Source organism: Neolamprologus brichardi, chromosome 18 (assembly GCF_056152115.1).
Source record: "Neolamprologus brichardi isolate AB-2024 chromosome 18, ASM5615211v1, whole genome shotgun sequence".
Classification (NCBI taxonomy): domain Eukaryota; kingdom Metazoa; phylum Chordata; class Actinopteri; order Cichliformes; family Cichlidae; genus Neolamprologus; species Neolamprologus brichardi.
This window is the reverse complement of record NC_142121.1, coordinates 12,805,258-12,949,436: the sequence shown is the minus strand read 5'-3', so window position 1 is coordinate 12,949,436 and position 144,179 is coordinate 12,805,258. Positions and strand designations below refer to the sequence as shown.

At 39.1% G+C, this 144,179-nt stretch overlaps 7 protein-coding genes, 3 non-coding genes and 1 pseudogene across 10 annotated transcripts; all 11 read right to left on the bottom strand.

The window, feature by feature from the left end:
* Window positions 1-9,739: 9,739 nt before the first annotated feature.
* On the bottom strand, window positions 9,740-14,671 carry rabggtb (Rab geranylgeranyltransferase subunit beta). Its single transcript, XM_006792333.3, is given in 11 exon segments — window positions 9,740-10,925; window positions 11,090-11,239; window positions 11,763-11,888; window positions 12,300-12,410; window positions 12,714-12,766; window positions 12,872-12,977; window positions 13,284-13,481; window positions 13,800-13,907; window positions 14,241-14,263; window positions 14,266-14,320; window positions 14,654-14,671. Coding segments are annotated over 11 exon segments (1,089 nt in total). The 3' UTR covers window positions 9,740-10,784.
* A 486-nt stretch (window positions 14,672-15,157) lies between these two features.
* On the bottom strand, window positions 15,158-24,838 carry acadm (acyl-CoA dehydrogenase medium chain). The gene is made up of 12 exons (XM_087832223.1): window positions 24,749-24,838; window positions 23,918-24,029; window positions 23,542-23,639; window positions 22,722-22,791; window positions 22,347-22,447; window positions 21,438-21,518; window positions 18,502-18,632; window positions 18,216-18,324; window positions 17,823-17,963; window positions 16,508-16,603; window positions 16,145-16,393; window positions 15,158-16,063 (listed from the first exon to the last, which is right to left on the bottom strand). The coding sequence occupies exons 1-12, from the start codon at window positions 24,761-24,763 to the stop codon at window positions 15,992-15,994; spliced, it is 1,275 nt and encodes a 424-aa protein (XP_087688349.1). The 5' UTR covers window positions 24,764-24,838; the 3' UTR covers window positions 15,158-15,991.
* A 10,965-nt stretch (window positions 24,839-35,803) lies between these two features.
* rps8a (ribosomal protein S8a) lies at window positions 35,804-39,293 on the bottom strand. The gene is made up of 6 exons (XM_006792334.3): window positions 39,236-39,293; window positions 37,671-37,777; window positions 37,316-37,415; window positions 36,933-37,108; window positions 36,360-36,489; window positions 35,804-35,963 (listed from the first exon to the last, which is right to left on the bottom strand). Exons 1-6 carry the CDS (start codon window positions 39,237-39,239, stop codon window positions 35,854-35,856), a joined length of 627 nt encoding a protein of 208 aa, XP_006792397.1. The 5' UTR covers window positions 39,240-39,293; the 3' UTR covers window positions 35,804-35,853.
* LOC118454282 (small nucleolar RNA SNORD38) lies at window positions 36,597-36,664 on the bottom strand. Its single transcript, XR_004843680.1, has one exon. It is a non-coding gene; the product is annotated as a small nucleolar RNA SNORD38 (small nucleolar RNA).
* On the bottom strand, window positions 37,206-37,275 carry LOC118454281 (small nucleolar RNA SNORD38). The gene has a single exon (XR_004843679.1). It is a non-coding gene; the product is annotated as a small nucleolar RNA SNORD38 (small nucleolar RNA).
* On the bottom strand, window positions 37,511-37,619 carry LOC118454283 (small nucleolar RNA SNORD46). Its single transcript, XR_004843681.1, has one exon. It is a non-coding gene; the product is annotated as a small nucleolar RNA SNORD46 (small nucleolar RNA).
* Window positions 39,294-42,113: 2,820 nt separating the features above from the next.
* Window positions 42,114-50,229, bottom strand: hectd3 (HECT domain containing 3). Its single transcript, XM_087832063.1, has 20 exons — window positions 50,133-50,229; window positions 49,323-49,768; window positions 47,964-48,217; window positions 47,731-47,866; window positions 46,966-47,087; window positions 46,468-46,581; window positions 46,262-46,344; window positions 45,982-46,147; window positions 45,720-45,801; window positions 45,254-45,436; window positions 45,120-45,172; window positions 44,855-45,023; window positions 44,662-44,775; window positions 44,398-44,487; window positions 43,910-44,116; window positions 43,673-43,802; window positions 43,120-43,194; window positions 42,664-42,745; window positions 42,497-42,568; window positions 42,114-42,334 (listed from the first exon to the last, which is right to left on the bottom strand). The coding sequence occupies exons 2-20, from the start codon at window positions 49,671-49,673 to the stop codon at window positions 42,250-42,252; spliced, it is 2,568 nt and encodes an 855-aa protein (XP_087688189.1). The 5' UTR covers window positions 49,674-49,768; window positions 50,133-50,229; the 3' UTR covers window positions 42,114-42,249.
* A 1,014-nt stretch (window positions 50,230-51,243) lies between these two features.
* On the bottom strand, window positions 51,244-55,256 carry best4 (bestrophin 4). The gene is made up of 9 exons (XM_035908403.2): window positions 55,105-55,256; window positions 54,920-55,020; window positions 54,599-54,832; window positions 53,728-53,882; window positions 53,529-53,606; window positions 52,933-53,085; window positions 52,311-52,391; window positions 52,074-52,228; window positions 51,244-51,511 (listed from the first exon to the last, which is right to left on the bottom strand). Exons 1-9 carry the CDS (start codon window positions 55,254-55,256, stop codon window positions 51,244-51,246), a joined length of 1,377 nt encoding a protein of 458 aa, XP_035764296.1.
* A 2,817-nt stretch (window positions 55,257-58,073) lies between these two features.
* On the bottom strand, window positions 58,074-71,273 carry si:ch211-106k21.5 (uncharacterized). Its single transcript, XM_006792335.3, has 3 exons — window positions 70,965-71,273; window positions 64,939-65,093; window positions 58,074-64,851 (listed from the first exon to the last, which is right to left on the bottom strand). The coding sequence occupies exon 3, from the start codon at window positions 64,847-64,849 to the stop codon at window positions 63,608-63,610; it is 1,242 nt and encodes a 413-aa protein (XP_006792398.2). The 5' UTR covers window positions 64,850-64,851; window positions 64,939-65,093; window positions 70,965-71,273; the 3' UTR covers window positions 58,074-63,607.
* A 1,510-nt stretch (window positions 71,274-72,783) lies between these two features.
* On the bottom strand, window positions 72,784-75,443 carry LOC148097698 (uncharacterized; annotated as a pseudogene).
* A 4,015-nt stretch (window positions 75,444-79,458) lies between these two features.
* Window positions 79,459-112,501, bottom strand: glis1a (GLIS family zinc finger 1a). The gene is made up of 8 exons (XM_035908360.2): window positions 111,608-112,501; window positions 102,992-103,153; window positions 94,105-94,218; window positions 90,977-91,103; window positions 87,427-87,580; window positions 81,243-81,376; window positions 81,058-81,156; window positions 79,459-80,541 (listed from the first exon to the last, which is right to left on the bottom strand). Exons 1-8 carry the CDS (start codon window positions 112,499-112,501, stop codon window positions 80,399-80,401), a joined length of 1,827 nt encoding a protein of 608 aa, XP_035764253.1. The 3' UTR covers window positions 79,459-80,398.
* Window positions 112,502-144,179: the final 31,678 nt, after the last annotated feature.

Sequence of the window (144,179 nt, the reverse complement as noted above, 5' to 3'; positions counted from 1 at the left end):
GTCTCATTAAGCCATGACTGGGATTTTACTTTGGTGTGGTGTGACCTTTATGAGCCAACAATGTTCAGGATAGTGAAGCAAGTGTTGTTAAAATAATTTAAGATATGGTATGCACAGAGATGAACTGGGAGAGAGTAATGGATCATAAAATGATTAAAACAAATTGGTCGGTGGTAACAGATGTAATAGAACATGAGCATCAAATAGAAGCACATCTTTGGACCGTTATTTCTGGAAGGCTGACTTTCCTGATGGGGAAAGAAACTGCAATTTCAATTTCACTGGTATGCCCATATAATCCAAAACATAAAAATAAATCAAACAGATAAAACTACATTGCTCAATTTTTTTTTTATCATATTTTTTTAAATGGGCTTATTTCTTTTCTAATATTGACCTCACCTTCTGTTCACTGCACTTGCCTTGAGCACACAAATCCCACTCGCCAGCTTTTCAAATCATTTTGTTTATGAACAGCATCCAACCAGAAGAAAGCTGGCTTAAAGGTAGAGTCGTATCAAGACCTACTGTAAGATAAATACGTTTTTTTAAAACAGTGGATCATTCAAAGCCACTGTAGCAGAATCCAAATAAAAACAAGGACCCTGAAAATGATTGTAATCAGTTGGACCATAAAATGTAAAGGTGATTAGGAGATCCTGACAAAATGATAGCACTATCAGCAAAATTTAACAGCTGCTGTGGAATCTCACACTTTGCTTCAGCAGGTGGACTTTTCCAGGTCGTCACATTTGAAATCTTCATATTTAGCTTTTTCTTGGCTGCTTTCTGAGCTCCTTCTATCTAAAAATCAGCTGTATTACAAATTTGGTCACACATTACCACACGTATCACCAAGAAATCTCTGTTAGGTTTTTTTTTCTCTATTATTGAATACACTGACAACTTTTTATAATTAAAAATGGGCTGAATTCAAAATTTGGTGAAATATAATGAAAATTTTAGCTTTAATTCAACATTTAATTCAACATATTTTCACAAAGATTATTTAGAATATTTTCTCTGGATTGATCTCAAACAACAAACCCTTCTTCAGAAAACTCCCACAGTTGTCTTATAATGAACATTTTAATATTACATAGTGATCTGGTAGTTGTGGCTTTCCAGACCAGACCTGTGTAAACCACAATTTTCACACATCTGTTTCAGAGGCTCTACTCACACTTCGTATCGCCTGCAGCCACAGAAACAGCGGATAATCTGTCCTGTGTTCCTCCGCTTTCAAGACGGCTCACAAGAATGAATCATTTTGACTCACTATGACAAATTTCTCTCAAGCATAAATTGAAATGTAATTACCACAAGTTCTTTTGGACACTGTGTCATTTTGTTAATGTATGAATGATTCATCTCAGAACACAAGGTTCATTTGTATTAATAAATGAATTGCAGACTAGGAGTCCGTGCCCAGGTAAAAATTTCGTTTCCATTTTCATTTTCCCTTCAGCAGCTTTAAGGACATTTTTATTCTTTCTGAACTCTGATCCATGTCATCATCACAGTCCAAAATTTGTGCTTTACTGCCTCCTAGTGAATACAACAGTAGGTGATAATGGGTTAGAAAGATTTGCCAGATTATCAGTTATCACTGTAGGGCAATAAATATGACATCTGCTGCTTTTCACACACATCATACCAAAGACAAATCTAGCACCCGGTGGTCCATTTACCAGCTGTTATGGAGCTTTTCATCATCTCATTTTTTCTTGTTATTGTGGAAACGTAGCTGCAACCTGTCATTTCAAAAGTTATGGAAGAAGCTGTTCAGGGAAAGATGAACGAGAGGTGTGAAGATCTGCATCATAAAAGCAGATGTCAAAAAGTGCATAACTCATTTAGGTTTTTATTCCAGATTTATTGTAAATTAAAAATAGGGAAGATTTGGATTCTAATTTATAAGAAATATTTAATGCTCTGTTCTGGCTATTACTTGATTTCATCAGGCTTAACACTATGACCACCTGCCTAAGATTGCATTTGTTCCCCTTTTGCTGCAAAAAGAACCCTGACCTGTCGAAGCATGGATTTCATGGACCCCTGAGGACGTGCAACCAAGATGTTAGCAACAGATCCTCAGCCACATCCATCAGGGAATATCATTTCAATGTAAGCATGAACATGGTCTGTAACAATGCTTAGGAAGGTGGTACAAAGTAACATTCACATGGATGGCAGGACCCAAAGTTTCAAAGCAAAAAATTGCCCAAAGCATCACACTGCCACCACCGACTTCCCCAGGTAAGGTACGCATAAGTATCCGACCATCCACATGATGTAAAACAGGCGTAGGCAAGTCCAGGCCTCGAGTGCCGGTGTCCTGCAGATTTTAGATGTGTCCTTAATCCAACACAGCTGATTTGATGGCTAAATGACCTCCTCAACATGTCTTGAAGTTCTCCTGGTAATGAACTAATCATCTAATTCAGGTGTGTTGACCCAGGGTGATATCTAAAACCTGCAGGACACTGGCACTCGAGGCCTGGACTTGCCCACCCCGATGTAAAATAAAACATGATTCATCAGACCAGACCGACTTTTTCCATGGCTTCATGCTCACATGTCCATTATTGGTGCTTTCAGCAGTGGACATTGGTCAGCATCCACACTCTGACTGGTCTGCAAAGCCACATTAGCTCATCTGTCAGACCAGACCACACAACTTTTCCTCACCACGTGCATCACTGAGCCTTAGCCATTGATGTTTTGCAGATGCTCTGACCCAGTCATCTAGCCATCAGAACTGGAACCTTATCAAATTTCCTCAAATCATCACCCTTCCCCAGTTCCTGCTCCCAACATAAACTTTGAAGATAAAATGTTCAGTTGCTCCCTAATAAATCCCACCCACAGGTGCAATGATGAAGAGATAATGAGTGTTATTCACTTCACCCCTCAGTGGTCATAATGTTATGCCTGATTAGTGCATACCTCAAAGGTATGTTTTATAAGTTCAGGGTAGTGCTAAATATACTGATAACAAGTGAATTACAATTCAAAATCAGATGTATCTCACAAGTTCTGAATTCCTAACAAAGAAGACTATTAGGTTCTTGCAACCTACGATTAAGTAGCTTGTAGAACCACCTTTAGCAGCAAGTAATCCTTTTCTGTGTGACTTTCTCAGTCTCTCAGTGGGAATTTTGGCCCATTCTTATTTACAGCGTTGCTTCAGTTTATCAAGAGGCAGGCATTCAATTTTGCACAGCTCTCTTAAGTTTCTGCCACAGCATTTTAATCTGGTTGAGGTCTGGGCTTTGACTGGACTGTTGCAGCACAATGATTCTTTACATTTTCAGTCTGTTGTAGATTTGCTGCTGTGCTTCGGTTCACTTTCTAATTGCATGACACAATTTCAGTCAAGTTTTGATGACTGAGAATGCATCAAGACATGTAACTCTAGGGTTTCGTGCTTCATCTTGTCTGAGCACAGTCTGACTTTGCGGTGAGTTTGCTGGTACAACCACTCCTGGGAAGACTGGCATTGAGCAAGACTTCATATTTACCATCAGCAGTGAGATTTCTAGCATTTCAATAATCATGCCTTCTACACTTCTCTATCTACTGATGTCTCGTTTCACTACTGTGGGTTTTTTCCTTAGTAACTTCAAGTTGTTAGTTGCTTAGAAAATCAATCCTCATGAGACAAAATGAAATATTCTCTTGAAAGTTGAAAGTTCAGCCCAGCGTACATCTCAGAGGTGCCCTGCTGTCATTAAACTGCAGATGCTCCAGAACAGCTTCCAAACAGACCTCGAGTTCAGATTGTTTTGCCTGCTGCTGTTTCTGAGGTCAGGTGTAAACTTTTGTTCACGTTACTCAGTAACACTATCTGTAGGGATCTTCTGTTTTCTTAAGAGTCTGGCTGTTCAGGCTGAGTTCAAACTCTCTTAAAAATATAATGTTTGATGTATGAATAAAATATAAGAAAAAAAAAAAGAAAGAAATCTTATCCAGTCTAAGTGGCTGACAGTTCACCATAGAAGAAGATGAGTCATTAAAAAATCATGAAGGATGGTGTTGATGCCTGATCGGAACTTCAGGTCGCAGCAAAAAACAAAAGATTTAGATTCTGTGTAGGTTAGTTTTTAATATTTACTTTCATTTGTATTTTTTAAAATATATATTGTTTGCTGTTTGTGAGTTTGACCCAGGAGATTTGGAGTTTGCGTCCTATGTGGTATCATTAGTTTTTCTGTATTATTTTTATATTGTTTTTAGTTGTTCTTCTGACAGTGTTTAGTTTTGTTTGGTTTTTAGGTGCAATTATTTTTCCATACTATTTTTAGACATTGTCTTTAGGGCCATCATAGCTGTTACTCCTTTTGCTTTGAAACTGTGCAGTTTTTAATCATCTATACATCCACACATTTTCTTAATTGCTTTTCCATTTCAGGGTGATGAGAGAGCTGGAGCCTATCTCACACTCGTGTTCGTACCGATTTAGAATTGCCAGTTAAGTTTAGTGTGGGAGGAAGGTAGAGTGCCCAGACAGAACACCCACACAAGCACCAGGAGAGCACAAAAACTCCACACAGAAAGGCTCCAGCCAGCCAGCAGGTTTGAACCAAGAACCCTCTTGATGTGAGGCAACAGAGCTGACCACTGTACTGCTTTGGTACCCCATGAGGAATTTAATTGTTAAATAAAAACTGGACTTGTCTAAAGAGCAATCCTGACCGCCTACTACCATCCATAAAGCTGAGTATTAGACTTCTTGTTTTCACCAAGAGTTATGGGCCAGTTTTTCTTGGCTGAGCACAGAGACTTCTTGATCCCAGTCTTCACTGGATGCCTCAAAATTCACATTGTGAGCAAAAACTTTGTTGAATTTTGTTGTTTGTTAGCGTTGGACCTTTTCCTGCTAAATTATCCATCTCATGGTTTATCATACAGACGTGACAGCGGTTTAAATCTCCTTATTAATAAGTAATCCAGGAAAAAGTCAGTTACGCTTGTGAGTTATTTTGTCTTCTTTAGACAGAAGCTTCAAGCAAAATCAGCAAACCTCAGAGATTTTTGAGGCAGTTTTGTTTTTCTTCACCTTCAGACTGAAAATAAGCTCACTGCATAGAGCTGCCTGAGAGATTTTAGACACCTGATATCCTTTCACTTCAGCCAAAGCACTGAAAAATCTATATTTTTGAATGACAACACGGCGAAGCTTTAAGCAAAGCCACAATACCAGCTGCAGCTGCTCTGTCAGTTGACGGGTAACAAACTCACCAGCAACATGAGGTAAATTATAAATTTGTTGGAAACAAACAAGACTGTCCAATTCATGCCAAAGCTGCAAAACCGACCTCTCGCGGAGCTGCTGAGAGGCAATAACAGAAGCAGTATAAAACCAAACTGGGTGAAAAGTTAAAAACAAAACTGCTCCAAACTCATGAGTAATCTCTGCGCACATAATATTGCTGTGGCTTAATTAAACATTTATTAAGTGATTGTCTGCTGTGCCTGTGGTTTAGCAGCGTTTGGCTGCAGCTGCCTGTCCTGGACTAATCCTCTGTATTTTGTGCTGAGAGATAACGAGAGGGTGACAGGACTGAGAAGAGGAGAGGGAGGAAAAATGGGTTGCGGCTTTCCTTGCAAACAAATACGACAGAGAGGTGAAAGCTGTGATCCATCCATCTGTCTCTCTGCTCCTTTTCTCTCTTTGGTTTCCTCACTCTTCGCCTCTGTCTCTCATTCACACTTTTTTCTTTTTTGCTTCTCTCCCACCTTCTGTCTTCCCTGTCTCTTTCTCACTAATGAGAGCCAGTGGGGTTTCTCAGCAGCCTAACAACCAGCATGTTTGTCTCTGCCCAGACACCAGGGGCCCACAGATTACTGCTCCCCCATGGACTAAATGAATACACAAATAAATACAAGGCTCCCAGTACATTTTCTGCAGCACCACATTGCACTAAGAATATAACACGATGAAAAATGCATGCGACAGGAATGGTGGCAGAGGTGAAGGCAGGGCCAGGGGCACCTTGGGTCTGATTGGCCGCTGCATACCTCACACCAGAGTCAGAGAAGGATGGCTTGTTAGTATTATGGATGGAATATTGAACAGGTTAGCTGAAGATGTGGGGGACCTCGTGATTCCAGGTTTTATTAAACGAGGTGGCACAAGGGCGGCCAAGGAAACTGCTGGGAGGCCAGGGCCAAAATCATAAAAAAATATTTTAAGATATCATCTACAAAAAAGACACAAAACAAACTGATGCACAATGATCACAGGTATACCCAAGAAGGCCAAAACACACTAAAAAAAAAAACCCAAAACAGGCTCAAAAGTTCATAAAAAATTGAAAAATATTAAAAATAGACCCAATAAGACCACAAGCAGATTCACAAGGACCACTGACAGCCAAAAAACAGTGAGAAAATTGTCCCTCTGGACTCACAGAGCTTAAAAATGACCATGCAATCATGTTAAATATCTTAACATCTTCACAGTGTTCTAATGGCGCTTCTCAACAGGAATTAACAGCTCTATGAAATAAGGCTTAGACACAGACACAAAATGCCCACTGAAAGACACAAAGCAACAACAGATGAAAACAGATGAAAAAATAAATGTAAAATGACTACAAACAGCTGTAAAATAACCCTGTCACTAACAAGAATCAAAACTTTAAACGCGTCTTATCTAAAGTTACTTCCCAGGGTGATGAAGTTCATCAGAATATTAATGTAAAATGTGCTTCACCATCTTCACGGTCCTGATGCTCTAATTACTGCCGGGAGATAATAATGTTCTCCATAGTTACTGCAATCATTTTATCATTAGACTGACATTTTATTAAAGCCTTTGTTAGAAAATTGTTTCAGTTAAAGTGTCATTTTCTTATCGCCGTTACATTGCAGGGGGGAATCTTATCTTCATTACATGGAGGAAAACAGGTAGGAGAGAATTACAGAGACGGACTGCATCCATCTCTTTACCCCGGTCCATTACTGCAGTCTGCCACCGCTGTGAAACACAATCTCTCACACAGCATCGGCAGAGTCTGTGGGCTGCCAGCTTCATTACTGCAGCATCAATCTTAATGCTGGAAGTAAAAAGAGTTTTATCCTAATCAATGCAATCCATGAAAGTCTTTAACTACAAGCTGTTTAAATGCTTAACATTAGATATTAAAGCTAAAATATCTCATGACAGACTGTGGATTTAGTTTATGGATTGCAAAAGGAAAGAATAAAACTCCAGCATGACACCGTCTATAACCTGACTTCAAAAACATGTAAATTTCAATAGCATAACCAAAAACTAAATGTAGAGTATACTGCATGTTATGGCTTGTGTACTGAACTGCATTAATTTAATGCCTAATACAATTTCTATCCAGTCTGTTGGTTTTATATAATTATGACGGACTTAAGAGAGACTTAAAGCAACATATATATATATTAAAAAAGGTAAGGCTGCCATCTAGTGGCAAAGCTAATTTAGTTCTGCAGAACGAGCTCATACATATGAAAACGACGTCTATACAATATTTAAGATTCTGGTACAAAGTACAAACATGTTAAAAAATATTTTTCAAATAGTGACTGTTTATGCAGTTCAGAGGAGTTATGACAGGGAATCAACAGACTCTTTATGAATGCTTTCCAGATCAGTTTTAATCCATTAATAATTAAAACCTCTGGGCTTCGAGACTCTCTAATCAGCCAATCACATGGCAGCAACTCAGTGCGTTTGGTCAAGATGACCTGCTGAAGTTCAAGCTGACCATCAAAGTGCAAACGAAAGGGGATTTGAGTGATTTTAAATGTGTCACAGTTTTTGCCAAACAGGAAGGTCTGAGTGTTTCAGAAACCGTTGGACTATTCTGATTTTCCCACACAACCACATCACATTCTATCACATGTCAGAGGTCAGACTGCTTTGACTGATAGGAAAGTAACTCAAATAACCACTCGTTACACGGTATGTAGAAGACAATCTCTGAATACAGCACCGTGAACCTTGAAGCAGCTGAGCCACGGCAGCAGAAGAGTTTTGAAAGGTTTTCCTTTGGTCATGTTGCACTTTTTAGAGTGAAATAACTACAAAAACGATTCACACAGCTTAAGTTACCGTGCTCACAAGATGAAATGTTTGCATATCACACATGCAAAGATGCTAAAGTAACAGCAGACACAGGTTACAGCTTCAAAAGCAAACCAACATAAAAAAAAAAACAACAACAATATTTAAAACTAAAATATTAATTGTTGTTTAACTGTCTTTCATTTAAAAATGTCCCACATTTCAGTGCTCCAGCTCACCCAGTGTGAAAAATACATGTTCTTCTTTTCATTTTTTAAGTAGTTTTCAATTTTTAAGTAACATCACAGTGTGAGCGGCTTACTTGGTGTTATGGGTAAACATTAAACCAAAACCTTTAATCAAGAAATCAGCACATTATTCCACAATGAAAAATAATCATCACTCGGTATCACCATAATTAGCCCCAATGCGAGCCAAATGAAACAGCCTGTCCATTAGTGATAATCTAGCTGTAATATAGGAGAAAAACAAAGGTGGTATTTTCTCTGCATTATTTGCCTCTTTTGATTTTTCTTAAATTATATTCATATTTTTACAGCAGTAGGTCTGAATCCTCCTTACTGCTGATCATTACACCTTTTCTTCCACCATGGAGTTATCAGCTTCATCTAAAACCTGTTAGTATTTTATTGGTAGTCGATTCAAGTTTACCTGAGCATGAGAGGCAGCAGATGGCCTTCCTCTTTTGTTAGCTGAATAAGTAAAATAAACCAAACTGTTACCTTGGTCTGCAAAATGGATTTGTTTACTCTGTGGCTGTTCAAGTTCTGTGTAACTTAGTTTGAAGTAAATTGCCACCGTGGCACCTTTCTCACTTTGTCTTCTACAGCAGGGTAACAATAGATTCTTCTAAATTGAAGCCCAAATACGTAAATAGACTCGATGTGCATGTTAGAGAAGAATTGCTATGGGATTTGAAAATTCAAAGCCCAAGTTTAGTTTAAGTCTTTGTGGGGCATTATTCAAATTTATTCACCAAAACACTATGGAGACTCTAAACTTGTATCACTTATAATTAATCTAAAAGTAGACTTACACGTTTACTATTCGGATTTGGGAAAAAGTCTCAATATAGTTGCCTTCTTTTCATTTTCATTAGAGTCAAGTTTCAACTTGTATTTTAAATAAGCTCCAGCTGCTCACTTAATCACACGGGGTCCAACAGCGACAGAGGCGGCGCCGCGTGTTTGATTCGGCTGATTTTTACATCAGAAGCTCTTCCTGACCCCAAGGGATTTGTGTTTTTTTCTCCTGGAATCAAATTCATATTAATGACACAAAACGTATATTTTAAACAATCAAACAGAAACAAAGCAAAACAACATCATCATCATCATCATATGGTCCTTTTAATGCTTGATCTGAATATGCTTTAATGGGTTCGAGCGGCCTTTTCATCCCGACAATAAAATCTAGAATGTACAATTACGGGAAGATAAAACTCCGATGACTGGCATTATTTATCTGCATTATCTTTGTTTGCTGATGAAGTCAATTTGTTTTTTATTTTAATATTTTTAGTGAGCAGAATTCATTGAAAACTGAACTTTAAAACGTATAATAACACAGGGGTCTCTCTATGTGACTATTCATTTTGTATAGCAATGACATTTACTAAGTATTAAAAGCCCTTAAAAGGGGAAAACTAATAAGAACGAATGCTTTACCAACTCACTGATAATGTCTCTCTTTATTGACACTTAACAGTTAACAAAGAACAGATAGAAATTTAATTCTGTAAGACGAGAAGAGTGCACAAAGTGAACGTGAAGCTGTCTGAAAAGCCATTTCATTTGACGGTACTGGAAATATTTCATGTTACACGCACTGTGGAGGCAAATCTAACACAGCTGCACTGAGCAACATACATTTAAATAAATAGTGTAACTAGGATCCTGGATAAGACATTAAACATACCAATGATAGTGTTTAAGCTCTGGGTGGTTCCAGTAACAAAGAGAACATTTTCTCTTTCCATAAAGCCCGCCAAAATAAGAGTCTGTGTAGGGTTTATTTTAATGCATGGAAAAAGCTGTCCTATGATGCATCTCCACTTCTAAAGCCTACTGAGCAGTGTTGCTCTTCACATGCTCTTATCAAATACATAATAAGCTAAAGGCAGGAAATTGAAAAAGCTCTAGCTTTATGTGTGATAACATACTAAAACAGCAAATCTAACTTTTACCTTTTCTCCCTCAGCCGAATTCATCTGACTCATCGCTTCCATTCTTTACACTCAAGGTCAAAGCTGATAAGCTATGAATATTCCCAGTCATTCCAGTAACAAACATGATAATAAAGCACGATAGGACAGAATAGAAGGAACTTCTGGCCAAAGAAACTCATAACACTAATAGCTTCTTGGCTAGAGGACAAGCTGGAAGATGAAACATTTTAACTGTGAGCAAACTTTCACATTTTCCCCCTCAAACTGACATAGTGAGTAAGTTGAGAAGTTGTTGTTGCATGTTGTTGAATGTTTTTGCATGATTTCCAGCCTTCTGCAAAGACGATGACACTTCAAAGCATCTTTTTAAGCCCCTCCTTTCATTGCAGTGACACGAGAACTACGACTCGATGAGTAGCAGGAGGATTAAAACAGAGAGGTTCAGAGGAAGTCATGTCCAAACTGTGAGACTCTGTGCACCCGAAATCCAGCCGTGCCATGAGCCTCTGTTTGTGCGGGTGGAAAGTGTCTGTGTGATGCATCAGAAGGTTAGCTGAGGAGGTCAGGCTGCAGGCCGATACGCTGAAGGACGTCCTCGGGCATGCACAGCACCGGATTCACCGCTTTGATCTGTTCGTCTCCAAGCAGGGAGAGACCTGCAACCCCGAACAGGGTGTGGAAAGGATCCACCTGCAAAGGAGGATTAACAAGAATCAATAAGACTGATTATAGAGAAAATACTACAAAAGTGGGCCACAGAAGTGGACCAAAATGCTTTGCACTCAGTGTCTTTGAAACCACCTGCTTTACCTCACATGCAAAGACTTTTCAAATATTCTTAAAATTCTTCTCACCATATCTCCTGGTCTATCGGCAAAACCTCCCGTCTCCTCGTCTTGACAGGCCAAAATAAACTTTCGTAGCTTGTCTTTGTCAATCCAGCGGATCCTGCCGATGATTTTCAGCGAGGCCAAAACCCACCACGAGTAGCACACATCTGGAAGCTGAATGATACCGAAAGTAAAGCAGAGGTGTCGCTCATATTTTCTGCCACATGCTGGTTCAGAATATGGAGGCAGCAGTCTTAGCAGAGCCACTGAGAGCTCCCTCTACCCACTCCACCTCCTTTAGCTCCACTTTTCTTGGTAGGATATGTCTGAAACACCTCAACTAGGAGGCGTCAAGTCAGTCAGCCCAGTCAGTCTTAGTCAGATGCCTGACAACCTCAACTGCCTCCTTTCAATGTGGAGGAGGAGTGGCTCTACTTTGAGGCCCAAAGAGGAGGGAGAACCCAGCCACCCTTTGGAGGAAGCTGATCTCCTCCTTTCAGACACATTAATATTTTATTTAAGCTTAAAAACTGTATTTATTAACAGGTAATCTAATTCAATAAATCATCAGCCTGTTCCATCTACATTATTGCTTCTACAGCTCAAACTCTTCAACTGCAAAGGAGTCTGAACTTCAAACTATAAAACCAGATACTTTCATTAAGTAACTTAATACTTCACAGTGTTTGGCACAAACCTTCTCAGGTCGACCATTCAGGCCTCCAGACGGCAGCTGTCTCTCACAAAGCCACCACCCCAGCAGGTCAGCGTTCAACTGGTGTAACTGGCCAGTGAGCGACAGGAAGCCTGTGCAGCAGTAAATCTGACAGACAGGAAGGAAAACACCGGAAATTGATTTTAATACCAACTGATCCTAAAGTGCCAAATTCACCACCAGGTTGAACACGTCATCCTTACACTGCAACTGTCTTGGCCTCATTTATAAGTCAGCTTCATTCAACAAGACTGGTGTGCAGGAGCAAATCAGGCAGGAAGTGTTAACTTAACATATCATTCCTTTATTTTATTTTAGGTTGAAACTTTCAATCAATCAATTTAAAAAATGAAATTATAATAATTTATATATAATAATAATAATATAATAATTATTGAATCTATTGACAAATAATTGCAATTTTGCTCAATTCTATTTTCTATCAAATAGAAACAAAACACTTCTGAGAGTCTCCAAACCTTTCTGTGGGAGTAAATATCAGTATATCAGTGAACTCACCTGACCAGCATGAGACTCAGAACCAGGTCTGCATCCAAAGCCTCCATCAAAGTTCATACATGACAAAACAAACTCTACGGCTTTGTCAACATTGATCGTGTCCATCTTGCCCTGGGAAACAAAAAACATCTTAAAATGAAGTATAATAAGCTTAAATTAACACAGTTTATTGAAACATGCTTGTTAAGACTTAAGAATGAAAGAGCTGTTGAGTCAACTGATGAACTTTGTGATATTGTGTAACTTTATTATTTATTTAGCCTCATTTTATCGACACAAATAAAGTCCGATGCTTCCACATAACACTGCTGAGTAATGGACTTTCTAAAACAGGTTCTATAAACTATAAAAAGTTTTAAGTTAACTAATAAATCATGTAAATAATAATTTACATGGAAAGACTAACATACATACCAGTAATGCGAGTGTAGCAACAGCGCAGAAGGAAAACCGTGTGTCTATTTCTCCTGCAAAGACAAATAAAATTTAGAAAAATTGTTCTTAGCTTTATTTATTTCTTCCCTAACTTAGAAGCACGTGTATTGTGGGATGTGAGAGTAAAACTCACTCACCCCACTTGTCCCCCGCAAAAGAGCCATCTTCCTGCTGCAGCCCTTTGACATACTCCACAATTTTGTCCACATCAATCGCATCTACGCTGTCATACAAGCACAAGATCTGAGGAAGAGAGTTCACAAAATACTAATAAACAAGAGAACATAAAATACACCATGTGCAGACCATTCAAGTTCCTTTACAGACCAGACACTATGGGACACAATTTGAGATGTTTACTTGAGCTAAATATAAGCAGCACTATGAAAAAAAATAAATAAACATCTAGAGGAATAAACACTAGAACTGCTAAAAAAAAATTTGCTAAAGAGGGCCCAATTCAGAAATATTAAAGCACATATAAATATTTAAAAGTTCAGTGTATCATCTAGAATTAAAGCTGTAGAGAATACGAGAGTAATCTGCTACCTGGACGGCACTGAGGGTGTAGAGCAGGTGGGGGTCGTGTCCGATGCTGGCGCTCATGCCTCCACACTCGTGCTGACAAGCTTTGATGAAGTCTACGATCTCCTGCTGGTTCATTCTGGGTAGCTGGCCCATCAGGTCCATCACAGTCAGCCCCCAATAGATGCCGCTCATCCTCAAGTACTCAGACAGCGTGTACTCCTGACAAAACACCAAAGGTCAGCAGCGTTAGTTCAAAAACATTTGATGCTTTTTAGTGATTGCCCCTCTGAACTCCAAAGTCTACCACAGAAGCTCAACTGGATTGTTATCTGGAGGTTTTGAAGACCACCCATTCAGCGACCCCTTAGAATTTGAGTCCCACACTTTCTCATCCCATTCAGTAACTCCTCATCTCCTTTGGGTAGGATCATTGCCATCACTGGAGTGGCGGGATGACAACGACCACCCTTTACTTGCAAGTGGCCAAGCCCAGAATAGAAACACAGATATCAAGGCTCTGATGAGGCCTGTACTCACATAGTCGTCCTTTTTGGAGCCGTAGGCAGCGATGTAGTCTGCATGTTTCTCCAGCAGCAGCGTGCTGGGAGCGTCGGGCTTTATGATCACATCTTTCACCTGGGTCCCCTGAAATTCAACACACATCAACAACACGTCAGACAGCCTTAAAACTCAATAACTTGAAAAAATCTAACTTGACTTCTTCCTCTTCATAATCTAGCGCTGAGTTAACCCCTGTTTAGCAGATAAATGGCTGACTGTTAACATGATTCACGGCTTGTTGACAGGCTGCTACATGCTAACATCTTAGCCACTCTGCTAGCTGCTTTCGCTGATTAGCTCGCTTGTGTGGGACTAAGTTTGGATAGACTAGAGGAAAGAGCACATTTACATAATCTTTTATTGTAATGTTATCCTAAACTACACTCGTTATCACACTAGAAACAGGTCGCTGGTTACCATTCTGACATGATCCGGCGTTTTCCTTCTTCCTCTTCTACAACAATTCGGGCTGTTGGTTTGGAGCGCGTTATTGCCACCTATTGGTTTGGAAGGAGAACTGCAGCCTAAATCCTCATATTTGAAGTGATATTTGTTACTCGAATATATTTAAGCACAAATGTTCAGGTATCTTACTCAAGTCATTTATTTTTGCAGTGTTGGGGGAAAATGTCCCACTGCAATTATTTTTCCATATCCATCATGTGCAACTTCAAGCAAGGCACCACTGAAAACACTATGACCAGCTACACCACTATGTGGTTTGGAAACTCCACCACCTAAATCACATAGTAAATGCAGCAGAAAAGATCACTGGTTGCTTCTTTGCCCTCCCTCCTTGACAACTGTAACACCTGCCTAGCAGTCAGTACTGTGGTGACCTCCCCCATCAGACTGATACACAGTTTCATCCATCAGGCTGTCAAAAATATTGAACTCTTTCCTTCCTCTACTCACTCCCCACTCTGTCCCCCTAGAAGACTGGATTCTAACCAACCCACACATGAGCAATGTGTCTTACACCTAGCCTTTACATAAAGGACATTAGTGCTGCTGTTGTGTCTTGAAGACTATATTGCTGTTATCTACACATATTACTTCAATTACAGAACTGAAAATGAAGCAGACTTTTTAAAGTTAAAGTTGTTTTAAAAGTCCTTGAATATAATGAATATTTGACAGATTCCTAACAAGAGACGCTTGCAATAAAAAGAAAAAAAAAAAAAAAAAAAAAAAAAAAAAAAACCATGGTTGTCAATGCTCTGTCATTAGGTAATGAGCTTTCTCTCAGCACGTGGAGGACTCAGAAGAAATTAAATTTAGAAAAGACTCAAACTGCTTGTTGATTTAGTAAATGGGAGAAAGAAAAATAAATGTTTAGACTGAATGAAATAATTTATTCAGTGACAATTTATGGACGCAATTCTCTATGATGTGACAACGGTCTATCGTCAGCTCAGCCACACGTGCCTTGTCTGCACAGGTAAGCTGTAAAGCTGCCGCTTTACACTGGATATTCATTTGAAATGTAGAAGAGACAGCAACTAAATGTAAAATCAAACTGTTTTCAGACAGCATGCAATTCTACACTCATCAGTATGTTTACACATTCTGGTAAGAAATTCATTTCTACATTTAAAACCTTTTGTTTTTAAAAAAAACCAAACAAAGATCAGTATGAGAGAAAAGGCTTAGAGTAAGGCATGAAGAAATTAATGACCATTTATCAAACTTCTGATGCAAAGAAGAGTGAATGTGATCAAACACCAATCACACTGTTAAAGTACTGCAGCAACAGAGTAAGGCGAAAGGTTAGTCCAATCCTAGTCCCTTTTTTCTAACTTTAGTCCCAACAGTTCAGGTTCATCAGCAGAAGCTTCACAGCACAACAGGCAATTGGCAGATCACACTGTATTAATGCTACACAGCCCCCACCACCATCATTAACAGAAACTGTTCTGTGATCAGGACATAGCTGTGTCATATTCTGTGACTTGATTAATTGGTGTAACTTATGGCATCGTGAATTCTGAGGCGAAAGGAGGCTGATGGGTCGTGTTGATCTGGATCACTCTTGAAAACCGCAGTAGGAAGTGACATTAATGCAAAATTTTGATCGTTATCCTGAGTTCAAGTGGCCAAATAGAAAGAAACAAATACATTATGTATACCAAACATGAAAAGTAAGTTTAAATGATGATGAGCAGACTTCATTTCTTGGCTCTTCCCAGGTGTTCTCGGGCAATAATGAGCCTTTGGATCTGAGCTGTGCCCTCGTAGATCTACAAAAGAAATCAGATTAATTAAAGAAGATGAAGCTGAGATGGTGTAGTAGTGCATAGTTGCACATTATTGTCACCCACCTGGTAGATCTTTGCATCCCTCATGAGCTTCTCTACAGGGTACTCGCTATTGAAGCCGTTGCCTCCAAATACCTGAACAGCATCAGTGGCCACCTGATTGGCGATGTCCCCTGCGAAGGCCTTGGCGATGGAAGCGTAGTAGGTGTTTCTGCGGCCCTGGTCCACCTCCCAGGCAGCACGCTGGTACGCCATCCTAGCCAGCTCTACCTTCATCGCCATCTCAGCCAGGAGGAAGGACACAGCTTGGTGCTGCGAAACAAGAAACAGAAGCACGTTGATCTTTTCTTCATCCGAGTTTAAAACAAAAGCAGTCCAACTAAGGATACCCAGATTTTAAAGGACAAACAAAATGCTTGAACACACCTCAGCAATAACTTTGCCGAAGGTCTTCCTCTCCAGAGCGTAACTGGTGGCTTCGTCGAGCGCCCTCTGTGCCAGGCCGGTAGCTCCTGCTGCCACCTGCATTGGAGCAAATACATGAACAACCGTGCTCAGACAAATCTTCAGCTACAAGTTTAAACTTTTGTCCTTAAATCTGGTGATGTTGCATCCACTGTAGTCCTTGTTTAGTTTCCTGCTGATGTTTTACTACATTTCAAAGTTCCTGTTGTGACAGCGGCAGCTCATAAACTGTTTATGAAACAAACCCAGGTTTTCTTTAGCATTTTGTCTATATAGGATAGAGACAGTGGACTGACAGGAAAGCGGGGAGAGAGGGGAAAACAGGCTGCAAAGGGCAGGAGGTCAGACTCGAACCTGGTCCGCTGCTTTTCTGGCCATGCGGCATGCAGTCACATGGTCAACCACTGAGCCAAACTGGCACCCAATTATCGCCATTTAAATCATGGTTCATATTTGTTAGCACACGTTTGAATTAGTCTCGTGTGATGAGCCTTTACCATGCGAGTGAGTGAAAAACTAAATTTAAGCGCCCACACTAGTGCATCTTAGTACTGCTGAGTCACACTCAAACTACAAGCTCAGAGACAACTTTGATCAATATTAGACAGTGAAAATAATAAATAAAGATATTCTCCTTAGCTGTCAGTGTTAATTCTACAGTAGCACAAATTTTACACACACCTCTATCTATCTATCTCTTATCAGTTTAATATAAATAAATTATATATATCTCTTAAACTGTAGCAAGTTAAATTAGATTCAAAGGAGAGGGGGGGGGGGGGGGGGGGGGAATCCACTGCTTAACACCTTTAACCTCCTAAGACCCGAACTCTTCCACAGCATGCATTTTTAATTTTTCTTTGATATTTGGGCATATTGGGGCCCAGTGAATGTAAAAACAAAGAATTACCAGATTTTTTTTTTTTCCCCAATTTTTGTTTCTAAGAAAAATAAGAGCCACAAATGAAGATATTTGTTTAAAATTTCAATAGAACAGTAGCAGTATAATGTCCCTCTAAGTGGATATCAGGCCCTTGTAGAGCAAAATTGAGTATTTGGGTCTAAATAACCAAAAATGTGATGTCCACATATGTGGACACCAGGTCCTAAGAGGTTAAAGACCAATAACTTCAGATTTTTGCACTCCAATTTCTAATCCTTTTATTTGCAGATATAATTTGATGCCAAAAGATGAATCACGTCTTTACTTCTTGTAAAGATGAAGCTATGCACAGTCGTTACAGATGTTACGTTTTGTCACAGCTGGAAAACTTACTGGTGGCCTGGTCATGTCAAAGGCACCCATGGCAATTTTGAATCCAGATCCCTCTCCGATCAGGACATTCTCCTTCGGTATTCTTACATCCTCAAAGGTAATGCCCCTCGTGTCAGAACACCTCTGGCCCATGTTCATTTCCTACAGGCACAAAAACAAAATAAAATGGGATACATTTACAAACTGAACATTTTTCCTCCTTTTATTACTACTTTTTTTTTTTTTTTTTTTTTTAAACAAACAACGCTATCATTTGCACTACTCAGTAAAGTAATTATCTGACATTACGCGTCTAATGTTTATAGAACAGAGCATCAAACTTCTGCAACATTTAAAATATGATTTGCTCACTGAAGAATGTGATTAATGTTTTAAAAGACTTTTTCAGCTCACCTTCCTTCCTATTTGAACTCCCGGAGTGTCTGCATCCACAATGAAGCCAGTAAAAGCCTTGCTGGCTGAACACTTGGGATCTGAGTTAGTGCGAGCAAGCAGGAAGTACCTAAAAGTATTAGAGACTAAATTAGCAGACAGAAGTTGCTGGAGTAGTCAGAGAGAAAAGAGAGAACAGTAGTGCAAATTTCAGCACTCAGAGTGGCCTTGAGGATGAATGCCCTCTAAAACTGATCACTACAACTTTAACGAATGCAATACATCAGCAGCAACTGCGAGCACACACCAGTTAGCTTTCCCTCCGTTGGTGATCCACATCTTCTGCCCGTTAACAACATACTCATCGCCCATTTTCACAGCTCGTGTCTTGATGCCAGCCACGTCAGATCCTGCCCCGGGCTCAGTAACACAGTACGCCTGCAGAAACCCACACAGGAGTTAAACTGAAAACAGCAGCATGTTTGCTGCTGTCAGCACACAGTAGTAAAACAGAGTTTATGGTCCTTTTTACAAGATAAATAAGGCATGACGGTATAACAAGAAGCACTCTGGACTGCCTTGTTGTTCAAAGTCTCTTACACAAACAAACTTTCCTTAATTTGTTACCATTTGTTCTATAAAGGGTGTGTCGGATTATAATATTATTTTATGCCATGTTAGACCCCTAATTAAAGATTGTGAATTATTATGTAGTTTTAGTTTGCATTATTCTCCTGAATTAGAAGAAGGTGATAACTATTACATTTGGTAAACTGATCTGCATTACATTAGACTGCTGATTTATTGTGAATGAATGATATTGTTTTATGATGCATTATACTGCTGAGTTATAAGAAATACTGTTCACAGAAAGTCATCGCCTTATTTGTCTGGTTAGAAGAGAACAGAGCATACTGCCCCATCTCAGCAGGAGCAGATAAACAGGGAGCCAAGGTCATAGCTTAGGCGCTGTGTGAGAAAGAATGTGAATGTTTAGGCTTTTATGATTAGGTGGGGGCCACTAGAGGCTATAAGAGTTTGATCAAGGCTCCACCATTTTGAGATCTGATGCTGTCTGCTGTATGGTGTCCATCTCCCACGCGTGTGTTCATTAAATCATCGTTTGACTTGACCCGGCCGGACCAGTGTGGTTATTTTGGTTTTCCTCTTGTATCCATCCCCAATATTTGAATCCGTAACAGGTGTTAATAAACAAACTTGAAAGTTAAATGCTCTGTCATTGTGTTTGTTGGGTTGATTATTGACATCACCTGCGCCTACCACATGTTAAGGTGGTGCTTTAAAAAGAGTCACAGCCACAGGTCGTAGAAACTGAAGCCACAGGCTGAAATGTGTTAGTTTCTGCTACCATATATTAAAGACATTTGTGATGTGACTGCCTGCCAGTGTCCTTCAAAGTTTTAGGTGGGTCATAGCGACTTAAAGATTACAAAAGTTCCTATAAAGAAGAACTTTCTGTGATAAAGCTCAAGAAGCGTCCACAGGAGGTGCTGGATTATACGCATGGAACATCAAACTGGCGATCCCAGTGGATGGAAAGGATGCACAGAGAGCACGAAAGGGTTGGCAACCAGTCAGACAGGCTCTCCACTGAAGAAGTGATCCACTTTTTAGCATCACCGAGCAGAACTGTTTGCACCAAAAAAGTCATCTACAAAAAGGTCCACAACAGAGTGGCAGGAGGTACAGATGGACACGCAAAGAGGACTTCAGGACATCCAGCATAAATCAACTTATCCAAACAGACAGTTAAGTAATCAGGAATTATCTTCTTTTTAAACCATCTTAAAAAAAAAAAAGTGTCAATATATTTACAAGCAACACTGTGGGTTTTTCTCTGTATCTATGAAGCGCCTTGAGGCGACTTTTGTTGTGATTTGGCGCTATATAAATAAAATTGAATTGAATTAACTGCAATAACACCAAATTATTTCAATGAATGTAAAGACTCTGGACACCACTCCCTCTGTACAAACCATTTACCAAAATGAGGAACAAACAATTAGTGGATTACAATTAAGAAATTAAAATCTAGGAAATTCTTTATTTGCACCAGAATCTAATGCCTCTGTACCAACTTTGTTGTTTAGTTGAAGAAGAAGTTAGGTTCTTTTTGTTTTTCCCAGAGCAACAAAATGTTCTTTTTAAAATTCTCGCTGCGTGAAAGGCTCTAAAAGATCTATCAATGATGATTTGTCATTTGCTAATGTTGATAAAGGTCATCCAGTAGTGCTGCTAGATGAGCTTGTGAGTCCACGGAATATGACAGATTTCCACTGAGGTCTACGGAATTCCATCCACAGAATTCCTCATTAAATTAGCAGAAACATTTTAGTAAGAACTCTCCCTTACAGAAACAGGAAGTCTCACTGGGTAGCCCTTTCAGTCCCAATTATGGAAATTCATTCATGGAGAAGTTTGAGCCTGATCATCTGCTGCTTATCCAGGGCCAGGTCTCAGAGGCAGCAGCCCAAGCAGAAGAGCCCAGACCTCCCTCTCCCCAGCCACCTCCTCCAGCTCATTACACACCGAGGTGTGCCCAGGCTAGCCAAGAGACATAATCTCTGCCTCCTCCTGGTAGGACATGCCCAGGACACCTTACCCAGGAGGCACCAAGAAGGAATCTCAATCAGATCCTCAAACCATATCCAGCTTGCTCATTGTGCCATATAGCAACAGCACCTCTGCTCTGACTCCCTCCCAAATGACTGAACTTCTCACCCCATCACCAAGGGAGGGGCCAGCCAGTCCTCAGGGAAAACCACCACTTGCATCCACATCTTATTCTTTTGGTCACTACCCAGAGCTCATAGCCATAAGTGAGGTTAGAGATTTAGAGGGATAAATCAACAGCCTCCAGCTGACACTGCAGAGGCTCGCACCCAAGTGTGAAACAGCAAGAATGAGAATTAGCACCTCCAAATATGACGCCTGAAGAAAACACGTGAACTGAATGTTTATAAGTACTTTAATTCTAGATGACAGTTTGGCATATTGACACTTAACTAAAATCAAGAGTAGTAACCATGACAGTTAAAGATCTAATAGTTCCCCATCAAATATTACAGAGGAAAGAAATATTCCTTAAAATATATGAGGGGACTCTTATCTGTACGCATGTTCTGCAGTAGATGATGGAACTACTGCAGAACAAGCCACATCACTAGATGCTGCATTCTTCCAAATATCAAATCATGTCATCGTTTCCAATTAAATACTTACACACATGAGAGGCTCCTCAGTCAGCCGTCCCAGGTATTTCTTCTTCTGTGCATCACTGCCAGCAATAATGACAGGCATTTGCTGTGTGGGGAAAACAGATACAGTTCATTCTAACAGAGCTGCTCTTCTCCTCTGTGCTCAATATGCATGAAATAAACTTTGGGAGCATATCATTAGCCTTATTTTCTTAACATGAAATACTTTTGTACGTGTGAATCTAAACAGCTGGCTGATGAACAGTCAAAAGCCGGCTCCAGAGAGCCTGTGATGGCTGATTACATAAACCCCAAGTTTCCCCCCTGGGTTCAAAATAACCTTTTAATCATCCCTGATATGAGTTCTGTCCTGCTGCCAAACTCATGTTGTTTATTGGCTTTCGTTTTCAATTGTCTTCTTGATAAATGGCCTGTATTTGTATAGCGCTTTACTTAGTCCCCAAGGACCCCAAAGCGCTTTACACTACATTCAGTCATCCACCCATTCACACACACTGGTGATGGCAAGCTACATTGTAGGCACAGCTGCCCTGGGGCGCACTGACAGAGGCACCTGCTCCGATTCCTGTCCATATGTACTGAAAAATTATGCCTCTTTGGCTACGACTTCTCCTTTTCCCTTACTTTAGGAGACATTTTCTCCTCCGAATGTGGAATGAGAGTCAGACAGATTCTGATAATATATGGCCCCTTGAAGCAAATTTGTATTTGTAATAATTTGCTAAATAAACAATATGCTTTGCAGCAGTCCATTTTTGGTGGATCAGTTGGAACAACAGGTTCTAAAACACATTTAAACAAGTTACAAAGCCAGTTTAAAGGCTCTAAATCTGGTTCTAGGTTTGTGTCTTGGTGGGCCTGAAAAAAAAAAATATATATATATAAATAAATAAAGAGGCTGTGAATAACTTACTCCGAGAGAGTTTGCCTCAATGGCAGTTTGCATCCCTGTGCATCCATAAGCCAGTTCCTCAGTGATGAGGCAGGTGTCAAAGCTTGACAAACCCATTCCACCTGAAAACAAAGAGGAACAAATAAGGTTTTCAAATGCAGTGTTCAGTGTGTCGAGTTTCTTGAAATTAACACATGTCCACTGCCATTTTCCCCCAGGAACAGCAAACATGGTCACACTAGGCAACAACATTACAGCTATCTGTAATATCTCTTTATGTAAAGGCAACATGTATGGTATGATGGAGACTGCACTAATATTTTACCTGTGAATGAATCTCATCCATGCAAAGCAAAGTTTAGAATGAGCCACTAAATTTCAAACAAGGCAACATACCATATTCCTGTGGAATGTGACCGTTAACCATACCAAGCTCCCACGCCTTCTTGATGATGGGGAAAGGATACTGTAAAGGGAGACAACATGTCAGCGTTACCATTTTTAATTTCGCTGTACCTGTAACAATGACAATAAAGACATTCTGTTTCTGATTCTACTAAGCCTTTAACAATCATGCCAAAGGAAAAAAATAGAAAGGTTAAAGCACCACTGCACTATAGTCAGGGGTGCACATAAGTGTTCCGCAGGTGCGCATTCGCTGTCAAAATAAAAGACGCGCACCAGATAAGAAGTTGTAACGCGCGTTTGTGTCCATATAAAAGGCACCGTTTTTGTCCGCTAGAGTGGGATTTTCACGGCATATTCTGCACCAAAATCTCTGTGCGTTCATCATTTGTTTGAAGCCAGCTCACCTCCTGCAACCACTTTTCCGAGAATATGCGATTCTTTTGTGGTTCGGACTCCTTCTGACATTTCTTTGTAGGTGGAGGAACACCAAAGTAACTGCTTATAGGAGCTTGCTTCTTCGGCATCTTTACGACTTCTAAACAAATGTCTGTCCCCCTCCAGAAAATCTTATGTACGCAAACGCGCGTTGCAACTTCTTATCTGGTGTGCGTCTTTTATTTTGACAGCGAATGCGCACCTGCGGACCACTTATGTGCACCCCTGACTATAGACCTACTAAGTGATAACCATAATTGAAAATCTCTAGAGACATCAACAGTACAAGCACATCTACATATATAAAGAAAAAATAAATAAAAAATAAAAAATTAGACCATCGCTACAGCAGCCCAAGCCTCGCTTTACTCACTTCACCACTCTTGTCATAAGCAGGAGCAACAGGTATGATCTCTTCTCGTGCAAACTTCCTCGCCAACTGCTGGAACTCCTTCTGCTGATCGGTCAAGTCTGTGGGCCAAAGAAGCAACAAAGCATTTTAGCTTTATTTTAATAGATCCCTATAAACTACATCACTGGAGCAGTTATTCGCTAAACAAGAATTTCATGCATCAGTTACATGAGACCCTACTTCAAAAACAAAATGATTACATTTTACTTTAGGGGATTTCAAAAGCCTCTTGGTCTGCATCAAAGAGGCTCTGTTTTTAGGGAATAAAAAAAAAAAAAACAAAAACAAAACCCACATTCACTATATATTATATTACCAAGGCCTGTAGCCTACTTACCAAATGAGAAGCCAAGGGATGTTGCAGGGCTGCTGGAAGATGCTGTGGCACTGGCTGTAGCTGTAGAAGAGCTCTGCAGACGGATCCCACGCCGCACACCAGCTCTGAGGACCTGTATGTAAAAAATATAGGTATGCATCAGACAGTTTGTGACACCTCACACCTGTTAAATTAAAAACTTAAGAATCATTAATCACCACCCATGAAAATGACACAAAAAGCCTAGTGTGAGTGCACTTTCTTAGCACTGTGAGTTTCCTGTTCGTGAATTCTTTACTCAAATTCATAAGCCTGTGAGCCGTGGTAATGTTTGGCTGCAACCCAGGAATATGAGCATTAATGGTAGAGTTATTTGTCTTTTACTGCCGTGTTTGACAGTTGTGTCTTCATATATTCCTGTTCACTTTTGTAACGGTGCTTTTTGATCGCTTGTTTGTTTGCTGAGATGTAACATTGAGATTTATAAGGGGTTAGAGTCTGTCCCTTAAATTTCTTTGAAAACTCCAATGTTGCCTAGTCCAATTTAAAAAGGTAAACCTTTTGGTGTAACTAATGCACGAATGCATATTTTGACAATATAAAATTACGTGTAGATTTAGGAGAAACCTTTTTACATGTAGACTAAATGAACATTCCTCTGATAACGTCTCATAACGCTATAGCCGCTACAGTACTGAGCTAGCTAACGCTACCGTGTGACGTAGTCGCTAAACATGCAGAAAATCGGATGAAGATCGATAAACTGTCAATCGGGAGATGCTCACAGAAACTCTTTAAGGAGTTAACCCACAACAGAGACAGGCAGATCATTGTTAAAATAGAGAAATTTACCTTGTTCAGCAGCATTGTTATTGCACCAGAGGACTCTCTGCACTAACCATGTACTACCTTTGCCCTACTTCTACATAAGCGTCCTCTCACCCAATCAAAGCAGTGACATTAGTCACGTGTCATTGGTTGGCCGTGACTGTGACATTTACCCCAGTTAGTTACTTAAAAGCTTCACCTTACAGCAGATATCACTTTAAAATGCGTTAAAGCACAGAAAGATTACTTTAGCCAAATAAAACAAAACTAAACCTAGATGTTTTTTCCCCAAAAAAATAATCATTAACTAAAATAAAACACGACCAAGATTAGGCTTTAGTGCACATTTATGGAGAATTTTTACAGGTGGAAAGTAACGAAGTACAAATACTTAGTTACTGTACTTAAGTAGAATTTTCAGGCATCTGTACCTAACTTGAGTAGTTTTGTTTTCTGACAACTTTTTACATTTACTCCCTACATTTTTAAACAAATATCTGTACTATCTACTCCTTACATTTCAAAACAGACTTTACTTTTGACTTAACGCATTTGAGGGAACTTATTATTATTATTTCAAACATCAAACCAATTTCACCATAAACAGTGACGCATGAAAGGCAATCCTGTTCTCTGTGGTATTTAATAAACTGAAAATTTAAAGTTCACTTGTAAGTCCTGTGTTTTTTAATCAGATGTTAGAATCAGATTTTTTTTTTCATATTGTGAAACCTGCTGCAAAACAAACCATAGCAGATTAACTGTGTTTTTAAAAGGTTGCATTAAAATGCGCTGCTTTTTAGCACAGGGTAAACAGGTTAGCTGGTTGTACTGTGATGGATTTAAAGTTACAGTGTGTGACTGGTGAACAGTGGTTGTGGTGCTCATGGTCAGAGTCAGGTCACATCAAGAGTAGCTGAGTTGAATTTGAATTTAAGCTGATGATGCTTAGATTCATTGACTGAATTCCACCTTCATACAAACTGTACTGTCCTGTCAGTGCGCCCCAGGGCAGCTGTGGCTACAACGTAGCTTGCCGTTGCCAGTGTGTGAATGTGTGTGTGAATGGGTGAATGACTGAATGTAGTGTAAAGCGCTTTGGGGTCCTTAGGGACTGAGTAAAGCGCTACACAAATGCAGGCCATTTACCATTTACCATAATATAAAGGCAGCATAAACAGTGTGCTGTCAGTGCAGAGGATGGAAATCAGCCAGGCCAACATTAAACATCTGCTGACATCTTGTTGAATTTAGGTGTGTAAGAAAATCTACTGGAGCTCTCATAAGAAATTACTGCGAGTTGTGATTCTATTCTCCATGCTCAGCCACTACAACTAATTTTAGGTTTCCCCCTCCTGCTGAATCCCACTTTAACCTCTTTCCTACTCATTTTGTTGTTTAGAGGCAAAGTCAGTGTGATCAACTGTATTATTATTGAGTATTATTATTATTGAGACAACACAATCAAAGGTTCTGAATATTTTGAAATGATTTAATAATTTAGGTGGGCTTATTGATCCAAATATCAATAGTATCAGTACCACCACTGCTATATGTACTGGATCAATGCTAGCACAATAGTATCAATACTTCATGCTCATTAAAAAATGTTCAAAATTTGCAAACTGATAATGACTCATGTAATGAATCATGACACACTGCTCTCCCCTACATAAGCTGCCTTTATAGATTTAAAGTATGGGTGTCGAAATCAGCAATACTGGCCCTGTATTTACTTGGTATGGGATCAATACCATAATTTACAGTATCGCGCACCACTGCTTAAAAAATGTAATGATGCGCCCTAATAATTACATATTACTAAAATTATATAAGATATTGACAGGTAAGTGGATGGATGGCAAGGCATATGATGTTAAAGAAATTCAAACACAGGCAAACACAATGAAAACAACCACAGTTAACAGAATAATTGGAAGAGAAAGGTTTGGAGAAGCGGGAACAGTGTTATGCGCCTTGAGGTGACTTTTGTTGTGATTTGGTGCTATATAAATAAAGTTGAATTGAATTGAATTATGGCATGGGCATGTATGGCTGCCAACAGGTCACTAATGTTTCTTAATCATGTGACTGCTAATAGAAGTGGCAGGATGTTTATTTGATTTTATTCCGCAACCTAGACATCCACATTACTCATACTCTCATAACACATACATATAGGGGCTTGGGGGTGGGCACGTTATACAGCATCCAGAGGATGGTCTGTGTATTCAAACCCACCTCTGGCGCTGGTGCCCTACCCTCAATTTAAAATGCAAATAGACACTGAGGGTTTTCGGGAGGAGCCATGCTGCTCTCTGGCAGGAAGCACCATGCCCTCCTGTGTTTTAAATGCACTTTAGAACAGCATGCAGCAACACTACATATGAGCGGACGGAGGGAGGTTTGGGGTCTGGGATGCGGGCCGTCCCTGCTACTGCAGATAAGGAGGCGGTATGCTTTCCTCCACCCCAGAGAGAAGGGTTACATCTCCTGGGTCCGAGTACGGTTTGCCCCTCTGGGGGTGGGGGTACCCGGACCTGGGATATAGAGTTTGTGGAGTGTGAATGTGTGTACAGTGTCTATTTGTGTCTGTCTCCACGTTGGGTGAGTGCCGAGTATTTGTTTGTGTATATGGGGGTGGGAATGCACGTTTGTGTCTCCGTGCGCCTGTTCGTCTGTGTCTATATGGCAGGTTGGGTCTTAGACTCCACCTCTCTGGGAACATCTCAGGCTCTCCGAGGTATGGAGGCGTGTCTCCCCTCACCATACTCCCTGCCAGTGGCTGATGCCCTCAGACGTTCATGTGGTGGTGGTGGTGGTGGTTCACAGACACAAACTACACCTTTGTTGGCTGCTACCTCAAAGCAGTTGTTATCTACTGTTAGCTAGTTTATTGTGATGGTGTTGTATTTATTATGTTGCTCTTTTTTGTTTGTTTTCTCTTCTGTTTTTTCTTATCTCCATACAGGTGATCCAGGTGTTTTGTTTCTGTATTTTTTTTTCTTCCCCCTTTCTCACCATGTCTTCTCTCCTCTCTATTTTTCTTTCTCTCCCTCTTTTTCTTTCATTCTTTCTCCCTGTCCTATCCCCCAGTCATGACTTTAATGGTCAAGTCAACCCAACAAAGCATGCTTTTCAGGCCTGGCTGAGCAGGACAGGACAGGTGATGTCCATGAGTTTTTTAGCTATTGACTACAAAAACTGTCTATGATACAGTTACTAAATGATTTTGAAGTACTGCATCTTTTTTTTGGACAGGAAACACTCAAACACTCTATTAAAAGTTGAGTAGTTTTGAATATTTGCAAAACATATTTTAGACTATCGAACACATTTTAATATTAGACAAGAATAACACAAGTAAATAAAAAAAATTGCAGATTTTAAATGATGATTTCATAACCATGTCTTCTTGGGAAGCTGAGTTAAACTAGCTACTGCCAGACTCAAGAAGTTATTTAAATAAAACCTGTCTGACAAAGTGACAAAGACTAAAACAAACACATAGTGTGTCCCATGATCTAAAGAAACAGGTGAGAAACAGTCATTGACATCTATCAGCCTGGAAAGAGTTAAAAAGCAATTTCTCAGGCTTTGGGACTCCAGTGATCCATTGTGAGAGTCATTATCTGCAAATAGAGAAATCCTGGAACAGCAGTGAACCTTCTCAGGAGTCAACGCTTCGACTTCAACTCACCCAAGAAGTCACAAAAGAACCCAGAAAACCATCTAAAGAACTCAGAGTCTCAGTGAAGGTCGGAGTTCAGCAATAAGAATGAGATTGGGCAAAAATGGCATCTATGGGAGAATTCCAAAGGCTCATCTCACATTTTCTAAAAAAAAATATATCTAATGATCCCCAAGAGAGAAAATGTTCTGTGGGCCGAGAATTCAATTCTCTGAAAGGTTTGATTTCTGTAACCTCTGGCATAAAACTAACACACCATGGAGGGTTACGTGGTCATGTCAAAATCCTGACTTAACCCTGCTTGAGATAATGAAAACCGTCTGCGCTTGCATTAGCACAATTTTGCGAAGAAAAGTGGAAAAAAGCTCCCCCACAGTGATATGAAAGACTGACAGTTACTACCAGAGATGGGCAGTAATGCGTTAATGTAATCCAATTACTTTTTTCAACTAAAGAGTAATGTACGGGATTACTATAGCAAAAAAGTAATTAGATTACTGATTAGATTATTAGATCAACAATGGATAATAAGGAGTGCAGGAGAGAGTACGACCATGCAGCATTTAAAGCGTTGACATACTGACATTACTTTGAGTTTTATTCCGTAAAAAGTGACAAAAACATTAGTGTCCGCTGTACACTCTGCGTGGGAAGAAAACTTGTTTCTACAGCGAATAATTAAACTTCAAATCTGAGCAAGCACCTAGCAAGTCGCCACTTGAATGTGAAATTCACAGAGAAACCCCCGGATCCCCCCACTGACATGACTGCTGTGGCACCAGGCAAACCTCCACCCGCCCCACTCCTGCTAAACAGGTGACAATAGATTTAAGAGCGTAAGGACTTAGTGCCACTGAATCTTTGATTTTAATTATTTTTTGCCGTGTTTTACTTGCATCTATTTGAAAGAGCGAGTGTCAACACAAGACATTATTTTATTTTATTATTATATTTTATTTTAATTTAATTTTTATTGACATTTAGGAATCACTGTACAGTATCATGTGCATCAGCTTCAATAATTTGTTAGAGATATCCATCTAAATGTCTTCTTCTTTTTTTAACAATGAAAACATCCATGCAAAAGAAGAAAAAAGAAGAAGAAACTAAGAAGAAGAAAAACAAAACATTGTTACGTCCATCCAGTGGCGGTCCTAGCCCATTTGGCGCCCGGGGCGAACACTCCCTCTGGCGCCCACCCCCCCCCCCCCCCCCTCCACACACACACATAAAACATATTTAGGATTATACATTAACATAAAACTGTTGTCGGAACAGAAGAAGAAGAGAAACAAACAGACACACACATATGAAGAGAGAGAGAGTATGCATTGATGCATTGTATGCAAACAGCTACCAAACAGCCATCATAATTCCTCATACAATGAGAACAGGACAAATCAACAATTGACAGTGACTAATTAATATTAAAATCTGTAACATAATGTATTGTTTGGAGTTTAGTCTGTTACTGTTGCTATTTTTACCATTTCTTCTTGGAGCAACTGTAATTCACATAATTTCCTTAGGGATTAAAAAAGTGTTTTGATTCTGATTCTGATTGTTTCAGGATGACCTGCCATTATCCAATCACACATCTGCTTACCTGCATCTTTTGCTCGTTTCTCTTCCTCTTTTCTCTTTTTTCTAAACTGAGGACCTGATGGCTTTGAATTTTTCTTGTCCATCTTGGTTTTAATTTTGCACTCCAGTATGAACACAAATCCCCCAACTCGAGGATCACCACAACATAACCTAACACACCTACACCTTAGTTCACAGATTCACTTTGTCTAGGGTTTATTTCTGAGATTTCACACAACCCAGGATTCAAATCATGAATACATAATGGGCTTGGATTTACAAAATTATGAACGAAATGTCCTCTATTTGGAAGCAGCCAGCCCACCTCCCCTTTCGAAGGGCTGTGTGTGAGACATTAAATCAGGGGCGATTTTAGCCCAGTTTTGGAGGTGCTTCAGCCAGGGGCGATTTTAGCCCAGTTTTGGAGGTGCTTCAGCACCCCCAAAATGAATCAAAGCACCCCCAAAGATGTCTTACTTTTTTTTGAAAATATTTGCTGTTTGTGGGACACACTACTAAAAGTATAAAAAGCATACAGTACTTAATTGAGATGGAACATTTTAACAACAAAAGTCCCCCCTCCCAAAATGGTTTGTTCCAGCTCGGCTCTCTCCTACTCGCTCTAGCGCTGTTGCTGCCAGAGCGATGGTGGCTGAGACCACCTTTTTTTAGTATTTTATTTGTTCCTGAGTAAATCGGTTAGGCTGAGATTAAAGTTATAGTTTTTACACAGCTGAATAAACGTCAAGCAGACAACTGATTATCAGAAGTGTGAGATGCTCGAGAATATACTCCGGTGTCCTGTTATATTTTAGATAACAATGAGTTTATTAAACTTCACCAAAACAATCTGCAAATTTCATTCAAATTTAATAAACTATCATCTTGTCTTTATTTTTAGTTAGCACATACCTTAAACACTTAAAGCTGTAAGCTAATGATAGTTATATGAGAGCAGATGCTGCTGGTGCAATAAGCTGTACGCTGTGCATCCAATGGATGATGATCTGATTAGTGGACTAATTGCAAAAATAATCGGTGGCTAGTCGACTATCAAAATAATTGTTTGTGGCAGCCCTAGTTGAAAACGTGTTTTCCGACGATGTTTGCTCTGTAGTAAAATTAGCGATATTTGATTCCCCTGTTGATCTCATTGAAATGTATACAGCCTATTTAAAATCTAAAACTTAACATTGTCCGTAGCCTGCTGTTGTTACCACTGTCCTGTTTGAAATGTAATGAGAGAAACTGGTTATTTTGCCATATGTGCATGTGCCGATATTGAACCCAAGGTACTAACTAGCTAACTGACTGGATGCCCATTAACCTCATAACTCCTGTTGTGTGTGTGTGTGTGTGTGTGTGTGTGTGTGTGTGTGCGTGTGTGTGTGTGTGTGTGTGTGTGTGTGTGTGTGTGTGTGTGTGTGTGTGTGTGTGTGTACAGATTGTCAGTCCAAAGAGGGAGAGAGGAAAGAGGGGAACATGAGGACAAAGTACAAGATCAGGAAGTACCAGGTAAGAAAACAGACAGGGAGTACTAACAGGCAAAACAGGAACTGTTAAACTGGCAAAGAAAAAGAAAGACAAACAACTAATACAAACAACTCATACAATCTGGAAGTTGTGTTCTCCCTATATTAAAGCTGCTACACAGAATCTGCAAAACAAACTGGGTTGTCAGCCCTGGCACTGCATTACCATATTGAGCTTCAGTCAGAGGAAGTCACGGTTGCCAAAGACCTTATAAAGCTCAAGAGTGAGGCTGGTGCCATTCCAGATATGTTAACATTGTACAATCTTCTGTATAATCAGATCTTCCCCAAACTGAAAACTGTTATTCAGGTTGCCCTAACAAACCCAGTTAGCAGCTGTAGCTGTGAAAGGTCTTTTAGTGTCTTGAGTCAGCTCCATACCTGGCTGAGAAGGACCACGGGTCAAAGCAGACTCCAGCACCTGGCTGTGATGTCAGTTGAGAAAGAGATGCGTGAGAGACTTGACCACCAAAATGTGACAGACAGATTTACCAACCTCAAGGTGAGGCGACATAGGTTAAAAGAAAAGAAAAAATCTGCAGAGCCATAGTAGTATCTGCAGTAAAGATCTTTTCATACATTGGATACATTGTACCAAAGGCCAAGTGTCTCCATTTTCTAATAATATTTTGTATATTTCAAGGACTCTTCTATTTTTGGATTGTATTTTTTATGTATCTGTATTGTATTATACAGATACATTCACTTTAGAAGTGAATCTCTGTCCAAAAAATGCACACAGTTTACTTTTTACTCACTATGAGCATCATTCATCATTTTTCCCCAGTAATTAAGGTTAGGATATGTATTTTTTTTTTTTATTCCAATCCATTCTTCTTTGACAGCATTTTAATAACCTTGATCAGATTTGATGGTTTTGTTACAGACTTTTCAAAAAAGTGTTTTGCTATTCTTTCAAAAATGTGGGATTAAATTGTGTTAAAATGTACAAAACAGTGATGTCATGTTTTGTGACGAGGACCCAGGCACAGAGAGACTTGATGAATTTAAGAAACTTATGATTTAATAAAGAAATTTGCAGACTTGCACAGAGAGGGTAAAATTATGATGACTGATAATGGAGATGAAGACAACAGACGATGAGAACAGGGAGGAACAGGGGTTTAAATGCACCAAGGAGGCAGTCAGAGAGAACTCGGGACAACTGGAGGCATTTGGGGATGCAGGGACTGACAGAGACGGGGAAGAAGTCTCATTGTGATGAGAAAAGTTTACCTTGCCTGGATGGGCAGCTCTCTGGGTGCTCGGCACCCCCAAAGCTCTGATCCTAGAATCGCCCCTGCATTAAATCATCAAACTGTAAATTATAAATTTTAAATTGTTATTGATCCCTTTACCCCGAGTCCTAAAGTGTATATTTATTTTCTTACTCTTCTTATATTTATTGTTTGTTTACTTTCACTGCTGTAACTGGAGCCTCGTCGTCTCGTCTCTCTATATACTGGACTGTATGTAGCGGAGATTACAATAAAGTTTACTTTGACTTCAGCAGCGAGCAGGCGCACCGAGGGCTCTCGCGCTCACTTTTCTTGTATAGAATTTCGAATTTCAAATGATAAGTCTGTATCGTGATGTCTGGTGTTTTCGTGTTTGTTGTTTTGTTTTTATTTTGTTTTATTTTGCGAGTTGGTTATTAGATGCTGCTCAAACCAGCCAGAGAATCCCCCGCCGCCCCGCCCTCTCCTCCCTGTGCCGCAAGCAGCAGGCGCACCTCGCAAACGAAGGGCGCCCTTACTCCCAGCAAATGGGCGATAGAAAACCGATCGGTGCCTCTGCCATTCCCAGTATGCGCTGGCTGATGTCGGGGCAGCATGAGTACGAGCAATTTATTTATTTTTTGCCGATGTCCGTGATGCCGCCCCCCACCACGATGCCGCCCCGGGCAACCGCCCGTGTCGCCCGTATCTAAAACCGCTACTGCGTCCATCCACATGTTCATTGTTGGGCTCTGACATGAAAGTCTTTTTTTGTGAGAGCTTTTTTGCCTACCACCAACAAAATACTAAACAAATATTACAAATAAAGTTTTCCTTTCTGGAGGCAAATAACTTCCAAATATCTCTTGTACTGCTACACGTATTCCCCTCCAATAAGTTTTAATAACATGACAGTCCCAGTAATTATACGATAATGATTTGCATTTGTGTTTCCACAATTCTTCCAGCAAATGGGAGGGTTACTTTGATTTTTGGTGAGATGTAATAAAATATGTTATCAGGCTTTTCCAACCAAATTCCCTCCAGCTCTGTGAGCTGCTACATTTCCATTGGTATGTCCTTATTGTTTTCCACTCTTCCTTCATAATATCTATTCCTCCCTCCATTTCCCATTATGTTTTAATATGTAGGGTCGAGTGTGATTTCATGTTTATTAACCCTTTATACAAGGCAACGATAAAGCCTCTATCTTTATTTGAGCTGTATGCCCAGTCTAACAGCTGTTTGCTTAATTCAGCCTTAGATTTGATCTTTTTGCCTCATCTGTAGGTACTTTTTATATTTTTATATTTTTCTTTAATCTTTTCAAAACTAAGTAGTCTACCTTTCTCCATTACCATACATAAAGCTGTTAATCCTTTATTTGTCCAATCTTTGAATCTAGCATCCAATTTATTTGGAACAAAATGTGTATCGTATGCACACCACTTACGAATTGCTACATCTTCTTCTAGTTTATACTATTTTATTACTATTTCCCAAATTTTAAAAGTCAGCTTGATCCATGGATTTTCAATAGTTTTTATGAAATCTTGCAGGCTACTCGCTAATTGTATTCAAGCAATTGTGTTTTACTCACATTAACTTTGTATCCTGATAACAGAAAATAGGTTTAACCTCCTAAGACCCAAACTCTTCCACGACATGCATTTTTAATTTCTCTTTGATATTTGGGCATATTGGGGCCCGATGAATGTAAAAACAAAGAATTACCAGATTTCTTTTTTTTTTTTTTTTACCTTATTTTTGTTTTTATGAAAAATCAGAGCCACATATGAGGATATTCGTTTAAAATTTTGATAGAACAGTAGCAGTATAATGTCCTCGTAAGTGTATATCAGGCCCTTGTAGAGCAAAATTGAGTATTTTGGTCTAAATAACCCAAAATGTGATGTCCACATATGTGGACGCCAGGTCCTAGGAGGTTAAATGTTAAACAAGTCTCTTCAAGTCAAAGACAGTTGCATATAACTTAATTTTTGCTTAATGCAATGTGCATAAAATTGAAAGATTAAAACTAATAAAACAACTTTTAGAAAGAGGCTTTTCATTTGATTCAATTTTATATGATGGATTATGCAGAAAAAACTGAATTGGGCTGAAAGTTCTTTTGCTTTATTCTGTATTCAGGTTTTGCATCATGTTTTCGAAAAGTAACTACTTAATGATAAGTAATCATTAAGTAATGGATTACTTTTTTCAAGAAGAAATTAGTAATTACTTTTTTTCAAGTAACTTGACCAACACTGGTTACCACAAATGCTTGATTACAGATTAGTTTTTGCTGCAAAGGGTTTCGTGACTCATTAGGTTTAAGGGGAATTGTTTTTTCACAAAGGTCCAGACAGAGGTTAGGATGGTGTTTTTACCCTTAATGAATGGAATTTTCTCAGGTTCTCTTTTGGCTAATACTTTTTGACCTAAAACACATGAAAAATAGCTCTTCATCACACTGGTTTAAAGACTTAGACGATTAAGCACGTGAGTTTCAATTAATCCAATCCTTATGTTCTTATAAGGAACTGATTTTCTCATTTTCTATACACACACTCATAACATTTTACCACTCAAATATGTTATCCAATATTTGCAGGCCACAGGGAGAAATAAAACACCCTCAAGATTTTTTCTGCTTATTTGCATCAAATCCACTGCTAAGTGTTAAAAGTCATACCTCGACTCCAACACAAGCAGATTTTTTATTTATTTATTTTTTAAATGTAAGGAACAGACATTAACAAGTATTTGTCTTATATTTACACCAACATCTAAGCAGCAGAGGCTTTTCCTCATTAAAATAGGTGTGGAAATGTCATTCTAAATAGTTGCTTTTACTCAGATCTGAATACTCCAATTCAGTAATTCACTCCTTGACACACGCAGACCTGAAGGCAGTCAGAAATCTACATTTTTTATATTTGTCACTAATTATAAGGTGTGATCTGTTTACCCCCAGTTAGCCTTGCAAAAGAAAATCCAGTTCTGATTGAATGCACAAATAACAGTCACATCCAGTGAAAGAGCAGACACAGTGGACAGTTGTGGGACGTTTGGATTTTATTGACGTATCAAACAGCTGTACATCTATTTGCCTTTCTTGGCCTTGATCTTCCTCAGGTAGAACTCCAGCTCCTTGCCCTCCAGGATGTAGCCGTCTGCTCTGCCGCACTGGCCGGGTCTGGAGGCGATGCAAGCTGCATGAAGGAAGATGGAAGCAGTCAGTCATGTTATCAAGGTCAGTACATCAAGTTTCAGATGTGTGGATTTGATGTTGCAGAAATATATTTAAGGCAATGAGGGCATGTTAACTTCAGTCTTTGCATTTCTCCTGTCATTTGACCTTTCAATAAAAATACAAATATTTTATTCCTAGCAAATTTTTAAACAGTCGCTCAAAATTATTTATAATTCTTGTGGAAAGTGAAAACCTTTTTGTTAAATAACACTGCCCTGGTATTTGTGTTTAACACATATGCACAAGATAAACTGCCACACATGATTACACTTTTATACTCTAATGATGAAAACTTTCAAACAGCACTCACCACTTATCCAAATAAAAATAATTCTGCCACAAATGTTGGACTTACCGAGCAGTTTTCCCTGCTGGAACTGCTCTTCCAGGAGTGAGCTGATCTTGGCGTTCTTCTTGCGCTCATCGTACTTCTTCTGGGTCTTCTTTGACCTCTTCCTGTTCAGGATCTCTTCCTCCTCAGGGCTCTGCATCAGGATGGGAAAGCAAAGCTCTTTAGATGTTGCAAAAAATTACTGCACAAAAACCACATGCTTTGAATGTTCTTTTAATGAGCAACTTCAGTTGACAGGTCTTTCTCAGAGTCTTTATTGTCACCACTTCCATTCAGTAGCAGAACTGGACAAGTTATCGTCATGGAAAGACACATATTGAATCTGTTATCTTTGTTAATAAAGATAAAAGGCTTTTACTTTGGTTGTTTATGGACAAATAAAGACGTCTTCCACTGAAGGGAGACGAAAAGTGTTTAAAACAAACTTAAAGAGTCTTTGGTATGACAAAGCTGCTGCATATGAAAGCGATGTGCCTCCATTAGCATTTAAAAAGCGTTCACAGTAACACAAGAGAATGCGAAACCTAGTTATAACGTGCTTTAACTACAAGCATCAACACTGAGCTTATGACATACCAGCTTGGCGCCCTTCTTGCGTCCCAGTGGAGTGGCGTAGTGAGCCTCATACCACTGCCTGAAGGGAAGACTGTCAACAAGGACGATGCAGTTCTTCACCAGGGTCTTGGTTCTGACCAGCTCGTTGTTGGAGGCATTGTAGACCACATCAATGATCCTGGTCTTCCGTGTGCAGCCTGAATACACAAAACCCAGGCACGATCATTAAACTTCCCATTGAATCTGACTACATCGTTTCATAAATCAGTTAACTATGAATAGAGAGAAGGGGTCTTTCTCAGGTGTCTTTGCTGTCACCACTTGCATTCAGTAGCAGAACTGGACAAAGTTATCATCATGGAAAGGTGTGTGGAATATCAAAAGGTATTCCAGGAGAAACTTACACTCAGAGCCCCATGAGAAGTTTCCATTGTCCAACCTCAGAGCTCGGTACTTCTTGTTCCCACCACGGACCCTCACCGTGTGGATGCGGCGAGCTCCAATCTTTAAAAAAAACAACAAGAACACATTGTATTATAGTTTATAAAAGGATTTGTGTGAAACCTCCTTTCCTGAGCAGCAGCATGCATATGCTTTGAAGCGTGTCAGTGTAACTATGACAAGTCCTAACATTGGTAAGCCCAAAGCTTTGAACCAAAACAGCTCAAAAAAAGACCTACCTAAGGTCAAGTTTTCATCACCCACGCTAACAAATTATTCAGTCTAATCAGGTAAGAGGTGCCCCCCCAAAAAAGTCACCTTTGTGTTTGCAGCAGGTCGCCCGAGCTCATACTTCCTCTTCTTGTGGTAGGGTTTGCGTTTACCGCCGGTCTTGCGGCGTTTATGCCAGTTGTCCCTTGAGATACCTGCAAAAGTAAAATACGGAAAACTAGGAGTCAGTTTACTGGGTCACCAACAAGATGCTAGCAAGAAGATTATTTTTTTGTGCTTGAGCAATCAGTTCTCCAAGGTAAGGGTTGTCCGCAATTTGATTTGGATTCCGCATAAAAGAGTTTTCATCATGTCGCTCAAGCAATCAAATGGTTCTTTTAAATGGCTAGATGTAGTTGCTTTTGCAAAAAGTTAAATATCAACAAAGCCAACTCATGTTGCATATTAACCCAGATTTAAACGATTTTAACAGTAAACAAAAAACTGAGATGAGCCAACTTCCAGACTCAAAACCACGCAGCAGTATTTCAGGACTTGCCAATAATAACACAGCTAACAGCATCTTGACAAAGTAACCAACACCAGTTTGGTTACATGCAATACTCAGATACATGCATACACATATTCAGAAGCTCTTACAGACCCACTACATCACATTGGTACCTTAAAATCTCAGTGTTCTAGGCTACAAATACACCCTAGCCTGTGCTATCATAGTATTCCTAAAGTCAGGACAGAAACATATTTCCACAACTATTATATATATTCGTTTAGGTTTTCCGTAGTAATCCAAGGGCCCTACATCACCAACGTGGACCTAAAGCCACCAAAACATGTGGCTAGTGACATCTCCTGTGTTCCACCCTGCATGCAGGCCTGCTAACTGTCCCACTCAATGAGCATTAGTCTTTATTCTCAAAGTGGCTGCTGCTCCACTACTCCATGGTATGGTTTGAATGTGGACCAGATAATTCAGTCCATCTTCCAAAGCACAACAAGGAACACCTTAGGTGAAGCCCAAGGTGTCCCACTGGAGGACATGAATGCATCATAGAGCATGCAGGAACGGAGACACGAGACAGGCCGGGTCTACCTGCGACATAGCTTTCAAAATAAGATGCCTCTAAATAGGACAAAATAAAGCTGAATTAAGCTCGACAACAATAACCACACAAAACACGTTTCTAAAAAAGCATAAGCAGTTACATTATTACGTTAAGCGTCTCAGCCAAGCAGCGTGACAAGATCACGATAGGCATGCTAACTAAGCTAACTTCGACCAGCCTAAACAGTTGAATTTGCGAGCACAAGATGTCCAACACTTCTCGTATAAAGCCAAATTAACGCGAAAACACAGCTGCTTCACAATAAAACATCCCAAACCAGCCACAAGAGAAGTCTTTGGGGACGCTTCAGCCTCAGCAGCTAACTACATAGCCATTGAGAGCAGCCATCTTGGATACTCGCTTCAGATAGCCACTAGAAAATATTTCTTTAAAACAAATTCAACATACTATAGACAGCAAAGAGTAAGCTATTTCTATTTAGATGACAACATTTATCGCTATAGCAAACCATTACTGGAATATTCCTTCGTTAAAACATCTGATGGGTAAGGATTCGGTCTCCGGCGCGAGCATGAAAACACGTACCCATTCTCAGGCGCCGGCTAGAAAGAGGAACCGCAAGGGCTCATGGGAACGTTTGAACACCCTAGATCTCGCGGGAACTAACTCTTCGGCGAACGAGATTTCCTTCATCGTCTCAGAAAAGTTTCGAGATATCACTACCAGAGACAGAACAACATTACAGAAAGTACAAAATTGCTTTCATATTCTCTAAGGTCTTCATTTTCTTCTTCTTCATCAGGCTGTTTCCTTTATGGGTGGCCACAGCAGATCATCTGCCTCCATCTCACTCCATCCCTTGCATCCTCTTCAGTCACACCAGCTTTCTGCATGCTCTTCTTCTCCTCTAAGGTCTTCCTCTGTCCAGTATATCCAATTCCCTCCTCTGCACATGTCTAAACCATGGCAGCCTTGAAACTCTAACTTTGCCTCCAAATTATAATCTTGCCTATTCTGGTCACTCTCAATTAAGGTCTGAGCATCTCCAGTTCTTCAACCTCCTGTCTTCCTGCAGTGCCACCATCTTCAAATCATACACCATAGCAGGCCCTACTATCATCTTGTAAACCTTCCCTTTCACTCTTGCTGTTATCATTTTTTCCAGATATCACCCAAGGTATCACATACAGGTGCATCTCAAAATCGGAAATATTCTGAAAAAGTTTATTTTTTCATAATTTTATTCAAAAATGTGAACTTTTTTATATCCCATGATCACACATCTCAAGCCTTTTTTGTTTTATTTTAGATGACTGTGGCTTATAAATCCTGAAAATCAGAAATTCATTATCTAAAATGATTAGAACATATAGTTTATCTCTTGGTCATAGACTTGGTCTGTAGCATAGACTAAGAAACTGATAAGCTGCAAGTTATTATTAATGCTAGTTAAGTCACATTTTTTCCAGTTGTGGTCTGAAATTTACACACTCGTCATGGGCACAAATGTCATGGTAATTCTGGGATTTTCATGATTTATTTGCTTATGCAACATACATTTTTCGTAACAAGAATTGGATGTACAAATTTGAACTTTCTTTTCCTCTAATCCACACAGGGTCCAAAATATACATGCACCTCCTCATATATTTGGCTAAAATCTGCTTTAGCAAGATACCACATACTTGTGATTCTGCCTTAATTCTGGCAGGATATTTGGCCACTCTTCTTGGCAGAATTGGTAGAATTTATTTAAACTGATTTCCCTGGCATGGACCCAGCTTTTAAGCACAATCCACACATTTTTAATAAGGTTAAGGCTGAGGCTTCGGAAGCGCCAGTCCACACGCATTATGTTAGCCTGCTTCATCCATTTCAAAACCAGTTCTGAAAGGGTGTTTGGGCTCATTGTCCTCTTGAAACACCCAACTGCCTTCAAGTTTAGTTGTTGATCCAAAGTAAAGTATAAGAATTTGAAGGTACTCCCTCCTCATTATTCTATCCACTTTGTGGAATATACCAGTTCCACTGGCAGCAAAACAGCCCCAGAGCATGATGCTGCCACCATCTGGTATAATGTTTTTAGGTCATCTTTACTCCTCCAAACAAACCTCTTGTCACTGCAGCCAAATAACTCAGTTGGTCTTGTCTGACTATAAAACTTTTGTATTTAGCTTGTCCATCTGGGCAGTGGCAAATTTCAGTCACACTTGAAGGTATCAACTTTGAAGCAAGGCGGTCTTTCTTGGTCAGCAACCTCTCAGTCCATGGTGATATAAAACTCCCTTCACTGTTCCTGCAGTCTCCAGCTCATGTTAGGCTAAAGGATTTCGCTGTTCCTGAACATCCTAACCAATTTGATCTTATCTGAGAGTGACGGTTGAGTTTTTTAACAGACCTTGCCAAAGGGATGGCAGGTCCAAACAAAGTATTATTTTTATTTACTTGTCCTTTTATAAATTCCATCTGTGCCTTGTAGCAACTGTCAGACAAATATAACCACAATAATAGAGTTGTTACCATTGCAGACATTAAAGACACTAACAACAAGAAAGTGGTGTAGGAACACAACCACACATCAAATATAAGTAAGGGACATCCATATCACACCACATCATATAATCACCTATATTTGTTGAACAGAGAAAGGTTGAAAAGACCTCTGGGCTCAAGATCTTTTACAGACTGGGCCATTACTGCCATATGAAGTGGCTGGTGAGTGGATAATGACATGTATTTAATTACTGCTGTGGCAAAAGGACCTGATGACTGCAGGGAATGGTGCAAATTTTCTGTTTATGTATTTGCATGCACGTATCTTTCAGCGTGCCTTTGTCTGCTTCTCACTGTATATCACCATGTTGTTGTTTGTGCCTTTGTACTCCAACTCTCCTCCCTGAGTCCTGTCACGCTGCTTAAATAGAGGAGCCACGATTAAACGATGGCTACCTGCTGTTGACCATCCTTCCCCGGCACTGCCCTCTCCCTCCTCAGTGGCTGAGTCACAAACCACACCCCGCAACAACTTCTATTTTGTTTTACAATTTTTAGAGTTAGCAGTGAAAACAGATGTCATTTCAAAATGTATAATAAAAGAATAGACATAATGTTAAAGAACATGTAACACAGGTACTTTAAATAGGTTGTTTTCAGATACAAATACAATAAAATAAAGATTGAGAATGAGTAAATATATATAATGCGTAAATCTGATGTAAAATTTTATTAACAGTAATTAAATGGACCGTGTGTTATACAGATGACTTCATCTGTTTGATCATTTTTAACAGTTTGGGTTTAGAAACACTATGTTTACTCATTTTTATTACCAGCAACATTTAAACATGACATGTCATGATAACTTCTTCCTGTTTTGTCTGGGTTAAATGAGTCTTGAAGAAAATTTGATCTTTTACTGAGTTGAACACATAAAAAGTTAATAAAAACCATCCTGAGTCACGTCCATGTTTCCATATAGTTATTTATTATATACAGCTATTGGTTATTTGGCAGTTGTGAGGGTATGGTGAAAAGTTGGCAAGATATCTTGATTCGACTGAGTTGTAGCGTGTGCAGCGGTCAGTGAAACAGTAGAGAGATCACTCTTCCCAGGGACTCATGTCGGTATCAATGGCCACACAGTTGTACGCGGCATAGCGCAGCTTCTCCTCACAAACTTTCGCACTGCAGGACAAAACAAGGAATAGAGGAAATGATACAAGACAATAATATAACAGTGCTGTCAACTTCAAAAACTGCTTAATAATCTTTAAGAGATTTAACTTCTGTTAAATCATCAATGCATCATTAATAACAGTGCACATAAAGCACATGGGGTTGTTATACCTCGGATAGTTGGGTAGATAAAGGGTACTAGAACATGTGGAGGACTGTGGAAGTGCATCAGTCGTTTCAGAGCTGAATAAAAAAAAAAACCCAACAAAAAACAAATTACAATCAAATCTAAATCAAATTGTAGTCAAATAATAATAACTATATACACTTGAACTCACCCTTGTTTGTCAGGAAAGACATAGATAGGTGCAGGAAGACGACTTCGACCGGTTACAAACCTCAGAAACCTGCTGCGATCCTCTGAAGACAGAAATCAAGAATATCAGTCACTGGGTCAAAATCTGCACTTGAATAATGCAGACACAAATACAGTATGGCATCTTTATATAAACCTAGACCATAAATTCACCATGAAAGAATGAACCGAGCTCATGGACGAAGCACGATAAGGTTTATTTTTCAATCTTATACAACCCGTCTTCTTCTTAACACCAGAGGTTCTGCCCTCTGCTGGTCATTACAAAAAATAGCAATTTAAGGGATTTCTCCATTGGCTTCATTTTTCGGATCCAAAAGCTTTATCTGTCTTTTATATGTGGCCATTGGTGCAGAGTTTATGTTGTGAGAGCCATTTACTACTTTTTAAAATGGGGGGAAATAAACAGTGAACTCACCATTGGTGAAGTTTGTCAGCGCCTCCCATAAGTACTGCACTCTAACATCACTTTGTTCCAGGTCCTCATAACGTGCTGGTGGGGAGAACAAAAGATTACAATGGTTTTGGTTGCTTGCAGCATTTTGTGACTTAATACAACTTGCATCTTATTACTTCACCTTAACTTGTACCTTAACAGAAACAACATCTCAGACCTCATTTGTGGTCGAGGATTTGAAAGGAACGTGGATAAAACGAAGATGGGAAAAGTCCCACAAGAGGTCAACCTCTTTTGTATTTTTAAAGCTACGCCAAGTCCACTTGTGAAAAAAGGTACCACATGCATACACGGGTGTACTGAAAATGAAATACAATTCATTTGAAAACATAACAGATACTACTGCTAAAATTAGATTTAGTTTAAACTAAGCTAGAATTTTATTTGAATGTATCCACTTCCAGTTGTGTCTTGGATAAATTACTTGCAAATGGTCCCATTTCACTTCCTTAATTACGAGAGAAAAATGTCTGCTTATTGTCAAAGTCAGTTCAAATCCAGGCCGGACACTCACTGAGTCGCTTTAGAGCTTCCACAGTGATCTCTGGGTCTCCACATATTTTCTTTTCCACTTCCTGCCAGGTGAGCAGGTCCAGCACTGCCTGAGGAACCACCTTCAGCAGTCCCGTCTGTATGGCAGCAATCTGTAACACACGTGTATAAACCACTAAAACATCACTGGAGTATTTTACAAAGAGTAGACTTAAAGAGTAAAAGAAATATGGGTAATTCCAATATATGTGAAGCCCACCTGCTGTTTGCTCTCCTCCATCCGAGCTTTCTGCACCAGGCGGATAAACTCACTGCGGTCCTCATAACGAACTGACACATTACTGCCACCGGGGATCAGTTCCACCATTGAGCCATCCGTCCGCAGAGTGGTGTAGACCAGCTCCTCCCCAAATCGGAACTCAAATGTCTCCTGGTCCATGTTCTCCATGGCCTCCAGAAGGTTTACCTGAACACATGTTCACAGTGAGGCAACCAGGAAAACAACCCATCCAATCTGTTAATTCCTTCTAGATTTAAATTTTAATGCAAAAAAAACAAAAAACAAAACGCTACATGTAATAAATGTAATCGATCAACAAACTGTAGGAGCAAATTAATAATTATTATAAAATAGTGACAATAAATTCTTGTACTTTTATGAAACACAGTGTGCAGAGACTTCTCTTCTTCAAGCTTTGACATTTAAATGACACTACCATGTAAATGTAATGATCTGAATATCCTCACCAGTACAGAGTCTACTGCAGCAAAGTCTTTACTCCAGCTGACAGCTTCCCCAATCAGCTGTTTCCACACAAGCCCCGGAAGAGCCAAAACCTGCAGGAGTGAACACACAGCAAGTCTGAAAAGTCAAATATCTACAACTAATAAATATTTACAATGGTAATTATCTATGTTACAATAATTTAATAAAACCATTACATTTTTGTTAAAACCCAATAAATACTCTTACACTATTCTAAAATTGCAAACAACCAACAAAAGACTCACCAAGAAATCTTTCCCTCTGAGAGCAGCACCCATCAGCTGACCGATCCACTCGTATTTGTGGAACTCTTTACAGGAAGGGGTGGGAACGTAATAATCTCTAGCCTCAAAGTCGCCCTGACAGATGAGCAAAAGGCACTTTTAGAACAACAGTGATATCCATTCTGATGATAGGCGGTTATGGGATAGTGACTACCTGGTTGGATGTCCGGGTGAAGAACGGGAGGGGCATGGGACACTCGGACGAGCTGGGGCAAAGCTCCTCCGACATGTCTGCGAGGCTGTCTCGAAATCCACCTCCTTGGTCGATAATTCCCTCTGCAATGAACTTGCATTCCCACCACTGGTCATAACGAGCGGGCCACCTGAAGGATCAAAAAGGCACACTGGAGATTCAGATTTTAATCCTCGAGTTATAAAAGTCATAAATATTGGACACAAGAGGCTGATAAAATGCACACCTGTAATCTAAAGTTTTCTCAAACTTGTCTGACGGCTTGAGACCCTCATACACCTGCAAGAGGAAAAATAAAGCATCTGAATTATTGCACATCTTCTCTACACATTGAATTTTAGGCTTCCTTCCGGTCCCTACCTGGTTGAAGACGGCGTTCTTGCAGGTTGGGTCCAGAGATGAGTTGTCCCTGTGCTCCATGGCCAGACGTCGGTTAATGTAGAGTCGAGGCATGAAGTTTGGCTTACTGGTCTCCGAGTCTTTCAGGCACTGAGTGATGAGGGCTGAGCGGCGCTTGGACAGCAGCAAGAACTGCTTTATGCTCTAAAGGGCAACAAAAGACACGTGTTATAAAGAAACACACAAAAAACAAACATACAAGGTGACACTTAATCATGAAAGCTTGTATTAATCTCTTTAATATATTAGTGGCTGCTCATAAAAAATAAACAGGGTATTTGGGAATGTATCATGAACTTGTTTTTGTGAACACTGGAATCCAAAATCAAAAAAGGCATTGTAGTCAAGCACAAAGACAAGCCCTAGTTAATGCTTTCTGTTGTGCACAGAACATAAATTACATGTTAAAAGCTTTAGGACGACTCACTTTGATCTGGTTGAAGGTACCCAGGCTGTAATCCCAGGCTGGCACTAGGTGCGGGAGCGCGCTGTCCAAAAGATTGATAAACCTGGAGACAGAAAGAGATACAAACTGGAAACACGTTCTGTTTACAGATAACATGGACAATCAGAACACTTTATCTTGAGGGTAAAGACCTGAGAAGTTGAAGAAGAATATTTTTTCCAAGCCTGAAGACAAATATTTAGTTCTGTAAAAAGTACATGGGGCACAATGTTCGCTGACCTACCTCTGGATAACTAACGCTCTGCGGTACAGGATATCTGGTGGGGTGCCCTGCAGACGTGGGTAGCGGACGAGGTTAGAGGACTGGAAAACATCAGCGTTCAGACCCAGATCCCTCTCACAGGACGACTTGATCTTCAAGCCTCGGATCCGCACATCTATCCCATCCTCTGTAAAAGCCAAAATGAGGAAAAAAGCGTTGCTTTATGTTCAGTGCAAAAGCTCCTGCAAAAGCATTCAAACAGAAAAAAGCTAGTTTGACACAAAAACATAAAAATTCTGACCTCTACATTCCTCGATCCGAATTTCAATAACTGGTAAATGGGAAGTCATATCCTCAAGCACACACACTTCTCCTATCAGATTGCTAGAAACATAAAAGTAAAAGTACATAAATGTACAGTATAAACTGTAATCAGTATGCATTCATTTTTTTACTTTTTTTAAAAAATTGCAAACTGTAGCAATAATCTCGTTTGACAAAACTTACTCATCTATGGTGACGTCACTTAGCTTCTTTAGGTTGTCTCCTTCTCCTCCAAACACTGTGACTCTTTTGGGCATGTAGTTATCATCCGTTGAGTCCACAGTCAGTATCAGCTTACTAGTAAACAAAACAGGACATTAAATAAAATATTGAGACTTCAGCAGCTTATCAGTGAAACAAAAACAGAAATTAAGTGCTTCACATTTTAAATGTCTAATATAGCAACTTTACGTGATAATTATACCATCATAGCGATAGTGCAAAATTTGGGTAAAATACCCAGACCAGTTGTTGTCAAACTTCTTACTTTAGAACCCAAAACATTATATTCATACCATTATATATACACTAATATTAATAAATACATCACACCATTTACAAGACAAAAAAATGCATTACAGTTTATCTTAATGATCTTGTTGTCATAGTCACTGCACTGTCCAAGCCTTTGACTTTATTTTTACTATTCTTTACTATTACTCAATTTTTGTGTTTCCTTACTTGACCACAGTGCCTTTCTTCATATGCAGGCGGATCCAGTGTTGGCCCTGCATGCCGTCGCTCTCCCAGTAAGTTTCAACATCGCCATCTGTCAGGCAGCTCGCCCCCCCGCTGGGATCTTCCTGTAAGCAAATATCAAGGTTTGATGAATGGACTGAATTCATAAACAAACCCATTTTAAATTCATAAATACATACGTATTTGTCATACCCACAAATAATTACATACATGTTATACTAGACTGTCTATCATGATGGTCACTGGGTCAAATTAAAGTCATAAAAACTTCTCAGATCAATCTAGTTTCCTTTCACTGCATTTTTGATGTCATCAGGAAAGAGGTCCAATGTAACTCCACCGAGAACGCCAATCCATGTTTTGCCAACATTAAAAAGCCCCTTTCATTTAGCCCCTTGGGAAGATTAATTGCTCATTAATTGCTGTATACATTGGCGCATATCAATTTGTCAAGATGCAAACTAATCAGATGTCAATAAATTGTTTAATTTAGCCAAACAAAAGCTGATATCAGACAGTATAAACCTAGCATGACAGACATAAACCATTTAATTCAATTGGGCTAATAAACGTAACTAGCAATTCTGTCACATCTTTACGGACTAGTTACTAGTATTCTATTTACCTTAACATGACATCACAAACTACAATCCTCATTTTCTTTTTTTATACTTTACACTGTTTGAAATGAGATTTAAAGTCAGTCGATGCGAGTTTCATTTGTGACAAGGGCTTAATTTTGCTCACCGAGCATGAAGACACATCGATGCTGGTCACACACTGCTTCACACTCCCCAAGTTCTCGTCCTCTTTTCCTATGTGATCGTAGAAGTAATGCACGAGGTCCTCATCACATTCATATGTCCAAGTAGGAGGAACGTACCTGAAACAGTTCAACTGAGCATTAATTGCATTCATTTTAAAATCTGCTGCACCAGAAAACTCAACTTTCCATTTTAACTTTGCACAAACGGACTCACCTCAGCTTCTGGATGGCAGCCTCATCACACTCTGCGATTTTGGGTTTCTCGCCAATGTAAAGTGCATTCTCCACATCCACCACTTGTTCCCATCTGTTGCAGGGCTTGTGGTCGTAGCCAAAGAGCTGTTGCTGCCTAGTGACAGTCTCTGGTGACTCCACGGGTACCAGCCTGTCGCCTCCCTCGGTGTGTTTACACACGAGGATCCAGCCTTCTTCCAAATCTTGGCCCGGACGGTGCTCCTCCAGCTGCTCCTGGGGACAGCCACGGATCAACTGGTCAACATTTGCTTTCTTACCAAATTTACAATAATTGAGAACACACGAATCAACCTATAATACCTTTTTCGAGTTCCATATTTTACATTTTGTGTCACAGCTCATAAAAAATTCTTATTTATCTTGTATACGAAGTTTATCCACTTTCTGAAAAATCCATATTTCACTCCACCCTTGTTACCTTTAAGCCAACTGTTTTCCTGAATGGCTTGCCCTTTTGCAACCAGAGGGTTTAAACAGCAGGTATGAGAAGCTGCATGTCTGAGATGACATTAGGGATATCAGCTCTCTATGACCTCATACAGAGCCAAGATCTGAAAAACTGTCTGAAATAGTTTTATTTGATGCCAAACACAGGAATATAATTCCTGTATTTGGCTTACATGAATTATTTGTATGTAACAAAACCCATTATTTCTAACTTTAACCACAATAGACATGTGCACCATAATTGTGCAATATACACTGCAATAATTATAATCAAGATTAATCTCTTTTTGCTGTAATAAAATCTAACTCAGTTGCTCAAGTATTTTTCATGATTCATCATTTTACAGAGCTCTTATTGATAGTGACAAGATCACCTGTTTTTATGGGATTATCAGTTAAACCTAATGCATATCTTTGGATGAAAATCACTGCAAACATGAGAAGATCCTAATACGATATCACAAACTGAAATCTTCAGTCTTGCCTTTCACTCAGAAAAAAACATTTGATATAAGAACTGGAATCATTTAATGTGAGTTCCATTTGTAAAGAGGGTCAAATTTCACTACTATGTACCTAATGTGTTACTTTGCAGCTCAATACTTTTATTCTTTGACCCTTTTAGAGCTGTGAGTTCAAAATAATTTCTATGTTATACTGAGCCTTAGCAAAGCCACTCAGTTCATCCACTGTCTGAAACTCTCCGAGTGCTTTTAGGCTCACTGGATTATTGGACCTCATTATTTAATGTGAGCATCCACCACTGTAACAGTATGTAAAGTGTATGTAAACAAAGGATTATTGGTGTTACAGGCAGCACAAAGACTTTTCCTGATGTCACTACATCCAAGGGGAAGTAACAGCGTCTTACCTTATTCATTTTGACCCAAAGGCCCTGGCTATTACAGTACTCCTCCCCTGTTGTCCGGATGCATGTCCCTTTCTTTGGTTCAATGTTGTACTTGCATGCTTTCTTACTGTGGGCAGTCTGATGGGGGCTTTCGAAGACAGAGACTATGGTTTTTCCCACGGTGGAGCCTCCCGCAGAGGCACCGGAGGAGGAAGCGGATGAGCTGGAAGATGAATCCTTGCAGATTTTGTAGCACACTTCTTTGGGGACATAACACAGACACTCGAGCACAGGTTCGCTCCTCCTGAAAGTTTCGATGCACCTGTTCAGGAAGCGGATCCTGCCGAGCAGCAGGTGAGGGTTGTCGCCCATCGTGAAGGTGGCAGTCAGTAGCTCAGCAGTAGCAGGAGCTCATCGGCTGACATTACACCGCTTTTGTTTTCCTGCGTGGCTGCGCAGGGATGCTCCTGTCAAACCAAACAAAACCCAACTTTCTTTAGAAACTTTGGCTTCGTTTGAAATATCGATTAATTAAACTGGCTCCTAGCTCTCATAATAAAATCTGAACACTGTTTGAAATGCTAGGAATTCGCTAATCAGCAGGCAAAGTTCCCTGACACAAATATCACCTCCTCCCATTAGGTAAAAGTGAGAGCGCTAACATTAGCATGCTACCAGGGTGTTCAGTAAACGAGTCCATCGCTCACCGCAGCTGTCATCAACAACCCTGGCGGCCAGCTAGGCTCATATTTAACAAACCTTCACGGGACATGAACATTTCACGGAGTAAAAAGTGTGGTCAATTCTTAAAAACAGTAGATACCAACGTACCTGCTGACAAGTGTCCCGCACCCTGTTACAGATTCTATGGTTTTCTGACAACACGGAAGAGCAAAGACTCTTCTGATCCTTCCGGCATTCCGTCGCTGTTTCCTTTACAAAATAAAAGCTCTTCAGTCGAGTATTTAATTTTGTTAACCTTTGAAGGCGGAACTCCGAAAATAATTGCCAGAAAGTTCAAATTTTTCGAACCCTGACTGTTTATCCAACCTTCCAACACAAGTTTTGTTTTTTTTTTAAAAAAAAGAAATTAAAAATAAATCTGCATGAATGAGTTTTAATTGGTATTTGCTACAGCCGGGATTTTTGCGAAATTTATTGATTAATATGTTTTAGGGAGGGAAAAGTCACACTGATAATGTAGAGATCATAAAAAAAACTCGTGTCGGATACGATTAAAAACATTAGTGTGATATAAGTGTAAATAATAAACTGCAACTTTAATATATTGTTAGTGTTGTTGTTGTTGTTAAGGGAAATCACGTGGGTTTATGTAAATACAGTTATAGCAAGGGAGGATTACTTACTGAACAAATGCTTCAGACCTCCAAGGCTTTCACAATCAAAGGTTTACTATGGACTATTTCAGTATATTCAACAATCATAAACATTCATAATTTTCATTATACCGATAAAGTTTTCATTTATGAAAGACTTACAGTCATCAGGGTTTTACAGCGTTTTCAGTCACAGTGTTTTCTGCTTAGAAACACTTTAGCTCCCTCCAAAGAGTTTTTAGCCACTTAAAGTAAATTGCACTATAATGATAATAATAACATATTTTTCAACTGGAATTTTATTTACTCAAGAATATCAGACATGTTCTTCTCATAATACATAGATTTCTGACAGATAGGATAAAATGGGTCTCTGACACAGTACTAAGCAAACAGGAGATCTAATAGTTAATAATTAATTTTGCGAATTTTCCAAAAATGTCAACAAATAAAACCCGAAAAGGAGGAAATCTTATTGTAGTTCACAGTTTAACACAAGCGAAACCTTTCAATGTCACATTTCCACCTCTCCAAAAAATTTTCTCAAACATTTTTTTTGTCATGTTTACAATAAAAGTTTTCAAAAACATGACAGCAAGTATCAATTAGTTGTGTTCAATTACAACTTTAATTAGTCCCTTTTCTTGTTCTTTGTGCGTGATCACATCTATTTCCCTTTCATCATCCCCGTCTGCCTCGTTTGGGTTTGACGAGACTTCCTTCAGAGAAGAGAGGCTCCCACCGCGCAGGATGCCTTTACCCCACTGCAGAAGGCTGTTGAGCCCATCACTCACAGAGCCCTGAAGGTGCAAATGCTGTTTGTTCATAGGAGTGCCTCCAGGCTGGTGAATCTCTAGATCTTCAGCACTCATCCTGAAAACATGGAAGATACTTTAAACCCAAAGATGGCAGTGGTTGTGATTTATTTAGGAATGTAAAATCAAGCTATTACAACAAACTGTGTCAATTGGAAGTGTCAATTAAATTTTAAGTATAAAAATATACAAAATTGTAACTGAAAATTATGATATATTCCCATTATCATTATGTAATATTATCATTATCATTATATTATATTATATGATCATTATCATATAGATTAAAGTTTTTATAAAAAATGAAAAAATGAAAAAGATTTTTGACAAGCTATAAAAAAAAGAAAAATCAAGATAATCATAGAAGGATTGATATATAATTCTAGTTCTACTTTTAAATAGAGTCCACAAATCTTTACATTTTGAATAAAATACACACACACACATATATAACATAACATAACAAGATGAAAGAGGTGGCTTGGGTGAGGGAAGTCTGGGCTTCTCTGCTCAGGCCGCTGCCCCCACTACCTGAACCCCATAAGGTTCGGGTAGGGTGGATGGATGGATGGATGGATGGATATACTTCTATATCTTAAATTCCATCCCTCTCACTTTACCTCATGTCATAAGTGGAGCCTTTGAATGCTGGTTTGAGGCTCTCCGCTGCTGTCGACAGAGTGTAAGGGATGGAGAAGTGTCTCTGCATCCAGTGTTTGTCCTTCACCATTGGAGCCAGATTCTGGTACATGTCGTCCACAGCCAGCATTGACACCTGTGGGAGAAAGAAAGAGAGTTAACATCTCATTCTAGGTTTCTGGTAGTCATAATTAGGGGGAATGTCTGAAGGGGAAAACCTGAAAGTTTCTGTCAATCAACTGGTTCGTTTCAAAGTCATCATCATCTTCGCCAAATGGATTGATGATCAGCTCTCCCACCTACAAAACAGAAACAGAAACTGGACATGCAAACAGTGGAAAAAAACTGCATGCGTCAGTGCTTCAGCATGCTTTTCTTTGTACAGCTGTGATATTCAGTAAACGTCTCAGTCTACTGTTCCCAACTGATGGGTCAGGGGCCTCCAATTGGTCACGAGATAAGTTAGAGGGTTTATGAGTTGAACAAAGAAAGTTCACATACATAAGCTTGGCGTAATTTTATTAGTTATTCAAGTAAAACCAAAAGACAATCTTGATAGGAAATCTCTTTTTAGAACAGCAGGAACAAAAAGCTCAGCATCACATCGTTGTTGTTTTTTTTAACTTTTCAACTGCTGCGAACAACCAATTTATGCTCATAAGGTGTATTTTATGAGCTTATTGGATGTCTTTAAAAAAAAAATTGAAATCATACAAAACCACAATATTAAAACTGTCACAAAAAAAATAAAAAGTACATATTTCCCTCTGAAATATGATAAGACTATATTATAGAGCCTGGAATGGAAGTGTGCACTGATACATGAATGTGCTGTGTTACCTTGAGCCAGCCAGTGTAAAAGAAGAACTGCAGCAGGGTAAAAACAGGGACGTACAAGTCCAGTCTGTGGTCCTTGTAACCTTTCTCGGGATTCAGGAATTGTCGGCCAATCACACAGAAGCCAAAAAATGAGTAAACTGCAATAGTTACTACCTACACAGAAAAAAAACAATGAGATAGAAAATTAGGGGTTGCTAAGTACAGTTGTGTCTCAGGAAGTAGAATCATCTGCTAATTTATATGAAATTGATGAAATCTGACAAGCACATATGTTGTTGAAAAGAAACAGCAGAAAGGTTTTGTCTTGTAAAAAAAAAAAGCATTTTATGTAATGATCTAGGCAAAAAACCTGAACTGGTCATGAGTTAAAGAAGCATATCCATGTGCACCACTAATATGACTCAGGACAACAACAACATTACATGCTGATGGTTGGTTTAATCTATAAAAAAATCCAAAAAGAATCCAAGTTTTATTTGATAATTCCTTAATATGTTCTAGATATAAAAATCTTTGAATGTATTTAGTTATGAATCAAGTCTATAGTGATGTACAGCACTTAAACAAATGGCCCATATTTCATTGGCTGATCGTACCTGAGTGTAGACCAGAGGGATGCTTATCCAGTCGTAGTGGAACAGCAGGCTGCACTTTGCTCTGTAGTTATTGAGTTCCTGCAGATGTAGTACAACAATGACTAGTGGAGTTTACGCACACTTTAGGGCCATAGATTATTTGTAAGTCATAGAAAATGTGTAGGTCTGCTCTTGTTGCATTCTCTAGTAAACTCCTCACATCCATCAGCAGCCTCAGAGCTACGTCGTCCCTCACTCGGCCCTCCTCTCTCGCTCTGGACGCCAGGTTTGAAAACCACGTCAGAGGCATCCAGTACTTGTTGAAGTCAGAGTGCAGTGACTCAAACTTTTTCAGCTCCTCCAAGGTCATAAATCCTGCCCACGTATTAGACACACTTAGTTCACATGATATATGAAACCATTAAATTACTGACAGCAATTAAAGTGACTGCAATAAACTGAACTGCATAACACTGAAATGTTAGTATTAGGATTTCATTCCCTTTAAAATACAATGAAGTAAATATGTTTGAGTTTTGGTCTGTTAGTTAAACTAAACAAGACTGAGAATCATGATGGCTGTTCTTTTTTTCCACTTTTTTCTCCCGCTGTAACTGACAAAATACTTGTATCCCAAAAGCCCCACTGCCCAACTCAATCTTAAGCACACATTTTTACTAAATGGACAAACTCCTTATCCTTGTGAGGTGTACAGTGCTATATTGTGACCTATAAAAACAATTCTCTTGGCTGAACTCTTCCCTGTTTTAGTGCTAAAAATATATATTTCTGTGTGTTTATAAGTATTTGATGTGTAGAAAAAACTTTAAAAGCAGACAGATTATTTCAGCATTATTTTGTAACTTATAACTAAGATTTGGTGAAGTAAAAAGATGCCTGTGAGAAGTACAAAAGGAAAAAGTCTAGAGTAATGAGCCCTTTATTTTTTCCTCAGTATTGTCTATATTGGAAGTACTCTGTCTTTCTTACTGGTACATTCAGCAATTATTATATGTCTGAATATGGTGCAAAAGGTACATTTGAGATTTTTAAAATTAACTCGACTTTTGATTACGAACTGTTGCTCTCACCAGCCTCCACAATGTGGTCCAAAGTTGGGAACCGCTTGTGAACTCTTGTGCTAATGGAGCGGAGAATAAGGACTGAAGATAAATTGGCATATCTCATGAGGGTTCGTCTCAGCAGACGGCCGTTCTCATCAGTCCCGTGGACGTTCCCAGACACCACCATCATCAGGTTGTCAGGCAGTGGGAAGCTGGTGTACTGACCCCACCACCTATTAAAGGCCAAGGTCACATAGAAACCTACAATAAAACAAAAAAGAGAGAGAGAAAGTTCATGCATATGATTTTTTTTTTAAGTTTTTTAACTGCTGTATGATTCATTCTTACCGAGCACAAACAACACAGGGATGTAGTTGGTGTTGGTGAACTGATCACAGTAAAGGGCGATACGCTCAAACAGATCCTGCTGCCTCCGTGTGAGGAGAAACCTGTGGAGCAACTTAAAATTGTCACTGCGAGACAGACAAGCAAAGCTAGGTAAGAGTAAGAGCGGTATGAAAATGTAAATTTACCTGTAAAACAAACTGAAAAACAAATAAACACTACAAAACACCAGTAACTCCTTGTAGAGCAGCCTGTAGATGCTTCCCTTCCACCTGAACAGGAGCCTGGAAAAGCCAGCAAACCTGGCATTGGCCACCTCAAGACTGTAGGAAACTGTCATGTTTAAGCACAAAATCCCTGAAAAGCATTAAAAGGCATTTAAATGTATGTTTAATAATTACATATACACAAAAGACTTTTCAAGACCTGTTCTATCTCCACCTGTGCTGAATCCTGTTGTCCTGAGAAGAAAGTTTCTTCCTCTGGGCCTGAATTTAAAGCTCTCTGTGGTGCTGTCATAAATTAACACCTTAGTTTTATTACTTGGGAACCTGCAGCCTAAGTGAAACACACCTACAGTTACAGACTGCATGAAACATCTCCTTTTAAGCTCACATAACAGGCTTGAGTGATCAGCAATCAAGTTATTATTCAGTAAACCTTTACAGTAAAAGTTATAATTTATAAGATTCTCAGTCAACACAAAAGTGTTAATAATTATTGTGTTAATTCCTCCTGTTAGAGCTGAGCTGACTTAAATATTTTTAAAAAGTTAAATTATTCTTACAGCTGTCATTTATTCTAAAAAAATAAAAATAAAAATAATAATTAATGATATGCAAAAGCAAAAAACAAAACAAAAGACAAAAAAAATTTAGTGTTGTATCACATTAAGCAAACAGAAACACTAAATTATTACATGTCAGAGGCAGTTTGGGTTAAAAAAGACATTTTATTTATATACAAATTATACATATATATGGCAGCGAGGTGTCATGGTGTTTAGCACTGTTAGCTCACAACAAGATAGTCTGAATCCAGCATCTGTCTGAGGCCTTTCTATGTGAAGTTTGCAAGTCCGAAAACGTGGAGTTAGTGGGGTTAGGTCAACTGGTGACTCTAAATGGCCCATAGGTGTGACTTTGAGTGTGAATGGTTGTCTGTCTCTCTGTGTTAGCCCTGTGACAGACAGACGACCTGTCCAGGTGTACCCCGCCTCTCACCCTGTACCAGCTCCAGTCCCCCCATGACCCTGAAGTGGAGAAGCAAAGAGGATAGATCGATGGATAATCTATATAAATTTATATTTTAATGAAACTTGTACGCAAACAATTGGATTGCAGCTTCTTCTAAACTATGTATGATTTATCACACTCAGGAATGCATTTTTTATAAGAGCAGACTTTATAATAATCGTGTATAATGTTACATAATGAAGTCATTCCAGTTCATATTGGATTGTAATCTCTGCAGGGGAATAGCTCTTTATATTACTTCTAAATATTTAGAATTGAGGATTTATTTTATGATCAAGACTGTCATCTATTTTATAAATGTATCCATTTTATGTGCTTATTTGAGAGGACTCTATCAGCTGTGTCAGTTTCACGGTTTGATGATGTATTTATTACTGTTATTGACTTACTTCGTCTTGTTAACCAAAAGGTTAAATTATGCTTTAAAAAACTTGCATATTAAACTTTAACATGCAAAAATTTAACATGCTAATGTTGTTGCACAATTGCACAAATCTGCTGTTGTTTTTTAATCATTTGTTCTTATTTCCACCTATGTTTCACATATGGCTACCTTCATACTCTACAATTACATATGCACATATAAAGAAACCTGTACTTTCTTGGGTTTTTGGGCTTTGTCACTTCTCCTCATAAAATGTGTTGACTTTGTCTTATGTAACAATAACAAATTACACATTATAAAAAATGTGGCTTTTTAAGCTATATGTAATACTATTCTGACTGCTGTATGTGCCTTTTCTGTTCAAATAAGGTTTACTTACATATGTAAAGTAGAAAGCAATATTTAAGTGAAAACGCACTGCACACTTTTTCTGTCGACATGCCTTTTTCTGATGTAACACAAATAAGTACTTTGGACCTGCTATCTCAGCATCCTGCCACAGAAAATCAAACAGAGCGCATGCAGATTGATTGCTCGGCAGAGGCCGCTAGGTGCGTAGACTGTGTTATTTACTGGTGACTGTGATAGCAGCAGTCTAAACATCAGAGCTGTCAGAGGTGTCCATCCCTCCAGTCTCCATCCTTTGTAACTGGTTGCTGTGCTTAGCTCACTTGTTTGTTTTTCACATAGTTACAGCTCCTCACTGTAAATCAGACTCTTCTTTTCCAGCCCTGCTTTGGACACTGGCTCTGTTTGCTCACCTCTGAGTGGACATTTATGAGGCCATGTATCCTCCACTGGAGCCTGGATCACTGAGGACTTCCCCATTCCCAGCCTGAATCCGAGTCTCACAGTGTTTACATTTTTATTTGCACTGATTTTTTGTTTTACTAGGAGATTTAAATATATATATATATATCCACGATAAAAATGATGAACTAATCTGAATTCCTGACACTAGGTGGCATTATTGTAATGTGCAGCATGGCTTTCAGCCTCAGCCTTTAGGCCTGTATTTACTTCATAAACAGAGACACCCAGAGGCTCCTTTATTGACAGAAAACAATCAAAGGAACATCTGACATATTTAACACTTTGTTTGGATTTTATGTCAAAACTCTCTCTTTATTACTGGCTCCAGAAATGTTAAAAGTCTTGCTTTTTACTTTGCTTCCCTCGTGAGTATCAAACTGACACACAATGGTTCGTCTGTGATCTTGATCTATAGATGAAACACACGCCCAGATTAGCATCCATGGATACTCAGACAACTGTTTCAGCCTAGTCATTTCCTGCCTTTGGCTACTGATTGTGGCTAAGATCTCTGAGAATGGCACTTCCATGCTGATCATTTTGGTAACCCAATGCTGTAATTACAACTTCCCACGGTGAGTGAAATTAGAGCTCAAAAGAGGGATTTCAGGTAGCTGGGGTCAGCCTGGGTCATTGCCAGGGCAGAAAGGGGAACATAGAAAAAGATTAGGAGTCTGTTTTCAGAGATACTGAACACAAATACTTAAAGACAAGCTTTTATTTCTCTGTCAACAATATTAAAGTGTATACACAATCAACATAGTGCATCTTCCTGTATAAATGTGGTTAAATAAAATCAGTGCTTTTATTACATACAGTATTGCCATTTTACATCTGAATGATTACTAATGATTCAGCGATACTGAAGATGTTACGGCGTGTCAAATATGTAGCTAATGGCACAAAATCTGTCTGCAGCATTTGCAAAGTGTTAACATTACAGAGAATCAGGACACGATTTTGTCTCAGGCAGATATCTGACTCATTGTCAATTTTACAGCATTTTTACTGAAAAAACAACAACATTACATTTAGCCTGTCACCACAAAAACAAGCCAACGTAGTTTGTTTTTCTTTCCTTTACAACAGTAGCCTTTCTTAATGACAGTAGACTGACTAAGTATAAAAAACAAACAAACAATAAAAAGTCCCAAGCCTTGACTTATATTTGACACATTTAAGACATCTCAGGCTGTTTATCAACTGTTTTATGAATTGATAGTTTATTCGTTTTCTTTTTTTTTTTTTTTTTTTTAAATCTTTGTTCAAAGACAATAAAACATATACAATGATTTTGCTGGTCTGGACTTAAGATTAAACTAGCCTACATAGCCTATTAACTAAGATGTCTAACAGGCTTTTTAGGCTATCAAACAGTTTGTCAAACAAAGCTCGCTTATGTTAAAATGAAGGAGGGTTATAAAGTTTGATTACTTTTTAAAATATTTGGATTCCATGTATCCTAATATTTAATTTTGGCGAGGTTAATTTCCCAGCAGGACTAAATTTAATCAAATTCAAATATATTTAGTCTAAAAAAAAAGTGTGCTTATTAAAATGTATTTGACACTTAGCAATAGCACAACACAAATGTCCAGTAATTTAGAACCATTACCATCCACTAGACATGTAAACCTTTGGACTTGTAGGTATTTATACTGTTAAAAGTATAGTTAAGGTAGTGAAGTTTAAAAGTTGGCGCCTTTTTATGCCTCCCCCAAAATTTCAAAAGTTAGCATGTTTGCTAACTAGCAAGCAAATTAACCAAATATATGATTAATTTACAACTTTAGAATGTGGGTTTACAGGTTACAATAAAAAAAGGTTAATAGTACATTCACCGTCGCTTTCTGCTGTTTTTAAATGCTAATCCTGAATGTTATCAGTGTGGTTTAGCTAAAGTTATCTTACATATATAAAGCTTTGGCTAAACTTTAAACAAAACAAAACTGGGGAGACCACATCATAAGAGACTACTTCATTCATTCTAAATTAAAAACACACTGTTTCAAATATGAGGTTTTACGAGGTAAGGGGTACTTATTGCTAACTTTACACGTAGCCTTAGCCTCACTCTTTTTATGCATTTTTTGTATACACCATACACATTTTTTTACATTAGTCATTTCAATTAATATTGAGAAACCATAGAAAATATTTTATTTTTTACCAGTTCATGAAGTAAGTTTATTATTAGCTAAAATTCATTTGAATCTAAATGTTGCTTCAATGTAATTTGTGAAATAGTCAAAACAAATGTGTTTTTTTATGTACAAGGACACACATAAGAAAGACAGTAAGTTAAAAAAAAACAAAAAACTAAAAGAATGTTTATTAATTGAATCTAAATTATAGAATTTGATTTAAACTTTTAAAATGTGGTGAAATTCAGCAAAAGTCTCTGTCACATGGGCTTAGGTGACTTAGGAACTGTACCAAAAACCTCCTTGTGATTGCTTTGGCTGCTAGCAGGTTGCTAAAGTTTGCATTGAAGACAGACTTCACTACAAACTTGCTATCCAACTACCAGTTGTTAGTGAAGATTGAAGAAGCGTAACGTAAAATAGGAACTGGAGATTGTTCATCTTCACGGAAAAAGGGTGTCATACGACTGAAACTAACAGGCTTGAACACACAAAACTTCACTTTGAAAGCAAAATGTCTCCGTTTCCAGTTTGCGTTGCACTACAACACTTAGTGATGAGTTGGCGAATGTTTGCAGACAAGTTAGAATGTTCCATGCAAACTACAGGCAATCACAGCAATCTGCTGGCAATCAAAGTAATCACAAAGAGGTTTTTGGTGCGGCACTATATACCTCTGTCTGATTAATTTTATCCAACAACACCCAGGAAGCACTTGCCAACTATTCAGGAAGAAAATGTTTTTCCTTAGCAACCTCTTGCTAGGTCCCCAACCAGTCTCCAGGGCTGTGTGACTAGAGCTTAGACTCCAGAATATGTCTTGTCTTTAGTGGTGGGGATAAAGACAAGACATTCATATAACAGAGTACAACCTGACTCTAACAATATGTTAACTTGTGTATAATTTTTGCATGTTTGGCCAGATGAAGGTACCGAAACTACTTGGTTAGTTTTAGGAAAAGACTGTGGATTGGGTTAAAATACTACATTTACGACTATCACAGGATAAATGAGGCAAATTGTGTCTATTTTTACAAACAAGCAGATCACATTTCATGGCTATTACACAAATTGTGAAATTAAATTTTGTCAGCAGGTTATTCAGTCAGAAATAAGGTCCAGTACATAACTGCTGCCGATGTAAACCTATGACAAAAATATAAAGCTTGACAGGCACTGAAATGATAACCAGATAATAACATGTAAATGCACAGAACTGTACATCAGTGGCATGTAGCTGTATGTCCCTTTTACATTAACATAACAACAAGCTGTTTTGTGCATCAACTGTCTTTGCATTTGTCTTTTGACCGAAGAGCACTTGGCAACCTTACAATTTCGACGTATAAAGCTTAAATGGAAAATATGTGAAAACTCATCTGGAAAATACAGATCAGTTTTTTTTCAATTGCAGGAAGTTCCACACCCTTTGCTGCACCCTCAGTATTTCACCGAACAAAAAAACCAATTAGTCTGCGAAACCAGCAAGTGTGAGAGCGAGACATCCGTCTGTTTTCCACATCTTTGATAAGAATCGAGTGTCCTACACTGTCACAATAACCCTGCTGTGCACTGTTTTCTTTCTTGCAGGTCTGAGCTCCACTTTACCGAACAAGCACTGCTTAGATTTTTATCTTAAACCAGCATTTAGGCCCAACTGCCATGGCCTTTTTCAAACTCTCTGCACATTTCAGTGTGTGACGCAAAGCAAGCGTCGTCATCTTGTCTGTCCTTTTATCCTCCCTTAGCAATCAAAGACACATAAAATTAGATTTGTCATCTTAGCTTTACATTCTACATTTAGCTCTAAATTAACTATGAACATAGCGGTGGGATTAGTCATTGTTCAGCACCTATATTTCTGGTTGTGCAGCTTAATCAGGAATCCTCTTGTGTTCGGTACAACAAGTCGAACAGGAATGGCCGGAACAACGACAGTTGTGTGAGGTAAAGAAAAAGTAGACACAAAAGGCTGCTGTACTTAGCAGTTAAAATATATCCTCGTTCCTTGTCTTTAAAACGACATTAAATGCACACTGCACTGGACTCAGTATTAAACAGAATAAATCTATTTCAGCGTTTTTCCATAAGCGAAAAGAAAAAAAGAAAAAAGGAAAATCAGGCCTCCCTTTTGAGCCGTCACTGCGTTCCTCGGGTCCCACAGGAAAAGCTCCAGATTAAATCACTTCCTCACACATTGTGATACTGTGGAGGCTGGACCACACTGTCCCTGTAACTAGTTAATGCATTCTTTTTATTTGGCTGTTGTTTTTTTACACACTAATTGGAAATTTGGGGAAATACATTTATTTTTCTACCCAGTTATAGACTGATAAAGCTCCCTGATCTGTGTGTTAAGTATGGAGACAGAGGTAAAGGAGCATTGTTCTTCCTAGGACTGAGGGCTTCTGGACTGAGATCTCAAATGTAGTATATCCACCTGATTATCACTAGATATAATTTAACTTAATGTTATTTTTTATGCTAGAATATAAGAAGTTTTAAGAAGGAGCATAAAAGTCTTTTACTTGCACTCCTGACCAGAAAATTTAGTTTTGATGTTTGAATGTTATGTTTGATTCATTTCTGGCCTCTCACTGAAGTCCAGTATACTGTCTCAAATTCAAGTATGAAAAATTTAGTTCAGTGAATTCAGTTATTTTCAGTTGTAAACAAGTCTTTGAAAGATTTCTGAAATATTTGTGTTTTCTTAGTTTTTTGACAGGTGGTCTAAGAAATTTGTAAGGCACTCTATGTTGGATGCTTGTAGTAAAAGCCAAAGGTCTAAATTGTGTGTATAATGCCTGCGAGCCAAAAACCCAGGCTTCATTCTGCTTTTAGCATTTGTTTTTCTCTTTTGTTTCTCCTCTAGGTGCTGTATAAATGTCATATAGAGTGGGTAATCGTAATATGGTCTAAGCTCACAGCTATAGCTGCGAGCACAAAAGCCTCACTCACCTGCTGTTCAAATCTGCTCCTTCTACAGGGCAGCCAATCAGAAGAAACTTGGTTTAAAGGGAGATTAAAAAAAAGTCTTGTTTCAGACATAGAAGATCTGACCAACATAACACGTCTTCTTTCGAAGAAGGGCAAACAGCTATCTGGCTTTGCCCAGGTTAGACATCAACATACTAGCACCTTAAAAAGGCCCAGTCAAACCAGAATACTGGAAACATTAAATTTAGTTACCCAAATTTATGCCTCAAAGCAAGCCAACACAACAGTGCTGGATTTGAAAGAAACCAAATTAGTGTAAAGTAGATGTTTTTCTGTGGGTTAAGAACAGGCGCATCAGTGTTGGCTGCATTTGACTTGCAGGAAGTCCTTCACTGCTAATTCAAACTGCACTGTTATTAATGCCACCTGTGCTTTTCCACCTATGATAAGTCAACATCTCCACTGTAAAAAAAACAACATGTATTTCTGCCTCTGATCACTGACACTAATACATGTATGAATTTATTTCTAAATAAGTTTTGGACTAGCATTAGCATCTTCATGTTAGCGCTTCCCTGTTAGATGTAAAACTCTTACCAAACCTCCAAAACTAATTACAGAAATCTTGGTATTTCCAGGCTTTTAAACTTAAAAACTTAACTTTATTTATTCCAGACACAGAAGCAGAAATAAAAAACTTCCAAAATACCATGGCGTGAGCATGCATCGAAGCCATGACAGATTTGTCATTCATTGAGCTACAGTGTTGTTTCTGCTTAGCTTTAGTTTCTGCATTTATCAGATAGGGCAGTACAGACAGAGTAGACCCTGCTGTATCTTTATGCTATGGGAGGCTAACTTCTGGAAACTTTCTGTGTGTTATGACACAAGTATATGACTATTTTAAGGAAAACTATTTTCAGAGATTTGAGAGAATCAAGTGGATCAGTTGCCAAACCAACTGAGACTAGGTGGTTCTGCTCTGATGAAATAAAAAAGAAGACAGACAAAAACACAAGGAAGGACAGAAACCTGTAGTAACTTTGGCAGGAATATCTTAAGACCTCATCATGCAGGAAGTTGGTTTGAAGGCACCATGTGAATGCCACAAATATTCTAATAAAGATTTTTTTAAAGCATTTCCTGTAATGCTCATCTATTCTTTGGTGGAAGATGATGTCGCCACATTCTCGTACTCGCCATGGTCCGAGTCCTCCAGTTCGATACCTGGCACCAGGTTGTAGTACTCGGTTGACTGAGTCATGTAAGCTTTCTCCCTGTCAGCTGAGTCTTTCATCACTTCTGTGACACTCACTGTGTCCAGCTCTGTATTATTCGCCCCATCAGGCTCCTGGGAGCCTTGCCTCTCCTCTGTGGAGCTGGAGCGGAATGAGGTGACTCGGGGAAGAGACTCTACTGAGCCCAGCTTGATCTCCACTTCTTCATAGATGTCCCTGGTGCTGCCCAGGAGGGCGGATGCTGGGCGAAGCAGCAGCTGGTTCTTCAGGATCCCCTCTCCAGCTCTACCCTGCTCAGCCGCTGAAGGCTGCTGTTTGCTGCGATGCTTCTGGCCGTTGGAGCTGGAACTGTGAGGCCTCTTTTTTGAGCTGCTGAAAGTAGGCACTTCTTTTTTCTTCCTCTTCCTCCCACAGCACCAGCAGAGCAGCAAGGTGGACAGGACGAGGAGGGGAAGGACAATGAAGAGCGCTGTGAGGCCGGCTGGCCGACACGCATCGGTAACCTTCACCGACAACACAGTCCTGCCGGCCAGGTGCCAGGGGGAGGAGCAGGTCATGTTCCAAAGCAGATCCTGCAGTTTGATGGTGCGATTAGCTTCCCTTCTTGCCTCCAGGCCTTCCAGTAACAAGCAAGAGCAGTCCCAGCGGTTCCCATCCAGCTCCAACTTTTGAAGCCTCGGATTCTCCAATATAGAGCTAGGAAGGAAATTTAGCTGGTTTTCTTGTAGAAACAACTTCTGGAGGTTGTTAGAGTCCTTTAGAAAGTCCCCAGGAAGCTCCTGAAGTAAGTTCCCAGCCAGATCCAGCTCCTTCAGACTGGGCTGTCTCCCCAGAAACCCACTTGGTAACATTTTTAGTCTATTATGACTCAAATAGACCTTCTGCAATGCAGAGGCCCCAGAAGCCTCTTCGCCACTGATATCGAGAGAGCTGATATTACAGTTGGAGAGATCCAGTGTCACTATGTTTGTTTCATTGGTAAACACAGACCAGTCCACACGGGTGAAAGCAGATCCAGAGTAGTTCAGGCAGCACACATCAGCAGGAACCTTGGAGGGAAACTGGGACAAAACGGTGGCTCCTGGACAAACACATCCAACAGCAAGTCCTGTCTTCACTAGCAATATTAAAATCAGCCGGAGACTCCACTGGAAAACCATCTCTGAAACAGAAAAGACTGTTAAACCCAGCACAGAAAAACATGACTTGATCACTACATATTGGTGCTCTGTCTCTTACTCCACCCTACCTGCTTCCTTGTCTCTAGGAAGGGATCCACTTTATGTTGGCTAACAGAGCTGGAATTATAGTTGTAAACCTAGCAGCTCCTCTGAGGACTCCAGGTTGCTGTGAGGATCGCAGGAGTTGGCATGGTGACGCGAATCACTGGGGATCAGTTGCTAGCTGTGAGAGAGGAAACAGATGCTTCTATGACTCTCACATGAAAGTAATCTCTTAACTGGCAGATGGGAGTTACACATGCATGAGTGGAGTGAAAAACCGGACTCTAATCTGAGAAGAAGGTTATCTACACAGACTTAGACCCCCTCAAATCTGGATCTATGTCTCACTTTAATGCCAACATGTCAATAAACTTGCTCTTTGAAACAACATCCAGCATTTTGGTGTTTATGGTTGAAGTTGATTTAACTGTGTGTTTGTGTAAACCTGCTTGTAATAATTTACTTTGTAAGGTAAATACAGTAGTACTTAATAGTTCAGTTTAAGCCTGAGTTTTTGTTTAAATGATTATAACGAATTATAATGCCAGTCAGAAACACCCAAGCTTATTAGCATGCCTTGTAAAAAGTGATATACAACTAAAGTATAAAACTGTAGTTAGAAAATTGCTTGAAAGAAAGTCTTAAAGACTTCACGTGTGATGCAATCTACCAAATGCACAGTGTACAGGATGTACACGCTTTGTACATGGAGATAAAAATGATGCTGAGGTTCATTATGGTCACAAAAATGCAGCAGGGTTTCCCACAGATTCTGAGTCTATTTGTGGAAGTTGGGGGCGAGTGTGTGTGTGTGTGCGCGCTCGACAGAGGCACATGCACACTTCTTAAGTAAATAAACTGAAAAGACTACTTGGTGACAAATAAATAACAGATTAATAAAAGCAGCTATGTTTGTGAGCATGAACTCTGTGCACATGAGCTGCACTTGCTCAAGGCAGCTTTGATTCACAGTAACTGGACCTGTAACTTGTACCATAAAGAGTTTATATAAACCATGCAGATAAATATAAATAGCATCCATAGCAGATTTGAGCTATTCCCAGTTTGTGTTCTTTCTGTTAAATTTGGGGCTTGAAAAGCCTACATATTGTTGCTGTGATGGGTTTTCCAGAATCCTCAGTGACTCTTTGGACCACCGGGATAAAAATATGCCCTCCAATGAAGATAAATGAGATTTAGAACCTGTTTACAACATTTCTTGGAGCGAAAAATCTTTCTGTGCAATCAGCGAGCTGAACATTTTTACTTCCAGATGTAGAAGAGTCTGTGGGGATTCTTCAGAACAATAGTAAGTGCTTTTAAATGACCTTCTGGTGCATTTGTAAAACCTTGCTGGTTAATTTAGTTTTGGAAAAACAAATGGTTAGCTCAGTGAATATATGCTCTTAATGTCTGTGTAGGGCACAAACTGGACTTAAAAATAACTTCAACAGCAAAATACAAATGTGCTATTTTTATCCATAAATATAAACTTTGTTTTGTAGCGTCTGGACAGGTTCATTTTGAAAATGTACGGGAATAAACAATTTCACAGCACGTGTAGTAAAAAACGAAGATGACTCAGAGGATGGTACCCAAAATGTCTTATTTCACTGTAATTTCACTCCATCATAATTACTTTAAACTCAGGTTTCATCCCTGCCGTGTGTCTGGCTGGGAGAACGTGACACGACAATATTTTGGAAAACCTGCACTTGGAGACACAAATAAACTAATTGCTGGTCACTTCCTAAAACTCACATGTGTACGGTGACGCCGCCTGAACATAAAAGCGCATGTGGTCGGCATAAACAAGGCCTTTCTTTTCCAAATGACTTACATGTGAAGCGGGCAGGATGACACCAGCCGGGACGGAGACTGTGTTTGTTTTCGCCCGCCAAAAAAAGGAATGCGATAAATTATCAAACAAAAAAGCAAGACCCACCACGGTCTGCTTGTGGACCTCATGTAACCATGGCAACCAACATTTGAAACCAACTTAAGGTAGGGACGGACTTATCCCAAATAACCTTCACACAACTAAAAGTCACATGGTAACAACTGGCAACTAGTTACTACTGTTTCTTCCTGGGTTCAAACCTGAGCAGGGACCTTCTGGGTAGAGTGTGCATGTTCTCCCCGTGACTTTTATCTCAACTTATTGTTGCTCTTTGCTCACAAGCTCAAAATCTATTAGTTGTTCCTTGTACAAGACCAGGGGGTTAGGGCCTTGCAGTCTGTGACTCCAAGGCTCTGGAACAGATTACGACTCCAACTCTGTTTAGCTGACTGAAACTTTTCTGTTTAATCAGGCTTTTTAATTTGTTTTGTTTTCATTTAACATGGTTCTCGTCTTATATTAATTGTGTTTTAATTCCTGTACATGCTTTGTGACTTTTATGCCTGTGAAATGTGCAACAGAAATAAACTTTACTTACTTTGGATCCCTGGTTTCTCCTACCCCGCCTATCTATAAGTGATAGAGAATTTATCTGAAACCTTCTAAAACAGGGGTCCCCAATCCCAGTACACGAGGGCCGGTGTCCCTGCAGGTTTTAGATCTCACCCTGGGTCAACACACCTGAATCACATGATTAGTTCATTACCAGGCCTTTAGAGAACTTCAGGACATGTTGAGAAGGTAATTTATCCATTTAAATCAGCTGTGATGGATCAAGGACACGTCTAAAACCTGCAGGGACACGGGCCCTCCTGGACTGGGATTGGGGATCCCTGTTCTAAAATAAGAACATTTGCTTTCTAAGCTGTTCTCTGGATTTTGGACCTTTGTTTGGGGAAAACAAGACACAAATCTTCAAGTCTCAGAAAGCTCAGTGTATTTTCACTATTTTGATGTCTTATATCAAAAAGGGTTATATTTTGAACCCACTCTATATAGCGACAGCACTCTCTGATAGCAGTGCGCTCCCAAGCAGCGAAATGCAAATCATTAAAACTGCTCATGAACAGGTTGCTGTTTGCCCGTTTGTTCCTCTTTTCATTTTCTCTTTGCAAATGTGGATAACTGTGTTTGGACTGGGAATATTCTGTGTGAATGTGTTCTAAATAATTTTGATTGTTTTGTTTACTGGTTCCATTTATCATACTTGTTCTAAATGATTATAGAAGAAGAAATAAAAAGGGGGGCGAAGGCCTTGAACGGGCCTTTGATGTGTCAGTGGGATGTGTCCCAGCCAAAGAGGCTTGCCTTGAATCGTGCAGTCTCAGAGGCTCTACTGCCAACATCCTGGAGTTGGACAACACAATTCCCAGACCAGAACCAACCAGACATGTATATAATTCCTGGTTTACTCAAGTGTAGCGTTTTTAATAATTTTCTCAGACTCTTCCAGATTGTGAGTGTGCTCCTCTGTAAAACCAAATGTTCTCCTGGACATAAAAGAGGCACAAATGGCTTTTTTTTAACCTTGACTTAAAATATCAGCACAGCAGCAAGGCTCCTGAACAAATGCAGGAAGTGAGCGTCAGTGGAGAGAAATAATCTGCCTTGAGCTGATATCTGCCGCTTGTAGAGATGATCTAATATTTCTAGTATGAGTATGAGGGAGGATGAGATATGGTTGGTATGAAGGAGGCTGTATATGTTAAAGGGAAAGTCTGTATTAAATGGGATCTTATTGCACTTCTGACAGTGAAAACAGCTTCATAGAGAGTATAACAGCTTTAATTGTGTATTTTAATCGTCACTTTAGACTAAAACTAAATTCTTTAATATTAGCATGAAGTGACTTTGAGTAAAACACATCCTTTACAGGGAATAGCTGATTTTTCCCAGCAGAGCCAAGCTGTTAATGTGAACTGATCCAGTGTGGCTGCACTGTTATATCTTCTTAATAATTTTCCAACAGATACATCTGCACTCGGCTACTGATATACTGGTCTAGCTTTAGCTGTCATATTGGACGTAATGGCTGGTATGGCAACAGAGCAACAGTCACTGGAGACGAGTTTCTGGACACCTGATAAATGTAAAGTCATTTACATCATCCTTGTTTTGGTTTGGTTTGTGCAAACTCCTGAGACAAAAACTGTCCTCTTTAGCAGCTACGTGCTCCAGTGTGTTCACCAGCTGGTTTCTAACTTTGTGTCTGCAGTTTGGTGCGAAGCCAGCAGTCCACAGACAGTTTACATAGCTTTTTAACACTCAGGAGAGCAGTGAGAGTGAACCAACGCTGGCCAGAAAACAAAAGATGAGCTGAAAGACACTAAAAGTGAGGGGTGAAAACAGTTATATCAGTCATTTGCTCCTTCTGCTGCGAGCATTCCTGGGATGACATACAGGCATGTTTCCACTTCAGAGGAATAAAATCTGAATAAAATATGATCACTTCCATCTCCATATTTTTCTTTTCTCATATTTATTCAGGCAACTTGAAGGGAACTTGAAGGTCTCCCTGCTGGAAGCTAAACATCTAAATCTGTTGCAGAGTACTGAACATGTGACATTCACTTGTGCTGGGATGCTGATTAGTTGATATGTGGAGTAAAACCTCATTAAAGGGGGCGTATCATTCTCTATAATTCTTTCTTTTTTTACTATACCGAGGCTCAATACAGCTCCTTGGTTCTGAAACAAGTCATTCCCTTTAAGGCAAATTGCTTCTGATTGGCTGCTCTTCACAAACAGAAGGTTTCACAGCAGGCAGTTGATGCTTCTGACCTCACAGCCAGATCATTGTTTGGGTGGATGACTATATTATTATTATATGGAGCCAAGAGCAGGAAAAACTGTCTTTAAAAACACTGAGCTTTTTGGCTCACAGGCATAATACTTACACTTACTCTGACATCAGTTTTTAACACTCCGCTCATGTTTAATATTAAAATCCAGTCTTCTAATCGTATATGTATGACAGAAACAGACAGAAAGCGCGTTAGGTCCAGATTAAAAAGCAGACATTTATTGATAAATCCTCAAAAATTACGGAAGCAAGACAGCAATCACCAATTTAAGATCTACCAGTAGATGTTCATATGTCATCATTTGAACAGAGCCTGTATAGTGCTCTGTTTATTTATAATATGCACCATTTCATTTGCATGTTGCACAGCCCTGTGAGAAATCTTTGTTCTAACTGATGGCTATCAAGACCCAGGAACATCCCTCTGAACACGGAAAAGGAAAATGCGTAAAGGAAATAATTTGCCTGGAGTTGGACACTTTGGTTCAAATGTTCACACCCGAGCAGGAGCCAAGTCTGGACAGCTCTTGTATATGTGCAACTAAGTTCATTCAATCGCTCGTTAAGATAACTGCATGTCTGAAATGTCAAACTCCCATCTCGCCCTGATAACAGGAGCAGTGAAAAGGTTATAGGGTCCCTGCTGAGCAGCATCTGACTGACCTGCCTTGTTTGAGGTGTCAGTCAGTCTATGTCCAGTATTCAGTGCAAACATTAGCTGATGAGCTGATCTTTGGATTCTGACACTACACACAAACATAAGTCACTTACTGACCTTTGCAGATCTTCTGAGTTACGCCTTTAAGAGGATTTAAATCTGGAGAACAAGGATGATCTCACTGACCAGCAATGTGAGTTGCTACATCCTCTCTGGGAGCAGAGCTTCCTCTGAAATAACGGACTCCATTCTCCTTCATTTGAGCAGAAAATATCTGAGCTAAATTAGAGCTGCAGCTGACCACACACTGGGGTGGGGGGTGATTTGGAGGCTTATTGTGTAAAATTTGAATTTTCCAAACTCAGTACTGTTAAATATACAAATGTAATTCAATAATTACCAAAATCAAACTAATTAAATATTCTAAACCCTTGTTTGGTGTATGGTCGACTTTCTGAATGTGATTGGATAGCACTGGGTCACATAAGTCCGTGACCACCTGCAGTGCTTAAATCTGGCCACTGTTCACCATAAAAACACATTAAAAGCATTATTCTACGACCTGGACCAAAACAAAGTGGCTATAATTGAAAAAAACAAACAAACAAACACGGGAACACCTCCTAAAAGTTAAGTGAAGGTGTGTTTTGACGCACAAACACGCAGTCCATATTTAAAAACATCACCTTACCTGCGATGTCAGCTACAGGCGTGTTGCGCTGAAACCCTGATGGACGACTCGAACATCACGCACAGCCACGGCAGCAGCTCCTCTCTCCTCTCTGCATCCCATCAAGTGGTCCGTCTGAAGGGCTTCCCCTCTTCCAGCGAATCCGGGGGCGCGTCTTCCTCCGACAGGAGTGTGGAAACACAGCCTCCTGGTTGTGTGAGGGAGTGTATCTTTGTGTGGATGTTAATAAAGTTAATCCGTACACAATGTGACCCTTTATTTGGTTAAAGACGACAGATTGAACCCTCGCTGAGCACCGGGCAAAGTTTAACTGAAGCCACTGAAGGTGTGTGATGTAGCAGGGCGCCACCTCTTGGTTGAAGTCGTTTTCAACATTTCACCGACTCAGGATCGCATGAATCCAGTGTTGGCGTTTTTTAAATAATAATAAAAAAATCCTACAGCAGGTAAATATAAACATGAATTATAGCAAAATTTAGTAAAAATTGAGTGCATATGTTGTATTGGTTATTTCATGCACTGAAAACAGCTGAATGTGGCTGAGAAAAATGTCTGACTCATATAATCTACAACCCACAGGATGGTGCTGTTCCAACAGCAAATAATCAGAATCAGAACACTTTATTAATCCCAGAGGGAATTATATAAAGAACGATTAATATCAAAAAATTATTAATGGCACAAGTAAACACACTTGTCACTTTAGCAGAGGTACAGATACTTTGGCAAGAGTTGAATCAACGATTCAACTTTATTACTCAAGTAAAAGTGAAGGAAAATAGCCTCTGAAATATAGGCATTTATTAAAGTCAGACTTATATACTGGAAGATTCAAAAATTCATCTTAGAAACTTCCGATTGTTCCAAGTCCCAGTAATTGTGGCAGTTTGAAAAAGATTTAATAAAGGTTTCATAAAATAACAGTCAAATTTCAGATGAGAGAAGAAGAAAAACAAACTAAATGTAAGTGGCTTACTGCAGAGTGCAGTTACTGCACTTGTGTTCATTATTTCTGACAGAAATGTTACACACTGCAAATTCATTCCCTCACTCACTTAAAAATAAATAAAATACTGATTGTCTCTATGCCCCTTGTTTTGTGGCTCTCCTGCTTTGAAAGGGAAACTGCAAATACAAAGATACGCATGGGCCAGCTTCACTGATGCTCTGCTCCACAGAGTTAGATAAGAGTTTTTTTTAGGACTTCTGCCTTGGCCTAAACCAACACACTCTCAAAATTTGATCACCTGTTCCTGAGACGTAAGGCTGAAAACTTTCCAGAATGTTTTTTTCTCTATTCTGAATATTGACACATTTAACCTGGTTTCCCTTTTAAGTGAAATTTTATAAGACTTGGTACATAAATATTTCAGGTATTGTCAAAATTTTGTGATCTTTGACCACCGAATAATTCACTTGAACACTCAGTTTCAGGCAATCTTCTATACTTTTGGATCTGTATGATGCCAGTGAGAGTGGATATCCCAAATATGATCATCTCAGCCACAAAGAAGCTCCATCCACCTGCTGTTCAAGCCTTATGCTTGTGATAGGCAACCAATCAGAAGAGGTTACATGGAGGCAGAGGAGACCTAAAACCATATGGAACTGTGAACCAAACAAAGCTCCTTTAATAAAGTGCAAAAAATATGTTGAATTCCCTCTAAACAAGAAATTATAATATAAAGACCATAATATAATCAATTCAGTGTGGAATACATATGTGTCAGCAAATCTTCTACTGTGTTTTTCTCCACATACTGTCAATGATCCACTGAACAGCCCCCACTGTTGTTCTGAGGCAGCTCAGTCGTCCAAGTCACACATGAATGCCTTTTGGGAAGTCAAAGAGGCCATAAGCTTTACTAACACTTTTGCTTTTACTATGAGATGCAGCTTTAATGTCTGATTGGCTTCCATGTTTTCTTTGTATGTGCACCAATAAGTTCTTTTTGTAGAGAACGACGGCGCAGTGAGGGCACTTAACTGACTTTAAATACATCACACGTGAAGAGGCAGCTCTGTGGCTTCAGACTGTGCTGCCTCGGCAGGTGGTTTACAGGCATGTTGAGGGGGAGCTGAGTTTGGCTGACAGGATGGTGGAGTGTCAACAGGTGACACAAGTGTGTAACAATGGTCTGACATTACAGAGTCCTTTCCAGCTGATGTGGGAAGGTTACGCTCCAAAGGAGGCTGCGCTGACCTCTGCTGGGGAGCGCAGGGAGTGAAAAAGGATGATGACGATGATGCAGGTGCCCCGATTTCTGCCGAAGGGGGCACTGTATCACATGTGTTTCGACATCCAGTTTGCACATGATTGTTTTCTCACAGTGCGGGCAGTGGTAATGACCCGTGTCTCGGCAAGGCAGGTTGCATCTGCAAATGTTTGTATCTTCAAGGGACAGCCATACATCACAGTTAGGAATTTAGCTGTCCAGCTGTGATTTTACTCAGTGATGTGATGGCATAAATATTTAAAAATCATGTTTCTTTCAAAGTAACTCTAGCTTTCTTCTAAAGCTGATCTACTGACTCCAAATCAGAGTTGGTAAGAGTAAGTAAAACTGTTGACCTTTAAATGTTAAAAAAGCTTATTTCCAAGGTTTAAAAGCTTACCTTGGAAATAAACTGCATTTTTGATGTGGGACTCCAGATGTCTGCACATGGTCTTTGCACGTGTGGTGGTGAATTTGGGACACAGAGGGCAGCCCAGCTCTAAACCGTTCCCAGTTGTACTGACTGGGCGTATGAGGCGACCTGAGCCACGGTCGCCCCATACGCCCCATTATTATCATTATTACTTGTTCTACGTGGTTATTTTATAAATTATGAAACAATAAATTAGACAGCCCACATTAGGAGCCGGTTTCCAGGACAGTGACTATAGGTTAAATGCCAACCGTCTCCTTACACGTTGTTAGGCTTGTCAACTGCGAGGGTCACTGTAAGCTCCAGGAGTCACATTCTTAAAAATGAGCTATATGTAAGAATTTATTTTAAAGCTGATTCAAAAAGAAACAATTTTGCTACCAAATGCAGCTTATTATCCAAAATATGTTTTCTGCCTCTCTGACAAATAAAAATCATCATCAACCACACAACAGACTGAACAATAACACACACACACACACACACACACACACACACACACACACACACACACACAACCAGACTGAACCTTCAGATTCACACTAATATAACAAAACCCCGTCAAACCAGTAAACATTTAAAGTGTCTATCAATTCATATAAAGCATTGAAGAACCTTTTTCTACACCAATCAGCTGTGACCAATAAAGGAAGTTCTGGTCTGCGCATGCGTGATTATCTCAAGCGCTGACAGCTAAAAACAAACACTCGCTTTGACAGGTTTAACACTTTAAGACTGTGCAGACTGTCACACACTGGATTCTTCGGTATATTCAAGTTTAATGTAACGTAACTTTAGAAAATATTCTTACCGCTGTGAGAAAACTAAAACGGCGACAGTTACCGCCACAGGTTGCAGGAAATTACGTGACTGCTCATGGGCACCTTTACTTCCTCGTCTTTAGGTTTACTGTGGTTAGACTAAAGGTGCAAGTCGCCCCCTACTGTAGTAGACGGTAACATCGTCATTACAGTATATTTTGAATATTTGACCTGGTTTCTATATATTTAATTGAAGCCTTTTAAGCTATCAGCTTCTCTTCTCGGACCTGCATTTTTCTTTTTAATTTGAACTTCCCGACTCTCTGTTATAAGGTTAAATACAACAATGCCCTTTGGACTCATCTGACTTAACTAGTGCCTGTCATTATGGCTACAATACTTGATCTCTATGTAACATCATCTTAACTCTAATGAAGAGCAGCTGAATTGATTACATGGCTAGTGCTGCTAAATCCTGCAGGAAGTGTATTAACAGAGAACTACAAAGAGAGAAGTGCTGAGTAATCTGGCCCTGTCATACCTTAAAGGCCTCATAATAGCATTTTAGCTAACCTGAGCACTTTGCTCTCAGACTGCAGGCTTGCTGTTGGTTCCTAGAGTTTCTAAAAGTACAATGTTAGAGAGAGGATTCAGGTGTTAGGCCTCTGTCCTATGCAACCAGCTCAGAGACATACACCCTCTCTACATGTAAGATTAGACTCAAAGCTTTCATTTTTCATGAAGATTCTGGATGATCATTTATGAATCAATCACACTAGAGTAAAAAATGAATGGCTAATTCATTGCAACTAGGAACAATTCGTGGTTGCATTTGGCAACTGATTGCAAATAGTTGCAGCTGGTGGCCCAGAGATTGAATGTGCCACATGCTAAACCATCCTAAACCTTTGGGTGGCCAGTTGTAAAGGTAAGCTGGTGGGAGACAGACAAAGGTTAGCAAATAACTGCTGTCTGACTTATAAATTCAGACCGATTGGTTGCTGTGTTCTAATGTGACTGTGGCATTAGCTGTGCTGCTGTAGGCCCAACCAGCTGGGCGACTTCCCATGATGCACCAATTCTCCTCTTTTCACTCCTAGTGCGTTTATATGGCACTGCTGTAACTTTTCTCTGCTCTTGCCTGTAGTTTTGTGTTTTGTCTTATTTGTTGATCCTCCTCCATTCAGTCATGGCAGATGATTGCCCCTTTTTAAGCTGGTTCAGGGAGTTCTCTTCAACACACCATCACCAAGTAGTTGGTCATGCAGGAATGCTAATACAATATTAAGTGTTTTAAAGACCCACCTTTTAGCACGTCCCAGCACACCCACTCACTTCACCAGATGCACCTTGTTTAGTTCTCTCACCTTTGATTGGGTGTGGTGCTTGTCCTTAATTGCACTCACCTGTCACACATTATATAAGGACTGCATTTACTTTTGGCTCACTCTTTCTTCACTTCCACACGGGGCGGCAGCAGAGGTGAGGTTCTGTTTAGGTTTTGTATTTTATGTATTGTTTAAGGTAATGAGTAACTTAAATCTCTGTTTTCTTTCAGCATTGGCAGTCCATGTGTGTCTTTGCTTCCTTCCTTCTTTGCTTTATTGATTTGAGAATAAAAGGAGAACCCTGTGAATGATTAGATGACTGCTTATTCTTATTCTAATCGGATGAGCCCATGATGCTGATTACTCAGCCCTGAGCCTGCCTTCCTTCATAACATTAAGCACCTTGAGATGACTGAGATGAACTGGAGGGATGCAGAAATAAATAATTTGATTGAAAATAATCTGAAGTATGTGTACTTGTGTTTTTTTTTGTTTCTAACGCAGCATAATCCAATAATTTCATGTTCTAAAACCATTTTCTTATAACTATTGCTCTAGGAAATGTAGCTAGTAACCTTTCAAAAGTCTTACAATTTAGAGTGGGAATGAACTTGATCCAGCTGATCCAGTAGATGGCAGCATTACCCAACCAAGATCATCCACTTCTAAACATGGAATCACAAAACCCAAAATAACAAAATTAAGAATGATAATCATTGTTTTTCACATTTCACACTAAAATGCAGAACATGCACTGATTGAGTACTTAAAAACAAAACAAAAACAAGCAAATACAAACAGATTCCTTTTATTTTGGTATAAAAGATGCATTTTTATACAGTTCAATAAGAAAACTCTGAATTACTACAAAATCAGTGTAAACATTTTGGTTGGTCATTTTCTCAAAGTCTCTAAGCCGAGACAGAAAAGAGTGCAGAGAAGATACTGTAAACACTGAAAATAACACTGATCGAAACTGTACAATAAACACCTAAAAGGCAGCGCGCTGAAGAAACGAGTCACACTGTTGCAAAAACGATTATACCGCTGTCCTGTTTTTGAGAATAACTTTATTTTAGTGCAGTTTATTGCATAGTTTTGTTTGTTTCATCAACAACAACTCCCCTTTGTGACATTTCTGGAACATTTCTATACAGCAGCCCTGTTTTGGGTATCTGCTGCAGTTTCCCCTCTAGTCACAAGCAGAGTGAGTTTGCTCATTGACACTGCAGATACAAGATAATCTGGTTACTCACAAACACACACTATGACCTTAAAGGAGTAAATTATTATCTTCAGATGACGTCTTTCTTGTTGCGAGTTACATATGATGACTGTTTAGTGTAAGGCTGCAGCTGGGTTAGGTTAGCTTCACACGAGGACTGGAAATAGCTTCACACAGCTTTAAAATGTTTTCCAAGCTTCCTCCTTGAGACAGTATAATGTTGTGCACACCATAAAGCATGCTAAAATTCATCCTTTTGACTTCACACACATATGAATGGGATAAAATGAAACAACTTCCACTGCTCTATTAAAAAGCTACTTTCAGCTGCTCTTTTATTCACAAGGAGTCACCACAGCAGGTAGTTTGATTGTCTGAGATACCTTTAAACACTTGATGTCCTTCCTGTTGTGCTTCCCAGTCTCAAACTGGGAGAAGACACTTTCTTTACTTATTAGGAAAATGTGTAAACCACTACACTCCTAGAGGATCTAATTATTGTCAGACCAAATTAACCCTCAGTCATGGCCAAGATACAGAAAAGAATTTACAGTTTTACTGCTGCTCTTTTCCAGTCATTGCGTTTCTGAAAGAAAAAACAAGCTTTTTCACATGATGAATACAGATGTTGTAGTAAAGCAGTTTGGACATTTTGGAAACAGATGTTACGTGTTGTGACACCCCCTTAAGACGTCTGCAGAAAAAGCATTTCTGTTGCACAGTGGCGGTAATGTGCACACTTTAAACACCATCATCCAAAGGTCTGGATCAAATACGTCCATAAAGTAGTTTAAAGCAGTTGGTCTGACAAACTGATCATTAAAAAGACTTTTTAAATGTCCACAGCCTAGAGAAAAGAAAATCTAAAGGCTTACAAATACCTTAATGCCTACATTTTTTTTTAAATGTCCAGGATATTTAATACCAACATTTGTTGATAGGCCTCTGTGTAACTGACTGAGGTGCTACCTGTAGCTGCAGGCAAGGACATCATAAACTGCAGCTGTACAGGATGTGGGCTATGTTTATAAAACTATAAATGTCAGAGGTTCCATACATGAATTTGCTTTGAATAAGTGAAAACACATTATAGCAACAGTGATATTATGTAGTCCAAAGGCTTTCCTACATTTGTATTAATTTGTGATGATTCAAGCACAATGTTTGTTTACATGCTTCCTGTTAACATGATCAGTAAGGGAGTAGCTGAAAGTAGCATTTTGTGTGTTAAAGATTTCATATCAAGAAAAATCTGGAAAATTGAAAGATTTCATTCTGTCAACGTGATGGCATGCAACCATAAACCTCTGTGTTTCCCTTCACAGCACATCTAAATGTTAAGACTCCCAGTTTATAGATTTCTATTCAGACATTCAACTGAGCATTTCTGTGGTCGACTCATTTGTTTTACATACATACAAAAAAAAACAAAAAACATTAAGACTGGGAGGAGACACAAACCCAGCTTCTAGTGACTCAAGCCAGTGTACTCCCTCAGTGCCAGAACCAAGCCTGGATGAATGTGGGAGGGACACTGCATCAGCAAAGCCGAGTGTATATCCTCCTGAGAACTACAGGAAAAAAGTATCTTTCAGTTTAACTTTATTTTGATTTCCTGTCTCTTTGGATCAGAGGCCACACAAACACATGAGATATCATTGGAAATATAAATGAATAGACTGATTATCAGGAGGAAATGGTTGGAACAATTTGCTACGCCTCCCCTTGGAAAGAAGGGAGCAGCTGAAAGCATCTTCTGTAGATGTTTTTTAGGTCCATTTTATTGCTTTTGTTAGACCCATGCTAGCTGTTTCCAGTCTTTATCCCGCACTCAGCTAACCAGCTGTAGCTTCATAGTTAATACAACAACAAGAAAGAGATATCGGTCTTCTTATGTAACCCAGACAAACACACAGCAAGAATCTCTCCCAAACGCTGGACTAAGCTTTGAAATGTTTAAACTGCTGAATGTGTTGAATTAAAAAGCTGAATCTGAGCGTTTTATTTACAACTTTATGTCTTTGAGTTATTCTCCAACCTCCACTGTTTTATCTAAATCACTGTGAGGACTGCAAACATTTTAAAAAAAATATTTACACACAAACAACAAGAAAATATGAAATTAGAAAATTTTGTGAATGTGGATATTTCGTTTTACTGATGTCTTTGAAATCATCTTCTACATTCTACTTCGTGTACCCACACGAGGTTGGGAAGCATTGCATTATGGATTACTTCTTTGATTATCTCCTACAAACCAAGCCGCTGCAGAGGCTGAATGACCTCACTAGCTAAGATCAACATTGGAGACAAAGACAAATAAATTGAAGCCTGCAGCTCCTTCTATCCAGAAAACACAAATGTTGTGGTCATTTTTGAGTTTAGAAAAAAAAAAGGTCATTGCTACTTTGCTACTGAGAATACTGTGCAGAAATCTTGACCAACTCCTAATTTCATTATACTTTACTTCCAAGCAGCCAAACACTCTTGTAATCTTTAAAGTGCTCTTGAGCAATAGCCCTCCAGGCTTTCTGAAAGTCTTTCAATATTTTTCTTTGGACACTGGTTACAGTGTACAAAATGTACAGGTACAAAATGCTTGTACCTGAGCATTTTCACAGGAATGTTTTTGTTTACTAAGCCACTTTACACTGACCTCTGAGCAGCATCTTTAAAGAATTTTAGGGAACTGAACAAGCAAGGGACAAATGAAGAAGTGGCAGGCTTATAACGCTATTCTAGTAATAGTATTATCATCTGACAGACATGCCCTTGGGGATCCTGTCACATCTGATACTGTCAGATTTCGGTCCACCATTCAATACCATCTGAAAATCATCTTAGTGGCAATGCTCCCAAACACACTGAAGATGCAGTAAAAGCATACCTGAATAGAAAAACACACAACGGAACAGTATCGGTCATGGACTGGGCTCCCTGTTTCAACATTACTGAAACAGTGTGGGATCATGTTGACAGAGCACAGAGCTCAATGCAGCAAACATCCAAAGAAAAGCTTTAAATGTTCTTCAAGAAGTCTGGAGGACATTTCCTAAAGACTACTTAAAGAAATTAAATGAAAGCGTCATACCAGATATTGACTTTCAAGCTTTTTTAGAAATCTGCAAACACTGTTTCCGCCTTACATCTTTGAACATTTCAACAAATGGCATTGCCTATTTCCCATTTTGCTAGCGAAATATAAAGAAATGTTGGGTGGGTCAAGACTCTTGCACAGTACTGCCTCTCTGTGATTTTCCCTTTTGGCCATTTGTTTGTTTGTCCACAGATCCACAGCTTAACAAGAGTTTTTCCGCCTCTAGTTATTTTTGTACCATTTAAACTCCCACTGGCTTTTTTCTCTTGCCAAAAAAGAAACAATGCTGATAAAATGATCCTTAGATATATATACACAAGTGAGTGATTGTCAGCTGTCGCATTCATGCTGCATAGAATCTTTCTGGGTGTCCATCACGAGTCCAGATAGACGGAGTAAATCTGACTGAGGCAGCGGTCGACACCACCTGCCTGGAAGAGGAAGCTGTCGTCTGGGCAGGGAGGCAAGGAGTAACCGCCCCCCGCCTGACCCTGCAGGTCCTGCAGCAAGTCAAACCCTGACAGAAGGAAAAAAAAACAACACAGCAAATGAGTTATTTAAATGTGAAAGGTTTTATTATTACATATGGGAAAGAGTTTAGTTGGAAGTTGTAAAAAAAATGCAAACAGATAGTTGCCTTCATTTTGAGCAACTATAATCAGTGTTTTATAATAAATGGCATCAAATAACAGCATGGAAACCATGAGGCAATATTAAAACCTACTACAGCTCACTGTTTATCTGTCTGCTCAGTAAATTTTTAGTCTCAGTTTACTCCCACTGTTCTTACAGTGTCACTTTCAGTAGCTGGTTTAAGTAAAAAGGCTCTAAAAACCTTCATTTGACCAAATGGACAACAAGTGGATAAAAAGCTATTAGCCTCAGTCTTAGTTTTACTCTTTAGTCAGATAATTATCAGCTATATAGATCTTTTTAAAATCACATTAGAAAGCTTATTTCAGCTCTGAAAGAAAACTACAGGTTACCACAGATTGGTTAGCAACAAGCTACATTTGTGTAGTTGACGTCTCACCTGTAGAGTGGGAGGCGGGCTGGTTGGTGAAGTAACTTGGAGGCTCAAAACCTCCATCGCTGGGTGCTTGAGCCATCTTTCCCTCTCCATACAGGCAACCTAGGAGAACCACAGAGTAGACGAAGATGAAGCATGGCATTGAACACACGCCTCGCTCACATAACTTGACTTGATGTTGTCTGTACCGTGTTGCTGCGAGAACACTTGCTGTTGGTGGTTGTAGGTTTTCTGGAAGCCCTGCAGCCGGACGTCCACTCTGTCTGAGCAGGGACTCGCTGGGATCACGTCAGCGGACACAAACAAGGAAGCTGGTCTGTTCCTGGAAACGCACAACATAAACATTTATCTAGCATCAAATCACAAAAACAGTTGCCTCAAAGCACTTTATACTGTAAGGTAAAGACTCTACAGTAATGTGGAGAAAACCCCAACAACCTGACAACCAACCACCAGGCCAATTTTGCATTAAGCCCTGCTGCCACAGATGACAAGTTTTTCTGCTTGCTTACCTTCCTTATAAATGGCTTCTTCACAGACATCCAACCAGTGAAATCATTCCTGAATATTCTTAAGTAGACAGATAACAGTAGATGGATCAACTGATGGGCCAGATGCCTTTCTCAGGTCCTGCGTCAGGTCTTTGGTAGATTTTTTGAATATTTCTTAAGGACATGACTTTCAGAAACTGATAAAAATGATCAACTGCCATAGATCATTTTTAGGCCCATCACTTTTTCTTTTGATTTTTAGGCAAAACTGGACCAGTTTGCTTAACCTCTTAGGACCTGGCATCCACATATGTGGACATCACATTTTGGGTTGTCTAGACCACAATACTAAATTTTACTCTTCAAAGGCCTAGTATCCACTTACGAGGACATTATACTGCCACCGTTCTACTGAAATTTAAGACAAATGTCCTCATAAGTGGATCTAATTTTTCAAAGAAACAAAAATTCTGGTAATTCTTTGTTTTTACATTCATCAGGTCCCAAATAGCAAAGAAAAATTAAAAAGATATGCCATGAAAGAGTTCGGGTCTTAGGAGGTTAAGGACACACTCCACACCACATTGAGATAAGTTTTCAGTTAATAGCCCAGGTCCAAAGAAAAAGTTTTAAAGACCTCCAGAAACTGCAGAACTGTTGCTCAAGAGCACTTTAAAAAAATTACAAGAAAGTCCAGCTCCTTGGAAGTAAACTATAAAGAAATAAGAGATGATTTCTAAAGTTAGTAACATCAAACTATTCTCCACAAACACAGTTAACTTTAAACTCCAGTACTGATTACTGCGTGTGTTTCAGTGTTAAAATGAATAAACACTGACCACATTCATCATAGTGATGGAGTGCTACGTGTCAACAGGTCCTACTGAAGCCATTTAAAGACCAAATCTAAGTACAAGTTGAAAGTGACAGGTTTGATGGTTTAACTCAAAAATTATTATTCTTTTTTTTTAAAGTGGAAATTAAGTTTCCAGAGAATTGATCCTGTATGTGACTGACTCAGCCCGGCCTGTTTCTACACTAATGCTGTTTTTGGCCTGACCTTCACTTCTGCTGAACTGCTGAAAGTTTCTGTCACACTGAGATGTATATCAGCGTTTCTTAAGCACCATAAAATTCAACACAAGTTTTCCAAGCCAATAAATATTATGGTAAAACGATAATGATGTTGTAACTCTCTGATTGATGGAACTTCAATCTTAGTTGTATTAAACTAAATTGTGAAAATTATTTCATAGGGAAGGTTTCAATCAATGCAAGAACAGCACTGACTCTGATACAATGAACCCAGGGCATGAGGTTTTCAGGTGATTAAATCAGATAAACATCAGCTGACCGCTGTATACATCAGAAACATGTAAACACTTCTCTTCTGCAAACAGCGCAGTTTGTATAAGAAAGCGTTTCCACCTCAGGAGGGTAATGTGCTGCAGAGAGCTGTATCCATCTCTTTGCTGCAAGAATGTGCTGACTGTGCACAAACACTCTGACTCAACATGGAAACGAATGAGTCAGTGGAGCCAAGTCGACGAGAAGAAAGAAAGGCAGCTGAATTTCTCTCTAAGGAGATACGCAGCTGAAAAAAAAAAAACCCCGTACGGTATTCAAGTGCCCCCCTTCCACCTTCAAAGAGCCCACTCTCAGCATTTCATGTGGCCTGAAGGCTTTCCTGGATGATGTACTGCAGCATATTGGTCCCCAGAGAGCCAAACAGCACTGGTTTCTGCTGGAAGACTTTTAGTGGGCTTCATAAACAAGCCAGGCCCTGTCAGAGATACCGATGGCTGCTGGCCTGAACATCGTATATTTTCACATCTGATCAGCTATAAAAAGAGGAAATGTTTGGAGATTTCTTTACATATCTATCATTTATCATCCCCAAGTCTCTTTATTACCCATTTCCCATGTCAGATGCTATTACATTTAAGTTAACAGTCTCTGCTTTCATCGGAGAAATACAATAAAAGCCAAAATTAATCAGAAGGACTTTTTGAAACCCAAACTGATATAACTTACAGATGGCTGTGGCTTCCCGAGGTAATAAAATCCAGGCTTTGTATAGTATTATGTAAACAACGTGGCCTTTGATATAGCGTGGCTGTTGAAATGAATGTGCTGCAATGACTGCAAGGCAAAAGAATTCAACACATCTTTGAATTTCCCCTCGCTGGCCCCTGAACCATCAGCGCTGACCTTAACTATAAACAACGCCGTCTGCGCCACGGCTTACATTCTTGTAATGTTGCAACAACATAGTTGAGATGTCTGAGCTGTGCTGGGTCGATCTGTCACTTTGTGGCCGGTGTGCCCAACTGCTCACATGCACGAGCTTACCGAGGGCCCAGGGCTGAGGGCGCGGCTGTCAGTAAACCTCAGGAAACTTCTTGTCTGACCATATTTTACCAACTGACCCTCTGCAGGACTCACGTTTTTCTTACTAACTACAGCCAGCTGCCATCCTTACTGCTTATGCAGAATGAAAGGAATCCAGCTTGCAGAATTTAAGATCTTCTGCGCATTGTGCTGCATTTACTGCATGTACTGAATTTCCCGGAGAAACCCACCCGAGAGATTAATAAAGTTTCATCTATCTATCTATTTAACTGGTGCCAGCTTATGATCACAAACCTGATGTTTCGAATTTGAATTTTGAAAGTATTTCGGTGATATGGATTTAATGGATCACAGGGGATTACGTTAAATCTGTGCAATACAGATGGAGATTTAATGGGATCTAAGTGCTACCACTAAGTGCTTAGGGAAACTACAGCACAAGCATTTCATTTTAGAGCTACAGCAAGTAAAAAAAAGTGAAGGATTTCACTTAAAGCGGCTATTTAGGTCCAATGTCACTTGGAGTTTCTGCAAAATAAACTTCATTACATCGCCTTCCTTCAAACTGTATAATAGTGTTTCTGTGTGAGCGCTATCCTGGTTAGTGTGCCTGTATCTGATGGACACGCTGCTGCAAAAAAATGCAAATCCAGCACCACGCTACCTCTCTCTTCCAACCGCACAATATATACAAACACTGTGCATCACAAATACTAAACTGATGGACAAGCCTCACTGCGGGCCTCTGTAAAGTATTAAAAGACGTCAAAATGGCTCATTACAGCCAGAGTAAACATTGGCCTCCCTATGAGGTCAGAGCATGATGCTGCCTGCACCATGAAGAAAAGATAATTTACTTTCACGTGTTTAACGTCTCTCGTCAAAGTCATTTTGTGGAAAATCAAGTGCTTGTCTGGTATTAGCTTTGGCAGGTCGTCATATACTGTGGGCACCAGTGGGATTCAATGACATCCTCCGCTGCTATAAAGAGACGTCAATGGACGGATTGTGCATAGCTTCATGGAAGCTCTACTGTAGCTGCACATTTTAGGAAGGTGGAGAGATTCCGAGAGAGGTGAGCAAAGTTCCTAAAAATGCACAAAAGCATCCAAATGTTTGATTTATTAAAATTTGTATTTGTTTTGTAAACTTTAAAGTGATTTAATAAAATCCAGATCAAATAGTACTTAGAAATTCTGTGTTTTCTTGTATATATATTGGTTGACCAACACAATACAATCTCCTCAACCCAAGGCCTGTGGCTGGCACACATACATTTATGATGTAGTTTTATCACTACCAATACAATAACTTCTTGAGTAGTTTTCAAAGAGGAACAACTAATCGTAACGTGTAAGAATATCTGAAAAACAGAAGTGGACTTTTTTCATTTGTAATCATAAGAAAAAAAAATAAAGATCTTACAATTAAAAAAAAAGCTTCTGCATTGAGACAAATTTCCACTGATACATATTTCTTACATTTTAAAAATCACCAAGCATTTCCATAAACAATCTCAGATATGTGTCTAATCAATATAATGCACTTTGCATTAGCAATGTGCTGCAGTCAGGGTCAAATCTGAATCCTTTCAAAAAAGATGACATTGACCAAAAAATAAAAAAATAAAAAACCTTCTTCAGCTTCAATTCTAATCAGTGGATTTGCCATCACTTAAACATGCAGACTACTTTTGCAGAGTTTGCACAATATCACTAAAGGATAGAAGGGAGGTTGGCTTAAATGTCAATATGTATCCCATAAACCAGGGGTGGAGAACTCCAGGCCTCAAGGGCCGGTGTCCTGCAGGTTTTAGATATATTACCCTGGGTCAACAAACCTGAATCAAATGATTAGTTCGTTACCAGGCCTCTGGAAAACTTCAAGACACGCTAAGGAGGTAATTTAGCCATTTAAATCAGCTGTATTGTATCACACTCAGGTATTATCAGTGAAGGAGTTCTAATTAATTGCACTTCTAAGTGGTCTAAGTAAACGGTCTAAGTAAAGTAAGACACACGAGGCTGTCGGCATAAATAAAAGAATAAAAGATAAGTGACACAAAATCATGGAAGGATATGTTTTTATCTAGTCCACTTTTCTCGCTGATGAATTGGGCAACATCTCCTCTGCCTGCCTTTCTGGAAAAGTCACAACTATACATAGTAGACATTTTGCTACTTTCATTTCAACCCTAAGGGTCAATGATGAAACCCAAAACCTAAACCTGTTGAAATCAGTGCTCAGAGAAAACAACCAATCTTAACATTTAAGCCAAACACCAGAAGGCCGCTTGAAAACAACCCTTGGAAATATTGGAAGAATTTCATATGAAACAATGTGCATTATATGGTAATATTTTATATCATTTATTAAACCACAAAAATGTTATTCTGGCCTTTATTGATGCTATTTTATTAGACAGACTGTTTTTGTTTTTACTATCGTGCCAATAAAAGTTACTTTATGGGCAAACCTTCAATGACCAATAATTTTAGGCCCTATTGTCCAGAAACTGCAGCCCTGGAGGCTTTCAGCTGTATCTTTTTAGTCTCACTTCTACTTTTATACTTGCCTAGAGAAAAATTGTCTCAGCTTACAGTGCACATAAGTTCTGTGGTCTCCAACTACCCAATCAGTGCAACCACAAAGCCATAACTCCATCTCTGGTGATAATGTCTCTGGTTTATTCAAGAATGCACAAGCTCGGATCTCTCTGGCTTTTTCTAGAAATCAGAGATGAGGGAAAGCAAAACAAAATGACTGTGAAATCTTTAGTATCACTTTGAAGCTTCAGTGTTTAATGTGGAACAGAGCCGGACTGCTCAGAAGTGTTAAGCAGCTTAGAAACACTTTAATACATGCCAGATATGTTTAAACAATACGTTTAGGACATATAAAAGCAGAGGTTTTGGGGGCGAATCCTTGAAAAGGATACAGAAAGGAGCATAAAATTGAGGTCTGTTAGTTTTCACTATTTTTATCTATCGTAGAAAATAACTCTGAATAAAAACTGCCACATGAAATCTTATTCAGCTGCACTGTAGTGAGTTGGCAGCAGAAATCCCAGCAGCAGATAACTGAAAACCTTGCCAGACACCACGAGGGGTAAGTAGGAAAATATGTCTTTTCTTTATTTTTGTGATTTGGATGAACTGACCATTTTACGCTTGCCTCTCGTTTTATTGTTAAATGTCAGTAAAGTAATCTCCTGCCCAAGAAATAAAAGCAGCCCAATGTTGAAATACATGACAGAGTAGAAATTAAAAATGATAGATGTTTCTTTGCTTTTTATTATATGAAAGAAAATATTCACAATGGTGCAACAAGATGCAACCTTGGGGAAGATAAACTTCCATCAGATTTAACTACTGCCACTGCTGCCCATAAGCAAGTCACTAAACATCTATTACTCTGCTATAAAAACTAAGTGGACTGCTTCCAGTCCAGTTTCGTTGTATGAAAAAATAAATAAATGCTCAGGGGATGCACCGCATTTAACTTGAACTAGCTCTGATCTTACACTCACCCCTCTCTCATGCTCCCCGGGCTTGTTAATGAAGATATTGGGCTATTAGCATCAAAGTTTCCCTCCAGGCCTGGATACCTCGAGTCTGCTGATGGGGGCAGAAACTCTGAATTCCCCCGACTGTGGGCGGTGCTGCTGCTGTTTGAGTACACACCTGAAAGAGAGCCACAGATAACCTCAGTAAATCTGCTCCACCAAACATTTTGAGCATCCACCTCCACATCCGGTCCCACATCTAGTCTGAGGTGTCTGCAGCAAAGGTTGGATGATGTATATAACAGTTACAACAGAGTAGGAGTTAACATTAGAATCATTAGAAACTTCAACTGCAACGTATTTCACTTCTACGCCAAATTACATGTAGCCAAGTTTTCCAAACACCAAAAGTTTAGGAAGTGTTGCAATGCTTTTCATTCTCACATGCTGTCCAAACAAATCTCACACAAAAGAGACAAAAGACAAAAACTTAAATCTAGTGTTTTGTATTAAAAACAGGAGTTAATGGCTCAGTTACATTCGGATAAATATCCCTATTTTTATTGCCTCCTTGCATCTACGGAAAGAAGAAGAAAAAAAAAAAGCTGAACTTTTTTGCTGTCAGAGATCGACCGCAAGTAGTTGTGGCAACTAACTGGTTGCCCGGAGGCTGAGTGTGCAATCTCCTCATACACTGGGTAAATACTTTCAATTGCACAGCAATTGCACAAGGAGGAAACCCGTCTCCAAACAATCACAGTCAGACAGAACGACTTTGATTAGTTTTAGACAGACTGGTGAATGTTTTAAGATAACTGGCATTTCATTTAGAAATGCAGAAAGATTACCAGGATGTTGCAATCAATCTGTTTCAGCCTGCAACACCTTTCCTGTCAGTCGAGGCTTAACTCAACTAGTTGCTAACTGGCTGTACTCTGGTTATTTTCATATATTTTCATACTCTTGACAGGCACTCGTAAACATGACCATATTTCCCCAGTCTTGGCTTGTTTACACTGGCTTCCAGGACGTTTTAGAATTGATTTTAAGATTTTATTGCTTGTTTTTAAATCTCTAAATTAGCTCCGTCATACCTCTCTGATTAGTTAACTAAAAATGCTCCAAATAGAACTCTCAGGTCAGCTGAGAAGCAGGCTGAAAAACTGAGGAGACCGGGCCTTTGCGACAGCTGCGCCCAAACTTTGGAACAGTCTGCCTCTTGAAATTAGGATCTTTCCAACACTTGACATTTTTAAAACCCATCTGAAAACACATTTTTACTCTCTAGCTTTTAATTGTGACTGAGTTTTTACTTAGTTCTTTGTGTGTTTGTTCTACTTTTTTTACTATGTGCAGCACTTTGGTCAACCTGTGTTGTTTTTAAATGACCTTATAAATAAATGGATTGATTGATTGATATATAAATAAAAGTTGCTGAGCATCTGTGCAGTTAAATCTTCCTACTACATCACTATCACATCACTACCTGTAATGATGATTTTCACTGGGTTCAAGCTGTATTGAATTGTATTATAACATTGTTAGAATTGTACAAACACCAATAAAACATAAAGAAATGAAGGGCTGACTCTACTCAGTGTTGCACTTTATTTTTCAGCACAGCCTGAATTCTCTCAAGCTGTCTTCAGAAACGGCTCTCCAGGCTTCTGGAAGGACATTCAAAGATCTTTGGATGTTGGCTGCCTTTTGTTCCTTTCTCTGTCAACATAATGCAACACTGCTTCAACAATGCTGAGGTTTGGGCTCTAAGGAAGTCAGTCCATGACTGATCGTGCTCCACTGTTGGCTCTTCTATCCAGGTATGCTTCTACTGTCCGCAATAATTTTCATGGTGAAGAATTGAACTAATATCAGTCAGATGCTTTGCAGATGGTATAACATGGTGGATTAAAATTTGACTGTACTCTTCTGCAATCATTCAATTTTGACAAGCACCCCAACACCGCTGGCTGAGAAGCAGCCCCAGACCATGACAGAGCCTCCTCCATGTTTTACAGATGGCTGTAGGGACGTTTGTACCGCTCTACTGACCTCCTCCATAAATACTGAAATGCTAATAAAACTCTGATTCGTATTCATTTCCCAATAACAGCTGTTGCCAGTGATCTTCAGTCCAGTTACTGAGTAATTTGGCATACCTCAGCCTCTCTTCACATTTCTGATGAGGCTTCAGTGAACAGTAGATGGATCACCTGAGGGGTTAGATTTTCCTCTCAAGTCCTGTGTTAGGTATTTCCTAACATTTGGTGGGTGTGTTTGTTAAGTTTGAGAAGAAATTATGTAATTTTGCAACAGATTGTTGGTACCAAGATGCCTGCAGATATAATTTAAAATGGGTTCTTTGCAAAGTTGTCTGTGTAGACACAACACTGATTCAATTAGGCCCCTTTTACAAGGATTGGACTAAAAATGAGTAAAAAAAAAAAAAGCCAATGTCCAAAGAAACGCTTTGAAAGACCTTTAGAAAGCCTAGAGAATTATTGCTCAAGACCACTTTAAAAAATGGCAAGAAAGTCTGGTTCCTTGTAGGCAAACAAAACTGTCGAAAATATTTAAATATTCAATTTATAGTTAAATGAAACTCTTCCAAATTATCATGCAGTAGTGACATTTTCCCCCCACTGATGAACAACTCAATGTGCTATAGAAAAACAATTTCTGGTGTAAATACATGTATATTAGACACAGTGTGCACATATGGACAGATGGGGATTAGACTATGTTGCAAGCAGACTTTGAGGAGTTTCCATGGTCAGCGTAATCCATTTTTCTGTAAACCTTTCAGAGCCACATTTCAAGCCTACAGGGACTGAATGCTCAATATCAAAAATATAGTTTCATGCTGTTCATTTAAATCTGTAACTTGTACCTGCATGCAATCAGTAAGCTGTCAGCACTAGGTTTTAAGCCAAGCTGACAATGATAGTGTGTGTCACCATAAATCCACCTAGTATACCACAACAGAAAGCAGTTTTCAAGCTATAACATTTGGCCATTTGAGATAAGAAAAAGTCCTCCTGGGATTTTTTCAAAATTAAACACTGACATGCTTGTTTCACCCTGACTAAACATAGCTCATAGCGTGCCGCTTGAGGCTTTTCCCTCAAAGTCTTCTGAGTAAAACGGCGAGTAGTCTGAAGTAATAGACATGGACAGCTTTCCTGGACGCTCTCCACTGTCTTTGGCCAACTGAGCCTCAGTGTACCTGACAGCTTCTTGATTCTGGTTCAGCCATTGAAATGGAAAGAAAAAGAGCTTGGCTGGAAAACCCGTTTGGAGAAGCTGAAGGACAAGTGGGGTGACGGCCAACTTGCCCACAGTCATGGTGCCCAGTAATTGGACAAGGTAAACACTGGCATGATGAGCTATCATCGAAGGAATGAGAGAGGAGGGAAAGGAAAAGGAGCAAATGAGGCCATGGGAGAAAATGAAAGAGACAGCTTAACAGCCCAGGTGTTTTGGGCAATTACTCTTTTCTTTTAGGTTTTGCTCATTTCCAGAGAGGCACTGGAGGCTAAGCACAGACTTCTGCTACCGTTTCATCTGCACATACCTGTGAAGTCATCTAAAGCCGGTAAAGGTGAGCTGTTTTCTTGGTGCGACGAGGCAGAGCTGTGGAGATGCTGGCGTGCCAGGCAGTCACTTAAGATGTCAGATTCCAGCATCGTGTGCACCTGAACCTGACAACAAGACAAACGCATTACAGCCATATAGATACATTTCATATAACAGCACTGTGTTATCATGCTGGTGACCAAGTGTGGCTGTTTGCCAGCATGCAGGGATGAGAATAATTACGTTAAAGCTGCAGCTTAGTTCCAACTATATGCTGTTGGGCAACGCAGCTCCCATGCAAGTTTAAACTAAATGACTTCTCTTTTGATTTCATTCAGTAAAGCAACTGAAAACACAGTGAGCGAGCTGCAGGAGGTTTTCTACTGTTCATTTATCAAAGAAATGAGTTTGCACCAGATGCCTGGTTCTTGTTTCATCTTGCGATCCAGCTTCTTGAGGTACAAAATCCAGAAATCTTATTAGGCAATCGTATTCCAAAAACGTTCTAACAAAGTTAAGGCTAAACAATTGGCTTTATTATCCAGCGCTAAACAGAACATCCCCCCGGAACTTTCCAAAACAATTTATTGACAGCTTCGGGATTCAGAAGAAGCTCGCGGCAGACACCCAGGAACCACAAAAGCGGTGTGAATAATCAGCAAGAAATGCTCACCCAAAGTAGCGTTCACGAAGCCAGAAACTTCAATCGCTGTGACACATCAGCTCGAATAAATGTATGCCCGTGAGGAGCTTAAGAAGCTCATCTTTAATATTTCAAAGTTCCAATTAGCCCCACAGGGTTTACTGCAGCTCAGGGCGTGTCGACTGTGTCACAACTTACAAACACACGTGGTTCTGTTTAAACCAAACAAGGCATGCGAACACACACACAAAGCTCCAGTGTCACTCACAGGCCATAGAAAACAAACAAGGCCCAGATAAAGCAGAACAATAGGCTCCCTATTCGGACTTCCAGGGAGTGTGTGTAATACTTTGTTTTGTTGTATTTCATCCTACTGAATCATAAACATACCCACTCTCTCCTGCTGTTGCTGTAGTTCTCCAGAAATAAGACCTGCAACCCCCGAGAAGCCCCCTTTCTCTTTGAAAGTTATATAAAGAAGCAGTTCTCTATCTATATTTAAGAAAAAAATTCTGGAACAATATTGTTTGGAACCTTAAGGTTAAACGGGAACAAACATGCATCTCATTTGCTTTTAAACATGAGGTAACAATCAGGAAATAAAATCAAGATGTAGCACCAAAAAAAACCCCTGTTTTACTTTCTCTTCCTGAGCTTGTTCATTTTTAGCTACAGATTTTCTCTTCAGGGTCTAATGAATGACTGTGTGTGTCTTTATGGAATTAAAAACCTTTTTTGGGGGGGCAATTTTTATGTTTTAATAATTATTGAAAAAAGCTGTTTATTTTTAACTGAAATGCCAGATTTGGGGAATGGCACACTCACTGATAGTTTTAGGAAAGCAAAGCTTTTATTTGTGTGTCACTTTTACAGAAAAAAATCCTTGTTCAGAAATTGCATGCTTTTACGGTCACTCGTTTCTGCCAAATTGGATCAATTTTAAATGAATTCAAGATGATTTAAATGATTTGGCACCTGCAGGCAGGACATCTGCCTCCAGATGTTAGGCTTGACCATAAAGGCTTCAGTTTTGCTTTTTATTAATATGTCTTTCATTCTTTATTTTATGTAAATGTGTATGCTTATAATGCTGAGTATTGTTCCGTAACCACTGCTGATTAAGCAGCTGTCTATGTTGGCCAGGACTCTGTTGCGAAAGACATTTTAAACCTCAAGGGTCTTGTCACCAGGTTAAAACGAGGTTAAATACAAACATGCAGTCATGTGAATAATAAGGTTTCAAAATCTAAGTTCACCCTATGATCTAGCAGCATACGATTTAGCAGCAATAACCTGAAATAATTGTTTTCTGTATGACTTTATTAATATGTGGAGGAAATTTGGCCCACTCGTCTTTTCAATGTTGCTTCAATCCATCGGGGTTTGCAGGAATTTGTTTATGTACAGCTCTCTTAAGGTCTCACCACAACATTTCAATCAGCCTGAGGTCCATTGCAACACCTTTTTAACCATTCTGTTGTAGAGTTTTTGCTGTTTTTGGGCTCATTGTCGTGTTGCATAACCCAGTTTAAGCAAGATATAAATGTAGGACAGATGGCCTTATATTGAATCTAAATATCGGTATACAGAGGTGTTCATGTTTGACTCAGTGGCTGCAAGGTACCCGGGTCCTGTGGCTGCAAAAGAAACCCAAATGATCACCGCTTCATCAATGTGGTTGATAGCGGCTATGTTGTTGTGCTGATTGTTTGTTTTTTGCCAAATGTGGGACAGTTGCCGACATTGCTTTTAGTTTGTAGAGCCTCTTTGTCATTTGTCATAATAACCTTCAAGTTTTGTGCTGAAATAAAAACAACATGCATGGCTGCTCCTAATAACTTCATCAAATAATGAGTGGAGCCTTCATAGCAGTTGGTATTGTTTTCATTATTATGAGAAGAAACACAACTTAACATGTATTCCAAACAAGAGAAGACAAATATCCATCATAAATACAAACTCCAGATGTGCTGTGTATAATTGCAGACAAACAAGTATAATAAATTGGGAAGGAAAAAAAAATCTATCAAGTAATATAACTTAAAACATTTCATGTTTTATATTGTTAAGCTGTTGAGAAATAATCGATTGATTCCAGTAAATTTCAGCCCTGTGAAGGTGGCTCAGGAATACAAGGCACTGACATGATCCTGGTTTAAACTATGTACTTTTGATCCCATCCAATAAAAGCTTAAATATGACCCCACTATTGGACAACCTGATAGGTGAGTGGTTAGGGTGCACACTGCATGTTTTACTCCTGGCTAGACGGACCTTTATTAAATGTCTTTTCCACTATCCACTCAAACCATCCATTAAGGGCAAAACGCAGCTCAAATTTTAAAAAAACGTCCCCAGGTTGCTTTTAAAAATGCTTTGGCCATAATTTTTTATTTCTAACCACGCTTTCTGAATCCTCTCTTTGCTTCTGAACGACACACAGTCAAGTTTTAGAAACATAGAAAGGTTTTAATGTTCATTACCTTGACCTCCTTTTCCTGAAGGCCTTTGGCTGAATGAGCTTTGACGTGCTTTCGTAATGAGCTGGGGTCAGTGTAGCGCTTGGTGCATCCTGGTATCTGACAGGCGTATGGTTTCTGTGAATGGACCACAAAAAGGAGAGGTGAGAGAAGTTTGACTGAACATTTAGAAGCACCTCGGTTTGACTTCCTGTTATAAAAAGAAAACAGGTGTGCTGCTATTAAAAAGAGCACAAATTATTTTTTGGTGTTTTGGGGAACACTTTCTCCTGCAACTCTTCTTCTAGCGGATTGTGAAAATTTAGCAATGTTGATTTCAGTACTGAGCAAAGGAGAACAAACCTTTTTTTGCACAGAAAACACAACAAAAATAGCACAACACGCCAATTTAAACCCAGAGCTTGAGAGTTATTATTAGATTTACTGTAAGGTACAGACTACACCATCTCTTGTACATCCTACATTATGTACTGAGAAGGTTACAAATTTTCTACCTCAGAAGTGAATAATATTCACATAACGATGATGATTTTATAGTCTCAGATACAACGATGTCAAACATAAAATGTGTGTACAAATAATGGCACAAGTTCATAAGATCGTAAATGTGGCTACTTCTTGTGACAACTGGACTAACAGAGGAAGAAAGAAGATGTAGTTCTGTCAACATTTTACATAAAGTGCTCCTCAGCTGAAAAGGGAGGATATTTACCTTTCATCTGCGGGCTTAAAAGAGGGGAAGAGAGAAGAGAGTTTAGCCATAAATCATTTCATTCATAAAGTAAACTGTATGAGCTACCTGCAGTCTTTGTATTCATATAAAAGTATTTATTTCTGCACATTATTTCCTGAAGGAATAAACATTTCATAGCAGGCTAAAGCAGCTGGAAGACAAAGTATTTTCTGGTGTAATGATACTACAGTTAACTGAGTCCTCCTGAAATAAGTAAAATGAGTAACATCGTGGAATATGTGTTGAAATGTTTTTTACTGTACAAACAGCTCATTTCTTATATGCAGACAGGTTTTCATCATTTTACTTCGAAGTAGAAAGTTGAGTAAGATGACTGTATTTCACAATTTAGTGAATAAATGAGCTCATTTCCATGAATCTCTTTTTCATTGCTAAGTATTTAACAGGTGGATTCAATTATACATTCATGAAAACACATGTACAGTGTTTATTTGAGCCTTTTGGGTTTATGTGCTGGGATGTGAGCACTACAAGTCAAAAAAAATAATGAGCGTCGGGTTTGATGATCGTATTTTTCAGGACATTTTAGCAGAAAATGTGACGAGAGCTGTGATGTAGTTAACACTGCCCAGTTTCTCATCTTTGTACGCGGGATTACGAAAAAAGCTTGAGATTACAGCGGAGATTACAGCGGAGCTCACAGCTGTGCGCTAGATGAAAGACACTATGACGAAGAGTGATTTGTTTAATGAAATCAGATAAACTTGCTGCTGTTACATTAGTAGCGAAATCTGACTAAAACTGATCATTTTGTGTTGTATTATACACCAGGAGGTATTGCACAAGTCAGAGCTAAAACAACACATTGTTGATGTTGTAAATAAATAGTTAAGTTCACCAGGGCAAGGGTTTTAGAGGTGCATGTAGCTGAACATTGTGACATAGGCTACCACACAGGTCAGCCTGGACTAAAAAGGGTTTAGGACCTGCTGCACATCCATGATGAGAATCTGGCATTCCAACACATCCAAGACGTTCTCAGTTGGGGGCATTTGAATACAGTGAATCTGTAAAAAGCTCTGATCTAAGCTTCATGAAGAAGCCAACAGAAGATTGTCTATCCATCTAATACCACAGTGTACCATAGTCAGCAACAATACTCGGGTAGTGTAGTGTGGTGTTTAAACTACACCAAGGGTGCCAAGAAAAGGAAAGAAAGATAAAGAAATTGCCAAGAAAATACCACTGTACCACCACCAGCCTAGACTGTTGACACATAGCAGGGTGGATCTATGCTTTCATGTTATTTTCATGTTTAAATTATGATCTTACCATCTGAATGTCACAGAACCAGACAAGGCAATATTGTTTCTCCAATCGCCTCTGGTCCTGGAGGAAAGCTGAGCTTAGTGAGGTAGGAAAAACAAATCACCATGGGCAACGGTGAGGTGTTTTGGGCATGACTTTTTATCAGCGTCTTAGCATGGAGCATCTCAGACAACATTTGAAAACCCCTGCTTTTCAAAATGACTTCTTTCTCTGTAATTAGTCATTTGCCTGAAGATCTAATATGGAAACACTTTTTTCTAATATGGCAGCTTTCAGCATATTTGTCACACTTATCTTTGTAAAATATTAAAATTTAACTCAGCTTTTAAATGATAATTTCATTTATTAAGGGAAAGAACTATCCAAACCTAACTTGCCCTGTGTGAAAAAGTAATTTCCCCCTTAAATTGATGAATTAATTAAAAAAAGGGGCCCATTTAATAAAGGGAAGTGGGCTAAAAGATCTCAATAACAACAAATAATGCTACAATCTAAAGAAACTGAAGAACAGATGAGAAACTCATCTGTCATTGACATCTGTCGGTCTGGAAAGGGTTAGGAAGTCATTTCTAAGGCTTTGGGACTCCAGCGAACCGCAGTGAGAGTCATTATATACAAATGGAGAAAACTCGGAAAAGTGGTGATCATTCCCAGGAATGACTGGCCCACCAAAATTACTGCAAGAGCAAATAGACGACTCATCCAGAAGGTCACAGAATAACCCGGAACATTCTAAAGAACTCACTTGCCTCAGTTAAGGTCAGTTTTTGTGATTCAACAATTAAAAAAAGAGACAAACCAAGAAACATCTTGATAATCCTCAAGACTTTTGTGTCTCGACACTGTTGGACTAATGAGTGAAAAGTAGATTATTTGGAAGGTCTGACTCCTGTTACATCTCATGTTAAACTAACACTTTTCATATAAAGAACATCATACCAGCAGTGGCGGTAGTGTGATGGTCTGGATCCAGACAACCATAGTTGAGGAAACCATAAATTTTGCTCTTTACCATAAAATCCTGAAGCTGAATGTTTAGCTATCAATTCATGCCCTGAAGCTCAGGCTCAGTTTGGTTATGCAGCAGGACAGTGGTCCAAAAAACATCAGCAAGTCCACCTCTGAATGGTTGAAATGCAAAAAAAAGAGCCTTTAAAGCTTGGCCTTAGTCAAAGTGTGGATTTAAATGAAATTGAGTTGCTTTGGCATGACCATAAACGGTCTGTTCATGCTTGAAAACCCTCCAATGTGGCTGAATTAAAACAATTCTGCAAAGAAGCCAAAATTCCTCCACAGTGATGTTATTATCACAAAAACTTGAAAATTTGATTGCTGTTTGTGTTGCCAAGGCTGGCACAACTAGTTATTAGGTTTAGGAGTCAGCTGCTTTTTCACAAAGGTTCAGGTAGGATTGGATAAACTTTTTTCCTTTATCATATAAAAAAGAAAAAAACAGCATTTTTTGCATTTTACCTGCTTTATCTTTGGCTAATGTTAAAAACTGTTTGATGATCTTGGGTTTGACAGTAATGCAAAAAACTACTTTTTCACGCCACTGTATCTAACAAAGTAGTATTGAAAAATCACTTGTATTTTTTAATGATGCAACAAAACAATGAATGAAGCAAATGAGTAAAAATGTTGCTGTAAAAATAATTTTTAGTAGAAATATATCAGGACAGGCTTGACTATAATAATGATTGTGTCAGTGGGATTGTTATTTTTCTAATGTCTGTTTGATTTTTCTTCTCCAGTATTCCCAATTTTTGTGTAATTCTTAAACAAATACATTTCAAATTACAGACATGCAATACCAACGTAGATCTGGCATCAGAGTAAGTGCTGCTCTACAGTGTCTGTAAAAAAAAAAGAAAAAAAAGGGGGGGCAATTTCAAAACTATTTCAGGAAAAATATTCCCTGTGAGACCAGCTCAGTTCTCTCTTAGTCTAAACAGATCAGCACCAAATGAAGTGCTGTCTTTCTAATCTTAGCATAAATTCAGGGTAATGACATGCAAAGTGGTTATGGCAAATGACAGCTCTGAGACAGACTGTAAATTCAAAAACTGCATATCAGTTTCCAATTATGTGTGCCAAAACAATTTAGAAATCTTTTTTTCCTGTTGTCAGGACTCAACCCAAAAAACCCCAAAACAAAACCCTGGCATTATTCAGCACCACATTTCATATCGGATTTGTCACAGTCCGTCACCTTTTTGCACTTCACTGCCATCATAAAATGAAAGCTCTCAATGCTTTTAATACATTTCCAAATTCTCAAAACAAACCACATTTTTATGTTATGTGAGCGTTAACTTAGAATGGTAATTCCTGCTTGAGCCTGCACTTACTTTAGGACAAAATTCCCCAAAGTGTCATATTAGTAACACAATACAAGCTGTTTAATCAAACTTGAAAAACATTTGTTGGCCTGCCGTTGCACTACTCAGCAGTTATTTACATTCAGACAGGCTTCCACTGGGCCTCCAGGATGGCGCCAGATGTGTCTGATTGTTAATTTGTGACGCAACTTCGAAGCCCCCATTAGCCAGTGTGAAACCACTAAAGGGAGAAAATAACTTGCTGTAATAACAGTGGAGCGAATCGTGAAGCTCCATCTCATCCGTGTAATAAGAGATCTGATTCGCGGGATTACAGCTAAATTCTCATCACTTGTCAGCAGGAGTAAAAATAACTGTGGTCTGTAGGGTAAATCCACAGCAGGTATGCAGTTTCACAATCCCAAAGAATTCAGACTGTAAAGCAGAGAGCTACAGGAGCACCTCACACCTTATATTACTGAGCAAATATTATTTATCTTAATATTCAGAGCAATTATGTATAGTCCTGTGTTTTTAAAGTGTATGGTCTCATGCACTGCAGCAATTTTTAAACATAATTTATTGTGTATTTTGTATAAACGTTTCAAGTCAATTCACCCAGACAGACATGAACAGTGATACTATAGATTCACTCGCCACTTTTTTAGATATACCTGTTTATTTGCTCATTAATGCATTAATCTAATCAGCCAATCACATGGCAGCAACTAGGCTTACTGAGGCATGTAGACATGGCCAAGACAACCTGCTGAAGCTCAAACTGTGCATCAAAATGAGGGAGAAAGGTAATTTAAACATCTTTGAACATGGCATCGTTTTGGTTCCAGACAGGGTTGTCTGAGTTTTTTGGAAACTGCTGATCTACTGGGAATTTTTCCACGCAGTCATCTGTAGGGTTTACAGAGAGACAAAATTAAAAATACCTGCTTGATGTCAGTGGTCAGAGGAGAATAGCCGTATCTTTTAACCTGACAACAACTCAAATAACTCAAATGAACAGCACGTTGAACCTCGAATCAGATGGGATACAGCAGCAGAAGACCACACTGAATTCCACAATAGAACAATAGAAGACTGGATTTCTGCTCTAACATTCTGATGGTAGGGTCAGAATTTGGTATCAACAACATGAAAGCACGGATCTATCCTCCCTTGTTTCAGCGGTTCAGACTGCTGGTGGTGTAATGGTGTAGGGGATATTTTCCCTTAGTACCAGCTGAAGATCATTTAAACATCACGAGGTACCTGAGCACTGCTGTAGTGTACCCATCTTCTGATGGCTGCTTCCAGCAGATTTGTAAAGCTCAAATGTTCTCCAACTGATTTCCGAACATAAAAATGAGTTTACTATGCTCAAATGACATTTACAGTCATCAGTTTCACTCCCATAGAGCACATTTCGGATGTGGTGGAACGGCAGTTTGGCATCATGGATGTGCAGCCAACAAATGTGCAGCAACTGTGCAGCATAGTGTTGAATCCAAGCAATGAAGAGATAAGTCAGTTCTGAAAACAAAAGTGGATTCAACCTCCTTAGACCCGAACTCTTCCACGGCATGCATTTTTAATTTCTCTTTGATATTTGGGCTGATTGGGGCCCGATGAATGTAAAAACAAAGAATTACCAGATTTTTATTTTTTTTTTTACCTTATTTTTGTTTTTAAGAAAAATAAGAGCCACATATGAGGATATTTGTTTAAAATTTTGATAGAACAGTAGCAGCAAAATTTAGTATTTTGGTCTAAATAACCCAAAATGTGATGTCCACATATGTGGACGCCAGGTCCTAGGAGGTTAACCCCATACTACAAAAGTGTATCTAACCCAGAGGCTCAAAAGGGAAAGTCAATTTCACTCAGTTATTTTTAGGTAAATAGCATCTGCCAAGAAGGTTATGTAACTGACTGCTTTGTTTTGTTTTGTTATTTGTTACCAGGTTTGCTCAAAAAAGTTATACCGTGCATCAAAGGCTTGGAGGTGAACAGAGATTTCCAGGGGTTTCCACATATTAAATTATTTTGAATAACCTTTGACACTAAAATGTTGTTTAAACATAAACGTTATGACAGGTTCATCTACAAGATTCATCCAAAATGTAGCAAAGCACTCTTACTTTATATTTAAAGTTATTCTAAAAATTATTTGAAATTTTTTAAAATTCAGTACTTTTTTCTACAATATTTTAAATGAGATGCTTTCAAATAAAAAAATAAAGCACTTATGAAAAGACCTCATCATATTATTAAATCCTATTTATTTAAAAACAGTACTTCAGCAATCTAATAATACAAGTAAATGTCCTCCAATAACATTTTACCCAAGGGACGGAAGTTTTATCAGAAATATCTTGTGAAAGTCTTGATCCAGCTGATTTTTACGTCATTATTATAAAAACACTTCATAACATTTTCCATGTGTTGCCAACAAACACTTTGGTCTAAAAAATGTAACTAATCATTTCAGCCGATAAAGAAATTTTTTCCCTAAAATATAGTCAAGCAAAGTTATTACGTAATATTAAAAAATATATATTAAAGTAGATAAATACCATACTAATGCAGCATTTAAATACATCCCCTGGGCATGAGAACACCTTCATGGAAAGAGTGACAATGCTGGCACGACACTTGATACCTGGTACACAAGAGTGGATTACGAGAAAAGGCCTGTTTCTGTTCTTTCTCAGGCTCCATCAGCTGTGGATTTCATAACTTATTTTGCAGTTGTAACCTTAATTTATGGTCATCAAGAGCACGGGGGACACTCACTCCCACTAGTTTGAGTCCTCTGATGAATTTAACGTCGTTACTGTAGATGGTGTGTATGAAAATTTCTGGAAATTCACGCTGTCTTCACGGTTGGATGGATTCTATTTTTTCCCTGTTTTGTATAAACTGATCTGACACAAGCAGACTGCACAGCAACTTAAAATTGGCTCACACGCACGAGCAGTTTATCTTCCCGAGTCATTCCCAGAAGGTCCCATAGAAAGCTGAAGGAGAGGCAGTCTGCTGCACTTTAACCCTCTGAGGTCTCAGCCACTGTTTTCAGCTGTCTGCTGCCTCTGTTAACATAGCATTACATCTACAACAAAGCACATATAAAATCCTGAATAAATGCAGTACTGTAAAAATAATTAACGAGTTTTAAGCACACCTGTGTTGGTATGAAAGTTTAAAAAGTAAATTTAATGTTTATTCATTTTTCAGCACACGTTTTTTGGTCTAAAAAAGACCAAATTGTGCTATATAAATAAACTTGCCTTGCCTAAAGTTCTCATGTGGCAAACAGAATTATAATATTGTGGTCGGCGATTAGGTGGAACTTTTTTCTCCTTAACCCTAACCTGTACACCATAACTTTGTATTTAAAACAACTGCTGAAGTTTGGTGGGGGTACTGTCATCACAAAAGTCACAAAAACACAGTCTGTTTTTCAGGATTACTTTGAAACAAAAAAGAAAGTTTATGTCACTTATGTTGTCCAGACAAATCAGGTACATGTCGCCGTGCCAGCCCAAGTAACAGAGCTCTAACATAAGTGGCAACATTGTAACCCAAACCATGATTTTGAATTTTTTTTCTATAAACTTAACCCAGAGGTTTTAAATATCTAAACCCAATCAGATAATTTATTTTTAACTAACAACATAGTTAAAAATACTAAAAAAGGAAACGTATGACTCAAACTTGCATCTCTGGCTGTAATGACTACCTCCACTACGACCCACTACAAAATAAAAATCATGTCCAGAAACACAGTGCACTAGATTAGAGCTGATTAGAGCCGAATTCATTTTCCTACGCCACATTAGCAAGAAGCTTGTTTACCTGAATTTCCCCAATGAGGGACAATAAAGGATATTTCTATTGTACTTCTAGAGATTGTGACCATTTCCCTAGCTGTGTTAAACGTATTAAACTGCATTAGTTTAGAAATACTATGTTGACAAAAAAAAGTGTAGAAATCTACAGTTTTGCTGTGTGTGCTCTCATTAAAGAGTAATAAAGTTGTTGCTGTGGTATTGGGATCCTACATTATTTGAATTATCAGCCTTAGTGCATTTACACAAAATGCAATTAGGGCAAAGGCAAAATACAGCAATAGAATTGGCATTAATGCCAGTGAGTGTCTTTAATTACAAGAGTAAATATAGTAGACAAACAATGTCAAGAAAAGCTCAAGAAAAGTTTTTTTGTCTCCATTTTAAAAATGGCGCTATTTCCAACATACAGCAGTTCAACCAGGCTGAAAGAGGTTACATGCATGTATGATGAGTTCACTGTCTCTGACCCAAGCCAGAATAATTCTTCATGTTATCTTCAGATTCCTTTTGTACTTGAATATAGCGTGTTTACATGACCTTGACCTCTTTGTGACCTACTGTTATGGTGACGTTTGCTTGGAGAAGCAAAAAGCAACCAGCTATTGAGTCCACTGTAATACTACAAACTGACAGAAAGCTCAAATTAGGAGAATGTGCACTATAATAGAGCACATCCTAAATGGAAGGAGCCCACTGACCGTGTCCAGATGTGTGCGCTGGTGTTTAGCACGATCACTGGAGTTGCTGAAAGCCTTGAGGCAGCCGGGGTGCTGGCAAATGTAAGGCTTCTCCCCCGTGTGGCTCCTCAGGTGGATCTTCAGGTTCTCCAGACGGGAGAACGCCTTGGAGCAGCCCTCAAACTAACAAATAGAAAAGCAGAAGATTTTATATGAAAAATTATTTAAGAAAATGTGCCTAGATTATCTTTAAAAATTAGTAAAAGTGGCACTTTGCCCATCAGCGTACACTCAACAATGACAAAATGAAACCATGTGTTTAGACATTTTTGCAAATGTATTGCATTTAATACCATCAGTTAGTGGAGAACCATATACGGTGAATATGTGCATCCTATGTTTTCCAAATATTAAAACGAATGTTCGTAACAGGACGATGCATTAACCCATTCCTCTTCTGAGGCTCCTGTATTAGAAGGAGACCGCGTGATATTTAAACAGAACCTACTGCTTTTTATAAAGACTACTAAGCAAGTCTACATTCACTCAACAAGTTGCTTAGTGAAACCATGACTAAGAATGTAATGGAGTAAAAATATTTAAAATTGGTTCAGCAGTATCAGTGTTTACTAATATATTGTCATTAGTCTGCTTCTTTCATAATTAAAGATTAGAGAAGAGTTAAAGGATGTTTTTTCCATTTATGTATTTTAACTGTACTCAGATGCACTACAAAAGCAGTAGATGAAAGAACTTGATAGTGTTGTGCACACTGCTGATAATAGTTGTGTAACAACCTAAAAAGAGGGCTTGAAATTCAAATCCTAGATACTGTCACCTTAAAGAGTTGAATGTCATATCGCCTAAAAGCTGCTTTAATCCAGTGACAAGCAGTCCCGACTCACTCCGCTGACCCGATGCTCGTTTCTCCTGTTCATACTGGCCATGAACACAGGTATAATGTGCTTCATATAAAAGTAACGGGTTTCAAAAGCACCGGTGTGACCCACTTTTTTGTGAAAGTGCATTCAGTGAGCCAAAATAAAGCTTCAGCACTTTGAGAACGTAACAGTTTATTTAAAAATTTGAGAAAAAGATTGTTCATAACTGGACAATTTCTGTCACTTTATTTGAAAAGTTTGGGGGCTTTTAAGTGCAGTTTGCTATCAGTTTATTGCATTTACACAAGAAATCAGTGTCTAGTTCTTGAAAGATTTTAAGATATACAGATTCAAATCTGTGACGGTAGACTAACAACTACATGAGAATTAAAAGAAAAAAAAATCATTCTGACATCTCTTTAGGGACTCAAAACAAAATAACAAAACCACAACATAAACTAAGAAAGCATTAAATCCCCTTATGTTCCTTTAGAATGCTTAAGTTGTAACTATGTTAATAAAATTATATTTGTACATACTACTTAATGTCCTTACAGAAAAAACTAAAACAGAGGCAATGTACCAGTATTTATATCATAAACTTCAGGTAATGGCTGTTCTCCACTCAGAGAAAAAAAACGTAGCCAAAACCACACAAACACACACACATGCACCGACTGCGGTAGGTACTGTTTCAATCATACTGCCCGACATACCGCCTATGGTTTATATCTTTACAGAAATTCCGATTTCTACTGATCAGTGTTTCATATTGTATCTTTATGTCAGAACGCCAAATATATGGAAATATTTAAAAAGGAAGTAAGAGACAGCATAGACCAGGGGTGTCCAAGTCCAGGCCTCAAGGGCCGGTGTGCTGCAGGTTTTAGATATCACCCTGGATCAACACACTTGAAACAAATGGTTAGTTCATTACCAGGCCTCTGGAGAACTTCAAGACATGTTGAGGAGGTAATTTAGCAATTTAAATCTGCGGCCCGAGTTAGACACCGCTGGCATAGACACACGCAGAAGATTTACATATAGACCAGGGGTCCCCAATCCCAGTCCATGAGGGCCCGTGTCCCTGCAGGTTTTAGATGTGTCCTTGATCCATCACAGCTGATTTAAATGGATAGATTACCTTCTCAACATGTCTTGAAGTTCTCCAGAGGCCTGGTAATGAACTAACCATTTGATTCAAGTGTGTTGACCCAGGGTGAGATCTAAAACCTGCAGCACACCGGCCCTTGTGGACTGGGATTGGGGACCCCTGATTTAGACCATTTTCATTTGTCAGTATTTTTTATATTTAGAAAAAGGTTTTGAATCAAAGTAAAATAATTTTTTATTCCCATGACACAATTTACTCTATAGATTTAACTGTTTTCTCTTCAAAATGACAAAGAACAAAATGAAGACCGATCATCGTGTGTGTGACACTTAAATTTGCATTTAAAAAAAAAAATCCCCTTATAATCTATAGATATTTTATAGATTCTATACAAATATTATATTTATTTCTTATAACTTTTGATAAAATCTTCAGAAAATTGGTCTCTAGACTCAGTTCCAGTTTAGCACTGAAGGCTTGAATAAAGAAATTCTTTTACATTTTTTTTTAATATCCAGAATTTATTCCACACATTTACTAGCCATCACTAACGAGTCTATAAATGTCACTCACCTCATTAGGTTTAATAAGCCTGTACATAAAAAACACACTACATCATCTTGATTAATTAATCCAAGCGTTGAAAACACCTCGCCACAAAAATACAGACAGGCAATTGAAGCATTCAAACACTGAGTCACACAAGAACACAGATGAAGCCCTGAGAAAGTGAAGCTGTAACATTTCAACAATGTGCAGCTGTGAAGTCAAACCTCACAACATTAGTCTGAGTTATCTGAGAAAAAAAAGAAGAAGCTTTTTTATAGTTTAATCAATTGCCACAGGACAATATTTAAGATCTATAGTTTATGTTCTGATATTTAATGCAAATGTAATTTACTCTACATTTTTCAAGACTTAATATCTTTGCCATTATTAATTTTTATTCCCCTTGTTAAGCACTTACTTTTTCAAAACAATTTTTCTTCTTATTTGACTAATACACACAACCCTGCCAATGTTCGCACATACAGACACACACACTTATAATTTAAAACTATGTTATCAGGAATGAAAAGACGATCACTCCACACTATATTAGGTGCACCTTGTCAGTACTGGGTTGGACCCTCTTTTGCCTTCAGAGGCATCTTACTGTAATTCTTGGTGGTGCAGATTAAACTAGGTGCTGTTTACACCAAATCCTAACCCTACAACCCAAATTTTACATCAGAAATCAATACTCGTCACACCAGGTGATGTTTTCTCCGATATTCTACGGTCCAATTTTGCTGAGGCCATGTAACTTGTATATTCAGTTTCCTGTTATTAGGTAACAGGATTGGCAGATGATGTTCTGCAGCTTCACTGATTGTAAAGAGTTGTTATTGGAGTTACTGCCGTCTTCTATTAGATCAACAAGGCATTTACGCCCAGAGAACTGCTACCGATGGGATTATATCATTTATAAACCATTCTCTGTAAACCTTACAGGTGGTTGTGCAGGAAAATCAGCGCAAATTAGAAGTTCCTGAAATACTCAGACCCGACCATCTGGTACTAACAATCATGCCAAGGTTTGATGCCCAGTTTAAACTTCAGCAGGTTGTCTCGAGAATGTCTTCGTCCATGTCTTGGGTTGCCATGATTGGCTGATAGATATCTAATAACTAAAAACAAACAAACAAAACTATCTAATGGGTAAAGTTTCATAAAAGAAAAAAAAACAAGCCCTGCAGTTTATACTACAGATGTGATATAATGACGAGTAAAAGGACCATTGGCTAATACTTATTATTTATAATTACATATTTGGTTGAGTCTTAATATTCCTGCTAAAAATATTTTGATGGGAAGACATTTTATTCTGCCTTTACAGCTGATAATATTAATTTTTCAGACAATGCTCGTCATTTAATTCTCACTGGTTTTGGTCTTTTCATGGTTATATGACAGACAGATCATAAATGTACATACATGTGTATTTTATTTAAGCATCATAAATTACACATTATGACTCTCACACAGTGGGTTTAGAAGTGCTTTGAGAACTCGTGTTTACAGCCTGAGTAACACCTGTCCAATCTGGGGCTTGACATTACGAGCTGGTAAATAAAGCTGAATTCATTAACAAACACTGACTGCATTCATGTGAGATATATTCATTTTCCACTGCAGCACCGGGAATGACTTAATTCACATCTTCTGGCATAAGAACTTTATGAAAATGAAATGACGTTATTCACGTAGTTCAAGTGTGACTAATGAGTAATTTTTTGTGTTTATGTTGATTTAATATTTATTAGTTGGCAGCAGACTGGATCACTATAATGAACTAATTCACTTATGAAGGAAGCGTATCCCAGAGTGAGAACTTCTGAATGAATTACTAATCCTTAGGCTGATGACAGCAGGGAATAACGGAGAGAGCTGCTCAGGGATGGGGACTTGGCACCAAACAGCAGGTCATAATGGGGCAGATGTATTCAGGTCATGAATTATTGAGCTTCATGAAGTGACTCATGACAGAAGTGATGGAGGATGACGCATCGCTGGGGCTCAAAGGCCACTGTTGTGATGGTAAATGTAGAAAGGGCCGTGTTTTCACACCAGCGTGGTTGTAGATCTGTCTTTATCTTAGTGGCCTGGGTTAAATTTATGGCTCAAATATATGAGCCTCTTTTTTAAATTATTTATTGACATTTAAAGTTTTATCTGCAGAAACTAGTGAGCTATAGAAGCAAACCCAGTGGGTGGTTTTTGTTTGTGTAATGAACAAAACAAAGGAAAGATTCTGCATCCATCCACTTCCTGCTGCTTATCTGGGTCTGGGCTGTGGGGCAAGCAGTCAAGGCAGCCCCCCCAGAACCTCCCTGTCTCAAGACCCCCACAGAGGGACACCAAGTCACTTTCCACTGTGAAATAATCAGGTAATCAACCTTTTAATTCTATAAATGAAAAGGGGAAAATCAGATTAAGTTACACATAATGTGATAGGAATATATATATATATATATATATATATATATATATATATATATATATATATATATATATATATATATATATATAGGAACATACTTTCCATAACAGACAATCATTTAGCTGCTGATCTAAGGACAATGCATAATGTCTATGCTAGGCAATAAATTAAATGCATCTGTCAGAAAAGGCTCAGGCTGATCAGCGGTTTCCGTATGCTTAGACACATCCTCCATTCATACATTCATTCATTCCTCCTCTGGCATTCATGAGTCAGGGAAACCTGTTGTGACGAGAGGAAAAGGTTTAAATCATTTCTCTGTCTAACAGATGGTTCATCAGTCTGGCAGAAATCAGTAGAAGACTGTGAGCTCATTAATGCCTTTCAAACCCAGTTAAAGCTCCAAGTGGCCCATGCGATGCTGGAAAGGATGAGATACTGTATGTTTTGACTGACTTGGCACGTGCTGGATAAATCTCTCCAAGTGAAGGGAATAAACAAACAAACAAAAAACGTTCATTCTCACAAAAAACACATACACTGTAGCAGCCAGCTTAACTAGACATTAACCAACAGGGATGCATGTGCAGACTGGATCGGACACAAAACAGCCTTTAACCTCTCGGTTTTCTAGTACTGTCTTTTTCGGACCATAAGGCGCACCGGATTATAAGGCGCACGGTCGATGAACGAGTCTTTTTTCATACATACGGTGCACTGAATTATAAGGCGCATTAAGCAAACAAAACAGTCAGATAAGTCAAACTTTACTCAACTTTACTCTCGCAGCTACTCTATTCCCATGTTGTCACAGTATATTAATGACTAACCTTATATTTTACAGCACCCTGCCATGCATTTGCATTTGTCCCTAGCCATCAGGAACCCTCACGTTAACTTTTGAGTGGAAAAAAGTTAGCGTTCATCCTCCAGCTTCACTGTGTTTATGTTATGCTAACATAGCTGTGTCGCTAGCGATCACGTAGCACATCATTATATACCATGCTAGTCCAACTTCAGTAACCCTACAAAAGTCACTGCTATTTAGTTTTCTTCTTCTTTATTTATGTTGGAAGTGATAGCAGAGCTGTACATTTTAATTTATTTAGAAATCCCATACAGAACATGGTATATCATCCTTAGGTAGAAACTAGCAAGCTAACTTCCTGCTAACTTCTAACTCTGTTAAATTTCATAAATTCTGTTTTCATGGCTGCCCGGATGTTAAACTTAATTGTTACACCTGGTAAAGCAGCAACGCTGATTATTTTATTAAAGATAAAATAATTTAGACCGTTTCTAACTCTCAGTGATGCCGCAGTGTTTATTTGACTTTAGGGCCTGACCCGGATTACTCTGCGAGGCTCCTGACTACAGTAGCTGTAATTCTCCGACAATCCATCAAGCGGTGCGGTTTCGTAGCTTACCAAAGTCGTACTAAAACATTTTTTGACAGATTTTTGAGCGCTGTGTACCACATAAAGTCGGTTCAAGGTCAGTAAGCAAATAGAATTCATACATAAGGTGCATAAGGCTCACTGTCGATTTTTAGCGCGCCTTATAGCCCGAAAAATACGGTGCCTGTACGTCCATTAGTTCTGAGGTGAGAATAAAGCAGCTATCATTTGGGTTTGTTCACAGTTATCAAGTGATCCTCTTGTGTCCTGCATCATGTTCCCTTCCTTGAGCAACAGGTCCCAACATTCTTGTTATATACCAGGGGAATTGACTATGTGCACGTTAGCAAATGCTACTTTCGGTGCGGAAACTCCTGTGGGGAGCTTTGTTTCCGGTGTCCTATTCGCGCCTGGTTTACGGTCCAAAACAAGTTAAGCAAATGAATGAATCAAGCGGCGATTTACATTTCTATAGATGTCTTGGGGATTTACCCAATATATCTGTAAATGATGTTCATCGACTTGTCTATATTTTTCCCCGCGCCTCAGAGCAAAAGAGAAAATGGATTCAAATGTTATATTTCTCAGCCGTCCCTCATTTATCGCGGGTGTTATGTTCTAAAAATAACCAGCGATAGGTGAAATCAAGTAGCCAATTTTATTTTTTGACAGGGCAAAACGTCGACATACAGTACTGCACTTCAGAGTCACACTGCTAGCTATCGATGCAGCGATTCTGTACTGTACAGGAGAGACGTCACGGAGGAGATCGTCTGCAGCGATCAGGACACAGGACACAATGTGACGTAAACAAAATAAGCATGCAAACTTGCACTAAAAAATCTGCGAAACAGCAAGGTGAAAGGTGAACCGCGTTATAGCGAGGGACCGCTGTAATTTTGAAGGTAAGTCACAACATACTCTTTATAAATACTAATGTATAGAAACCCTTACCAGCAATCATTCATTTTTTGTGTGGCTTTTTTCACGGTTTGTTAACATGCTGTGTAGGTGTGTACTTGACTAGCTGATATGACATAACGGGAAACATCTGTTTGACTATTCTTCACCTGCAGTTTGAATGCTGAACATTTGCCTGTTTAAATCATAAGAACTGTCACTATACAGAGATGTGCTTCTGAATGTGGACGATGTGTCTTCTGCTGCAGTGATGCAGTTCTGCTTGTGTTGAGTGATGTAAACAACTGATCAATCTAAACTCTTTAAACGTCAAAATTGATCATTAGATTTTTTATGACACAACAGTGGTGAGTGTTCCCACCTCTGCTCTTTGTAACTTAACGTGATCTTTCCGTTTTCGAGTTTTGGACATGATTTTGGAGTATATTTTTGCAGTAGCGATTGACCGCAAAGTAAAGCTACCGGAAATGTACAACCCCACATCCGGTCTCAAACCAGGAAGTTAGCATTTTCTCGTGCACAGGGTCAATCAGGAGAAAACAGCCTTCTGGTACGATGATGATTTTGATATAGAAGTAAAGATCCATCTGCCTGTGCATGCCAGTACTTTATCACAGCCACACATTATGCTTTTCTTCATTTCCTTAGGTAATATATATGTCTATGTTATAATAGCGGATGCTCATTAAGTTTCCCATAATGACATTAGTGTATGTACAATCCTCATTAATTTCAGATGGCTACAAACGCTTGGCTTCAGTTTCCATCTGCACCTGATTCTGTATGAGCGAGAGAGCAGATATCCCTTATATGGCTGTCTCAGACACACGAGCCCCACCCACCTGCTGTTCAAAATATCTTTTTATGAGGGGCATCAATCAACTCAAACATCAAGGGAAGGGGAAGAGAACTAAAAGACTTGTTTCAGATAAAGGATGACAAAGAATGGTTATTTTGACCTGGGAATCATGTCAAGTGGGTCTACTAGAAAACATGAAGTTAGAAATAAGTATAACAGGTCCCTTTTAAAGCATTAATGGACACAAAGTGCTGATTTTATGTTTTGATGCTTAAAACCCCTTCCATTTGACTAGGTACTACTAAGAATATTACTGTTATTGCTAAATTAAATAGTTGCCGCATTGTTCTAATAAACTACTGTTGTATAAATTCCTTAACGGGGAAAACTCTTCCAAGAGATTTCTGTTTTGCAGTTTGAGAAGTAGTTTGTGTCTTCTCTCAGTAACCTCAGATTTTATTGATTTATTTTTTTTAAACGTTCCGTTCTGACTCGGTTATCCATTTATTCTGTCATTTAACTGTCGACTAAAGCAAACTCACCATGCACTTGTTGGGTTTTTCTCCAGAATGGACCCTCATGTGGATAAGCAGCTTGTAGCGAGCATTGAACGGTTTGTGGCGTCGCACGCAGCCAGTCCAGAAACATGCAAACTCCTCCCCTTTTCTCTGGTCGATGTGCACTTTCTCGATGTGCCTCACTAGCTCCTCCTGGGTGCTATAAGTGGCACTGCAGTCAATCCAATGACACGGTTGCTCCTGCTGGTCAAGCGTGGGGTCCTGTCCCACAGGTACGTTAATCATGGGGGACTGAAGAGAGGACTGTGTGCTGTCCTGATTGCTGTATCCTTGAAAAGCCTGATTTAAATGGTACAGCTCCCCCTGCTGGTTGCTAATTTGAAACCGTTCCCTCTTACATGGCAAGAAATCATCTGCAGGTTCTTGTTTTACGGAGCAATATTCCTCCTGTGGCTTTTGTTGTTGTTGAGACAATTTATTGTTGGCATCAGAAAGAGGCAAGCAAGATGCAAAAAGTAGAGATGAGGAGGCAGAAGACAGTGAGGAAGGTGGCGAGGCGAAAGATGAAGATGTGGCACAGCTGGTGAGCATGTAGGAAATTGGGAAGGAAGGCTGAGGGTAGCAGCTAAACCTCTGAGTGCTGTTTTGGGTGTCTGTGTGAGCTGTGGTTGCAAAGTCCTCCACAGTCTTTTCTACGTGGGATCCGGCTGTCTTACAGTTGAGCAGGGAGGTGAGGTCACGCCCAAGCGAGGAGAGCGACAGTGAGGTCCTGGGAAGACAGCACAGGCCTCCCGAATGGATTGACGGCTGGCAGAAGCCACCAGAAGACAGCGGCGCCTGAAGATCCTCAGCATCCTCAAACACACTCCCAAATCCAGGAAGAGTCACATCTGGAGGCCCGAGATCAGGGGGCCACATGCCAGCCCCCACTCACAGACTCCCACCAAGAGATCCTGTCAGTAAAATTGTTGAAGTCGATTATCTTGGAGCAATTTTAAGACCCCATTGTAGATAAAACCCTCTGCAGCATCTTTTCGCATTCAAAGGTAATCAAATTAGATTCATGTGCAACTGCTGGCACCTTCTGAATGTGTAGACTTCAGTCATTTGTTCCAAAGTGTTGCGTGGTCAGTCATCACTCCAGTACTGTGGGAGACAAAAACCAAACCCAAATGAGTCATCATAAAAAATACATAAATTTAATAAAACAAAAACAGCATACAAATCGCAAATACAAAACACTTTTTGAAACAATTCTCAGACTTATGAAAAGTACTTGAATCTTTTATGATCGAAAAAACATGCAATTCTTTAAAACCTGAAGAATTACATTCAAGTAGATGTACCCTAGTTTTCTTGCCTAACTACGACACAAGTCTTGAAAATAAACAAGGTCAGTTAGCTGCAAAAGCTACTGCTGAAGCTAGAGTTAAAGCTCTTTGCGGCTCCATAATTTTATTATTGGAATCTAGCAGAACAGCTTTGCATAAGTCACATTTCAATAATAATCCTTATTTATCTTATCCTGGGGCTTGGTGCAGCCCCTTTGTTCATCTAGTGTCTGAAACAAGTTGTTCTAGCCTATCTGCCCTTAACTTATCTGTCTTCTGACTGGCTGTCTTTTGCAGACAGAGCGCTAAAACAACAGGTGGGTGGGGATTTACTGCTCAAGGACAGCGCTGACATAAAAAAAAAGGCCTACTATACAGAAATCTATAGTCAAAAGGGCTGTGAACCAGACAGATAAATGTTGTAGAGCAAAAAATAAAATATAATAGCCTGAAATTTAAAAATATTAACGCACGATGCAGCATGAAATGGAAAAGCTACAAAAAGTCACTGCTCCGGAACGAGACGTGTGATGATCTGTGCATTTGAAAAGAGATATTCCATCTCTTACACTCAAGCCTCACCACATCTTCCATGGCATTCACCCATCAACCACTGGTTCATCGCTCGGCCATTGCCTCAGCAGAGTTTCCTTCACAAACAAATTTCCAAAGATGCTTCTCTCATGAGAAGCATTACTCTAAACTTAAGGACTCACAAAACTAAATCTTGATCAAACTGGGGATTATTTTCACCAAAACTGTCTGTAACACTGGAGGTCCTTGGATTTTATGGTGTTTAGTGTCCTGGCTGTTGGGTTTAATGATTTGTTTTTTTACTTTCATTTTAAAAGAAAAACCTGTTTCATTTCTGACCACTACACAACATGCAGAAGACTGTTTAGAAACAAACAAACAAAAAACAGAACTGGAATGCTCATATTGTCTAATGAATGTTTCTTATGAAAATACAATACTTGTATCACCTTGAACTGACAATTCATTAAACATTCATGTGTTGTGTTGATAAAGGATGATGTACCACTCATGCTGCTAAAGAGGACTTGTGAGCCTGTTTCAGTCTGAAACACTAATCAACAGACGACGTTTTTTACTTATAGTAATTTATATTGAGCAGCACGGCTCTAGCCTAGGACCTCTCATTCTTTATGCAAACATGGGTGGAAAGAAAAAGGTGGTGAGAGCAATGGCAAGACCCAACAGGCATCAATGAGAGCAGATTTACTTTGATCAAGTCAGATACACCATGAAAAGGAGGAACTGGGGTGGAGGCTGTCTAAAAAGAGGCAGATCTGCACCTAGTATGGGACAGACTAAAGCACAATAAACAGTGTGCCCTTGAAAAGATTTACCAATTGGTTATGTAGAAGGGTATCAGCTGAGCCATCAGCTAATGTGGGCTGGTAATGACATGAGCTGCTGAGCCCGGAGTGCAGCCGAGCTCGACTTTGAGACCTGCCTGAACTAACGCTGCGCTGTTTGGAGATCAAACAGAGGTTGACTCAAGTAGATTTACCCCAACTCCCTAAAAGGCCCTAAACACAATCTATAAACAGATTTTGATGTGTAAAAATGATGGACTTGGCCTTTTAAAGACAGCACTTAGCACATTTTACCATGTCGGCTGAACTGAGTCAGGATTGATTGTGCCTCAGCTGGTGTGACAACTTGCCACGCTGAATGTCTCATTCTCTCAATGTTATTCCCTCATTTCCATTTTGTGTCCAATCATTAACAACAAATAGACCACAGTGACCAGAAGGGAAGGTTTTGGATGGAGTAAAAACCAAAACAAACACAGTCCAGCGTTCCTTGTCAGCAGACTTCAGTCAAATATCTTAGAGTGTAATTCTGCAACGAGTGTTGCGACACTCAGAGCTGATTCATTACTCCAGGCATTTAGGCCACCCTTGCAGCAAACAGCCAGTTGCTGTGTGGCAGCCGATTGCCTGGAACCTGGTCCAGATGCTTGTTAACAGAGGAAGAGTAATGGACCGCATCTCACCGCTTGCTACTGATGCAATACAGGGAGGCTGGAAAATGGTGGGCCAAACACAAGCACCCCCACCCCTGTCACATATACAGTAGCTCTACTGTGCAGAAGTCCTTGACTGTTTATTGGACTTGACTTGATTTCCACAGTTCTCTACCATCTGCCAGATATCGATGATCTAATTTTCAGTAGGATCGCTGCCACGTGTAATTAGTCATTGGAAAGATTCAAAAGGATTTTATGCTGATGGTTATTTTACGAGCCACAGGCCAACACAGCTAAGAGGATGAGTAAGTTCAGTTCTGTAGTTATATTAGCTGACGAAGGAGTCGCTAAGTGTAGGTTAATGCCCATAGTTTCCTGTTATAGTCTGGTTTACAGTTTTACGATTCTTCCTGTAAATCGCTGGAGTTCCCCCACCATAGTCATGTCATGGGAACTGTGGTTGACTTTTAATTAGAGAGGCTGCGATGTGTCTGTGTGTCGATGAGTTGCAAGGGATTAACGATAGCAGATGTGGTTTAGCATGTTTGAAATGGGATAATTCCAAACTAGATCCTTTTAGCTGTAAGAGCTTATGAATATGAAGATTTGATGTTCACATTCGTAATCTAACTGCTCCTTTTTAGCGTCAAACCGGGACTTGTGTAAACATCCTCTATGCCATAAATACAACTGTAAATATAGCACACAGAGGACGTTTTTAGCATTGTCTGTTCGCAAACCACTTTGGTCTTGATCCAGAAAGAAGAGTTAGACGGCAATACTAAGAAAAGTGACCCACAAAGCCTCAACTGAACCAGCAAACTCTATGAAATAGCAGCCTCATCTCATGTGGCGTCTTTTAAGGACTCACTCGCTGTGGTTAGCTAAACACAGCTGTGGCATTTCAGGACAAGCAAATGTGTACTTGTCTCAACAATAAGCACTTTGGGTCTTGAATTACAAACTTTTTCAGTGCCTCTTGGTTCAACTCAAACGTGGGAAAGATATCCTTATTAAACTGAGAAATGGGAACACATACAACAGAATTAGGTTTCCCAAATCTTCATAAATAATCCAAAGTTGTGGCAATTAGAGTTCACTGACATTACTAAGTAAATAATATTTATTTCTTGTTTTTCTACTCTTATCACCATCTTGCCCAAGGACACTTCGACGTGCAGACTGGAGGAGCCAGGAAATCGAGCCTCTGACCCTCTAATTAGCAGACGACCAACTACTTTAAAAAAAAAAACCTAAAACAAAATACAAACAAACAAAAAAAACGTGTGCAGATTAAAGATATCATACCACACCAAAAGATGATATTTCCCAGTACAAACCACATCTGTAAACAACAAAAACCCGACCGGTGGGTCTTAAACCCACAAACGTTGAATCGCATCTCAAGTGTTTGACTAGAAATCTAACGTGCTATTGTTTGCACCACAAAGCCTGTTACAGATCAACTTTATTTACACGTAAGAGTCTAAAGTTTAGTACACACAAATACGCAGGATCTCATTGTTTTCCACTGTGAAAACATGTTGTCAAAACAGCACACAGTTTGAGTTATCACTTCATCAGGTGCATGTGAACTCAGCATGTTGTCAGATTCTTATGAGTAAGACTTAATATGTTTGTCTCTGAGAGCTTTTGACAGAGGAAAAAGGTTCTCCAAGCACAGAACGGTCAGACTACCCTCTCCCACCCAGCCCTTAAAGCTGAAGTAATCAATATGTGTTATGCAAGCGTTTAAGAACAAAGATGAGCGTGTCAAAGTGTTTCGGTTTCTTTCAGCTCATTGTTTTGGATGAATGTAAACTTGATGCTCTCATCAATCATGTTTCCAGACACAGCAGGAAGCCGTTTTAGTCAAAGAGCTCTGATACAACCTCTGTGCACAACTTACTGAGCACCAGACCGCAGACAGACGGCATTAGTGACCAGCTGTCGAACATGGCAGAGGAATTAGTCACTCCCTATGGAATTTCTTTTGTGATTACTGTGGCTAAAAAAAATGCTTTGCAGCAGCTTTTCTCAAAAATTTCAGATTCATGTGGCAAAGATTTATGTCCTTTTACTGCATTAAATGTTTAATTATTGCAAACTGTAGTTATATATACATTGCAATTATAGCAACATTACAAGCATAATGTTCATAAGTGTAACTTTTTTAAAGAAAAACTGCATCAACTTAAAATGAAAAGAATGTATCTGTTTTTACAGGACACACATGTCATGTTAACAACACTTTGTTTGCAACATTTTCCCAAGCTCTTTAACGGCAATTCTTTTTCTGCATGCCTTAACTATGCACAAAAGGTATGAAATTACAGGATAAATCATGGCCCAAATGTTGCTGTTTTAAAAGCTTTGTGGGTGACTTCACTAATACAAATGTTAAAAAAAAAATACAATTGAAAGTTCTTGGAAATATTGAGTAATTTTGTTTAATCTCAGAAATAACATAAATTCCAAGAGGGACTAAATGGCAAATAAAGAATGGCCTATTTGGTGTTGGTGGAGACCAAAATCAGTGATTAAATGAGGCAACAAGGAAGTTTTTTCCTAACACAACATGTTAGTGATATATTTAAAACATGGTTTGGTGCCTTCAGGCTAAAACAACAGCAACAATCAGGAGGATTAGCTAAGACAAGCTTTTGATATGTTTTGGTGCAGCAGTCCCCAACCCTGGACCACCGACAGGTACTGGTCCGTGAGCCGTTTGGTACCAAGCCGCGAGAGTTGAGGCTCGGGTTATGGTTTTCAGGGATTTTATCGTTAACTCTGTTTCCCTGGGTCTTTTCCCGTGTTGTAGTTGCGCGTCTTATTTTGAAAGAAATATTTATGCGTTACCATAGCGACCAGAGAGCATTAAGAGGAAGATTTTACTCTCAGTGTTTTTGGCGCATTTCAGGAGAACGCTGCTAATAAAGTTACACAATTATACAGTGAATTGATTGTTGCATTTATACAACAATATAGTTTTTGTCTTGGTCGTATCATTTTATTTTATTGTATTTATCTGCGACACCGTAAAGGCCATTCTGTGAAAATATTGTCTGACGTTAAACCGGTCTGTGGCACAAGCACAAACCTCTTTGTGTTTGTGTCCTTTTTAAATGATCAAATAGTAAAAACAACAAAACAAGAGTTTAAAAGGTAAATATTCATTATCTACCATTCTGAATAATACACGCTGTATGTGCAGTATTTACAATATTTTTCGTGTACATGTATTCATTAGTGATGATTTTCATATTGGCTTACAGAAAGAAGTTGCTATAATATCAAAACAAAGTAGCATTTCTAAGACATATTTGCATCATTCATTTCAAGGTACACCTAAGTTCTGATTTGTAACTCTCCCATTGAGTTATATTAGACTTCTCACATAAATCATGCAAGACTAAAACAAGTGTAAATCTTAGTTCCTGAATTAGAAAGAAAATACATGTAGAAATCCTCAAGGCAGAAGCATATTTCAGGTTAAGACAATATGTTTGCAGGAGAATAAAATCTCATAAATGTGGCTGGCAATGCATTAAAGAAAGCATTTGAATTACATAACTAGTTTCACAACTGTCACTTGTGTTTTTATAATGAACATGAGAGACCAGTATCCCAGTAACCAAGAAAGTTGGCCGCAGTCTGAGAGTTTACACTTCTCTAAATAATTTGTCTCAGATCCTCCAATTTCAAAACACCTTAATCCTGTGAAAACAATTTTGTGGGATTGTGGTATGCTAATAAATCCTAATTTACTGCATTTTCAGGTCATTAGCCTATATTTGTCCACAGGAAACTGGAAAGGCAAACTTTTTTCCTAACAGCTTCCTGCTTTATATTCAGTACACATTCACACCTTGCTATATTCATACAAGTGACTGCACTAAAGATTCAAATAAGCTTCCCTACTTTCCTCTTATGTTTTTATAAGTACTACTTGCTCGTGCTACAGTTGGTCACCAATTTTAGTTCGATGTTAGGTGGTTGCTCGGAAACACGATGACATCACTATATATCATGCATAATGAAAGCTTTGTGGATATAAATTAGATGTTACTGTTATGAAACTGAAATTAAATCCTTAGTGGTTTCATGAGGTGTTAAAAGTGAATAAATGCTACAAAATGTCAGTGATTTTAGCCTGTTTGTAGGTGCTTGCTAGGCAACATGATTGTATTAATCATAACATCCAATATAGATAAAAATCTTCAGGGGCCAGTGTTGGATGTTCAACTCCTGATGGGGTAAGAGGAATTCGCAAGCAAACAAACACACAGAGATTTCATGTATTAAAGTCAGATTTTCCAGAAAGACAAACCAGTAACCTTGTAAATATTCTCCCTTTTTTTCCCCTATAGATCTTTCTATATATTGAGGCATCTGTTTCTTTCTACTACTGTTCAAAATCTATGAACCCCCAAAACTTTAATGAATCCCTTTTAATGAGCTAGTGAAAAATTTAATTTCCTGAAATAAACTTGCTCCGATTTTTTTGCCGGTCAACTCATAGCCAATTGCAGAAAAAATCTAGACATAAATTTTTATTCCAGGTTTATTCTTGACTGATCTTTTGAATTCTGTATAACAAAGCATATTAAATATAATGTTATTAAAAATGTATTGCTACTTTACAATATTGGACCACTTTAAATGGCAAATTACAACAGAAGGAAATTACTGCTGCTCTAACATAATTCAGTCTCAGTTTTACAGTTAAGCACAGAGTTAGCTCAGGCAGTTCAGCTAACCTCAAATGCCAGCTCACATCACCTGAAGGTTCAGCCAATACCCTTTTATTCATCCAGTTTCCTAGCTCCTATAGGGTTCACTGATTAAGCTGCACAGACAGTCTTGCAAGCCACTTTGCAACCCACCTCTATCTTTTGTGCTCTGACTTAATCATTGCCAGTTTTGTTGTCAGTGATCTCTGTTCTGTTCCATGCTGGGTCATGGGTAACAGAGCCAAGCTGCTAAATATACATTAGTGAACATTAGTGGAATTTCTTGGGTCCTCAAATAAGCACATTTACAGATACCTCACAAAATGTTTATGGTAAACAGTAGCAGAGAAATTGTGACGCTGCTTTTTTGATGCTCAAACGCATGAATCCAGATCCAACAGTAAATACAAGCTTCAATTTACTAGTTTAAGCTCATGATTTCACAAACATGAAATGTACTTACTTTGAAATCTGCCAAATAGATGCAAATGAGCTGCTAAACATCTTTTCAAAAGCTCTAGCCCCCCCCCCCACACACACACACACCCCAAATAACTGACACAGAAAGTGTGAAGCCAGTCAAACTTTTAGGAGTTCTGCAGCTCCACCGAACCTCAGTGTTCTCAGTGCTTATTTGCCGATTTACCCCAGAAGACAGAAAAGAAAACTACTTTAATAGCTGTGCTGATATATCTACCGCTAAGAGACCAACTGGCACCTTTTGCATATATATTAACAGTGACAACTGTTCCTCATCATCCTCAGCAAGACTCCCATCAGAAGACACATAGAGGGCAGTAATAAATTCCTAGAAATGTGCTTTGGATCACAGTCCTGCATGCTAGGGGACAGAGTTTTTGCAAAAGTGAATAAAAAATATGAGCACAATCTTCTGCTTCTGTTCTGCACTAAACTCTAAAAATGTCCCATCTGTACAAGCTGTCAAACTGATTCAGCTTCAACAGGAGAAAAATTTATTTTCACTGAGGGAAGACGCCCGAGCTGAAGCTGCTGACCTGACACTGCAGGGCTGAATACAGAGACACATTGTTGTGATTAGAGGTGTATGATACCCTTTTACAAAACCAAGAACCAAGTACCCAATGCTGAGAAAAGTCTCAAGTACTTTTAAACACAATTTGCTGTTGGGCATCACGAGCTATGAACTTAAACACTGTCGTAACTAAAAATGTTCAAATGTGAGTTGTTTGGAGTGTCAAGATAAACATTCACAGGAACTTGTGTCCTACATTAAAATCCCACTAAACTCTGATGGGATTTTAGTCAGAAGTAACTAAATATCAGCACAGAAAAGAGGACACAAAAGCAAGATGCCAAAAGTCTAAAACTGTATTAGATTTTTCTAAAGAATCGGACTGTACAGATTAAGATGCGAGTTTGTAAAGAGGGAAAAAAAGAAAAATCAAAAAAAGAGAAACCCTTTAAGAGCACTCTTTGTGCTAAGAGTGCCGCAATAATCCAGCAACAACTAACTGATCATCAAGTGTGAACACGTGTTTAACAGCTTGGCAGTTTGATGATCTGGAGCATTCAGGTGTGTTAACACAATGACAAAGTAGTCCCAGACAGAAATGGATGTCCCAGCAAATTGACCCCAAAGTCAGACCGCTCAGTGAAATTGCACAGTGGTGGAGGGGCAATAATTTGGGTTTGTTTTATTGCGCGACACTTGGATGTCGCAGTCACAGAGTCCACCGTGAACTCTGTATACCAAATTATTCTAGAGTCAAATGTGAAGCCATAAACAAATGCCTGCAAACTTCAATAAACTGAAGAAACGTCGTTAGAAAGAATGAGCAAAAACTGCTCCAAAATGATGTGGAGGAAGTAAAGTCACACAGAAAAACATTCCCGGGGCGTTTGATCATAATTATGTAAGTGACATCACTAAGATGTGACAAAGGTTTATCTAAACTGCAAAATAAATGAGTATTACAAAAAAAAAAATCAGGAAATTACAGAAACAATAAACACAAAATCTTGTGACAATGTATCTACATGTACAAAAATACGAAAAAAACTCTGGTTGTCATTATTTTTAGTGGTTCCACTGCGCTTTATGTTTTTATTGATGACAGACTGGATGCTGGTCACGAACCAATTATAGTTACCATCTTTCAAGACCTGCAAAGTTCATTCTTCAGCCTGTTTTTCATTTTCCAATGTTGTGTGAGTAAGAGTGCTTTAAGCTTCAGTTAGTCAATGTGACAGACGTGCTGTGGGAAGTTTCAATACAATTGGAGAACAGAAAAGAACCAGGCTGCACAAATGATTACTGAAATAGATACTAGTGTCTTTATCGTGACATTACAAGACACCAGAGGTACAACATCAGTTCTTGTAAGTCCATGTGTTTCTGGTAAGATCATTTTCATGCCAATACTCTGTAGTCTGAACCCTTCATTATGGAAATTTTATGTATTAAGCATTGCATCAGTTGCTGACTGAATTTGCCAGTGTTTTTTCAGGTGGAAATTTAAAAAAAGGAAAATAGCCCAGAGCTTGAGAGGTTAACCACAACCACAATTGTTCCCAAACCTAACCAAACCTTAGCCACTGTGTTGTCACACATGAAAACATGTTACAAGAACTGTGTTTTGGAGGTTTGGGAAAGCACAGACTGCTGAGGTTTTCTGCCATATATGGGCATCATGTCAAGAAAATATCCTTCTGAAGGCCTACGCTGTAGTTGGATTTTAGCATGAAGACTGAACGACACGTGAGCACTTCACAAAAAATTCTACTGGGAATTAGAGAGCTTTGTGTTGACCGAGAGCTCAAATGGAAAGTCAGACATAACTAGAAGATGAAGCAGGTGCAAAAACACCTGTGGATGGTATGGCCATGCCAAAGTTCCAGTCTGGGGACATCAATGCCACTGATGAGGACCACATGGCTGAGAGTTGGCACCTCGTTTCTGAACCTGTCCGCTCTGTGTGCCAGTCAGCTTCTCGCAGCCAGTTCTTTGTGAAAAAGGTGCTGAATACATTTATTCCACGCAAGTATAAATCCCTACGGCATCCGTGTCAGCTCAATAAAAGAGGGCAATGTGAAGCTGCAACACTGCCATGACAAAAATCAGTGGTGACGCCAGTTAAGACGCTCAGTCATGTCTATATTTGCAAGCCTTGCTAAAAGCAAGGCTAGTTCTGGTAACAACACCAATGCCTGCAGCACAGCTTGAAACTGAAGGAAAGAATGCAAAGCTGCAATACAAGACCCCAACAGAGGACCCGATTAGTCTTCCATCCCCACAAATATAGATTCTGCAGCTGGAAGGAAAAACAGAGACCATCCATCAAAAAATAAAGATCCAGGTAAGTGTTATTTAAAACAGATATACCCTCAAGGCTGGGATTGGTTACAGTGGCCCCAAAAGCTCAACAGCTTAGAACAGACATGCAAAAAGACAAAACAAGTGATGTTTAACAACATTGTAAATAAAATACAGAAATGAGCTGCAAATAACAGACTGAACAATGACAGATGGCATGTGCAACAGATAAGCACTCTGGTTGTTGACCAGGTGACTCGTCAAAGAAGCCTGTGCGTTGTGGTAGAAAATGAACTTTATGTGCATTTATTCTTATTACATAATACATCTTGAAGATTATGCCTCTAAAAATTAAAAATCATAGTTCACTTATATTTGGTTGCTTTTTCATTCAAGGTTGAGCAATACAGTGCACAAACTTAGTAGAGGAGATGCAGAGACGACCATCTGTTTTACAGTTGATGAGCCCAAAGTCTGTGAAGACAGCATTTTAGGTCAGGAAAGCAAGCACGATCATAGTCATTGTTTTTTTGTTTTTTTTAACAATCATCCTCATCTTGTTTTTTTATTGGTTTTCTTGTTTGTTTTTTTCACACTTGCAGTATCATGCTCTGTTAATTTGTGTTGGAGGTTCGTTTCTGTAACATCCTCAAGCGATCCCTGCAAAACTTTCTCATTACCCACCTTGTCACCACATTTGTCTCTGTCGCCTTTATCTTAACCAAAAATGAATTTTCAAATTGAAGCCTCGCCATATTGACACTCTGACACTGTAGATGATGCACATTTGGACTTCACTAAACACTGGAAGTGGTGTACTTTTGCACAAGAAGATGGCCTTGAAGTGGATTCAAGTCTAATTCAAATCAGACATGTTTATTTTCTCTTTATAGGAGCAGGAACAACACTTTTTGACCACACCTGGCATGACTATAGATGTGTGCTATGAAATCATTTGGAATAGTTATAGGCCTGCAATTCAAATCAATGTTCCAAATAGAAAATACATATAACTAATCATAAAACTGGCTTTGTTTAGCCCCAAGCACACAGGGCTGGACACTAATCACCGACATGCATGTGCGAACTACTTACTGAAATGTAGTGAAACTGTTAAAAGTGGGACACAAACCAAAAACAGAGACTGATTGCTTTCAAAGTAAATGTTCCACCTTCTGAAATGTGTTAAATACAACTGTAAGGCACAATTTTTACTCTGAAAGCAAATAATCTTCATATCTGGTTTAACTTGCACTTTTTCAAGTCATTACCACTCAACTAGTAATTGTCAGCTGTTTGCAGACAAGCTGGTGACGTCCAACGTTGTTAGAGATGTAGGACCTTTAGTTGTTTTGTTTGTTTGTTTGTTTTTTAAGAGAAATATATACAGAGCCTAAAAACTGATCTTATTTGTGTGGCTAAATCTATCACAAAGCCTCACTGGGTCACCAGTGTAGCTTCAATTGTTTTAATAAACTGAGTTTTGATGATGTGAAACAGAGGGAGAGAATATCAACATTTCAAACTTAACTATATAATCACCTGCAGCTGGTCTGAAGTTGAGATGCTTTAACGAAGTCTTGGCTGGTTTCCTGCGAGTGTTTCAGCTCAGTGTGCTGTGACCCCGTTTGCCTCAAGTCTCTGACGTGATGACTGTGGCTGGTGAAAATCTGACTCACTGGTAAAATCCCCTCCCTTATTTTGATATATTCAGTCACTTTTATCATTAGTATTTACCCTACCAATTCCCTAACACCCCAGTCCAGTTAAGTTGTGTGAGGGAAACCAAAAGATTGTTTGTTTTTAAGACGCAGTTCGGGTCAAAGTAAGCTCACTGGGAGCAGGTGAATGATTCACTCTGGTATTGCAGAACATGAGGATTTGCTCTTGGGTCACAATTCATGCATGACATCTTAATAAAAGGTTTAAATTACTGTTGACTTTATTCACAGTAATCCTTCCTCTGCACTGAGACATTTAATAGCCCAGATAGGGATTTTAGAAATGTGCAATTTATTGAAACTCCGAACTAAAGTCTATTTTACTGGATGAGCGGGAGGGATTTTGTTCTTTTGTTTCATTTTGAATTACATATCTGCACATAGAAATGACTTATTTCAGTTTTCTATGAGCTAGTAATGAGTGGTTACAGTCACTGTTCAAGTGTGGAAAACGTGCACACACACACACACACACATTTGCACAGAAACTATGGTTGTAATTAAAATCGCTCTGCAGTTCAACAAAAAATTTGCTTCACTAAGTGTTTTTATAATAACGTAGCAGTGAGTGACATTAGAAAAGCTAAAACATGAGAAGAGAACTGCATGTTTGAGGCGTGAAGACGTGAGATCAGCACGCTTTCCACTGTTTCCTCTGTGCAGAAGTAGGGGATGCACCAGCAAAGGGGAAAACCAAAGGAAGAGAAAAATTCAAACAAGAAATTGTTTTATTTACTTTGTTTATCTAATTTATTTTAAGTTGTTTGTTCTTTCATTGCAGAGCTGCTTTCTGTCATGTGCTGTCACTGTAGTTTTGCTCCTCTGTTTTGATTTTGTTTTAAGTAGTAAAACCTTTCAAATAAACACTATTTACACATTAAAAAGATGGAGAATTTGGTGTGTTTTCAAGAACAACAAGAGGGTACATTTTGGTGTCGTAAATGACTCCCAAGTGGCCCGTTACTGGTGGAGACAAGCTTTTCCATGATCTCACTGCATTATACAATTTACTGTAATATCTGTTGCAGATTTAGAAAACACCATGTAGCACTGTTGACTTTGTATGAAAGACGGAAAAAGCTCTAAATCTGCATTCCCACTAATGACCAGCAGTGTGAGACTGGCCTCGTTCACCATTTTCAAGTCTTAAAATACAACATGAGGTTCAATTTGTACATTATAGTCCTCGACAGACTACAGTGTCAAAAACCAAGATGATGCTGGCCAAATAGAAGATGGAATTGGCAACAGATGATGCTACATTGACTAAATCCATCTTTTATAAATAGGGTTTGCTTAACACTTGTAATTATTAGTACGTTCAGTTGGTTGTGATTTCACAGATTAACAAAAGCAGATATTACGTTTTGTAATGAGGTGAAGCTGAGTGTAATCAAAGGAACAAAAAAGAATTTGTATCATAGTTTTGAGTAGCTCATAATTGTAAGAAACTTGCTCATATGTGAGAAATGACTACAATGATATAGGCTTTAGAGTCAAACTATTGCCTGACAATGTAAACTTTAAGTCCAAAAGTACCAAAGTCCAGAGTCCATATAAAAATATGCGATGAGCTGAGCCAGGTTTTGAAAACCAGACACCATAAGCGTAGGATGGATTTGACTGTGAAACTGAGGTAAACTACACACTCCTAAGGCAACAACTTATCAAACACAAAGTAGGCCCAACCCAACGTCCTTCTTTTGCATCCTTCTGGAGATTACACACCAAACATGTTGAAAAAGCAAAGCTGACATGAAATTCAGAATGTTTCCACTGCAAACTTGCAGCTTGTAATTAGTGTAACATTATATTCAGAAAAAAAATCATTCATCATCAAACATGAGCTTTATAAATAAAAAGGAAGAAACAAGGATTCTGTGTTCAATTCAATTAAATGCTTAATTGTCCAACAAGGGGAAATTAGTTTAGCAGCAAGAGCAACAATAAGAATAAACAAAACAATAATAAAAAGTTCTTGTTCTTCAGAGTCATGTTACCAAACCAAGCAGTGATACAAAAAGAAATAACAGATTCAATAAAAGGTCTGTAAAACAAAAACAACATTTCAGATGAGACATTAAAAGATCCCATTTACCTGAAAAAGAATCCGTCTATAGGTTCATCCAGTTATCAAGACTACAGAAGCAGAATTTCATGGTTCCAGGAGAGGAAGTTGCATCATGACTGCTGCATGTCAGTGGGGCAGATTGAGCGCTTGTTGGCAGATTTGGGAACGCATTTGAATTGGCAGGTAAATAATTTCAGAGAGTCTAGCAGCATCTAGCTGCGTGTCTCAGGTCGAATAGCATTGTTTTACTATTTGATCTGAATGGTCAGATCTGTTAGTTCACATTTAAAAATAAAACAAAAATTATGTGGTCGGTTTGAACAGCTGTGAATGATGAGTGAGAAAAATATTTTTAATGGTAAATGGCCTGTATTTGTATAGCGCTTTTACTAGTCCCCCCTAGGGACCCCAAAGCGCTTTACACACCCAGTCATCCACCCATTCACACACACATTCACACACTGGTGGAGGCAGCTACAGTTGTAGCCACAGCTGCCCTGGGGCAGACTGACAGAAGCGAGGCTGCCATATCGTGCCATCGGCCCTTCTGGCCAACACCAGCAGGCGGTAGGTGAAGTGTCTTGCCCAAAGACACAACGACCGAGACTGTCCGAGCCGGGGCTCAAACCGGCAACCTTCCGATTACAAGGCGAACTTCCAACTCTCGAGCCACGATCGCCCCATGCATGAAACATTTGCACAAAGTTTTGCACTTGTGTGTAAAGGCCTTAATGGGTTAAGGCCTAAACTTACTAAAGGAACTTCAATTCAATAAGACTTGAAACAGCAACTGAAACCATAAACTCAATAGGAAAGTGAATACTTAGGTGATCAAAGCAGAGAGCCTAGGGGTCATTTTCCCATAGACTTTAATGCAAACATTTGGCTGCCAGAGGAGTCACCCGCTGTTTCCCATCAAAAATATTTTAAGTTGTAAGCACTTTCATAATGACTTTTATGTACAGCCTATGTTTTTTGGTTTTGAAAAGACTATAGCAATGCTTCTTGCGGCAAAATCCATTTTCCTCACTTGTGAATTGCACTCATGTCAACAAGCAAGACATAATTAAGTGATTTTCCTTAAAGCTGCGATATATCCGACTTGGCGCACAACATATGGAAGTATCGGCAGAAGTAAGCAAACACTAATACTTTATAATTGCAACTCTGCAATAAAAAAAACCTCAAAGTTATTACACTGGGTTCAAATTACACTCACACACAGTAGCTATTAATAGCAATTTATTATGGGTCTCCTCTGTGACCAAAACAAATCCAAGTGCAACGCGAGAATGTGAAAAGACAGCAGAAATCTGCAGTGATGAGTGAGAATCAGCAGCACAAGTGGACTGGCAGCCAACAATCCAGAGTTTCCTAATGACATGAACACAGCATTATATTATCATGCAATTCCTGTTTGACGTAAGACCTTAAGCAATATGTAATTTTTTTCTTAGGCAAGTGTTGAGATATGCCATTTCAGCTCTCAGCATCTGCGACACCAATTCACATTTCATTTTTCTTCCTTCGCTTTTAAACTCAAACCATAAAAAATATGTGGGTCTCTGCCTTTCCCTCCATCACCGCTCACCTATGCCGCTCCGGCCTCCCCTCTTGGCAAACCTAAACCTTTACAAGCAGGTGTGGATCTGTGAGAAACTTTGTTTTAGTGCAGATGGCAGGAAATTCCAGTGAAATGACAGCGGCTCAGTCTAAACCACAAGTTGTTGTGAGCAGCGCTCATGGACCAGATAGAGCAGGGCCAGCAGCAGCAGCGCCTATGGACCAAACTTGGACTCCTGGCCTGCCAGCGCCTTGAAATATGAGCAGCTTCACGAGGCGTCTGTTAAAACTCTTCTGCAATGGACTTATTCCTGGTATGGTGGGTACTGACTGACTCCAGTGTGTCTTTCCAAACAAATTTTGGGTGGTATTTGGTCTGAGCAACCCTGTGAAAACAGATTATGTTTTACATCTAGTGGTTTATTGTAGCCGATGTTTGGTGAACCATCAGTATTTCAGCCAGTAGATCAGTCAGGGCAGCATCAAGCAACACTTTCCAGCCCTTCATGCAGGGTTCCTCCACATGATGTCATGGGAGAATTAGCGAGTGAAGAAGCCGCACATCCAACACTACAAAGCCGGGAATTTAAAGTTTGTTTTTATATAAATCTTGTTACATTGACTATATTGTTAATAATGTAATCTATTACAGTTAGCTGAATAAACAGTCTGACAAAGTTATGCGGTCGTGTTTAGGACAGCCTCAGTTTCACTGGCATCTTCTTGTCCTTGAACACTTTAGTTTCCCTTTCAGTGGCTTTAACGTTGGTAAAATCAGCCAATTCATCAGTGACTGACAGTGTCAACGTGTTCCAGCTGTTCATTGCACTGATATGATAATTACACAGAGGTTTTTTAGGGTGCCACATTTGCCTCATATGATTTATATTTTTGCATGAGCTATCCCGCTTGATCCACACCTAATTTTCTGTTTTTTAGGTTTTTGTTTTTTTAATCCTGTCATCAAGTGGAAATATGCAACATGTTTTTCACAAAGTTTTAGCCCGACAAATTTTGTATCTTTGGAAATGTTGGAATGTGAAGAACAATTTAAAATGTTGTATTTTTTCTGCCTTGGGACAAGTTTCACCACAAGCTTGTTATGTTGTTAACTCAATGCAATCAGTCATTCAGCACCTCATGTATCAACTGAAGGTGTTCCTGAGATTTATTTTTCTTTGCTGTAGGAATCTGACCAACTTTCCATTAACATGTAAAACGTTCCTTGTGCTGCCATGTAGTTGATATTTTTTTAAAAGCAGCAAAGTACGTGAACATTAAAATGGGACTTATTATTCTCATTTCCAACTTCACAGTTCAAAATGATCCTTGATTTTTGTATTTTATTGGATGTTGGCACAGCCCCTCAGTTCATCCATTCTCTGAAATAAGTTGTTGTACTGATCGGAAGGTTGGTGGTTCGATCCCCCACCACTCTCCAATGCACCCATTGGACTATAAATGTGTGTGGATGTTCGATAGAAAGCACTTAAGCATTAAAAAAGTACTTGTGTGTATGAGATGCTTAGAGTGCTCTGGGAGAGTAGAACAGCAGTATGTAAGATCGAGTCCATTTACCATTTAATCTGATATAAGTGACAGTAGCCAACAGCACAAATGCCGTTTCCTGCAAGATGTAACCTTTGATAGAAAGTTGAGTTTTTTTCCCCCTATATCATCATACATATAATTCCCTCAAATTACCTTAAAATATTGTGATATCATTTTGAAGCTGTATCACCCACCTCTACGCTGAATTACAGTTCAAGTTACATTTCACTATACATGCTTTGTAGCTGTGCACGGCTATTTTATCTAACGTGTGCTATCAAAATTATATTTTAAATATACTCTGACACCAGATGCTTTTGCCCAGTACATGCTTCTGTGTGTGTGTGTGTGTGTGTGTGTGTGTGTGTGTGTGTGTGTGTGTGTGTGTGTGTGTGTGTGTGTGTGTGTGTGTGTCAAAAACAAAGAAAGTGAATACAGAAGTTGTAGGAATAATGAGCAATAAATTGTAGTGTGAGCTAGGAAAACATACACAATCAATAAAAGGAAGGAAGTCAGAAGTGTTTACAGCTGTTTAAAATGGCAACACTAAGACAGAATGAAAAGCCAGCAATTATAAAATGAAGAAAGCCACAACGGAGACATCCAGAGATAATGGTGAATTTTCTGGAAGAGAATCATAGTGTTGCACTTGATTGTTCTCATTAAAAATGACAGAAATAATTGCGTAAGATCTGAAAGAGAGCTGAAAGAGAAGCCGGGTTTATTTCTTAGCTCCGCACAGCTTGCTAATCCCAACGTGCTTATCAGATGATCTGATATCGTCGTGTTGGTGTTGTTCCCAGATCATCATGAAAATGTTGTTCCAGGTCCAACATTGCAAGTGACCAATCATATTGTTGTGACGTTATTCTTTTGCGCGCCAAGCCATTGTGCATTTATGAAATTCCAATGTTGCAAGGACAATATCAGTTCTGTTTACTGTTTATTAAAGGGTTAGGGTTAGGGTTGGTTGATCGGCGGACAGAGGCGGTTTCTCGCAGCTTAAGTACAGTTTTTTGTTGTACGGCGTTTTTTCCCAAAGTCGCAAAAGTATGACGTCACAACATTCTGATTGGTCACTTGCAATGTTGATCCTGGAACAACATTTAGTATGATGATCTGGGAACAACACAAACACGACGATATCAGATCATGCGTGATTATCAGCTTCAGAAAGTTACAGAAATGGCTGGAAACGAGCAACTTTGATTAGATGTCGGTAAGGTCCATGTGTGCGAAACCATTTGAAACTATACACAGCCTCACTGTGGAGGTTAGGGTTTAATGACCTTCCACCTTTATCAGACTTAACATAGAGGTGATGGTCTTAAGCCTTAGAGTGGAAGCTTCACACAGTAATTACAATATGTGGAGAAAATAGAACTTTCTCAGTTGCATCAAAGAAAGAAAGAAATGCATGCGTCTACTTCCACATATGGGAGTGAACGTATTACTGAGTACACTGTTAGAACAACAACAACTTTCCCCAAAGGACTGAAAGTTTGAGTCATATCTCTCTACCTTATTCACTCTCTTGCACTTGGATGCTGAGGAGTGAATATGGCACAGTCACGCAAGCAAGGGGGGAGAAAAAAAAAGCACATCAAAATACTCATTAAAGTAATGCTTTTAACAAGTTCCAGGACACAATCTTAACTTTACTCTGAGTATTCATTTCAAAACAGCTCATGTTTTACTTCAACATTTCACCCTGCAGTTCCAGCAGACCCTACGCCACCTTTGAAACACTCCTTTTTTCTTTCTTTAAAAAAAAAATAAAAATAAAAAATAAACACAGAAATGTAAATTGATTTTCTTCTGGGAGTAGATGAAAGCTGCATATGTCGCTCTGCAGATTCTTCAAGCCATCATTAATTTTGACAGATCTCTTTAATTTAACTGCTATATTTGTTATGCTTGTATGTTAGTCTTAGGAGGTTCCCAGTAATAATATTTGAACTTTATTGCAACAACTCCCTCTGCATTGAGTCTGTTACTCTCTTTAGTGCACACGTCCCAACACAAACTAATGCAAAAAACAGCACATGATGATGCTACTGGCAGTGGCTACATGCTCTGTAAGAAGTATACTTTTAATTTAACATAATAATTTTGTCATTTTTCTAGGACAGTTCCTCTTTGTTGCCGAGTTATTTACCAATCTGTTTGCTGGCACATTGTTTATTGCTGCTGCATTGATTTAATCACTTTCTGCTCTGCTCTCTTGCTGCTTCTGCTCCAACCTCCTGCTGAAGACCCCATGGGAAATAAACCAATTAGCTTTATTCTGTTATCCTTTATGAATGTGTGTTCGTCTTCAAAACTGTACTGTAACAAAAGACAACAGAGCTTTAAAAGTCTTAATATGTTCTTAATATACCCTAAACTGCACTTGCTGATATTTTTTTCATATGTAAAAGTGGAAGAGGTCTCCCACAGAGGATTACTGCCAGCTCTGCCTTTACCCAACAGCTTTGATCAGTTAGATCAATCATTGTTTTGGTTTTACGGCCTACGGATGTATTATTTTGGTTTACTTTGACCACCACGCATGGCTTTTTATTCAGCATGAAGCCCTAAAAATACACTAAACACCACCTGGTAAGGACCAAAAGAGAGGCAGACATAGATTAGATCTGAACACAGTGGACCATTAAGCAGACCAAAGGCCAGACATTTCCCTCAAAGTTGGTGAAGACCAAAAGCAGAGCTAGAAGGAGTTAAAAAGGAACTAACCAGTCACTGTGCTAGGTATGCCAATTTAATTCCTCATGAATTCTATTCATAATTCATTCTAATCAGACAATTAAGCAGCTTAATGCATGAACACATGCTCAAGACAAACTCCTGAAGTTCAAACCGAGCATCAAACCGAGGAAGAAGGGTGATTTCAGTGAGTTTGAACGTGACAGGATTGTTGGTGGCAGACAGGCTGGTCTGTGCGTTTCAGAAACTGCTGGTCTTCGGGGATTTTCCCACATAGTCAGCTCTACGTTTTACAAAGAAGGGTCCAAAAAAGAAAAAATATCCAGTGAGCAGCAGTTCTGAGTTAGAATGCTTTGTTGATGTCAGAGGAGAATAGGCACACTCTTTCAGGTTGTTAGAAACGCAACAGTAACTCAAATAAACTCTTTACAACCAAGGTATGCAAAAGATCACCTCTGAATGCACAACATGTCAAACCTGCAGCAGCAGAAGACCACACCAGAACAAAATTGGACAACAAAAGACTAAAAAACATTCCCTCATCTGATAAGTCTCAATTTCTGAGGCAAAATTCAGATGGTAGGGTCAGAATTAGGTCCCAACAACATGAACGCATGGGTCTATTCCACCTTGTAGTAATAGTGCAGGTTGGTGGCGAGGGTATAATGATGTGGGGGGTATTTTCTGGGGGGTCCTTAGTACCAGCTGAGCATCGTTTAAACACCGCAGCTTAAGGCTGGGTGATATATCGAGTTTTTAATATATCGATATATTTTTATATGAGATATCAGATGTGACAATATCGTTTATATTGATATAGTCTATGTTACGTTATAATTATACTTGTGGAGCCGCAAGTTTGTCTCTTTTTCGTCCACTTTTGTCTCTAATCAACATTACTCTGCCCCGCCTCTCCTTCACTGAACACAACTCCCCCTCCCCCATCGCTTCACCTGCAGGCAACGACAAGATGGACACGGCAGCTATCAAAGAGGAGCTAGTCGGTAAAAAGAAAACATTTGGAGATTGCCATTTTAGTGTGGCCAGCGCTATCTTAGTGCGGTTAGCTCATTAACGCATTGACACCGTGCAGCCCCGCGCACAGGGCGTTCCGCAGTAACTTGTTAACGGAGATTTGCCGTGTTAATGCAGTTATGGCGTTAACATCATTTTAACAAGATTAATGCTGACAGCACTAATTATTATTACTATTATTTGGAGTGTCAGATGAGCAGCAGAATAATGTATTCTGTTGAGAATGTCGCCTTATGTATAAATTCTGGTTGTGCTTACTGACCGCAAACCGACTTCATGTGGTACACGGCGCTCAGAAATCTGTCAAAAAATGTTTTAGTACGACTTTGGTAAGCTACGAAGCCGCACCGCTTGATGGATTGTTGGAGCATTACGGCTACCGTAGTAAGGAGCCTCGCGGAGTGATACGTACTGTGCTTCAACATAATATTACCGTATTGTGTGTGTATAAGGACCATAAATGGCTCCTGTTACGAAGTGGATTTCAAACTCCATGCTGTCAGTCACACAGTGGAACTTGGGAACAGAGCAGCTGTGAAATCTGTCTGTCTTTGTTACTATGCTCTGCGTCTTTTACTTTACATTTTGACTGCACAATTGTGAGCTCTTTGTTATGCACAAAAACAACATTGTTTTCTTTTATTTATGGAGCATTATTATTTAATAAATGCTGATAATTTATTTCTGAGTAATTTTTCATGTACATCTACGCTGTATGTTAATAAAAGTGCCTATGTGAGATCTGGGACACAGCTTTGACTAAGAACTCTCTTTCTGTTCTTACTTTATGGCTTAAAAAAAATATCGAGATATGAATTTTGGACCATATCGCCCAGCCCTACCGCAGCCTACCTGATTATTGCTGCTGACCACGTCCAATCCTTTTAACGAACCCATCTTCTGTTGACTGTTTACATTAGGATAATGCATGATGTCACAAAGATCATTGTACTAAAAATGCCTCCACAATCCAATAGAGCACCTTAACTAAGTCTGCTCTCAGATTGGGACATGCTAGCTTTTCCTGGCAGGACTTTTTGATGACGTTTCTCCTCAACTTTTTACTGGTTCGACGCCGATGGAAGCTTATTTCCACCACTGAAAAGAGAAAAAAAATGGTGCTGGCTAGCAAAGCCACTTTGAAATTTTGGCTTATCTCAACATGATACCTTGAAATTTTAAGTCCCCTATGACTGAGACCCCTAAGCGGGGTCCATCTATGTCCTTACCCTCACCTATGGTCATAAGCTTTGGGTAGTGACCGAAAAAATGAGATTGCATATACAATTGGTAGAAATGAAAGAGTGGCTGGCCTTTCCCTTAGAGACAGGGTTAGGAGTTCTACCACCCGAGGGGCTCCAAGTAGAACTGCTACAGTTCCACATCGAAAGAAGCCAGCAGAAGTGGTTCAAACATCTTGCAAGGATGCCTCGTGGGTGAGGGCATGTCCCACCAGAATAAGGAGGCCCCGGTTGTACCTGTATCAGTATCTCTTGTACTCCACTACATTTACACTATTTGCTTTATAATAAACCATATTTAAATACTGGGAACCAAATGAATAATAAAAAAAAAGCTTTAATACACAATCCAGTATAGTGTCGAAAGTGAATAAGGCATCGTTTGAGATCATTCACTGTTGCTTTATCTCTTGTTCAAACATTGACATTTAATGCATTTAAATATTTAAGGTATCCAAGTTTCAATCAAGTCCAACACAAAATCAACAAAGCCCAAGGAGGAGCCTTTCCCTGCAACACAATCTGGATTTATTTCTAAACCAGAGACACTATAGATACATTCATACACTCCCGCACACATTTCTTTAATAAATCTGTTTTCATGTGCTGTGAAAATAACCTTGAGCATAAATCTGGGATTTATAATTGTCATTTAGAGATAAAGTACCCTCCTTGTATTAACTGGAACTCCTATAATCCCACTAATTCACTGGACTGCGCAAAAAAGAAAAGTTCTGGGAGTTGAAATAATTTCCCAAGTAAACATGATTTAAAAAGACATTAGCCCGCAGTTAATAAACACCAGAAACAATGTTGAAACAGTTACCTCTGATACTTGAAGCGAGTTGTATTACCCAGCTGTGTCACCCTTGGGTGTTGCAAAAGAGAACGCACCTCTGGCCAGGAATAATATTTCTGAACGAAACCAAAATTACTCTGTGCTTTTAGGGCAATAACTGTTAATGTCCGGGAAAGGTATGCAGGGGTTGGGCAGCTGAGAAAAACAAGTGACGACCCATTTCATCAACATGCTCTGTCATAAAACAACAGCTCGAACTAGCATGAGATCGGATGTGACAAATTCAGACTCCAGGCTGTTTTTTCAAAGACGTGGAAACAAATATTTATGTATGAAAAAGCAAATTAAATTCTTGCCTAACACTAATTCATCCCATATGACTCAGGGTTCGCTGCTGCTTTGAACTCTTAATTTAATACATTAGGTCATCCTTCCCTACGTAATGTAAACACAAGTATTAAGAGGTCTTTCGAAACAAAGCGTATGACTTTGAAAGACCTCTAATGGCCACCAGAGGGAATAGCATTAGCCTTTTTTTCCCCCCGCCAAAATCTGATCAGATTTTAGACAAATCTGAATCAGCGGGTGGAATATTAGATGATCAAAAGAGGAGTAGTAACTGACTGTATTACAACAAACTTATTTCAAGAATTTATGTGTGTTTACAGTTTTGAGGAGATTTTCAAGATCATTTGGGGAAAATGCTACATTAAAAGCCGGCGCTAAAGGCAGCTTTGCACAATTTTGGCAAGACTCTCCTAGATTGGTTTTCAATTATCTATGTTTTTTAGCGATTGCCATTTTTCCAGTTCCTGCTTTTAATGCTTTTAATGTACTGTAGTACTGTTTGTATTAAAATGTTGCATCTTAAAAAGACAAACAAGGACGCATTCTGAATATTAGCTATACATGTTCTGACTTGGCTCAGAAATCAACAGCAGCACATCAGATAAACGAAACGTCAGATAAAAAAGTAAACAAACATGCATGCATGCAACTTTTTCCAATTCCGATACGATACTGACACCTTGACTGAGCGTTCAGTAAGACACACTATGTTACCATAAATGCAATAAAAGCTTCTCTAAAGCGTCAAACCAAACATAGCAATAGTGAAAGTTAGCAAGAGAGCGAAACTAACAAGGAAAGATTTGTCAGTGGAACTTTTTAGTTGTGTCAATTCACTTGACTTTACTTAGCTGACTTAACAGCTTGAGGTTAAATCCCAAAGTGCTGCAAACATACAAATAAAAGCTGTTGCTAAGTGTGAAATAGCTCCAAACTAGCTGCTAGTTTCTACCATGTTGTAGCAGTGGTGTGGGAAGAGTGAAGAAGTAAAACACAGAACGTAATTAAACAGGTTCTGTTTTAAGGCAAGGAATCCGCTAAGTCTATTCTTGTGTTGTAGAACAGATTGTCACTAACACAAGACTTAGTGTTTTGAGTTAAGATGGGACTAATGTGAGCTCACCTGGAAATCCACACACCTTTATATAAATAAAGGCTAAAGAACAAGAGTAGATCAACATCGGATCTTAATCCAAAGGCTAGATCGGTGCATCCCTTGTTGGAAAATCTGTCGGTGATGAACTTTCGAAACTGGCTGAGAACAATATGGATGTCAAAGACGCAATCTAAAATCTTTAATGCATTTTTGCTTTGGGGAACCTTTTTCTTGCCTGTAACTTTTTTTTTAATATAAAAGGTCAGAAAATAGTAAAGATTGCATCAATATTTCCTGAATCCAAGAGCATCAGTTTCATTCTAAATCTAAGGGCAAAAAAAAGAAAAGAAAATACAAAACTGATGGTGACAGCATTAATGACATGACATGACATGAAGAATTGCCCAAGACTTCTGAAAATAATGATGTGTTGTAATTAAAAAGTTGTTTTTCCAGTGTATTAATTTCTGCTTTAGGTCTAACATTTAAAACAGCAGAATGAAGTCAGATATTATCACTAAAAAAGACAGTGAGCAAAGAAAAGAACTCAAGTAATATATTTAAGAGGCAACTGTATTCTTTTTTAAAAAACAAACCTTGCTGCATTATTAAACATCAAAAATCTGCAAATAAGTAATCTCCCTAACAAACGGAAAAACGAACCGAACCAATACCATAACCCATTCAGCAGAGGTAATTAATGATGCCGCTAAACAATTCATTAACAAACATATTTTTCCAACTACAAAGCTTGTTGGTCTCTCAGTTCCTAAGGGAAGTGATAACATTTCAATATATACTGGGGATCAGAGGGGGCTTCTCAGGAACTGGGTTACAGCCATGTTGTAACCCAACATAGCTGGACTGGCCATCGGGCATATCGGGCATTTGCCCGGTGGGCCGATGGTGATTTTTCATTTTTTCCGTAACGGTATAAACACTGAAAGGTGGTGGATTGGCCAGATGAAGGGAGATGTGTAAAAATAACTCAGTTGTTTGGTGGTGGCTATTGCGGAGCTTCTACAGATTCGGTAACATTAGCAAGTGGTGGAGGCCAGCAGATGCAACACGCTGGCGGGTGGATGACGGAAAGGCAGGAGGAGCAGAGACCCAAGGCGGTGAACTGAACTTCAGGTAAGAAGTTATGACCTGCAGTCTATCTGGGTCAGATATAAACCAAGTTTAGGTGGAGTTTATTTTCGTTATGCTGACTTTTTACAGTCAGTTACAATAACTCGTACTGCATACTAGCTAGCATGACAGAGTTTATATACTGCTGGGCGGGTGCTATGATATTATTGATGTTGAACTTGTTTTATCTTATTTTATTTATAAGGTTAGTTATTAGAGTTTCCAACCATCCCGTAAAAAACGGAATCATCTCGTATTCAGAGAAAATATTACGCGTTTCTTATTGAGGTGAAAAGGAACAGTTTGTCCCGGACTTCAGCTACAATGAAAAAGACACAAAGCTGGATTTATTCTGTGTCTTTGCTGCACAGCTGCCTCTTCTTCTCAAATTCTCTCCCCCTCCCTCTCCTGTTTCTACTTCAATCATGAAACTGATCAATGATCAGCTGATCGGCTTTTTTCTTGTTTGTTTATCGCCGACTTTGCACCAGAAAGAAGAAACCAGCGGATGTCGCACTAAACAACAGCAGCACTTTTAAGCTTGATCAGCTGTTGTTAGAATTTATTTAATATTAATTTCTAGTATCAGCTGATGTTTGCTGGAGCCACAGCTGTAAAAGCTGCTGGTCATGATGTCAGTTTGGTTATGTGGTGAGAGGGAAACATGAAGATGAAACCAAGAGACGTCCTTACTGAATCATCAGAGCTGAACAGGTGATGGAGAAACAGGTTTACCTTTTAGGTGACATGAATGAGTTGAAGGGAAGTTATGAACTGTTTCTGAGAGACAAATAACACCAGGATCCTTTTTTTTATGTAGCTGACAGCTAGTAACTGTGCAGGGGAAAGTTTTATTCTTTCTCACCTGTCTTTCTATCTCCTTTCACTTTTTAAAGGTTGCCATGTTAGAAAAAATATTTTGCCCTGTCGTACTGTTTATTGATGTGGCAAATTAATGGTTTATGAAAATATATCTAAATCTGTCATCAGTAATCAGTAATGATCATGTCTCACCTCTAGTCTCCTCTGTCTTAATTTCAGGTTTTCACCATGTGTTGTAGATAGTTTAGGAGGTTAACTCAACCAAGCAGTCTACTTTCGGGTAGTGTTTAGAATACCAGAGTAGGGAGGATGGTGTAGGTTTAAGTTTATTAGATTGATACATATATACCAACAAGACCGTGTACATCACTGTGACAACAGCGTTTGTTTTCATTCAAAGGCTTTATGGTTTTTCCTAGAATACCTGGTGGGCCGGTCTCTAGTCAAAATGCCCGGGCCGATTGTTTGTCCCAGTCCAGCCCTGTAACCCAATGACACATTTTGAATCTGCCGTTTACATTTTGAAAGCGGCAATAGTAAAACAATCCACTAAAACTGAACTGTTATTGTTATTTTCTCTCCCCGGTGAGAAATTGAGGCGACCATACAGCACAACTGTCAGGCCAAACAAATACTTTAGGTAGAAACAAACCTTGGCTTGCTGCTGATTTCCCGCTCGTAGCACCATGGTCCATGTGAGAACTTGAACAAACAATCTGAGCATCTGGTGAAATAATCTGTGAGTCATCGGTGTTGACCAACAACCTGATCAACCTCCCAAAAGCATATTAAAGTAACTTAGTGCTTTCTGAAAAAGCCAAAAATCTTGTTTATTGCTCCTTTAAGAGTCACATATATAACATTAAATTAAGTTAATAAATTATCAGTGATTCCCCATCTCAATGTACATCTCAAAACCATCAATTCCCAGCACAAGCTGCATGTCAGTGACACCATAAGACTAATGATTAAAACAAGCCTCCTCATCTGTTTGCCTCTCAGTAAGCCAGATTTCCACCCCCTGCGCAGCACTTTTCATTCCAGCTACATTACATAAATCAGCAGACTGCAGAGGAGTGGAAAGGAAAAGTCCCATAAGTAACAGGAGGGAAACTATCACAGGGAACCATTTGGGCATGAGCTCACTATAGTGTATAGCTCTTAATTGCCTTCCTCAAATGCTTGTTGCACAATCAGAATAAGTTCTTGTGTAATCCAAGATACGGAGGTAAGATTAGACCTGATAATAACATTTCTTGAGGACAGCGTGGAACTATTTTCTTCCACCCAGCGATGATTTTCCTCATTTATCATAAAACTCCTGACAGGTCACTGTACATTTGCATCCATCATACATCAGCTGGAGTCCATTTACAGAAACTCTTAGTTTTCTGTTGGGGTTTTTTTCTGTGTGGTGGGGGCTTCGTTAGGAGAAAACACATCATATTGTTTCAAACGTGCTAACGCGTTAAACTCCATGACAGCGAAATAATTCGCGAAAAAAAACTTCATAAAAGTGCAGTAAAGTCACATCAGGCCAGCTGTTCTTACCGTGTGGTGTCCCCTCATCAGCTTGTTGTCAGTAGGTCTTTGCCTCGCGCTGACTGCACGCGGATTGTACTTCCCACTGTCACTGCAGAGCTGTCGGCTCAAGAGCTGCAGCTGCTTAGCTGCCCGCGCGCGCACGCACAAACTCTCTCCCCTCGACGTGAGCTAATATACGTTCATCTGTAAGCATCTGTTACTGCTTTTAAAGCTCTTTCATAATGCTGCATATGAAGCGCTCGTTGAGTCTGTAGTGTTTTAACAGTGAGCAACGAAGTAAAAAAAAAAAAAAGGTTTAAAAAAACGACTTAGACCAGGGGCGTGTCTAGAGGGGGGGTATGTGGTGAGTCTAAATATGATTGGCCCCCAATCTGAGTTAGAGGTAAAATATTAATAAAACAGAGAAATGTTGAAGTCCTTTCATTTTATGTTATCCTTGCAGCCAGTATGTATGGAAGCTATGGAAGGACTGATTCTTATACAGTGGGGCAAAAAAGTATTTAGTCAGCCACCGATTGTGCAAGTTCCCCCACTTAAAATGATGACAGAGGTCAGTAATTTGCACCAGAGGTACACTTCAACTGTGAGAGACAGAATGTGAAAAAAAAATCCATGAATTCACATGGTAGGATTTGTAAAGAATTTATTCGTAAATCAGGGTGGAAAATAAGTATTTGGTCAATAACAAAAATACAACTCAATACTTTGTAACATAACCTTTGTTGGCAATAACAGAGGTCAAACGTTTACTATAGATCTTTACCAGGTTTGCACACACAGTAGCTGGTATTTTGGCCCATTCCTCCATGCAGATCTTCTCAAGAGCAGTGATGTTTTGGGGCTGTCGCCGAGCAACACGGACTTTCAACTCCCACCACAGATTTTCTATGGGGTTGAGGTCTGGAGACTGGCTAGGCCACTCCAGGACTTTCAAATGCTTCTTACGGAGCCACTCCTTTGTTGCCCGGGCGGTGTGTTTTGGATCATTGTCATGTTGGAAGACCCAGCCTCGTTTCATCTTCAAAGTTCTCACTGATGGAAGGAGGTTTTGGCTCAAAATCTCACGATACTTGGCCCCATTCATTCTGTCCTTAACACGGATCAGTCGTCCTGTCCCCTTGGCAGAAAAACAGCCCCATAGCATGATGTTTCCACCCCCATGCTTCACAGTAGGTATGGTGTTCTTGGGATGCAACTCAGTATTCTTCTTCCTCCAAACACGACGAGTTGAGTTTATACCAAAAAGTTCTACTTTGGTTTCATCTGACCACATGACATTCTCCCAATCCTCTGCTGTATCATCCATGTGCTCTCTGGCAAACTTCAGACGGGCCTGGACATGCACTGGCTTCAGCAGCGGAACACGTCTGGCACTGCGGGATTTGATTCCCTGCCGTTGTAGTGTGTTACTGATGGTGACCTTTGTTACTTTGGTCCCAGCTCTCTGCAGGTCATTCACCAGGTCCCCCCGTGTGGTTCTGGGATCTTTGCTCACCGTTCTCATGATCATTTTGACCCCACGGGATGAGATCTTGCATGGAGCCCCAGATCGAGGGAGATTATCAGTGGTCTTGTATGTCTTCCATTTTCTGATGATTGCTCCCACAGTTGATTTTTTCACACCAAGCTGCTTGCCTATTGTAGATTCACTCTTCCCAGTCTGGTGCAGGTCTACAATTCTTTTCCTGGTGTCCTTCGAAAGCTCTTTGGTCTTGGCCATGGCGGAGTTTGGAGTCTGACTGGTTGAGGCTGTGGACAGGTGTCTTTTATACAGATGATGAGGTCAAACAGGTGCCATTCATACAGGTAACGAGTGGGGGACAGAAAAGCTTCTTACAGAAGACGTTACAGGTCTGTGAGAGCCAGGGATTTTCCTTGTTTGAGGTGACCAAATACTTATTTTCCACCCTGATTTACAAATAAATTCTTTACAAATCCTACCATGTGAATTCATGGATTTTTTTTTCACATTCTGTCTCTCACAGTTGAAGTGTACCTCTGATGCAAATTACTGACCTCTGTCATCATTTTAAGTGGGGGAACTTGCACAATCGGTGGCTGACTAAATACTTTTTTGCCCCACTGTATAGCGCTTTTCTACTCTCCCAGAATACTCAAAGCACTCTATATAACATGACACATTCACCCAATCACACAAGCACTTTCTCTGTACTTAATGCTTTCTAACTACATTCACACACATTCATACTCCGATGGATGCATCGGAGAGCAACTTGGGCTTGACATGCAGACTAGAGGAGCCAAGGATCAAACCACCAACCTTCCGATCAGTAGGTGACCTGCACTACCTCCTGAGCTACAGCCACCCCATGCCCTCTGTAAGTCAGAATTTCAAGTTAGGTATTTCTAAAGAACTTGGATTTTTGTGTTGTTGAGTTGAAACTTTGAGATGATCACTCAAAAATGTCAACATCTAACATTCAAGAATTTATTTTTCAGCAAAAAAAACAAAAAAGTTGTTTTTATTTAGAATATTTTTTTCTATTGTTGTTGGTTTAGAAACTAAAGTGAAAAAATAGAGATAAATCTTGAAGTACTATTTTGGGATAGTATTTTTGAAAGAAAAGTTGAAACAATATTTCAAGTTTAATCTCGAACAAGGGTGACAATTATTTTAAATTTTTTCTTGAAATGGCACTTTGATATTTATCTACAAAAATTTATTTTAATCTCAAAAAGAATAATATTAATAAAATTTATATTGTGTGTGGGATAAATTTGGGCTACATCATTGTACCATACTGACCTACTGTATCTGCTCCTTTTTTTTTTAGATATATAAGATAAGAAACTTTACACTGATTGGTAAAATTGGTTTGGGAGTTTGTTGGTGTGGTAAGGATGAAGTTCTTGGCAATAAATCGTCCCCTTGGCTGATCAAGAACAAAAGGAACACCGTTTTATACTACACTCTCAGACTGCTGTAGCCTGTTTACATTATCTTCAGGTAAATTCACCTATATTTGCTCGTGGACAGTGGCTTTTCATTTTAAAAGGAAAGTACGAGAGCATTTCTTTTTTTTTTTTTTAGGATAAAAAACTGCCCAGGTGTGAGCTGTCTTGGTGGAAGCTTGCACCTTCTACATGTAATATGTTGTATGTGTGAAGTATTGAGTCTTTAGTCATAATTTGGGCATGTATATCACTATAGTCTAGCTATAATATACATAGATTTAAGGCATTGTTTTATATATATAGTCATCGTTTAAATAGAAAGTTTTAACCTTAGTAAACCACACATATGCCGGCTAGTTTCACGTCTGTAGATTTCATGGTTACTATGATTAAAGAAGCTTTAGGTATAATTCATAGTAAACTTACTTCAATCAAATTGGAACATTTGGTAGTTTTAACCAACCTCACAGGGCAAAATCTCTAAACTGTTATTGAGTACTGGGAAAAATGTTTTCCATACATACAAGCTGTTTTTATCACTGTATGATTCTGATAGAAGTCCACTTTCTCATTGAAGAATGGCTATTTGATATGTTATCCTGGCGCTAATGTTGACTGTAAATCAGTTTATTGATTATTAGCACCTGCAGCACACGGGTCAGAGCAGGACGTTAAATCTAAAGCAGCTCCAGATGT

Coding starts and splice junctions, on each gene's coding strand:
- acadm (XM_087832223.1), bottom strand. Junction 18,633..21,437: donor CTGAGGAGCCTCTCATGTGT/GTAAGTATTTAA, acceptor GGGTTTCTGCAG/GCGTACTGTGTTACTGAGCC. Junction 18,325..18,501: donor AACGGAGGGAAAGCTAACTG/GTGTGTGCTCGC, acceptor TAATACTTTTAG/GTACTTCCTGCTTGCTCGCA.
- rps8a (XM_006792334.3), bottom strand. Junction 37,416..37,670: donor GACCTGCTGCAAACACAAAG/GTGACTTTTTTG, acceptor TTTTTTTTAAAG/ATTGGAGCTCGCCGCATCCA. Junction 37,109..37,315: donor CTTCTCATGGGGCTCTGAGT/GTAAGTTTCTCC, acceptor TTGTGTATTCAG/GCTGCACACGGAAGACCAGG.
- hectd3 (XM_087832063.1), bottom strand. CDS start 49,673: ATGGGCGACAACCCTCACCTGCTGCTCGGCAGGATCCGCTTCCTGAAC. Junction 47,867..47,963: donor GCTGCCATCCAGAAGCTGAG/GTGAGTCCGTTT, acceptor GAACTGTTTCAG/GTACGTTCCTCCTACTTGGA. Junction 45,437..45,719: donor GTACCTTCAACCAGATCAAA/GTGAGTCGTCCT, acceptor GTTGCCCTTTAG/AGCATAAAGCAGTTCTTGCT.
- best4 (XM_035908403.2), bottom strand. CDS start 55,256: ATGACAGTTTCCTACAGTCTTGAGGTGGCCAATGCCAGGTTTGCTGGC. Junction 52,392..52,932: donor TTTACACTGGCTGGCTCAAG/GTAACACAGCAC, acceptor TCTGTTTTGTAG/GTGGGAGAGCTGATCATCAA. Junction 52,229..52,310: donor TGATTGACAGAAACTTTCAG/GTTTTCCCCTTC, acceptor TTTCTCCCACAG/GTGTCAATGCTGGCTGTGGA.
- si:ch211-106k21.5 (XM_006792335.3), bottom strand. CDS start 64,849: ATGGTTTTCCAGTGGAGTCTCCGGCTGATTTTAATATTGCTAGTGAAG.
- glis1a (XM_035908360.2), bottom strand. CDS start 112,501: ATGTGGCCCCCTGATCTCGGGCCTCCAGATGTGACTCTTCCTGGATTT. Junction 94,219..102,991: donor AGCGCACACATCTGGACACG/GTCAGTGGGCTC, acceptor GTCCATTCACAG/AAACCATACGCCTGTCAGAT. Junction 81,157..81,242: donor AGTGTTCTCGCAGCAACACG/GTACAGACAACA, acceptor TGGTTCTCCTAG/GTTGCCTGTATGGAGAGGGA.